The sequence below is a fragment of the Chaetodon auriga genome, chromosome 23, assembly GCF_051107435.1.
Source record: "Chaetodon auriga isolate fChaAug3 chromosome 23, fChaAug3.hap1, whole genome shotgun sequence".
NCBI classification, from domain to species: Eukaryota; Metazoa; Chordata; class Actinopteri; order Chaetodontiformes; family Chaetodontidae; genus Chaetodon; species Chaetodon auriga.
The window spans coordinates 11,609,461-11,737,455 of NC_135096.1; the positions used below are offsets into that span (position 1 = coordinate 11,609,461).

At 42.8% G+C, this 127,995-nt stretch overlaps 1 protein-coding gene across 3 annotated transcripts; it reads right to left on the minus strand.

Moving 5' to 3' along the window:
* Positions 1 to 62,272: 62,272 nt before the first annotated feature.
* On the minus strand, positions 62,273 to 119,721 carry LOC143315974 (E3 ubiquitin-protein ligase Midline-1-like). 3 transcript variants are annotated; one of them, XM_076723613.1, is made up of 10 exons: positions 119,512 to 119,721; positions 87,143 to 87,936; positions 76,887 to 76,982; positions 72,072 to 72,179; positions 70,136 to 70,284; positions 69,419 to 69,546; positions 68,061 to 68,204; positions 65,110 to 65,271; positions 64,646 to 64,853; positions 62,273 to 64,551 (listed from the first exon to the last, which is right to left on the minus strand). In XM_076723613.1, the coding sequence occupies exons 2-10, from the start codon at positions 87,875 to 87,877 to the stop codon at positions 64,203 to 64,205; spliced, it is 2,079 nt and encodes a 692-aa protein (XP_076579728.1). In that variant the 5' UTR covers positions 87,878 to 87,936; positions 119,512 to 119,721; the 3' UTR covers positions 62,273 to 64,202. The 3 variants fall into 3 exon arrangements, with proteins under 3 accessions (XP_076579728.1, XP_076579727.1, XP_076579729.1); XM_076723612.1 differs by lacking the exon at positions 119,512 to 119,721 and adding an exon at positions 111,902 to 111,919; XM_076723614.1 differs by lacking the exon at positions 119,512 to 119,721 and adding an exon at positions 99,448 to 99,723.
* Positions 119,722 to 127,995: the final 8,274 nt, after the last annotated feature.

The following is a 127,995-nucleotide window of genomic DNA, read 5'->3' on the forward strand; positions in this document are numbered from 1 at the left end:
CTTACTCAGTTACACCGAATAGTGACAATCCTGATGAAAGCGCAAGAAATAGTATTCATTTTTATAGGCTCCAGAGCATCTGTGACCAAACAGTTGCCAGTTCAGATCCTCAGACAGGCTGGCGAAATCTGGGTGGAGGGAATGAATGATTAATGCTCTGTCCTCTCTTAACAACTGCCACTGAGATGCCATTGAAGAAGGCATTTAATCCTCTTCTCCAGTGGAGCTGCTCAATAGCCAGCGGCAGTGGGCTGCGCTTGTACTGGGCAGCTCCCAGTTGTGAACAGCTCAGTCCATGTGAGCAAAGTCAGACATTTAGTGCAATAATTCTGTCAAAGCAAGAAAAAGTAACCGCTGTGACCGATAGATCTGCTATGGGTGTCTTGGAGAGGCAACATTACACATTTTGTCCTTTTCATGACTTTTAAGAAGTCGAGTGAAACATGAATAATGCATTTGTGTGATATGATTCCCGTTTCCAATGTCACACTTGACGCTAACGTGCATCTATAATGGGAGATAACGATGCAACGCAAGAGGCTCTGCTCATGCTATTGCGTGCCGGAGCGGCATGCATAAGCCAATAACATTACTTAGCAAATTAGATACCACATGCATGAGTGTGTAAGTGGTGAGATTATTACTGCTTCAATTGTCATTAGCGAATGTTGTACATGCACTGTGCTGAATTCACTAGAAGCTGTTTTCACCACTATTTTAGACAGGTGGATGAGATACATTGGAGAGTAGCCTTAACAATTCAACTGTACCTTTCTCTGCTGTGAACCTTGCTCTACTTTACTCCATCCCACTCCACCCAGCTGGGTGCCAGATCTTAAAGCTTCTCCGGTAAACACTAGTACCTCGCTGTGGCTGCTTCTCATCTGCTTTCAGATCAGATCGGAGTGGCAGGCTCTGAGGAGAGGTGTTATCAGACAGCTGAACGGAGAGGCCCGGTCGGCCGGCGCTGCAGTCATTTGAGCCCGGCCACGAGCTGAGACAACATCAGACAAGGATTAAATCAACAAACCGGACTGACCCTGGGTGATGAGGCGGGCTACTTACAACTCTGTGGAGAGAGGAGTATTTAGCCTTTTGGGGAGGGGACACGGAGGGGGAAAGGACCCAGAGAAGGAAAAGTGGGACAAATGAAGGAAGGAAGGTACATTCAAGGAGACAGCTTTGCAAAGAGGGTCAGGAAGCAGCCATTCCCAATATATCTGAGTCATGCTCGGAATATGGAATAATGAATGAATAATAAGCAAATGTCAGTGGAATAGTGCCCAGGAGCCGATGGTATATCAGGTTTTTTTTTTTTTTCTTTTTGTCTGCTCAGCTTGTCATGAGCAATTTGAGGAAGTCTCACCTCTCCAACTGCATCCGAGATGTCGAACTGCATCCTGTTTATCATATGAGGCACTGCCTGCGGTGCTTTAATAACAATAAATATCCCAAAGTTCAGTATATCCAAGCATCCAGTGTCACCTTTGACCCCCTGCTGCCTGACAGGACTGAGAATCTTAGATATTACAACAGCAATGTTGCAGCTGACCCCATTTAACAGTATAACATAACATCATTCTGATGCCACGGTGAAACTTAATGTTGTTTTTCTGTATCCCATTTTGCCCCCTGAGTCGCGCGCCCTATGCAATATGGGCTTTTTCAGGTCCACTAGCTTTCTGTTCATCTCAGCTGTGTTTAAGTGAAGTGTGTCAAGTGAGATGGACATCGTTGTAACCTCTGGAGGGAGGTGGATTTTACAGACTTATGGTCTTAGACAGGGTGAACAGATCACTGTGTGTTAGGGCAAATATCAGAGAGAATATTAAGCATTAAAGGAGAAGCTGTGACACACTTTTTTTAAGTTTTAACATTGTATAATACAGAGTATTTTTGCTTTGGTTGCCAACTTTGCAGTCCAGTATTTAAAACTTGTCTTGCTGAGCTGCTTGATTGACCCACAACTACTTAGTTTTGTGCCCTTTTGCCTCCTTGAGTGTCAGTACAAGAAGAAAATTTAAGCAAACTGAACAATTTACAGGGCAGACGTCAAAGTGTTACATAAATGTGCCTTGGCTGTTGTACACTCAGCTGTACTCTTCATTGTCTTCTTTAGCAATGTGTCCAGGAGGCATCTTTTACTGGCAGGAAAGCACTGAGGGGGCCATGGGAGCAAGTGCCTGGATAAAAAAAAAAAAACAATGCTCAGAGGTGCTTTTAGACACTGGGTAAAATGCAGTAATGTGTGCTAGCTGGTTGGTATCCGCCACTATGCTACCACAGGGAAATACACACACAAACTTAGTGGGAAGATTCATTTTCCAGCTAAAGAGCTACCATTGAATATCCTTTCCAAATGCTCATTATATCCGTATTTGTATTGCTGTATATTTATACTTTCATATCCACCCATAGAACAAAATTTAAAAACACACATTATAAATGCTGGACTATAGTTGTCATGACTAATCAGGTCAAGTGGACTGAATCTTTTCTGCACAAACAGGAGCATAAATGAGCGAGGCAAATTGTTTTTTGATAGCTGCGCATTACGTGGAAGGGCATTTTTTTTCCCCAGGTCTTGGGGAGCTTTCTCTGTCAACTCTCATTGGATAGTGCACCTGTTATTGTATGTGAATACATGCCTGTCACAGCAAGCGTTATTACATGCCAGGTGTCTCATGTTTGCAGGTCAGTCTGACTTTTTCACCTTTTACTTGCAGATAGAAGTATTTAAATTCTGTATTCTTTAAAGTGTTCGTCAGATCAAGTAAAGCATTAAAAGCTTTGACACTATGGCTTTGAATAAATTGTACATGTTAAGAAATAGGAGCTGAAATTCGTCCATTCATAGTTTTCTTTTTGTCCCACTACCTTGTAAGCGCTTGTAAACCTTACAGCAAACACTGATTTTATATGCAGCACAAGTTTTCAGCACAGGTTTCGCCCCTCGGGCCGAAATCACGATATTATCCAGTCAAGTAAAATAAGCAATTTTGCGGCGGGTTTTGGAGATTACACTGACTTGAACTTAAGTATCATTCGCAGCTGCACAGATAGGAAGTGAAAACGGGTTGTTGGTCGTTTTATTCAAACATTCATGATTCAGCTGAACCACTTTATCAGATCCTTCCATAATGGCGATGCGGTTCAAAGCTGCGGGTGGATTTAAAGTAGGTTTCTGTTACAGTTCGTAAACAATCTGATAATTTACTTGGCACTACAGAGAAAGAGGGGAGCGAGCAAGAGGGAAACAGAGCCGCTGAAAAGGCAGGAGGACAACTGCCAATTCAGTGATAATTTTTAAACTCAAATCAACAGAAAAAAAACATATTGAGCTATGGATTTCGGCCTGAGGTGAGGCGCTGACAGTATCTCTCTCTGCAATCTGAATCTGTCACAGAGCTTATTCCTCAATTTTAGTTCTCTGGAGTGCAAGAAGAAGAAGAGGAAGAAGATGAAAAAACTCCCCTGCACTAAATCTCACCCACGGGCAAAGCCATCACTCACACGGTCATATTTGAATTAGATGTCTAGACATACAGTTTGCCAAAGGACTCCTCTGCTTTGTCGCCGAGGGTTTCCGTGGAGCCCTTATCCTCTATCAAAATGATAGAGTCCCAGAAAGGATCCAAGGCTAGAAATGAATGTGGGTGTAAATGGATACGATCTGGAGGGGTTTCCTGGGAATAGGAGTCTGAAGTCCTGTAAAGCCTCTTTCTCAGGAATGGAAAGGAAAAGAAACATCCATAAGATGCTACAGAATCAATATGGCACTGTATGATATTGTGAGATTTGACACGAGAACAGCAGTAACGCTGCACGACAAGAGAAGTCAACAGCTACGCAAGCTATGCTGTTTTTATGGCGTATCAAGAATGGGAGCCATCCTACGTGAGGTCTGGTCATGACCACAAATCTCAACGATGACTTTGGGAATGAGACATAAAGAGATTTTGGTAACTCTCGGCCACCACGCTGGATTACATTTGCTTTGAAAAGCAGTAAAAACAGAAAGATGCTGTCTGGGCTACAATGTACTTAAGTTTTATGACACAGAAATGATCATAAAATAAGCAGCATTATCTTCTAATGCTTATCGAGTAAAGCTTTATTTATGTTGTCTATTGATGATGATCAACTAATTTTCAACTGAACGCTGAGCCTGTTTGTTTTATTATATTGATTTGTGTAGCGGATTGTGTACCAGACTGCGAACCAGACTCAGAGTCTGCAGCCATGCTAGTGGATCTGAGAGGCTTTACTTTGGCACAGTGGTGCTTTGAGCTAAATGCCAACGTCAGCGTGCAAACATGCACACAGTGACAAGGCTAACATGCTGATTTTTAGCAGATCTAACGTTTGCCATGTTCGCCATCATCTGCTAATTAGCACGAAACACAAAGTCCTGCTAATGCTGATTGGAATGTTATTAGCTTCATGGTGTTTGGCCACAAAGTATTGGACAAACCAAACCCTTGACCAGATGATGGTGCGACATGACAAGTAAGTGGGTCATCAAAGGTACTGACATTCATCCTGATGATGACACGACCCGACAATCCGTCCCAGATTTCATGGCAATCCTTCCACGGACTGTCAAGGCACTAGCAGTAATTAAAAGAGATTCTTTCCAAATGGTAATCGGTATTGGCAGGTCTAACTTCATCACTGTAGTCAGTTATTTTATTTATTTTCATGCTACTGGTGTTCACAGGGGTTTGGTCTCCCACAAACTATAAAACAGCATTGGTGCGATATTCATGATCCTATAACCTTTCGTCAAAATCACAAATGAACGGACAAACCGATTTGAGCTAAGCTTGAAATACATCAAATTATTCATGTCATTAGTGTATGAGTATGTACAGGTTGCATGAGCGCTCAACACCACTTCTCTGTAACTCTGCCAGCATTTCCTCTTTACTGGTATATTTTCCGCTTGTTTGCCACAACCCTTACCTGTGTCTAAAATGACCAATAAACCGAGTTATGTCACTGTCCATTACACATAATTGATGCTTGCTGCCTCTTGTGTTATCGAGAGACCTGGCTTCAGAGTCATTTCAAAAGGAGTGCAGGGGGTTGGTCATTGTAGACGTTCATGAAGTTAAGTGGCTCAGTGCTTCCGCGACACCTCGAGAAAACAATTAATCTTGACGTCAGTGATCCATTGCCCTTTTTTCCCCACTCACCTACACTTGACTTCCACGACGGGGAGACAGCCTGCCCACACTCCTGCATCCACTTTCACTCATCTCAACCTGGTAGAAATTGTAGCTCCTCTCTGATTAGCAAGTATTATTTATGCACTCATCATCCTCTGTCTTTCCCCTTTTTGCCGCCAAGAAAATAGGCCAGCTCCGGTATCTCAGACAGATGTGTGTGGGGCTCTGTCTGATTTTCAAAAAGGTTTATGTGTGTACAAATTTGTGAGCATGAATAGGCGTCTCTGAGTATGTGTGTGTGGCAGGGCGGCAGTCAATTAAGCAAACAGACACTGTCCGTGGATAAGCTTTCTGGGTTTCTCGAGCACCTTGCTTCGATTCAGGGAACCGTACAGTTTTGTGTGTTCAGTTCCCAGCTGTATAACTGGCTCCGTCATACATGCTGTGCATAGAAAGAGGGGGTGAGAGTACGAGAGAGCAGGGGAGGGAGGTAAAGAGAAGGAGAGAGGAATTGGAGGGGGTAGAGGAAGACACAACATGAGATAGAAACAGAGACCTAGAAAAGGGAGGAGAGGAAGAGGGGATACAGACAGGATGGGGGAATTAAATTCACCACACAACAGTGCCATCTAGTGGGCTGCCTTTTCATCCATCCCCTCATCCCTCATTCCTTTAATTTACATTGTTCCTTCCTTCTCCTCACAGCGGTGCCTCCCGAAATCTTACAGCTCGCACTTCCTCCCTTTTCTTTTTTTTTTTTTTTTCTTTTCCTAGACACACATGCATCGCACACGCCCACGTGCACATCCACACACATTAATATGCATGCAGGGCAGTGCATGTACGCCTGCACAGATTCCTGATTTGGCATGCTACGGCAGCAGTGACTCGTAATCTTCTCTGTGTAGTGTGCCCGTGTACTGCAATGATTCAAACAAGCAAACAGGACCCACACACTCGCAGAGAGAGACACACACACACACACGCAGGGAAGAAGTTGCTAGGTGGTATAAAACACTTGTTTGTCCCTGCTGTCCTCTTACCCTTGTTTACTTCTATTTTTCTGTCCCCTCACAGAGCTTTTTTGACCTCCCTCTTTTTCCTCACCCCTTTAACACATTCTCTACCTCTCTCCCTCTCCCTCCCTTTCTCACCCTCTCCAGAGCGCCACCACCCAGACTGTAAACAGCGGTGATGGATTACTAATTGTCCTGCTCTAGATGCAGGGGGTGGAGACAGCTGCAGGCGGGTGGATTGGGATGTGCTGGCACTGTGTGTGTGTGTGTGTGTGTGTGTGTGTGTGTGCGTGCGTGAATGTGAGTCACGCAATCAGCGCAGATAGGGTTTATAAAAACACCTCTCCACACACACACCTCAAGTGGAACATGTTGGTGTGTTCTGTGTCATACATGCCATGGCTGCAGAAATGATGATATGTCACGTGGCAGGACATTTGACCTTCACACTGAGCATATGGCCTTTATTGAGCATTTGCAGTTTGATACCTTGCCCATTAGTTTTGCTTTGATAGCTGTAATTAGGCCCTTGGGGGATCTGCTGCAATCTTCAAGCAATAGACTCAGTCCCGCAACATAAAAATAAAGCAGGGTTTTACTGCAAAGGTGTTTTTTCTCAAGTGAAAGTTATGAAAGATATGAAAGCGATTTCACTAAAAGCCTCGCAAACACAAAAAGATTTAGTGCCCTTTTCTTCTGATGGACAATGGGAGTGTCGTTGACTTCCCTCAGTGGCAATTTTAATGTCATGTTGGACAGTCTGGTGGATTGCCATGGTGCATGAAAATAAAAGAAAACAAAGACAGACCAGACTTCATATAAAAACGGGCCAAATAAGGGCGCATAGCTTGGTTAGCTTGGTCAGTGGGCTGCATTCCCTGTTGAGCTGTCAGTCTGATCTCTTGAAATTTTGTGACCGGCTGGCTGTTTGTCTCTGCTTTCAGCCTTTATGCTAAGCTAAATGAAGCTAGTTTATGGCTGGCTTTAGCTTCATATTTACCGTACAGAGATGAGAGTGTTATCAATATTCTCACCTAATCCTCAGCAAAAAGAGGAATAAGCATATTTCCCAAAACACATCTGTATACATGTTTAGCAAAAGGCTGCATGCGTTACAAAGTGGAGGCACAGAGTTTGATAGACAGACATACCAGGGCTGAATGAAGAGATATTAATACATGGAGTGAGTTGCATCATGAGAAATGCAGGATCCAGTAATGCCGGAGTACCATTTAGCTTAATTTATTTTAGAATTTTAAAGAAGCTTTGTTGGGTTTTCCCTTTCTTTTTGTGTGTTATATAGCTTTTTTGTGCATGTTAAAACATCTGCAAATTTACCAAGTCCAAGTCTACACCCAAGGGAACAAACACTGCTTCTGAACTGCCTGAAACACCTTGTCAGTCGTCCAGCCTTTTCTTCCACTACTTGTTTACATCATTATGTAACACAGCACCACCTCCAACTCGGTGACCATCCTCTGCCGAGGTCGCTGTCTGCCTTTGCTGTACCAAGACGTAGAAGGTAACGTTATGAGCAAAACAGCCAATTACTCGGTTGTTGGCTCCAAAATCTCGACAAGTCTTCATCTACTCCAGCCATCTGAGGACAGACACAGTGGATTGACTTTATTTTTAATGGAAATGTGTTGGAAAACACCGCACAAGCAGTGGAAAACTGCCTGTGCATTTAAAGTTACTCTGCCAGACTGCTTTGTCAACGAGGGCTGGTAACAGAACAAGTACAGGTTTAGGTTAGTATAGTGTTTATTTGATTAGTTAGCATGTTCAGCATGTTACGTGGCTATTGTGGCTACTCCCACAGACTGGGAACGCTGTTGTAATGTTGAGAGACAGTCAAGGAATGAATTTGCTTGGCAGCACTGTGTAACTTTGATTAGCACCAAGCAGTTAGCTTGCTCAGACCATACAAAGCTGTTACACAGCTGTAAGGTTAATTGGCCCACTGGGCAGTGAGGCAGAGGCTGATATGGATCAGATTCCAGCTCAAACATACAGTGGTGAAGTTTTTTCTTATCTTATTGTGGTGATGCTCAGGGTAGAAGTGCAGCTTAAAAACATCGGCAGAGCTGACCGGACACACAGTGAGCGGTGCTGGCTCAGGCCTGTGTGAGCTGTCCAATCAGAACATACGGGGCCTCTCAAGAGGAAGGCCTGAAGGAGGACTGGAGGTGAAACAGAGCATTTTCAGACAGAGAGAATATCAGTGGTGTAAATGAAAGTATGGATGTAAAATAAACATAATTCGACCTCTCTTGTCTAAACCTTTTTGCATGAGAAAATTGCAATTGCATTTCACTGTCATATCATCTGGTTTGCGGTTGTGTTAACATTCATATCCATAATGTAGAATCATGCCATTGCTGAGTTAAAGTTGTCAAAGTTCTGGGTGAAGTTTTGCTTGTCTTTATGAATTCAGACAGGATAGTTGTCCTTTAAAGTTCTTCGACACATACATTTTACTGCACCTGCAGCAGTTGTGATGCTGGATTTACAGATTGTAGTACAGTACTGCTGTAAAACCCATAAACTGTAAAGCCTTAATGCCACACTAAAACTGAGCTTGAGTCAGCACACACGCACCCACACACACACATCCCCTTATCTTTATCTCCACTGTCCAATCCATCCTCCACTCTGCTTCCTGTTTCCTTCCTCTCTCTATCTGAGTGGTCACATCACCCATCAATTAAAGTGACACAATGGAGATGTTATCTGTGCAGGGGGGGAGAATGAGCTGATTGCCCTAATGAATTATATATGCATTATTGATAAACTCTACTTTTGCCCAGTTTCTATAAATATATATTTATATAACGTGTCACTTTGTCTAATCGTCACCGGCTGGCCCTCTGTCCTCAAGCTTCTGGCAGGGAGGACGGTCCAGGAGTGGTGCCAACTGTGTTTATATGCAGGTTTGCAGCTTGGATTATTTGAAAGGGACTGTGTTTGCATGCAGACTAAAAATCTGGTCTATGCGCAAATTCACTCTTATTCAAAAGAAAAGTTTTTTGGAATAAATATTCTAAGCAGACAAGCTAAAAATGACTCGGTTTCCCCTGTGCAATACAAATTGCATAGATACAGTGTCGAGTGATTGATTGAATGGTTGATTTTGCCCGCTAAGAACAACCTCCATCTTTTTCTGGCAGATATCAAGCAGCTCCACTTCTCAGCAAATGTCATTCATAATTAAAACGGACCAAAAAGATGAGTTCAGCTTCAGGAGTTCAGGCAGGAGCCCAGCAGGCCGGATCTTCTTGACTTCTTTGCAGCGATGAGGATTGACTTGATCAATCATCACCCCGCCCTCCCTCCAAAACCTCCTCTGGGCTTGAGCTGCGTGGTGAATAATTTAAATGCAAACTTTGGCTGCTTCTATCCAGTCGTCTTGGGAGGAGTGGCTTAGCAGAGCAACATCAACATTTGATTGTTGTGTCATTCCATTCTGAGCAAAGCCGATCTCCTCATTACCGCCTCGAGCCGCAGGCACATCAGAACGAATTCACAGGCGCTTTCATCAATAGTTTTTGCTCATGCAGACATACAGAACAGTTGGGAGGTACAGCACAGTAAGTTGTGCAAAGGCTGAAGATGTACTCATTGCATGCACAGAAGGCTCTCTCAGATGTACACACGCAGAAACAGAGGTACCACACTTGATTCAGAGTGAGAGCAAACACACAGTCTGTACAAGACAAATTAACTTGATTCAAAGCATTTGTTCTGGCGATCGTCCTCTGAGGACAGGACAAAGTGTGCAGCGTACTGACTCATAAGTTAGAGCAAAATGGAACACACACACACACACATCGACAAGCATCTTCAAATGTGCTTCGTAACGCAGTCGGGGCAGATAAATTTCCCGCCTCCAATCATCATTCAGTGCAAAATGCAATAAATGCATTGTGTAGTTGTAGCATGTGTGCACTTGCATTCGTGCATGTATTCTAATGTGTGTGCGCACTGGTTGCTGGTGAGAATGCTAATCTGCGTTACCTGTCAAAACAAACTGCATCAAAAGCACACCACAAGTTGCTGTGGCTGTTTTTATTCAGTCTGCCGTGGTAAAATTTCTACTGTTTGCTGTTTACCAGCAGTCTTATATGAGACAAAATGATATGTCACCAATAATGTGGATTTGTGCTCTGATTGGAGCATCGTGGTGACAAGTCTGTCGCTGACTGTTGCAATCAACCGCAGAGCTCTCCTTTTCTCCGTCTTCTGATCTCAGTAATCAAGAATAAAAGAATCCCAGCACTGTCAATTGTCGTGACATTTCTTCATGTACATCTGACAGACAGCAAAAGAGCCCCGCGTTTAAGTAGCTCCAAAGTACAGTAGGCCTCCTTTGAGGAGGCAGGAATTGTTCTAATTGCCATCATTTCCACACCGAAGCCTTTCATTTCCCAGCGTAGCCCAGGAAATTCATCTTGACATTCTAAGAAGCATCTAGCCACTTTTAGACCCTCACTTCCATCTGCTACCATTCACTTTGCATCTCTACCTCTGTGTCATAATTTCGCTCTGTGTTCCAAAGAAAAAGAAAAAAGGAAAAATCTGAAAATACCCTCCACACTTTGCCATCGAGGTTCTGCGTAAAGCTGTCGCAATTACATTTTGAGCCTTGGGGGAGAGGGGAGAGGACAGGGGAGGGGTGAGGGGGAGAGAAGAAGTTGGCGGGGGTGAGGATATCTGAGTGCGATTGGTCATGCCTTACCCTCCCTGCTGAATCTCAAAGAGACAGAGAGATGAGTGGAAAGGGATTGCCCATTTTGTTCCTGGATAGAGAAATATAGCATCCTCCCCGGATCCACAGCTTTGAACCGTCTCACATGTCACAGATAGACAAACAGACACGGACACAAACACACACACACACACACACACACACACACACACACGCACACGCGCGTGGCCTTACTGCTTTGGTAACTACGCCCTGTGGTCCAAATGATGACTCAGTGCTTTAATCGTATTTGCAGGGGATTGATGCCCAGAGAGGAGTTTCCTCACTGCAGAGTGGGAGAGTGCAAGAAAGAGATTGAAGTGATAGAGGGCGAGAAAGAAAGACTCCGACCAGAGGAAAAGAGAGAGCCATCAGAATCAAAGGTGCAGCTATTGAACCGCAACGACTGTTTCACAGAGAACTCATTATTGCTCTCGCCGATGAGAAGAGACGGCCTTATTATTCTCCTGTGCATAACAAGAACTCATAACAGGAGATTGCTGGCAGCGTTTATGGAGTAGGGATAATGCTTAGGTGCTTCTTGTCCTTACCTTTGGCACACTCTTTTCTCACATAATCCAATCACCGAGGTATTCTCGAGCTTATTTTACTTGTTAGTACTTCTCATTCTCCTGGAAAGTGGAAGGTGAGGGTGGTGGGAGGCAAGAGGAGATTGACGATTGGGAGGGAGGTGGGAGGTGATGGTGGGGGATTAAAATTTAAAGGGAAAAAAAAAAATGTGGTGCACTCGGGAGTGTGTGTTGGTATGTTTTTCTTTTTCTTCTCTATTTCTGTTTCTACTCTGAGAATTTGGGATAAATTAATAGCTGTGCTGTCATCAAAAAGAACCAAAGCCTGTGCACTTAACGCTTCAGTGCAGTTTAATTTCTGACAGCGTCCTTTTCTAAATGTAGCTGTTACACACACCTCTTATACTTCTCTCCTGCTATAATCTGTTATATTACCTGTTTAAATTTTAAACCATAAAATAGTCACGAGAAAGCTTCAATTATTTTCATTCAACCAAATTCAAATTTACTACACTAATCCAAAATTGGGGGGGGATTAGGTCCAAACAGGGATGAAGTTCCTGAACTGTGAACCCCGTCAAATGCAGCTCTTTATGCTCAGCTATTACAGTTAAAAGCCTTGTCTGGCCTTCAGGTGTGAAATCACAATCGGAGGTTCAGCTTGCCTTTCCTCAAGCACTAAATAGCAATTCTTATAATTTATGAACACATTTTGCAACTTGGACTAATGAGTAAACACGCTCTGAACTAAAGGACCTTACAATGTAACGTTTAAGGGATTAATGCAGCATTATGCAATGTAAAGGTTATTCTAAGACTGAAATGTCATCAGGTTGTGACCAAGTTCAGTATTTACCATGTTGGACTTCATTGCTGACCGTCCTCTTTGGTTTTTGTTGGTTTACAACTTGAGGCCATGTATCTTCTCATCCCACAGCTTGTTTGGATACTATGTTAGTACATGCTTTACTTGACTTTCTCTTCTTCTGCAGTCCATATAATACAGCATATCCCCTAAGCTAGTGTGCAGTGCCAAAGATGGGGCTGTAGAAGACACAGATCTCAATGACAAAATGCATACAAAATTCACATAAAATTGCACACAACACACAGACAATGCACAAAAGACAATCATACAATGGTGACCATAACCATGACCGTAAAACTGGCCAGCACCACCACACCACATCTGACTGATCCCTCTTTACAAACCTGTCCCAATTTGAATTGAAAATCCTACCAGCCATGGTCCATTTTGAGAAAAGCTGTCTGTCCAAATAAGGATTTACAAAAGGACACCTTACAGTTTCCTGTAGACTCCTCTTAGACCCTGCTTGATCCAGGAACCCAAACGGGAACCTACCAGTCACTACGCATCTGAGGGCCATGATTTTTACATGTACCTGGTTCCATTTATACTGTCAATTACTGTACCTATATCCAACTAAATTCATTGCTTATGTTGGTGTACGACCCAGAAATGTACCTTTTAAGTTGCAAAAGCTGACCAAAACTTTATCAGGACGTCTTTGCCTCATCCTCCTGTCCTGTCCTGTCCTGTCCTGTCTACCTAACGAGATCAGGGCCCAGATTCTCAAAAACAACCTCGCTCTATCTTTTGGTTTAAAATTCTATTCTGGGAAGTTTCTCCTCCTCATTGGAAATGAAGAAGAATAGAGTCGCAGGCTTGGTCTGAATGGTTCCTGGCAATAAAGTGCTCCTTGTTGATTACAGTAATGATACAGAAAGAACTCCTTGCTCTTAATGGACTGAATCTAACTTCATAAGACCCCTTTCACACAGCCTATCCCGGAAATGTTCAGGAAGGTTTCCTGCATGGGGTCATGGACGAACGCGACCAGGAAATGTGTCCCGACATCTGACCTTGCCCGATCTTTTTCTGCCTCTGTTGAGTTTTATGGCAGTTGGCATCCACAACTGTTGCATTCCCACCATCTGCTGGACTGTCGTTTGTCCTGTCTATTCCAGCATTTGCATGCCATGTGTAACAAAGGCACAAGATGGAAGTGTTCCCCAATTGTAGCCGCATGTGTGAATAGTGAACGTCTCTAGCCATTTGCCATGATTGTGTGACAAAGGCTCGAGTTCAGTCAACATATATTTTTCTCCTCTTCAGTTTGGCGGCAATGTCCGTCACACTTACTGCGCTTGAAACTGTTGCTCTGGCCATGTCTATACATCTACTGCACTCCTGCCTTGTCACACACACAGCAGCATGGAGAAATTTATGTTGCTGGGTTGGAGTAGAGTGCTATGCTATCCTGAGTGTGTACATACAGCACTGAGTGGAAGACTTCGACCACATGGAGAACATGGTTAAGTGGTTGAGCACATTTAACATACATGATGTCGGCGCCAGTAGATAAAAAGCAGCATCATGTATGAGGACCCTCATGATGATGACCACGTGTTCTTTCTCTCTGATGCAATGCATTCCTTTATTTTTGGAAACTTATTGCAGTTCATGCTGATGCTGTGAGTTTAACAGAAGAGATAAGTGGACATAACTGAGTGGGGCTGTGACGTTGTAGTGTAGTCATTCTGTAATACATGGAGGTATACGTGGTCTGTTTTCCTTTTGTAAATGCACATGCAAGAGCAGAGAAAATTCAGGCAAATCTATGAATGACTAGTTGCAGAGTTTTCAGTTCACTGCTCCAGCAATCTAAAACAACTCTAAAAAGGCTGGCTTCTAAGGAATGACTGCGGACTGTGTCTGTGTCTCCACATGATAGGCTGCTAAACCCGAGGTCGCTTTTAATCTCATATTTTTCTAAAAGATAATGGGAAATCAAAGCATCCACGGCTCCAGCGCAAGCTATTGACTAAGTATTTCCCATGCAAGGAAAATGGATGTGGAGAGTTTATCTGTGTTTCTCTGCTTCCACACACTGCTGTGGTTGAATGGGCCACTGCCATTAATACTGTGAGCTCCACTTTGAGTGTTCACTCAAGTCAGAAAGCAGTCTGAAGGTCCCTCTATCAGGACCAGGACTACTATCGCAAGGGCTTTATGCCAAGTGGCTGTGTGCAAATATGGAAGGTGTTTAACAGAAGCCCATATATAATTCCCTGATTTTTAAGGAATGGGATTGTTTTTTTCAATCATCTGTTTATTTATTGTTTAATTTTGCAGGAGTTTGTTCACCGCAGTGACAGCACTGCTTACGGAACAAGGGAGAGCATTAAACCTTCTGAATTCTCTCTTTTTTTTTCTCTCTCTTGAAAAAAATAATCAGCCGAGCTGTGCAATAAGAACAACAAAGGCTAGCGTAATGAGCACAAGGCTTTCACAGCACCATTATTAGCCAACGCGGAGAGATGAGGGCCCTCGCACAATTACAAGTCCCGCACTTATCTTGTCGAAGCAGATTCTGCAGGGGAAAGAGAGGCTGTGTGTGTGAGAGTGTGTGTGTGTGGGTGTGTGTGTGTGTGTTAGTGGGCAGCAGGGTATATATCCAAACCTTTAAACAAACTCAATAGACTACCAATCTCTGATGGTCAAATATTCTGTGAAATTCCACAAAATAAGCAGGACACTGTGATATTTGCTGATTCCTATCATGTCATATGGGCAAATCATTATCTCAGACCATGGCATGATGTACGTCAGGCCTTGTTAACCATTATAAAGTGCTGAAATGTCATGTAACAATGATGGATTGGGTCATACAGCTTTTATTATGGCTGCAGCATCTGTGTTAAAGGGTAAATCCACACTGAATCACCCAGGGCAGAAAACTGCTGCTGGCTGATTCTGTAATTGTGGTACACATCATGTCTGTGGGATATGATATGTCTTATGATATACTTTTTGGAAGGTATTTTCCCACAAAATACCACTGCTTGTTATAGCAACAGGTAAGAGGTAAAGGTATGCTGTAGAGCTTTTTTGTTTTTGTAAACAAACAGAGCTATTTTTACATTCACTGCTGCTCACCAGAAAGCATTCTGTGTATCCTTGAGGCCTCATAAAGTCATTTTCTTCCTCATAAAACATTTGCAGACCCGATTTCTGGAAGGTTTTCAAACCCGCTTTGTTTACATCCGTTTGCTTGCGAGCAGTCTTCCACTTCCTTGCCTTTCTTGGCGCATTGCTGCATTTCAGATTTTCTGATTAGCATGAAACCATTGGCAGGATTTTGTATCACCCGTTTGCATGGGCGTGTTTGTGCATATGCACGAGATGCAAACAAAACAGGGACCCACATTTAAAAACACTGTTCCAGAGCAATGAATTCAACAGGGTAACTTTAATGTAAAAAGATGGAATATAACTCAAAACCCTGTTTGTACCTTGTGTAGTGGAAAACCTTAACTATTGATTTTAAATCACAACTTAAAATTTCAAGTTGCAATTCAGATTGTGTGCAAATGAAAAGAAAGTATTCTGGAAATGGTTGTTTTAGCGTCTGAGATGTCTTAAATGTATTAATTATGGCACGGGTTTTTCTTAAAATTGCAGACAAACTAACTTTCTTTAGGATAAGTTTAGGTGCAGCAGCACTGCTCTTCATGGGTTTATATTATCAGCCACATTTTCCTGCTGATCACACCCCAATCTGTGATTCACTGTGCATTTACGACGAGCGCAACACTAACACATTGGTTCTTGTGGCCAATACAGTGCCATGATGCTTTCGAAACCGATCTGTGTCCATTGCCATGGAAGAACATGGGGATTTTCCTTCCAACCAAACTGTACAGCATCTGATTTCCCAACCATAGAGAGAACAAATCAGCGGGATTGTACGTTTGGACGGGGAACCTGCACGCTCTTCCATGGCAGAGGGCTGAGGAGCCACAGGGGACACTGACAGTGTTCATTTGCTGAACTCATCATGCCGTAATTTAATCTGATTCATCACTGCATGTGTATCTCTGCCCTTATTTTCCATCTTTCCCGTCATTCTCTGCAGAGACGTAAGCGAAGATAATAAAAAAACAATTTATCAGCCACCCAAACTCCTCGTTAAATAAGAAAAATTCTCCACTGTAAAATGTCTCCCTGTTGTGTCTGTGTGCGCTCTGCTTTGAAACACAATAACTTGAAATAACTGAATGTTTTTCACTTTCCTGAATAAATTATTTAATAGACTTGAGTGTGGCGACTTTGGATGCATTGTTCGGCACGTCCCCCGTGTGCTTGTTAGCATGATAAGCAGGTTAGTCTGAACTTAAGACATCCTATAAGAGTTGATTCATGGCAGAGGTTATTGTGGAGAAAAATGAGGAACACAAAACATCATCGAAAACAAAAGCAGTACAGTTTGTGTGTACAATTTGACCTGTGCAGAATTCATGTATCACTGCTCCACATTCTTGTTAAACAACCCAAGTGAGGAAGACAGATACAGTGAAGTGTGTGCACAGGTCAGTTTTGCATTCCAAAGGTCACTGCCCACTTTAAAAAGTGTGGGTGGGCTGTAGTGCGTGTGTCTTTGCAGGGGTCATGGTTGTTTGGTAAAGTTCACTCTGTTGTATTTATGAGACTCTTCTTCAGCGGGTCTTACAGCTTCAGGGTGAAATCTGCTCCCGTCCAAACTGCTGCAGTGCCATTTGCTAGACAGCAAGGGAGACAACAGTTTGGGCTCTGGGTGGGTTAGGTTGCCGGCGTTGCCTTCAGCGCAGGTGAGAATTATCAACAGTAATGTAGTGATCCATGTGCGCTATCTATTGCAGAACAGTCAAATCATGTGCCGACCTCTTCAGCCTCCTCAGGTTCCCGATTTCTTGCAAAAGACGGTCTTTGGCGACGTTGGGGTTCGAGGAACTTGGAGACTTTGTCCTCCTCAAGCTCATCATCAAGCACATGGGGTGGTCACTTTGTCGCTTCCTGATGCCAACTTTCAGCTCCTTTGTCTCGTTGGAAGAGACAGATTGTTGTCTGCACACCACCACTCACGTCACAAATCCCCTGCAGGCTGATTCATTGGCACGTCACGTCGGTGTCTTCTGCAAACTTTCAACTGCACTAGGCACAAGAATTACATGCATATGGTAATATTGCTTCACAAAGGAAAAATCTGACTAATGACAATAATGACAGGGGATGAAGAGTAATGATGTGCAGGACAATGGGAAAAAGCCAGTGCTTTATTAGAGAGATTGAGCCCTCAAGCCAACAGATCACTCCTCTACAGTGACCTCTTACAATGTGTGATTTAGTAATTGACATTCCCCCTCTGATGTTGATCCTGGCTTCTGGCTAGTGGTTCACTCAGCAGTATTCACATCATCCAATTCCTAAAAGATGTATTTAATCAGAAACTCTTTGGCACCCTCTAAAAAGCTTGGGCGATCAAATGGGGATGTGGGTTGGCTTGTCAAATTTGTGAACAAAATCATTTGTTGATATAGACTTATTTTTTGTCTCTTGCCATATTTTTTGTCTTGAAGCTACCTTTGTCTTAGAGATATAGATTAGATGTCTCCATGGCATGGTGCATGCAGCAGCCTGGTCTGTTTCTTTTGTAACCATTAAAAACAACGATTGATGACGAAGTTTTGCTCCACGCCAAAGAGAATTAGTTTGAAAGAGTCCCAACTTTCTCTGCTAACAGCTTTTGGGAGTTTCTCAGATGCACTGCTCCATAGCCAATTAATTGGAATGGATGGAAAGATTTGTCTCTGCTACACCACAATCAAAAGATCCTTTAGATGTTCAGCAGTTCAGAAGAGGAAACCACCACAATGTGGCACAGTCAATCACTGATCATCGTGGAACAACTGCATTGATTTATGGTTATCCTTTTCTGTTTGTAGCTTCAAGTCATCTCGACTGTTTTCACAGCATATGCAAAAACTTGTTTCAGAGACGGCACTTGCATCTTCATTGCTAAAAAGCTTGAAACTTTGAAATGGATGCAGCTGGAGCTTGTTTACTGTCAAGCAGAAATGTGGGGGACTACATCAGTGTTCTGTGCTTGGCGCTCGCTCACTGACACTTTTAATGCTAGTGCCAGAGAGGAAATATAGTAGGTGACCTAACACGGAGGCTTACTACTGATGGTCACAATGAGAAGGCTCAGTGTCAAAGCCATTATACAAGCCTCTGAGAAAATACACACACAAATCAACCTCTGCCGCGATGCCAAGATTTTTGACTCCACACACAGCCTTGGGGGAGATTTCCCTTTTCATCAGCTTTTCTCTTCTTCTCCCAACCAGAACCAGTTAAAAGATTGGGATTTGATATGCTGTCACTCATCTCCTGCCTGATTTGGATGACAGGCGGGTTCAGGCGCCGCAGTGGAGCTGATGCACACCAAGCAGGGAGAAAATTTCGGAGCTTCGGAAGATTCCCCACTGAGCAAAAAGGCAATCATTAGGAATTAGAAAGGGGTGGAGGAAAAGGGAAAATAGTTCGGGGGAACGGGGAATAAATTTAATGGCTAGCCAATAGGTATTGATTTTTATGTAAATTTCTACACAGCAGAGAAGCGCCTGTTCAGTCATGGGCTATCAGGATCCAAAATAAGACTGAAACAGATGAGGGGATATTATTCAATATTTGTTGCGTCTACTATTTTTCACTATTCTGCATCTCTCTGCTCTGCTACCTCTCAGGTCACTGACAGTTTCTCATTCACCAACGCTTCACCTTTTTCTGTCTCATTCTCTTTCCCTCTCATTCTCTCCCTCCCTCCTCCATCCCCTTTGTATTACTGCCAAGCAGTCAAATGGATGTTGGCATATTTTAGAGCCCTGTTGTCCAACTCTCTCTCATGCGCAGGCCAAGTCCGTGGCTCAGCAGAGTGCAACTTGGCAGCCGACGAGACAAGCACACAAAAGCAATTAGCCCGGCCACCAACAGTCGCTTGGAGAACCGTGCATCCGTTCTGTTCACAAGTCAAATAGAGAGTGTTATTTATATCCAAAGGTCAGAACCCTCTGTGTCAGAGGATTTCAGATCTGCTAATTTGGGACGGTTACACTGCGGGCTCAAAAAAAGAAGAAGTCCAAGCAGAGTCATGTTAAAAGGGCAGGGCTGTGACAATGCCACCTCCCCCTGCACATGCACGCAAGCACAGCGGAGGTTGAAGCTTGGCGGAGTTAAAAGATCAGGATTTTAACAGCCTCCCTCACACACACACACACACACACACACACACACACACACACACACGCAGACATAAAGTGCACAGGCACGCGCATCCGAGCAAAGAGGTCAGTCAAAGCAGCGCACTGTTAAAGGCAGTGGAGTACGACAACCTCAGAGGGGCTGACTGCCCTTGCTGTCAGAAAAGATGACCCTCATCTCACAGTCTTTGTTCCGAACAAGAGAGGAAGCAAAGCGGACAAAAATGACAGCGGAACCTAAGAATAGTATGTGCTGCTGGGATACCTGAGAGTAGCTGGCCTGATGTGACGTGCTTGGCATGAATGTACTGTTAGAGTTTCTGTGCAGAGCCGCGGCACATTGATAAATAGTTGTTTCTGAATCTGTGATCGTGGGGGCTGTGTGAAAATTAGCAGCTACGGCGTGAAAATGGATGGCTGAAGCTACATTTCGACGATAACCAGGTTTCCCATAGACTCAGTGATGTAAATTCGGTGCTATTTTCTGACTTTCCATGTGTACAACAATACCCCACCCTGTGTTTAATAGAGATATTTTCTGCACAAAGAGTTAAAGCTAAGACTGCTTATGTCTTGCACATTGGAGCACAAATTCCCAGGTGGCCCATGACGTCTGCAGAGAATATAAACATCGTACCTCCTGATTTTCACAATTACAAACATACCCCCGAACAACTCCTTGACATTTCAGAAATTCAGAAAGTCATGCAGCTTTTGCTTTCCTTTGTTATTTAGGTACTGCTCAATAAATACAGACCGCCCATTATTCCAAAACACCAGTAGTCCTAAGAATGTCCAAAAAAAACCTACCCAATGTCCTTCTGATTAGCTGGTGTTCGTTGCTTGGTTCGATCGTGAGGGTTGGGAAAAATCAGTCAATCGGAGGCAGGGTAGGGGCAAGTCTTCACTGAACGTGGGAAATGATTTTTGTTGCAAAAAGAACACTCATGACAAACTGAGAGAGTTCACGGGCGTTGAGTGCTGACATATCTGAAGGCTATCTGAACTGAATTTGTCTCTGCATGCCTGTGATGACAAGAGAGGTGTGATATGAACACCTGTGCACATCCTAGAGTGTTAGTGTGTTTATTTGTTTGTTTGTGTTCTCAAGCTCTGATCTAATTGATTATTGCTCCATTAAGAGTGCCACCTGTGGGATTTTCTACACCTCTAGCAGTAAAGTATGACCACCCTTTCTGATCAAAGCACTATTTTAGCAGGTTTCACATCACTGTTAAAATATGTTAGCTTTTAAGTCTCTGCATCTCCGTCTTTAGCATCAATTGCTAATACCACTTGTGATTTATGATGACCACTCTTTTTCAGTGAGCAGAGGGCCTGGGGCTGACGATGTCAGTCAATACCCACAATATTGCCTCATTTGCAGCAGCTGTCAAAGTGACTTACACCCGTGCACACGCATGCATACACATGCACACACACAAACACACCCCCCCACTGTCAAAGTAAATTGGGTGCATGTTCTCTAAATCCTATTTATGGGTCTCCCATTGTTTTTCTTGATGCAGTGTCTGACACAGGGAATAAAGGGCAAAATTCATCCACCCATCATCCGGGGAGAGAGAAAAAAATATATATATATTTGTTTGAAACTGAGAGAGAGACAGAGATGGACAGACAGGACAAAGAAGACGGAAAGGTTGAAACAGACTGGCAGGCATAAGAAAGAGATAGAAGGATAGAGAGACCGAGAGAGTGAGAAGGTGAGACAAACACATAGACAGACAGAGGGATAGACTGCACGCCATGAACTCAGCTGTCACTCCCCCCACCTTTCTCGCCTCAGCTTCCTGCCACTCACAGCTGATGACAGGCCCCATCCTGTCTCTGCCTCCGTCACCTCAATCACACAAGGACCTGATACTGTCATCACACTCTGAGCGCCATATCAAACTAGTACACTGCTATGTGTGTGTATGTTTGTGTGTACCTGATTGGGTATGTGACCCCTTGCTGGGGAAAGAATGCGTGGGTGTGTCGGGGTGTGTGGGTGTGTGTGCAAACGCGCGGTTGTGTGTGTCTGCAGTTTGACAAGCAAGCCTTCTCGAGAAAAGTCTGTCTGACTGTCGGTCTATCTGACAAGCTCCCATTCTGAGGAAAGCCTATGGATTAGACCGAGCCAACAAATACACCCGTCGTAAATCTCCGTTGCTTACACCAGGACAGCAAATGCTTCGATCTCTGCACTGCATTGAATACAGATCTAAATCTGTGACGTGGAAATTCAACTCTTTCAAGTCTCATGGCAACATGTCGGAAGCGTGACACATGTATGAATGGTACTTAGCCTTCAGTTCGCATTTCTGATTATTAGGATTTTCATCGTATATTCTTCTCGACAATCATTCGTTTTTCTTCTTGAGCACACCTGCATTTTTCTTCCCACGCTGTTTGACACTTGAGTTTAATGTTCAACGTGCCCACCTGCTTTTCAAGGCGTTTCTTTAAATCACAGGCTTTTTTTTTTTTTCCTTTTTTTTCCTGAGAGCTTTCAGCCCTTTATATTCCCCTTGTAAGTCTTGGCCATTAAGCTCTTCTGATTATGATTCCAGGTTGGAAATTTGTTGCCCCCTGCCTTCTGCTTCCTCAGCAACTGTTGTTAGCGACACGTTTTTTGACCTTTTCTGAGTTTGAAACACTGAAACCTGTTTAGTTTTTAGCTACCTTTGTATACCACTGAGTCTATCATGGTCTATGCGGCTTTTTGTTTAGAACAGAAAATGAACGGAGCAGGAACGAGAACAGAACAATATCTGTTCCATGTGCTTTGTTGTTGAACATCAGACAAGAAGTGACATCACATCCTAAAAGAGCTCTGCCCAGAAACTGGAAGATCAGAATGGAAAATCATCGTCACATCACATACAATAATGTAACGCGGGGGCTGCTCTCACTCTCACATTAATTGACAGGCTTTTTAAAGGGGAATTCCATTGATGTTAGATGAGCCAGCACTTTCCGTGACTCTGGAGGAGCCTCCTATAATCTGAGAAAATACCCTGATAATGTTGCCAGGGTTGTTTGAGATTTAACATGAGCAGTGGTGTGTTGGCCATCTGGTATAATGGGACAAATCTTCATGGGCCAGCACATTGGTGGGCTGGTGAACCATCACCCATAAAGCGTGTGCTTGCTGTCCGGGCCAGATTGCGAGTTTGTGAGTTCTTTTCTATGCCCCAGAGTGGTCAAAACTCACTTAATGCAGGTTTTATTAAGATAGATATGAATGGTGCCGCCACACAACATCAACAATTAGCAGCTTTAATATTGCATGGGCAGACATGGTAATGGGCACAAAGCACCCGCACAGTTAAACAGAGATGCAGAAAAGTGATGAATGAATGAATGAATGTTCCTACCCTTCATGACTACTTGCAGACCCTTAAAAAGTGGCCCGATAGGCTTTAGCTGGAATTTGTACTTGTATGAGCACTGAAATGCTTGTGTATATACTTACAGGAGTCATGAGTCCAGGCAAGTGTGGAGGCTGGACCAATAAAAGGTATTTTCCCCCCGCCCCCAACCAAGTCTTAAGCAATTGCCAGAGCAGCAGGACCTATAGTACTCGATTATTCTATTATTTTTCCACAGTCACCTTCTAATGGGGCTCCACTGGCTGAGGGGGGAAACCTTCACGACTGCACCCCTGCTGTGACATGGTTTCACTTCCATTCAAGCCTGCTTGACTGTAGACGCTGTACATCAGTCACATATCCCAACACCTCCTTTTTGCCTCTCCTATCACTAACGTCCTCTGACCGACCAACACATAAGGTCTTAATAGTGCACTTCCACTCCAAGACTCTTGCACAATGACCCTGTCACTCAAAGCACCGACCCGGAGTAAAAACACAGTAGCTCAACAAGTAAGGCAGAAATAAAACTCCACACGTCACCTGAGCAGCAAAAGCTAACAGAAATGGAATTGCAGACACTAACAGAGACTAAAACTAAGTCGTGGAGCAGAAAGTTTGCAGCAGCTTCCATCCACTACCGCTAATATTAGCAAGGCACCTCTGAATAAACAGGTGGTGACATTAATTCTCAAGTCAGGTGCCATTAAACCACTGCAGAAGAAGAGAGTACAATACGATGACATAATTAAAAGAGTAAGAGTCAAACAAAATAGAAAACATGATCACAATGTGACCTTTGCGTTTGTTTCATGTGTTCATTTAAGGGAGGTTACAGTCTCCTCATATCTCCACACTGATGTCCCCAGTCAAGCAGAAGCTTCAGTGGATGAATGAGTCGCATCCATCACGAATATTGTGATTCACTTCCACTTTTCTACCCTGTATTTGGAGCTTCCTTGTTTCCAGCATGTCTGTGCAAATTGAAAATGTGTTTGAAAGCGGGGGACATCGAAAGCATCTTCAGAATCTTGGCAGGGACCAACTGTGTTCCGTTAAGGGACAAAACCGTGTGCGACGGTTAAATCCTTGGCCTTCTGAAACCAAATTAATCAAACTTTAAAAGAAATCCTTGCTACGGCCTTAAGCCAAGTGGTTGGGTATCTGTTTTCAGTGTTGTGTTGATACCTGCCTCTTCTCCTCCCAGCTGTTTTCACTGCTGCTCACTTGGCCTCTGTTTTGGTTGCCCCCCCGAACCTTCCCAAGGCAAGGTTCTTGCCCTATTGAAGTCCATGCACATATTCGGAGAAATGTCCTTCCCTGCCTGCGCAGGGCGTCCCATTTTTAAAATATAAGTTATGGATTTATTCATTAACTTTCATTATGTCCACTCAGAGGACACAAGGGGAGACAAGGAGGAGAGGAGCTTGTGTGTGTGTCTGTATCCTCGTATATGGACAATGATGTGGAGGATTATGGCTAACCTTTAGTTTTGGCCATTTTAAGATGATTAATTTGCCAATGTGTTTTTAGCTGGAGGGCAGATGCAAGCAGAGAAAACTTATAATTGCCTCAGTACTGCATACCCTTCTCAATGTCAGGCCTATGATAGAGAGCCCCTATTCAACAATGCCTAATCTAGTAGGGATTTAATCAGAAAACTGATACAGTTGAAAAAACAGGGTGAGGTCATTATAATTAAGTTATTCTCCTTCCACTGACATGTTTTCTAGTTTGAATAGGCTTTTCATATCAACACACAAGAGCTTCAGAATTCAGAAGAATACCATCTCGTATATGTGACTGGATCTTATCTAATATCTCATAAAAGGCAGACAAGGCTTCATATATTTGGCTTCATATGAAAATGCTGATATTTTGGAATTACGTGAGACCGTGCGCTGGGTGTTTGCAGCCTATAAGATTATATTTAATGGACTTCTGGATGGATATTTGATTCTAAACAATAAAACATATCATCTGTTTTTTCTCCCTCTGGACTTTTTTTCAGATTTACATACAGTCGATGTCTTGATTCGCTGCTTGTGTTTTAATGTGAGACACTGGTTTCTAGCTGTTTTTATCTGTTCTGTTTTTCTGCACGGCTCATTTTCCAGTGTATTTTATATTCTTTCCGAAAGGGGCACTCCAGTGATTTAGTGATGCATTTCAGACAGACGATAAATAAAAGAGAAGTCCAAATTATTCTGCAGAGGCCAAGACATCCTGATTTGTAGTCCCTCGGATTCAGAAAAGCTGGACCTTACATTTCCATTCATAGCAGTATGTTTTCTTTTATGCATGCTGACCTACAAAGTTGGGAAAGCTGCATTCTGACCATATCTTGGTAAAACTGCCGTGGCAGTGTAACATTGGTCTACTGTATGTGCTTCTGTTTCTGCTGGACTCCTTTGCACTTCAGGCAGGCAGTGGAACTGGACCCAGCACCGTCCCAGTAAACACAGCCGGTTTGGAACCGAACACAGCCTCCAAGACTGAAGGAGGCCGATGTGACCACAGGAAAGACGGTCCCGAGGTGATTTGCAGCGGTTCCGAACGGCACTCTGAGTCTGACTCATATAACCAGAGTTGGTGATTGCTGTCACAGTGGAAAGACAAGAAGGTTTCGGTGTCGGAGTTTGAGTGAAGTGTGCTTTACAATGAGTCAACAAGCAAATAAAGCTTATCTTCGTTCTGTCAATGAGAGAAACTTTAATTCAGAAAGTGTACTGCTGTGTTTTTCTGATAGAATATTTCCTCTCTTGGCATTTTCTGGGTTTATTTGATCTATTTGACTAAAATAGTGAAGAGAGCAAACTTGCCACTTGCATACATCTCCCAGCTGAAACTAAAGCAGAGAGGCTTGACCTTTGCTCTTGGCTCTTGAGGTACAAAGTGGTATTGCGAGATGGGATGGATCTGGGCTAGCTGGATAGCATGCTAACTTCAGCAGATGTGTCTGCAACACAGTACACACACATCTTTGACATACTGTCAGAAGTGTTACTTCTTCACACTCTCTTTGTGTTTTTTAAACTAAGATTTTGACCATATGTTTGAGCCTGTAATTGGCAAAATATTCTTGTGAAGAAAAATGCATTTTAATGCCTGGTGTCTGAAGTCTGCTAGTAGAATCCATGTTTCGATCTGCTCCAGCTCGTGTGACATTTCCACAACAGTGGCAATTAAAAACGGCAACAATATAAATAATACCAGTGCAGCACACATTGCATCCATCCTTAGCCATGCTATTTTATCCTCATCTTGTTGCACTCCTCTTGTGCAATCCTTGTCCTCATTTGCATTTTAATTCCTGTGCTTGTGCGGCTCGGCGTGGCTAATCCTGTGCTAACCTAAATGAGGCCTGTGTTCTCAGCTAAAGAGTGTGTGTTCCTGTCTTGGCCTCGCCGTCTCACTCTGAGAACCCTCTTTCGTTCCTGTCAGAAACGCACACATATATTTCCCGCACACGTGAGACGAGCACTTTGCCGTACACACACACACACACGCACACACACACACACACACAGAGCCATGTAAGCACGAACACACAGACAGGCAGACACACGCATTTATCAAAAAGGCTGGAAATCTTTATTTCTCTCTCAAACACACCACATAACCTCATTTCTTTTTTTCACGCGGCATCATATCTCGGTGAGGAAGACAAGATAGCCAATTAAATCAGTCCTCGCACTTGGTGTGTATGCTATGCAAATACTCCTGCAGCTGAGGGAAAGAAAGGGGTGACAAATTCTGGCTCTCAGCTCCCTCTCTCTCCTCTACCTACAGTAAAAAGGTGCTTAGATGGAAAGAGGATTACAGCTTTGCTACCCACCTGAGACGCCTGTTGGGGGCTTTATTGTGTTTGTGCGTGAAAAGCCCTTTTACTAAAGTGCTGACGAGCCATGGCGAAATGCCGAGACAGAGTGAGAGAGATGCAAATTGTGCTGTTGGTGAGTGCATCCTGATTGTATTTAGATAATGCTTAACACAGCAGCTGTTCATTTAGGTGTGAATGTGTGTGCGTTTGTGTACAATAAAGTGTGCGCACAGATGCACGTAGGCAGGAGCCGCCGTCTGTGTGCACCCAGGTGTAAATACATCTTCTTGTGTGAAGTTTGTGTTCGGTCATATACAGTTTGAGTGGTGCATTTGTCACCAACCCCTGCTGCCTTAAAAGCTCTCAGCCGCCATTGCTTATACCCAGGTCCCTCTACCCATATCCCATATTTGGATCTGGAAGTCACTCCAGGTTTGGCTCCTTGTGCACCATTTTGGATCTCAGCTCAAGAACCCAGTCAGTTCAAGCATGAATGATTTAATGTGCGACTACCATGACAGGAGCTTGTAGGATCAGTCTGTGCGAGACAGCTTAGTGTTCCATGTTAAAGAAGTAATCAAGAATCAGTAAGCAATGTCTATGTCTTGTCCTCTGGTGTGATTTATCTCTGTCTCGAAAAGTTTACTTGGCATAAATGACTTAGGAAGTACTGTTTCAAGGTTTTTTGTCATCCTTGCCATACAAGCCATGGTCGTCTTGGTATGTCTGACAGAATCCTGATGAGCCGGCTGACTCACTGGCCATAACATCAGGAGTTTTCAAACCTTTTTCCCTCTCGTGTTTGCTGTTTGGTCAAGGTTGCCGCCTGCTGTGCTGACTGCTGGGCCAATCATTTGCTTTAAATGCTTGTACTGGTGTGTGTCCGAGTGATGGAAAGAGGATGAGAGCTGTTTTCAAAAACACATTGTGCATTTGGCTGTTGTTTGCTACAGCACTGATATTGCCATGCTGCTTCATTTTTTATTTTGAGAAATATTACCTGGCCCGTGAAGTTTTTATTAATCACACGATCTGGTCTTTTTCCAGTACATAATAAATCAAGATTATATTTGGGGATAACCAGTCAGCCTTTGCTTGTTGCTGACTATGACTTGCTTTAACTTAAAGGAGTACTCCACTGATTGTATATGTCAAAGTCAATTTACTAGCCACAGGGAGTACTACACATCCTGTAAAAAACACAGTTATATAATATCCTACATGGTTCTTGAGGCGCTTTGCCAAATCTGAGAAAGTCCTTGAAGACTGCAATTTTTTATCATAAATCTTGTTGCATCGAGTTTGAACGATGTAGGCTTTTACCAGGCAAGAAGGATCTAACAAAAGATGCTATTGAATTGCGTTATGGGGAATGTGGTATCAAGAATGTTTGAAGCTTGATCCATATTGGAGATTAAAAGTCTGGATATCTCAACCTCTGGTGCACCCATTTTGTCATAACCCTTTTAGAGAGACTGCAATTTATAATATTTGGTTCAAATGTACTGGGAAATGAAAAATGCAGGAAATAAAACAAGTTGTCAGGAAAGTAGGGATGCACGGACGCCAGTATCAGCTCATGCACTTGCAGTTGTAATCATAAAATTACTCCGATACAAATGCACCCAGTACAACTTCATGGCAGAGCACTGTTAACGTCTCATCAGTTGCGAAGGTAGGCAGACGAAGAGTGATGTTAGCAAGTTTGGAGATATTTTAAGACAAGCGATGATGGCAAAAGTAGTGGAGGCTGCAAACTAAGCTCTGCTAAATTGTCAGGAGGAGCAGTGAAAAGTAACTCCTTGCAAGAAGCAATTTGATGAAACACCTAAAGAACCAACACAACGGAGTTCCAGGAGTTTGCGAATGCTAACAGCGGGAAACAACATGACTAAGTTACTCTTACCCAGAGCCTTGCTCTTGATGCCAGTTGTAGATAATACCAAATTTTGCCATCTTCTCAGTGTACTGGACCCGAGGTAAGAGATTTCCAGCCGTCACCACATCGTAGAAACAGTGTTACCAAAAAGACTGTCAGCGAGCAGAAGCGGGCTCTGGGAATAGTTGAGTGTGAATATGAGCTCCCTCACCACCAATCTCACTGGCGGACACTTCTGGAAATGACCCTTATCTGTTTTGGCTCCCTTTGGGGAGTTAACCCAAAAAGTGAGCACCTGCTATGTGATTCCTGCTGTGACCGTGCTTCAGAGACTTCTGACCAAAGAAACAGACGAGTCTCTCAAGAGATGCTTCACTGCCACAGAAAAAGTGAGTGAGTACTTGTTCTTGGTCTGTAAAAAAAGTAGTATGTGTGCATCCCTAAAAAAGAGTGTATTGCATCAGTGGTAGGTTTGCAGACATGCACGCATGTCCTTGTGCGCTTGCATGGCGCTCCAGCTCCACTTGTGGTCAAAAAGTACCTTGAAGTTCATGTTCTGTGGATCTTAAATCTAGATTTTACTCTTCCTGTCAAGACAACTTAATGAGATATGTTCTGAAAAAGAAAGTATTATTCCTGCACCGATGTTTCATGCCGACAATCTGTCATTCATCAAACAGACACATGAATGATTATGGAAACAATTCCAAAACAAGAATCCATTTTTGGACGCTTTTAATTTTGTGTTTTAATGCCATGTTCGAGCAGATCAGACATGGAGCTGAAGCTGGAAGTAAACTTACTTCGGTTTCATCCCAGATGGACAAATCAGTAAAAATTTTGCATTTCATACCTGTTCTTTGATCACAAACATCTATTAGTTGCTCGAAAAAGGCAGCTGCATGTCTATACGCCAAGAGGGAGAAGACAATGATTAATCCACTCTTAACACACACACACACACACACACACACACACACACACACACACACACACACGCATCAGAAGGTGCACAGCCACAGAGTGAAAGCTCATTGAGTAAATGTGGGTTTTCAGCTCAACTCATGTTAAATCTCGACCAAGGCGATGCATGAAAATGAACAGTAAGGGGAAGAGGGGATAAAGAATACTTTTTACACTTTTTTGATCTCTTTTTTTAGATACAGCACAGTCGGAGTCCAAGCACTCCTCACTCATCATCATTAACACGGCCTACAGGATAGAGAGGGGCAATGCCTCATTTGCCAGCCCCTTTGTAACCCTATTTAGCTCCCCACCCACCGGCAAACAGCCCATCATCCACTCACTCCCATTCTCTCTCTTTGACAACCCCTCCCTCTTTTTTTTCACATCCGTTATTTCACTTTCACCGGCGTCTGGCACGGCCACAGGTTGTGCATCGAACAGGACCCAAGCAGTAGAAAGCGTCAGCGACTTTGCTGCGGCCCATTTGGCATTCAGTTCAACCTCCACTCTCAGGACAGCGGGCTCTGCAGGGACATCACAGTGTTAGAGGCTTTTAACATTCTGTAGACGAGTCAGCACTGAGAGAGAGAGCGGGGGGGGGGAGAAATACAGCGATGGAGAACAATAGTAAAAGCAGATAGAGGGGTAAGACAGAAACAGAGGATGATTCGGAGGGCAAGGAAAAATGAGAGGAAGAGTGCGAGGAGGCTGGCATTTTTGTTTGTGTTGAGATTCTGCAAAGTGAAACATCCTGCCCTTGTGTTGATCCTCGACTCGTCTCCCCGCGCAATTACAGCGCATAGTAGATTTTAGAGTGTGAGAGAATAGCAGTGGAGTGCATTGTGAATGCTCGGGTGAACATGAAGAATGTGTTTTTCATCTTTATCCCGCCAGCGCCATGTCTTCTTTTGACGCTGGTTAAGTGTCTGGCGTGGCAAATTGCATCGTAGGGTGCAGATATACGAGACTATATTCAAATACATTTCCAACCAAGTCTGATCCTCTCATATTCTGTGCACTCAGCCTCCCATACAGATGCATCTGGAGGTGGTGGAGCTGCTGCTGCTGAGCTACACGCCTGTGGCTGGAAATCAAAACTTTTAAAATATAAATTTGCGATGATTACTGAGCTACATCTTATCAGTCAATAGCTTTTAGGCCTAATAGGCATCGAGAGAGAGGGGAGAATGGTGAGCTGGCAGAGTAAGTAGAGGTCCTTGAGTGGCTGTTTTATCTTTCAAGTGGTATAAAGTGGTGACCTACAACATGACAAAGCAAAAATGTGTCTTATGCGATGCATCTGATGCTACATTTAAGAGCTGTGGCAGAGAATAAAAACTCAGCTTTGGTCGAATTGATTGCATGAATTATTTGCGCAGAATCTACTGTCAAGCAGCTTTTTACAATAGCTCAACTGTACATACTGTCATAAATGGTCCAGCTCCACGTGAGACTTTTCATTGAGAGAATGACAAAAAACAAAGGCAAATCACAGGCATAGAAACTCCCTCTTTACCTTGAGATTAGAATGTGTGGCAAAATAATCTCCCTCAAAGTCTGCTTCCTGCCTTTCATGGACCTTTAACCACATCACATGGTGTTTAACAGCAAATGAAAATCTATTTATTTAAATCTACTTTAAATTGAAAATGACTCAACTCTCATTTCAGCTATTTCAGCATCATTCAGCTCATTGTTCTGGTTTCCAGCCACAGCCGGATGCTACGTACGCTACCTTGCTGGCACTAACTGTGGATAGAAAAGTTTGCTCTTTAACTTTCTATTTAAAGCAGAAGCTTGATAGCGACATTTTTCCTCAGGAGTCAGCGGAGACCAAAGAAAAGCAAAAAGCAGACCGAATATTGGACTTTCATTCATTGGGTGGCCAGAACCACAACTGGAAATGAATGGTAACATTTCCAACAGGATGTGTCAATAGGCAGTTGTTTGCTAACATGTCCTATAGGTGATCATATATCAGTGTTTTCAGCTTGTTCATCTTTAAAACAGGTGGTAACAGCAAGTGCATTTTAAAGATAGAGGTCCGAGAGCTCTGTTTGGAAAAAATATGTATTGCGGCAAACCTGCTTTGACGTCACACTCACAGTCAGAAATGTAACAGGACAATACTGAACTCATGATTTAATGTTAGATCAAATGCTCACACAAATGTACTTTATTGTTCCGCAACAGTATGTTCATTCTCTGCGAAAGCCTTGTACGTGGGGATGTGGTCTGAATGCCGCTGATAAAGTCAGAATCAGCTCGTTGCAATGAAAGCTACTTGAGGTAGATGTAATTACTGAATGGCTATGGCCTGCTGGGCCATAGCTATGTTTGAGGACAATGGATTCCTGTCTTCATGCACTGTGGGCTTTGAAGGCTGATTCTGATGGGGGTTCTTTTTAGCCAGCTTCTCAGCTGTCCGCTTTCAAAATGTGAAATCATTTGAAATTAAAGCTGTGGCAAGTGCAATTGGAAAGAGGAAACACTGTGCGTTTTCCTGTTCTGCAAGAACAAAAGCCTGCTGTGACATCTGAATATGCTGGTGAGTGTGAAAACTCCTTCAGGCATTTGGCGAGAGGTTTCAGGACATGAAAAGTAAACAAAAATGAACTGAACCTATTCGCCATGCAGTTTAATGTGGAGCCGGCTGATGTGCCTGACAGCCACCAAACATGAGATCATTGAGCTGCAAAGAAAACAACGCGCTCAAAGCGAGGTACGCCAGCGTCCCTCTGCTTGAGTTCTATAAACTGTATGTACGTCCTGAGGATTTTCCCGTTTGGAGGAGACGCGCACTGAAGTTTACCTCTCGGTTTGGGACAACCTACTGCTGTGAGCAGCTCTTTTCAAAAATCTTGCAAGGACTGAAGAAGAAGAATGGCTGACCCAAACCTGAAAACCAGCTGAGAGCAGCATCACCGTTAATACCATCTGACATCAGACGTCTCGCCAAGAGAAGCAGCTCCAGCGATCGCAGACGTTCCAGTGATCAAACAGATAAGCAAATGTATTAAATGCTGTTATTTAGTTAGATTTTTTTTTAAGAAATTAGAAGATTTTGTAGACTTTTTGGTGGTTAGTCAAAATGTTAATCAGGGGGTTGCAATGGGATTTGTTATAATAGCAAACTCAAGGAATACAGCTATAAGTAAGACTGCACAGGCCTATTTTAACATGAAGGTTGGTTTTTTTCGTTTGTTTTTTTTTTTTTCAAATAAATGAACCAAATTAATCATGAAACAAAATCAAAATGTTAAGAAGCTGATTTGTCGCAGACGCTAAAAGTTGAATAATGCATAACGCGAAGAAAGAGGGTCCTTGATGTTCACTGGTGTTTCTGCAGCACACCTTTTCAGAGCTCACCTGTCACTCCTGTCACTCTTAACAGTGTGGGCGGGACTGTGATGCCTTTAACCTTCAATTTTTTCGTTTGGTTTGTAGATGAAACTGGAGGCACTCTTTGTGCAGCGAGCGGTTCATCTTTGGGTTTTCCTACACAAACTGCTTTTACCTCTGAGTGAAACATAAAACGCGTTGCTTCAAGGTGATTTTTCCGACCCCATTTACAACCACAGATGTTTATTAAAAGCATATCTGTGGGATGTGTTAACCATACTGTGGCTTTACATTCCCATCAGGTGCACAGATACAGGCCACCCCGCAATATGCATTTGATAAATCCCCTTCCGGTCATCAGCTTCTATCAGCAGTGGTCACCTCAATGTCCTACAGACTACATCCTGTTGGTATATTTTCAGGAGTTTATGGCCCAGGGAGCAGCACCAGGCACTAAGCACACTATATCAGTGTTTTGAATCATATTAAACGTCTAATGTAAAACTTATCTGCTAGCTAGAGGCTACAGTGGCTCAGGCAAAGCTACTGTATACTGGCCTTTGACCAGTCCCAACTGGCTGATTAGCATTTCCCCAGTGCACACCGAGTTCAGCACCTGGGCTGGCGCCACATACAGTACAAAGAGCTGGCTGTGTATTTCCAAAGGTCAGAATGCAGCAGCAACAGAAATGTACAGATATTCTCATTCCGGCAACTGCTGTGCAAGCTAATATAGTCTGTAAAATACATAAAAAGGAGAGGGAGCAAGCTTCTCAGCATGAATGCTGCGAATGCACACAGCAGAAGACTTTTTAAACTTTTTATTCTGTTGATAATTTGATTATTCAAACATGAGTGCAGAAATCTTCCTGTGCAGTATTTGCTTGTGGCCAGCTTCCTTCTTGGTCTAATCCTGCAGTTTCATATAGGATATGATCAGTAAAATCCGAGACGTCATGGTTACGCATCCCTTCTCCTTGTCTAGCTCTCCCTTCTTGTTCCCTATGGTAAGGCAATTCTCTGCTTTCCAACTGCAAATAAGATCTCTCCTTTCTTCTGCCTCCCTATTTATCTGCCAGCCGTCTCCTCCTCACAACGATGCTCTGATTTCCTCTTCTCCTTTCACCTCTCTCCCCGTGGCTCCCCTCCTCGCCTAAACAAAGTCAGCGTGGGTGTGATTGGGCCTAAATTTGCATTAACAAATCGCGCAGGCTGTTGCAGCTCGACAGCGGCAGCGGCGGTGGCGGCGGCACTTTTCGGATGATTCAGCTGCAGGTGGGTGTGTGTCTGTCTCTGTCACGGCGACACTGGGAGTGTGTGTGTGTATTTCAACTTCCCTCTGCGGGCGTCCTACTTCCCAGCCACCAGTCACACACACGCACACACGCACACTCACACATTCTTACACATACCCAAATGTGCTTGACGTATTAATGCTTTTGGAAATATTAGCACGCTTGCTGCTGTGCCTGCCAAGGATTACTCCATCTGCAACAGCCCTTTCCAACCCTAATGAGAATTCATGTTACATTTTAAACAGCCAAGGAGATGTCGGCTGCCTCGCTATCATCCTTTCACTCCTTTCAGCCCTGTATTCCTATTTGACTCTGAGGTGCCAAATTCAAATTCATTTTCAGCGAGAAGAAAGTACATTCTAAAATACCTATGAAGCATGAGAATGCACTTAATCCAGCAAATATGTGCGCTGTGTTGGTTTTTGCAGTTTAATGGAGCAACTGTATTATTCAGATAGGCTTGTCTCAAGGTTTGTACAAATGAGAAATGGCAAATGAGCGTGAAGCACGGGCAAAGTTTCAACTCGACTTAAAAGTACACCCAGCATTCCAGAGGAGATCCAAGCGAGGCTCCGGTTATGAATATTCGTGTGGAAGGAGTGTGAGTATGTGCTTTGCATGTGTGTGCGTGCCTATTGTAATGAACAAAAAAATACTCCTAAAGTCCCAGAGAAGTGCCGCATATTAATAAGCTCACGAGGCGAGTCTCAATTTGCGTTTGTGTGCGTCCACATAGCTGTGCATCAGCTGAGCGCCTTAGGAAATAAAAGACATGGCGGCACATCTCCACCGTGCGCTGCTCTCCACTTGCTCTCTTTGTGTTGTTTTGTCTTTCTTTTTTTTTTTTTTTTTTTTTTTTCAAGGTGTGAACTGTTAGAAGGACACCATCCTGGCATGACAAAAGGAGGAAGGAGAGGAAATGGAAATTAGAGCTGATGTGAAAGAGCATCAAAATGAATGCTCGCAAATGAATTTCCTGTTTGCACCTTGTGCTAGACACTTTTATTTCTCCTTTTCTCCTTCGCTCAGCATGTGTTGGTTGTGTAAGTGTATTTTGGCTCCATGCTACCTGGGGACTGACATAAAATGGGCAACACTTTCAGCCAAATTGCTCCGGAAGATGCCTTAAATGACACCTAATTTACCTGGCATAGCATTTTGGATGTCTTCTCCCCTGCTGACAGACTTTTTGCCTTGTAATGTCACCAAAAGCACTACCTGCTATATTACATCTTTCCATCTCAGCCCGGTCGAGCATCTGTGGAAATGAGATTGGTGACATTTGTAAAATTGCAATACAAAATCAGCATTATCACGAACAACCAGGGGATATCTTCCTCGGTTACACTGAAAGCGAATATGCATGTCTTCCTCTCCATCTTCCATTAGAGTCGAGTCCACACACACTGGAATTTCCCCTCGCGGGACAAATAAATAAAGGAATATTGATCTTGATCACACACACACACACACACACACAGACAGGCATATATGTTTTCCTATACATTTTGCCCTTTCATCCACACACGCAGTTTTAGGTCAAGTTTTTGAAAAACAGTGCAGTGTCAACATGACGAGTTTGTCACGGTTGTCTCCTTTGTTCACGCAAGCGATTTTGCGCGATGGCAGACGGGGCCAAAATAGCGCAGGTGCTAACCTTGCTAACAGGACTTTCTGCTTGTTTATACATAAAAGTAAAGTTGATCTACCATGTTCTTGAGGAACCGAGGTGTCACAATGCACTACAGAGGTCATTGCTGTGTAATTCATAAGTCTCACAATGGATTCGCCACCAGCTTTGAAGGTTTTAGCCAAGAAATGGTCACAACTTTCCAAATCACGGTGAAGGCAGGTTGTCTACCAGCTGCAGATAGCCAACTCCTAATAGCTTTTTTCAGGCTTCTGAATGACCAGCATGGGTTAAGGGTGTGGATTGTATTGCCACCTGTTGGTTTGACATGCCCTTGACACCGCTCCAGGTGTGTTTTTGTGTTTTCTTATCCTTTTAAAATGGTGCCATTTTAAAATCTGCCAGTTCTGCTTGGCAACTTGTCAGCACTGCCTTGCTGCCATTGGTCACCTCTGCCTGGAATATACCTGTGTTTATACCTGCCTTCCTGCCTTGCTTTTCCTCTTGGAATGCAGGTTCAACAGTCTGAATATAAATGGAACATCATCCAGACATGTTTTTGATGACAGCTGCAGATACATTTGAATACATGTATTTGTGAATTTCTACAAAATTTATATAAAACAAGAAATATCTGTGTGAGAGTCAGGAATACGTTTGTGTACTTTTTATGTGTGTATTTGTTTTTCATTTCTATATAGTGCAATAACTATTCTGTGTCCTCCATGAATATTCATTCACATACCTTCACTATCACTCCCCACACTGATCTTAGATGCATCCCATTCACCATTAAAATGCCTTGAGAATTTGACTGCACTTCACGTGTGACAAAGGCAATTTATCCGACATGACTTTGAAAGGCACACACTTGTCTAAACACAGCCCGCTCTTATTCAGTGCATATAAGATCAAACACAACCTCACAGATAGAATCATGTCAGGGGATTGCTCAGGAGGAGTGAAAAGCAGGCTCCATTGTGCAAAGGTACAGGCCAGTGCCATGATTCAAACTGGGGAGGTGATGAAGGACATAATGGTACCCAAGCTTCAGAAGGCCTCTATCTGAAGGCATGGAAGAATATCCCAGAGGTAAACCCCTTCCTGTCGCTCCACATCAATCAGGACTTGATGGTACAGTGACCAAACAGAAGCAACTCCTGCATGAGAGAAGCCAGCAGAACGTTTTACCATGTGCTTCTAGCAGAGATGTTCACAAGTCTTTTTTTGCAAGTCCAAGTCAAGTCTCGAGTCTTTGTGGGGTGAGACTTGGTCAAGTCTCAAGTCTTTGGTCACGAGTCCAAGTCAAGTCTCAAGTCTCTAAAAAATAAGTCTCTCATGTCTCTTCTTGTTTTAATGAGCCTTCTATCATCTGCTGCTATTCGGTCTACTAAAAATACAGCTATATCTGAGAAATTCAAAGCATCTACTGTATTATTATCCCTCCTTTATCTATTAGCATAAAGTATCAGTGCTTATTAGTTGTTTGTTATATGATCACTTTAAACAGAGTACTGCAATGCAATATGAAGAAACCACACAATGAATGATTTCCTTTAAAGGAAACTGTATTCTTTCAACATGAACATACAGTTACAGTATATCTTGCCCCCTATTGTGCAGGCTCAGTCGGACCATAATAAGAACAAAAATATAGAAAATGTTACACCTCACCCAGTCAAAGGCATTGTAGGCATTGTAGGAACGTAGATGAGTAACGTTACCCAATAAACGTCATTTTAACGCCGCTCCATGCAAATAAGTGTGACAAGCAAACTAACATTACCATGTCAAAAAGGAGGGAATGACATTAAGCTCGTCAGACGTTTCAGAGTTTCCCCAATGTTAATACGCCAAAAAAAAGAAAAGAAAGGAAAATAGAAAACGTAATGATTGTTCACGACTCCCAAAACACGAGTCCGAGTCGAGTCTGAAGTCTTTTGAGCACGAGTCCAAGTCAAGTCTGAAGTCTCTCTGTGTGCGACTTAAGTGTGACTCGAGTCCGAGTCGCAAACTCGAGCCCCCATCTCTGGCTTCTAGGCCCCATTTACACCTGGTATCAACTGATTTGTATCTGAATACATTATCTGGACAATAGCATTCAATCCACAGGCTTTTGAATTTACACTTGATATGAATAACGATTACCTCAATTTCATCTACCTTGTGACCGGCATCGTCATCGTCAGTGAGGAACTTTTATATATTCCCATGCTGACCCACTTGTAGCAATGCCCCCCCAACCAGCAATGATTGGTTTGCCAGAGCTGAAGGCGAGAGGAACCTTAGCGACAGAGTAGGCTACAGTAACTGTGAGTATATTTGAGCGGATGGCGTCATAAGCACAGAATCAGTGTTTATAAGTGCTCTCATTACCAGAAGGCCACCCTGCAGGTTTCAATCACTTCTTTCACAGAGGAAGATTTGCGAGCTACTGCACCTTGTAGCTTGTCAGTGTTGGCAGGGATGGACAGAATTTTTTTGTTTCTCTTAAGAATGTGGACACACAGTGTGGTTTGTAAACTACACCTGAGACCACCGCCAGATGCGGTCTGGCCAATCCCATTGCATTCCAATCACAATCTGTTCCACATGCTTTTACAGCTGCCATTTATATGCTGATCTCCACTGATTTTACACATTTAAGTCTGTTTACAGCTCTTGGGTTGCACCACTAGTCTTTTGTGGCTCCAAAGGCAGCTGCACAAAGCCTGATAAACTGCCTCAGGTGATGTCACTTATCAATGTCTGATGGAGCTGAAGACGGCAAGCCTGAGAATGAAATAATCTGGAGGTGTGGAGCTAGAAAGTAATGATTTTACCAGACCTCTGCAGCCTGCTCTTCATCTCTGCTTGAGGCTTGCGACTCCACCCGACTATAGCTACTACGAGCTTAACATATGCTAAGATGTACAGTTGAGCGAATCAATAGAGTTGTGATGAAGGCACCAGGTTTTGATAAGAAAGAAGTTGATACTTATTTTGAGTACTCTTTTAATGCCAGGCTTAAATGAGATGTCTGCAGTACATCAGGCTCAAATTAAAGGTTAATTCCCGTCTGTACACGGCCTTCTTGCACCTCATGCATTCAACAGTTATAAATACACAACCACATCCCTTAATAGACAAGTCACTTTAATTGATATAGCCCAACATCACGAAGGGGATTTACAATCTGTATAGCATAGAGCAACCTCTGTCCTAGAGTATGCCTTTGGATTCTGTTTTCAAGAACACAGAGAGCTCTAAACTGATTATACAGAAAAGATGTTAATCAATTGTATTTGAACCATTTTCTTTTGCACATCAAAGAAATAAATATATCTGTCCTTGAAAATCTTCCACAGTAATCTCCATACGAAGCGTCTCCTGTGTGGCCCTGGCTCCAAGGTTGACAAACTTTTGTGTTTTTTTTTTCCAGCTGGAGACCAACTTTGCCCAGCAGAAATAAATTAATGACAAAATCCCAGAGGGAGCCTGCTAGAATAAAAAGGAAATAAGAGACAGGGTTTTCAGCCTCTCAAAGCAGGGGGTTTTGACAGCTAGAGATGAGACTGGCCTCCTCTTTTCATTCACCTCAGCTATTCATTCCCCTTATTGGGCTTCTTTCTGATCTGTCTCTTTTTGCCATCTCTTTTCTTCTTACCACGGCGTAAATGACCCTGGAGGGCTGGCAGGCTGTGAGCAGAAGCTAGTCAATCAAGATTTGAGAAGAGATGGAGGAGATCCAAGGCATGACGCTGGATTGCATGCTGCAGGCGGACGCCGTGCGCGCGTGCATGCGCTCCAGCAGGGGGTTGTCAGCACAGGTTGGCCTGACACAGGAGTCAGTTTCAGAGGTTGCCTCGGAAATGAGGCAGAAACGATTCCGCTAACTCTGTTCTTAAGACAGACAGGGAAAGTGACTTTGGGGAGTTAACAACCACTCTCACAAAGGACGGGCTGAGCCGAAGTTAAAAAAGGGCATTTTATTTATATATTTTTGGGGGTTTTTTTTCTCTTCCATGACAGTTTGGAGGAATGACCTAGACTTGGAGAGAGAATTTGTAATTACCTCTGGAGCATGACGTTTATCTCATTTCGACACCTTGACGGTATTACACATCCTGGAGACAAAGCAAATTAAAAATGCATGGTGGTCTGGCACCATCCAGGACTTCAGTGTTGTTAAACAGAGCACACGGTTAGCAGGTAGCGGATAAATGCAGCTCGCGGGAGGCCACCTGGTTTCCAGTTTTCCAGCCGGCGATTTGATTTCTCACCTGATGAATGGAGGCCACGCTCTGGTTTGTCGGCGTTATCGTCAGGTTACTCACATGAGTGATCTAAGTGAAAGGTCAGATTTACCTGAGGTCCGAAGAATGTCATTGGAAATGACTGGGAATTCGTCTTCAAGTTAATGAACTCGGGGAAAAATCCAGGTTTACTCCGCAGAAGTGAAAGAGGCTGAATCAAAATATGATTAAAAGCTAATTAAACGCACCATTAAATCGGCAATGAATGTGGTTGCCTGTAGTGCACAATGAGGTTCATGTATCACACCCGGCTGTCCGGCTAAGCGTGGGCTGCGTCATTCGTCACTGATGTGTGGCTTCGGCATTCACAGAAGTACTTTCTCTGTCGATCCACTTTCTGCACACGTGCAGAACTCTGATATCTGCTTTGGCATCACAAAGACGCTCATATCAAATCAGTTGAACCAATTCTCTAACATCTGTGCATGTGCTCATGTATGTTCATGTCCTATTTCCCACATGAATTCCTTTGATTAGCTGACTTTATACAAGTACAATTTGATCCTAACTGGAAAAAGAATTACATAAAAAGGCTTTTTTTTATCAGCTGACATATGCCGCAAAAATACATAACTAAACAGTTTCTATCTGCAAAAGAGCCTCTCTGTGCTCAGAGAAATCCTAAAGAATGTGCAGCTGCTTCTATCCATACCCTGTTTGGCTCTATGCTGCATGTGTTTGTAACTCTCTTTATAATGTATAGGCCTACCACGCAGCATGCTGTCCTTTTTAAAAAATAATGAGATACAGTGCAAGCTATTGTACAGCTCTCCCGTCATGCGATGAAGCACGGTTCCATTTGATCATGTAATCATCTGGCAAAGTTGTATCTTCGATCTATGAGCAATAAATTTATCTTTTTGCCCTATTGCACCAACCCAAGAGCTATTAAATAATTCAGAATTAATAATTCACAAGCAACTGCACATCAGGCGTTTCTTTTTAAAAGATTTTCTTATGCGTTTCCTTAATCGCACCAGGAAAAGCTTTTTATCGTTTGTTTTACACTTCCTTATATCAATGAGTCAGTTTACATTATTTATTTTTTTCACCATTTTTACAATTCATTTCTAGTTCTATTTTTATTTTTCATTTTTTGTAACCTTTTGGGTTTAAATGGTTCCAAACAGTGAGTGGATTATTCAGTGGGAATGTTGAAGCAAAATGCTTTCGTCGTTGGCCTGTGAAAACCACTTTCGTACGTGTCACACTCTCGTCTCCAAGCATACAGATACACATGAAAGTTTTTACACGCTATATAAATGATGTTGGAAAAAATCTCTAATCATTATCACATGCCAGTCAGAACATATGTGATCTTTAAATACCTTTTTTTCCCTCCTGAAGCGCAGACACTTTTGTACAATGCAATAGGAAAAATTCATTACCTGTGGATGTTCTCCAGTGAGGCGTCAGTCAAACCTGTGTGGGTGGTCGACTCCGCCAGTTTGCGCTGTTGACCGTCTTCTGATCTTCACATCACCATAAAGTTTCCATCTACGCCCAGACAGAGCCATCTGTCACAATGCGATGCTCAGACTGTTGAAAGGCGAGACTTGTCTTTCATGCTGCCAGACAGTTCAGTGAAGTGAAGCAGATGAACAGAGCAGCAGAAGGTAGACAGAGAATCGTCGCTGGGTTTGCCTCAAAACTGTTCTACAAAGATCAGGAGGGGTGGATGAATCTTACTTTAAAATTACAAATGCGTGCACAAAATTCTTTCTTCCTTTATTTCTGGTCTCAGTATTCGAATTTTGTCCCCACGCGTTGCTTGTGAAGTCATTTCTGCGTCCCCTTGACGTGCTGTCAGCTGCTTAGAATTTACAGTTTTATGTTGATCTTGGAAAAAGTAAACTACATGTATCTGCTTTAGTTTTTGTCGTGCAAAATACAATAATATGGTATCTGTTGTATCGCTTTTATACATCTGATGCAATCCTGTGGACGTCATCCACTTCATAAGGAAATCACAGCTGCAGGGTTCTACAGGGAGAACTTAATGGAGTCAGACAGATGACAGCAAGTGAAAGGAATTTTTGATCGGAATTAAAGTTTAGTTTAATGTAATTTACGAAAATGAGAAATTAATTAATCAAACTAAACTTTGCTCGATATACTACCAATATTGATCCCTCTCCAAAATGTCCTATCCGGCAGTTCCAAAATCTATATTGGAGTCACATTCCATTTATCAAGCCTGAAGTCAAAAATGAGACCAAGTGGAGCTAAATCCTACCACCAGCATGGGAACGTGCACACAATGACAATGTTATCATGCTGACGCTTAGCAGGTATAATGTTTACAGCGGTGCATCACAGCGCCGCCGCTAAAACTGGCTTTCAACACATTGCTTGCAATGATATGATGTTTACATCGATTCAGAGTTGGCCGTCCGTGACTGCAAACACATCTCGACATGTCAGCCACCGCCGATCTTGTCTGTCGTGATGGAGGGCCTGTGCACCATGATTACATGGCATGAAGAGATAAGACACCCCTCCATTCATCTGCTGTTTTTCCGGTGTGTTTGAAGAGTGTGCTGCCAGTATTACCACAGCAACACATGCTGATTGGTTAATAAAGCCCAAATATATAAATCTAAATTGATCATTTTGTGCAGTCTCTCCTAAAACTAAGCAGGATGAAGTCAGAATAAAATCGTAATACCTCTGATTACTGTTAATACAAAGTAAACTCCTTGATTTAATAGATGCTGCAGCCTGCGTATAATATGTTTAGATAGCAACCCAATGCATATTAACAAGATGCAATTATAACAATCTTCTTAATTCATGCATTTGATCTGTAGCCTTTCCCTTTGTGTGCAAGAGTTACAGTGTTCCCTCTAACTCATTAGAGTGCTGGAACATCCTTTGGTATACATGAAGTGCTTCGTCCAGCTCCTGTGCTCTGCCATTTTGGCAGTCCCTCAGGGGGAAGAAAGTCCACACAGATCATAATTTCAAAAGTAAAGAGTTCACATATGTGTGTATAATTACCCTTCGTACCACTGCTAAGCGTTTGGAGGTGTATTTTTGAAACACTATCTATTCTTTTGTTCTATATTAGAAAAGATACATAATGTATAAGGCCAACTAAAGCTAATTATCTGTTATCATGGCCTTTTACAGAATGTATGAATAAAATCAATAATAATGCTAAATCTTTACTTACATATTCTACTCATACGCACTCTGAATGCTATTAGCTGGTATTTTTTATGTGTGGCTCAGAGGGATCTTTTAATTTACTGCACAGCACTGAATAACAAGTACTCTCCGGCTCTCTCTGATTGTGTTGTAAGGTCTTTTCTCTCCGGTGTTACCGTAAAAGATGGTGAGAGGAGATGGAAGGGGGGGATGGAGGGAGAGCAAGGGGGAAATATTGCAAAACGACAAAGAGCTGTTTAGCTTTGCAAACAAATAACATTGGTGTCAGCTAGAAACACTTCCTAAACCCATCCCAAAAGATAATGACCTGGACACACCTCTCTGTCAAGAAAAATAAAAGTACTGCTTCATCAGCCTGTTCTTTTTATTATCTGTTTTTGGCATCAAGGCGTGTTTACAAGACAGCTCCTTATTGTATTTCCTGATCTTATCCTTTGCCCCCTTTCATTTCCGTCTGACGCTTTTCATTTAGACACCACAACGCAGCACCTCGCTTTGCCAAGCCTTGTCAAAGCCCAGCGCTAAATATGCAGTGGCCTCAAAAGTGCTCTTTACCTCCATCCCCATCTCTCCATCACTACCCCTCTCTCTCTCTCTCTCTCTCTCTCTCTCTCTCTCTCTCTCTCTCGTGTTCTCACTCACTTGCTTCTCCCCATCTTTCCTTTCCCATCGCCTTTTCACTCAAAGCTCAAGAGCAACCAGTGCTCTCAGAGGAAATACAGGGCCCTGCCAAAGAATTCATTGAATTTGTTGTACAATTGATCCCTTGGAGGCAAGCTGGGGGTTGAGAGTGGGATGAGGGGGGTGGAGGGTTGGAGGTATGGAAGGGTCAGGAGAACAGGGAGGGAGGGTTAATGTGAAGGGCTGGCAACTGCATCAGGGGAGCGTGATTGAAAATAACACGGCAAAGTCTCAATTGGAACGGATCCTGTTCAGATTTACTCCCCCCTTACCTATCTCCCAGTGCTGTGAAGTGGGCAAAATGAGAGAGTGCAACAATGGGAACAGCTTTTATTTATTTTATTTATAGCATTGCAGACCGAAAATTAAGTCATCCACAATGATGACAATCCAGAAAGGGCAAAAAAAGAATGAGCCCAAATCGAATAATCAAGTATTTGTTCTTCTTTTTCTGTAATTCTCTCAAAATGACTCATAAACCCCTAAAAACATGCCTCAAAATGGCTTACATGTCACTTGCCTTCATTCAGTATGCACAAATCTAAGTAGTGCCTTCCTCGCTCTCCACCCACCCCTCTGAGCATACCAGCTCAACAAACACACAAACCTCTGCTTGTTTTCTGTTTCGATAGCAACTGTACCCGACACAATGAGAAGTGGTGATATAATATGATTAAATCTCAGGCGGTAATTTGATGTAACCTGTCCAGGATGACACCCTGGGCGCTTGTGCAATGTACAGAAATGTAGCCGCGCTATCGTGCACCTTTAGATGCTTACGTCCTGAAGTTCAATTTTTAACACTCTGTTTCACAAAGGGTTAATTCATTTCTGTGGTCATCATTCAGCACATCGAGTGGTGTGAATGAGAGAGTGGATGGGGGATACCATGGGGGTCTCTTGCATTCGCAAGGGACTTGTTGTTCTATAGGTCGCAGAGGACACAACACCTTCCCAGAAGGAGTGCAGGTCCTTCAGGGGTTGGAAGGCTGGTGGTGAACATCTTTTGCTGGGAACTTTGTCTCCCATGCTCCAATGGAGAGGTCTTGATCTGTCAACTGACATCCCTCCCCATAGTCCACCTCCCAGAGAGGCACATCCAGGATGGCCCTGGCTGGTATGAGGTGGTTCAAATATCACCTGATCAGCCTGCACATCTTCTTTTCATGGCACCCACCGGAAAGGCAATATTAATTTCAGCTAGAGGCAATGGAACATGATAAATAGTGGTACTGCAGTCCCTCAGCAGCGTCAGGTTGTCAGCAACTGTGAATTCTACAAAGTCCTTGTAGAGCTCGCATTGCTTTGCACTGAAAACAAGAGAATAATTTTGAGTTTTGTCAAAGGTCTCAGATTGCTCATGGTGTAATTATGAGATTAGAGTTATGAGGGTGCGTGCGAGGGAGAAAGAGGGTGAGTGCGTGTGTGTAATCTCTCCCTCTCTCAATTACAGACAGGTGGAGGCAAGAGCTTAATAGTGTACTTTTATTTTTGACATTTACCTTTTGTCAACCAAAATGTCCTCCATTGGAAGTTTGGTTGCTTTGATACCACAACTGTGGTACCACAACCAATTTGGTTGGCTTCCTCTTAGTTTGGAAATAAAAGAACTGTGTCTGTCTTTATTACACTTGCATTGTCAGAGTTGAAGGTCATGAGTTCTCCCATGGAATGCCTCTTTTGCCAATGGAAAAAATATCCCCATAATTGCAAACAGCCTCTCTAACAAAAGCCGCCATGGAAACAAGCAAATGGAACATGAAGTAAAAATGTTCTAGCTGTTCTAATTAAATGCAGACTTGATCAACACAGGGCAGTTTTCTCACCTCAGTGTTTTCAAATGCAACTTTTCATATGATGGTGGATGTGGGACATGGAAGTGATGGTGGCATATTTAAAGGATTCTGATGCACTAACGTTAACATCACAGTAATTTACACCAGTGGTTCCCAACCTGGGGTCCGCGGGGTCCAGAGGTCACAGGGGGTGCGCACAATTTTGTCTGCACTGAGGTTGTGAGGTTACCAAAATTACATTTGTGCACATTAAATTTATAAAATCCCAATAACACACCCAACTGGATAATCAAAACTCTGTATAAACCAAATTAAAACATATGTTTGGTTCACATTTAAATTCATCAAGCTATTTATTACCTCTGACCTTTTATTTATGCAAATAAAAGTTTGTAATTAATCACTTTATTCTTTTAGTGCGTGTATGCAGGCACAAGTTGGGGCTGGGGGGGGGGCTGGCTTGTCTTGGACACAGGCAAGGGGGGCTTCAAGGAAAAAAGGTTGGGAACCACTGATTTACAGTATATATATCACATGTTCATGCATCACAGATAGCATGTTTCTCATATTACTTTGGTTGATTTTGTGTTCTGTCATCGTCACTGTCACATACACTGTTTATAGTCCTGTTACTTCTATATTTTCACATGCTACAACCTCACCATACCAACAGACCTAAAACTGCTGCCATTGCTGGTCACAAAGGATAATAGAGAATACTTTTGGTATCCTGGCAGCACGATGGAGGGTGTTTGGTCAGCCAATTGAGTGCAGCCCACAGAGCACTGTGTATATAGTGAAGGCTTCTGTTGCTCTACACAACTTCCTGACATGTACTGACACAACAAGTTCTGCAACCACAAGATACATCCCTGCCAACTACACAGACAGCACATTCACATGTGGAGACATCAAGCCAGGGGAGTGAGGGCGGCATGTGGAGGGAGACAACAACCTTCCCAATCCGAGGCAGCTGTCCGCAGCATGAACAACAAGGGCTGAACTCAACACCCAGCACAACCTCACGACTTTCTTTCACTTACTTACTTACTTACGCTATGACAGGTCCAGGATCCCGACATGTTCCCAGAGAGACAAAAAATGCAAGATGGACTGCTCAGCATTGACAACATCTGTAATTTCTTGCAAGATATTTTAGCTACACTTAGCAATGTACAAACGTCCATGATTCCCAGATGACGCGTCCTAGTGATGTTAGAGATTCCATGAGGCTGATATTTGTAGCTTTGACTGATATCTCACAGAATTTGGTAAAGACAATGATTTCCTCCCTCAGCATTGATTCTAATATCTCCCTTAACTTTTCATCTTGTTCTGTCATGTCAAAGATTTTAATTAATCCAATACTTATGAGCAGGGAGCTGTAAAACTAATAGCATTCATAATATATATTCATAATACCAACACAAATTATTAGCAGTAGCATGCTACAACTCAAAGATGATGAACACGGTTCATTAAAAATGCTGTTAGCATGTTCACATTTGCATTTAGCTCAAAGCTAAGAACAGCCTCACAGAATTACTGGAAGGTCATGTGTCGAAATAACAACAAAACTTGTGTGAATTAAGTTCGATTGCCTTTAGGTAATATCAACAAGTATGGTGGCAAGCACCTTTTCTTTGAGATTTTGATGACTGCTATGGGCACAGATATCATTCAAATGAGCGTCAGCAAAAAGAATCCAGTTTTTCATTGTATTGTTGGGGATTTGGCTACAATCTTCATGTATCTTGTCCCCTTTATTGTGTCCATTGGTTAAATGCAGTACAATTTTATGATCATAAGATAGTAAAAGTTTAATTTGCATCCCACCCATCACCCACCCACCCACACACGCACAGATTCTGCGTTATTACGGTGTTCAACACATCTAACCACAGTAATTGAAATCATAATATCTGGGTGCCTCTGACAGGATTTTTGATGGAGTTGCAGTAGAATAGCAGGCTAATGGCTTCTACATAGATTTGATCATTAGAGAGAATGAAAGCTAGCTTTTGTAGGGCGCTGGTGATTATCCACCTGCTCCATTCTGAACCGAAAAAAAAAAATGGACCTCCAATTTGTATCTGCATGGCTTGTGTTCATTTTGAGGTCCCTGGTGTCATCAAAGGGCGTGAAGTGACGCTTGTTCTCTTGTGGTGAGACACAAGAACGTCAATCATATTACTACACAAAGCATAATGATGGCAGCTGATGGGCAATTTATACAAACACTGGTTTTTCAATACACCACCCTTTATGGGCATCAAATTAGTCGCTTTTATGTTTGATCTGTTTTTTTAATGCTGTTACCCTCCGGAGCAATGATGACCAAGATTCACCATCATTAATATGAACATTATCCATACTCTGTGTCACAAAGCTTTGGGGTGTTGTTATTAGACTCTGCTTTTTTTTTTTTTTTTTTTTTTTTTTCAAGCCTCTACTTTTAGTTTCCTTTGACTTTCTTCCCTTTATTGTTTTTAACATCTTCTCTCCTTCCCTGTTCCAATATCCTTTTGGGGAAAAAGCTTAATTCTTTTCAGTTTTTCAACATTCTTCTAAGTCAAGTCTTAGAGGAAGACAAGCGAACATATCAGGGGAGATACCAAAAAGGAGAGATGATCTATCCTAACAAGAAGCAGGTAGACTGAAGTTCTCAGGCTTCCAAACTCACAGCAGTCTGTGTTTGGAGAAAAACCAAGACCAGCGGCTAGCTGCCTGTCTTTAAAGGCATCGATGCAGGGGGGAGATGGTGAATAAACTCAAAGTTAGGCCATGTATTTTTGGCATGAAAGTTTTTTTCTTTTATTTCAATAAATTGTTATTTTCTGAGCTTATCGTGCTTCATGGGTATTCTAAAAGTAGCTAACTCTGACAGGTTTTACAAGCTGTCAGGTTTCCACGAGGGACTGGAATCCCTCTATTTTTTTGGCTCCGTTGAGTGGAATATAGCAGGGCTCGCGAGCTGCATCTTCCCATCCAGCGGGTTGATTGGTGTAGAGGAGCTGATTCCCCCTGTTTCACTCTCAGCCTGACTAGTTCTCATTGCGCTTTGAAGTACCTCACCCAGAGTCCTGGCAATCTGCAGGAGGCAGCTCTCCAGACATGCTGAGAGAGGAGGAGTCAGGGAACTGAGACGCACATTCCGCACATGCGAACGCACCTCGCCATGCATTTCTATATGAACTTACTTTTGCACTTTTTTACATATGCAAATACTTCTTTGAACAGGAATCCTGATTTAACGTCTTTGCTCATAACTGAAGTGAATTCATCCTGAATTAGAAATGTGGGTGGAACTCATGGCTCATTTTTGTAGTACTCATAATAATAATTCACTGATGCATATTTCATTTGAACTTATTTAGAATTTTTAAAATTCCTGACTTGCCCGAAATGACTTTTAATTGACTCCAATATCTTGCTGTACTTCAAAATCTACACCGATTCTGTGGCTTGAGTTTCACTTGCAGTCGGCCCCGCTGCAATTTAGCTTCGCTCTCCCCAGTAATAATATTACCGTCATTACACAGATGACTATTCCTTCCACTTCTCAGCCTCAAATGCTCCTAAAATCCCCAAATCTCTACCTTGAAATGCACTTCCACAGTGCTGTGAGCTATACGCCCAGAGCAACAATCCATCTGGGCAATAATTCCATTACTACACAGAGCATGGCATATAAGGGCATCGCTTCTGCCTCAAAACACTCTGACTCACCGGATTGAAATGTGCCTTCAGTCCGTATTACTTCTACAGCATTCACCCCCATCGTAGCATCTCCAAGGATGGGTAGACATCCACACCTTGAGGAAACTTGCTACCATCTCAGTTTAGCATTTTAATTTTTCAGAGCTAAAATAATAAATAAACAACAAATTGTACTTTAAGAGAGGGACTGAGCTTTAACATGGGACTCATAGTAGATTCATGTGCATGTTGATGCCTTTCCCCCTGTTTGTGAACCTGGATAGTTCATCTGCTTGCTGGTTGGAACTGCAATTATGTATGATGGATGTGTTGTTTCTTTCCACATTTCCTTGGCCAACACCCTGCTCATAGAGGCGGGTGCATGCTACTGTTCGTCAGTCGGATCACTCAGTGTTACTTGCGTGCTTCAGCGCTGTCAACAGGTCTTTGTCTTGTCGGCATTGCTTGCAAAAGCAGTCTTTTTCTGTGTCTTTTTATATCCTGCTGTACCCTAGGTGGGATTTTTCTATATAGCCTTATATCTACTGGTTTTGTGCACGTGGAGAAACATATAATCAGAAAAGAAAGGAGAGAAACCAGAAATTGTGGTACTTAGGCATGAAGTATTACTTTAAGTAGCATAATCAACCAAGAACATATAGAGTGAGCAACTGCTTTCAGTGGTTAGTAGTAGTTTCAGATTGTAAGCTCTTGGGCACAAAGCATTCGAATGAGGGGGAAAAAGGTACATTTCATGCTACAAATAAGGCAGAAAATCAGAAAGTAAACATGAGAGTGTGTAAGCAATGTAAGGGCCATTATAGAAGGAATGCTGTTATAACTGTTAACCACGGCTATTTAAAGATGTGTAAGTGCAGTGTAGGTGTTCTTTTGTTGAAAGAACATTTCTACGACTGGTTTGTTTTAACAGTTGGAGATTACATTCACTGTGGGTGTAGTGGGCAGAAGCAGTGCCTTAGAGCTATATGGTTTAAATGTTAAAATTTGAATACCGTCAGGGATCACGCCAGTAAAAGAAAAAAAAAAGTAAAATAAGGCCTTGGTAAACTATCAGAATTCTGCTTCGTCATGCTCAGTGACACACTAAATCTAATTATAGTTGCAAGCAGTTATTCAAACTCACCAGTCAACACAGATTTGCTCGCCACTTTGTCGAAATGAACTGGAAGACTTCTAACCTTGAGTATACCACTGTCTGCCTCGCTTTGAGCTGCAATTCCTCCTCAAAATTATACCATCGCTACAAATAACCATCCACTGCACTCCTTTACCTCCAAATACACTGTGACTCACCCAATTGAAAGTCCGGCACACGTGTCCCGGCACAGCTTTGATCCCGCATGGCAGTATTTCAAAAAGTTTCTTGCACCGATCACCTGCCAATACAAATAAGCTAACACATAAACACGCATGTGCCCAGGTGCATACATACATGAACACAAACTGTTAGAGGATGACCAGGGAGCATTACTATTCAAGGTGTTGGCAGAGTATTTATGCCCTTCCTCTGGTGTGCAGTTGACCCATGAAATAACTAAGCCAAATGGATGTTTGACTCAAACAACACCCTCAGGATGTTTATGTTGCACTGCAAAATGCAGTCAGCTTCAACCCGCCCTGGAGTAATTGCGGGGCTTTCCAAAAAGCTGTGATTGTTCCTACAAACTCCAGTGTTAACATGTCTGATCTGGAGCTGAGATATAAAGGTGCTTTGAATGTGAGGATGATTTGGTTAAAGGAGGGTTGGAAAGGGATCTGTGTGGTTACATAAATCCACACCTAGGGCGATGTCTTATGTTGGAGCTAGAAAGGGGTGGGTGGAAGAAGCAAAAGCTTTGCAAGCTGTTGCACACGGGGACAGGGAAATGATCCCAGGCATCTTGTTTGCATTGTCTTGTGTGGCCATTGTTTGTGAATGTCAGGCAGCAGCTTCCAGCTCTTACTGTGCTGGAGAGGGTTGAAGCTTAGCACCATGACAGATACACACATGTACGGGCGCGCACACATATATACACACACACACAGTTTCAACTCCTCTCCATTGCAGATGGTTGGAGTGTAGCTCACAGCTTTCCCCCAAAGCCGCAGTCTGGAAAAGCTCCATTATAGTGTGTGTATCCCCCTCTGCTGGCCGACTGTGTGAACTGCACCCACACAGCTCCACTGATTGACCCATATTGTGTCATCCACAGTCCGTGCATTCCACATTTTTTTTGCCCTTGTCTTTACATTATAGCCAGGGGAAATCATCAAGAGTTCTTTTTGAACCTTACATTAACTCAAATAGTCTGTTTGGGGCCGTGAAGACCCCCGAAAAAAACATACTTCTTAAATTTCATGAGATTTGCTAACAAACATGACTTTGAACTGATGACACCTTTTGGAAATATGCAACAGAAAGAATTACTTCTGTTTGGGGCCTCCAAGACCCCACAACATATGCACAGTGTATTATCTCTAACTGGTGTTATCAGAACTGTACGCAGCAGGAAAATAGACTCCTCTGGGATCTAATTACATACATACCGATGAACTTTGTAGGATAAAATATGGTCGCCCTGCTTTGTTTTGAGAATGAAAATAAAGCACTGTATATTTGCTCATGTGTGGCCCATTTAAAATATAAATCATGACATATTCACTTATTTGCCGTAACGGCGTTTCATGTTATGCTACCAAATTCTGTATTTTGTCAGCTTCATCAAATGTGCAAGCTCAGTTTGTGGCAGAGGAAAGGGTTACTACTCAGTGTGGGCGAGTTCCTGAGCTTAAATGAGTCAGAAGAAAAGGAAAAATATGTTCATCTGAAAACAGATTGACTGTTTGTGCAATTATTAGAATTATTGTAGGATGAGGAAGTTAAGCCAACATCCACAAAGCACAAGAGTTAATATATCTGCTTATGAATGTCTCAATAATATCAGATGTATGAGTTAGCAGGAAAAAAAAATCAAAAATAAATTATTTAAATTTTGAGGATGTGAGGTTCCTGAAAGACGGAGAAGATCTGAGTCTTGCGTGTAAATCAGTAATTCAGGAGAGGCGTCTGTGTAGTGGTAATCCTGGATCAGCTGTCCTGCTGCGCACTTGGCAACTCACCGATCCTCCACCGATCAGTCCAGAAGTTCCAGGCATCCTTTGCAAAATAAGGAATTTAAGGAGTCATCAAGAATTCTAGGTAATTGGGGGATTCCAGATTGGCATTTCCAAACCTAAATCTCATATCTGAATTCTCAAAATGCACTTTCAGTCTCATTCATATAACATTAGTGTGACCAAAGCCTTTGACATAGGCCAGTGCATCAATCACACAACTGCACTGTGGTTCTGTCCTAGCAAAAATACAAGGACCACTGAGTTTTGAGCTTATCCCCGTCACCCCTCATCTACTTCAGGCCCACCACGGTTCAATACACACTGTGTGTAGAGAGGTATGTAATTGAATGTTACCTGTACCTTTCACTGCTCACAGAATCCCAGTGAGACTCTATCAAACACCCGACTCGCAAACAGCCTCCTCGCGTCTGAAGGCATCCTTCAGTATGAGCACTGGCCACTTCATTCGTATCAGCTGTGATTTCCTGGTTTTATGTTTGATGACAGGCCGCATAAAATATGAGCTGATAATACAGCTTGCTTTGGAGATAATAGCTGTTCAGATATTTCCTCTTTTCTGGTGACAACAAGCAAATACACTGACATTCTGAAATTATGTCTTCCTGCAGATTTTAGGTTCTTCAAGGGTCTCATGACCGAAGATCAACAAAGCGACTGTTTATAAAAATGATTGAAAGGTGTGAAATCTTTTTTTAGTCTTATACATGCAACCTTTGTCTGATTGCTTCAAATTCTCTAAAGCAGTTTTTGGGTGACGTATCTCTGCCGGAAAGGTAATTTAGAACATTTTTCTTTCTGTCATGTAGCCCTGATGAAGGGATTTCTGCCAGACTGCCTTTGCTTTTATGTGACGATAAAAACATTTGTTGCAGAACATATATCGCCCTCCACTGATTGCAGAATTTCCTCTTTCAGATTTGTAATGTTAAGATGAGCCAAGGAAGTCCTGAATTTTTCTATCAAGTATATATTCAAGCAAATGAGGGGTGGCGTTGCAGGGACAACCTCACCAAGAACTGCACATTGTCATTCACTTCCCGATCTCACCTTGCAGTTGAGGGGCATTTATTTAAGTCCAGTCAATTATAAGGAAGGTACTTGCAAGAGGACGTATTTCACTATCAATCAATAAATGTTCCAGTAAAAAGACCTCCCTTCCCCACTTTCATACCAAGTTTTATTATACTTTTTTGAGATTGTTACAAAAATGTTTTATTCAAATCAGAATAATGACCTCTGCACTCTCAACTCATATAGTCATGAGGATATTGAAAACCCTTCCAGCGACCAGTCGTTAAGAGCGGTGACTGTAAATGTTTGAAATCGGAATTTGCTATAAATCAGAAATCAACCTTATCGCCGGCCGAGAAAATTGCAGCAACCTTTATTCGCCTCTGGACAATTTGGCCATTTTTCTGCTCTTTCGCGGTAAGAAAAGCACATCAGTCTTTCACGTCAATCATGTCAGCCCCATGTCGTGGATTATATTGCTTTTTGACCTGACATTTGCGCAAGGATTAGCACAACTAGCTACGGACAGGAGCACTGTTGGCCAGGACAAGATAGATATGATTGACTTCATTTGCTGTTCTAATGCCTGTTCACATGTGTATCTTGATGCATTACAGAAGGACAAAACTGCATAATACTTGCTATGTCTTATCTGCTTTGTTCATGAGTCCTAGCATGCATAGCACGTACAGTTTTGCCATTTTTTGGTTCTTGTGAATTGCAATGCCAGGCTAGCACAAACACAAATATAACAAAGAGTGTCCTCTGGCTGCCAGGAAAACACTCATCCTCAAGCTTGAATGGCTTGAGCAGGAGCAAGACATTCTGGGCCCCTGGACAACAGCACAACAGTTTTGAAACAATAAATATCTATGATAGCAGCCATCTTCCAGGGTCCCTGTTCAGCTTTTGTCCTCCTAAATCATTCAAGGTTCCCCTGACATCATGCCCCAGACCTTGAGGGTTCAGAGTTCAGAACCTGTTGCACACTGCTGGTATATGTAGACACTGCAGGAAAAGGCTCTCCGAGGTAGAAAATGTCAGTGCAGTGGCACTGAAGTCGTTCTTGTTTTAATGGAGTGTAAAAACCACCTGGATCGACTGTATGTCAACACAATTAGCACCAAAATGTTCCTGTAATAACTCTGTCAAGTGTTACCACATGACATTGAGCTGAGTCATAGATGATGGATCTGGAGGAAGCAGGCCTATGTGTTTGGTGTGTTTCTTTGCACACGCAGTCAGCTCGTGCACGCAAACAGCTGTGACGCCTTGCGTGTCAGTCAGCCAGATGAAGAAGACAATGTATCCCCTCGGATCTGCAAAGGCTCACGCACAAACACACACACGTACGGGGACGCACACAAGGATACGCGCACATCAGGCAAAGCAAAATCAAACTCTCGCTCACACCGGATATGAACATGATTCAAGGAGTCACCTGGGAGTGTCATTTCTAAGTATCTCCAGTGGGACTCGCCTCAGGTAATCCATAAGCAATTATTCTGGGGAGACAGCAGACAGGCCTGTCATATCCGTTCCCCTCTGTGCAAATGCGCTCAGGCAAGAACAAACGCCGCCACGAGCGCGCACACGCGTGCGCACTCGCACGCATTTTCACATCCATACACAAATGCGCATCCTCCTCTCACCTTTTCTCCCTCCTCCTCCTTTCTCCTTCACACACAACTACACCTAATCTCACACATATACTCTCTTTGCTCTTCTTCTTGTGCGCACAACATACAGGTTTTCTCTCTTTTCGCATTCTGCCTCCCTCTCATCCTCACCTTCTCTCCATCACACACACACTCATGTAGGAGTTACATTTCAGTCCCAATGAGCTCTCTCCAGTGACCACATTTACTCCCTCTGGATAAACTTAAAGGGGCACTCGACTGATTTTATACCAGGTTCAGTTTACTTATCACCAGCTATATGGCTCAACATACATTTTTTAACAGGAATCCTGTCTTACAAAGTTGGAACGTACAGTCTGATCATGGGCTTTTGCCGTATCATTGAGCAATACCTTGTTTCTGTCCACATTGTGATGGGATCTCAATATACACATTACAAACATGGTGCACCCCAGGTGAAGGGATGCCGTGCTGCTGTATGTGCTGTAGGTTATGCTCTACCAGACTTTCAGACATTATCTCCGGAAAGTGTTGCACTTGGTTGTACTCACGAAAAGTGACAGCAGTGACGGTGATAGTCGTGTACAGAATGAAACCTCCGCACTGTTGGACATTGCCAGTGCGAAGCGGGTGTGATTGTCGGTTTTGGAAAGTTGCAGAAACAGTTGGATCCCCCTCAACTGACCTTTTAAAGTGTGGGGGCAGGGAGTTTCCAAAGCTATTCCACAGCCCACTAAGCACCTCTGAAGAAGCACACTGGCAGATTTAGGTGGCTTTTCAATTTGTTGGGCAGTCGTTGTTCTTGTTGTGACAATGTACAGACTGCACATTCTGTTATAGACTGTTATGCCTGGCTGGGATCCACTTGCAACGATCTGACTAGATCACTGAGTCTTGTCAAATGGAGCTCTTCATAATGAAGACAAATTGTAATCTGAAATCTTAATCCCACACTGAGGACCAAACAAAGCCAACTCAGCTTTCAGAAATGTTGTCACTCCAAAGGTCTGAAACTCAATTTGTTTCTCACAGGTACAGAAGTACAAGAACACACAAACACACAGACACAAAGAAGCGCAGCCTTGTTTGTTCTTCCACCTTGCCGGGTCAGGGCCCTTCTCTAGTACGTTCCTTGTTAAAATGAAAGACGATGTGTTGCTGATACAAGCAACGCTCCCCTGAATTTTAAAAGCATATATGAAAGACGCTCGAGTCCTTAGACGACCTACGTTGCACGCTGCCCTGCTAGGACTCCTTTAGAAAAATGTCCGACTCTTAGTTTGGACTTAGTCAAGGGAGAAATGAGCAGAAATGGCTCAAACACCTAGCTAACACCCTGCCCGTGTCTGCTACCTTTTAATTCATGCCTTTATCGTCTCTCGTCGCTTGGTTGCTCCCCTCTCTTGTCTCCCTTATATTTTTTTCCAATTACTTGAGTGCACAAAAGCTCTCGCCCATTTGGAGTGCAATAAATTATCGTCCCTTAATTAGGCAGCAAGGCGGTAAAAGCATGTCTGTCCAAGTTTGTTTCAACCTGACTGAAGATTTTATGATTGAGAGGTGCAAACTAATTGGATTCTTGACTGGCTGTCTGGATAAAATTGCTACACTATCAAAGAGGGATTGAGTGAGTTATTGAGAAGGTGGGAGAGAAATGCAGCCTGTGAGTGAATTTTAAGAAGAGGAATTTAAGAAAGGCGGAGTGGCTGAGAAATACTGATTGTCAGAAAAGAAAGAGAGAGATGACAAAGGATGAAATGGGAAGCAAGAAAGATATGGGCATAGTTAAGCACAGTTAGCAGATACCAATATTAGTCAGAAATTCAGGCAACAGACGTCATCTCTTGTGATCAAAATCCGGGTCACTCAGATTGAGTATACTTCTAATTTATTTTTTTCCTTTTCGTGATTTTTTTTTTCTTATTCAACTTGTGGACTGAACTTTCCCAGAAGCCCCATCATTAGTAAAGTGATCATTCCTTCCTTTGGCTGTAATTGTGCCCCAGGCCTTGTCTGATCAATAGAGCAAATTGTTCATCACAAAAGCCTTTGGTGCCTTGTCTGGTGCAACAGATTAGAATGCAAGGCTGCTGTATAAATAACATGTCTCTGATTAAGATTAAATGCAATAAAGTATAAATGAGGGGTCTCCCTCCATAAATGTTAAGAGTCAAAACTGTTTTCGGCAGGAAGGGGTATGGTTGAGTGTTATTGAGGAGGGAGCGAGGGGAGTCCTGATAAGAAGCTGCTCAGCACCTGACTCTCATTAATGATCCAATATCTGTCTGCTCTTCTTTCAGGGGATGGTGTGCTTGGAAATGAATCCAAAGCTAGTGTGGGTGTAAGGAATAAGGCACAGCTGTTTTTCAAGAAGCTAGTGTTGCTATTAAGCCATGAGCTTCACAGCTGAATGGGAAAGATGATTTTGTTGTGAGAACACTTGCATTGCGCAGTAACGAGGATGAGTAGTGCTTAAAGCCAGGATGAACAGGCAACTGTGGAATACCTGCTTGCTGTCTTCAAATCCCCCAACAGCTAACCTGCAATTAGCACGGACTATGTGAAGGCTACTGAGGGCTAAAGAACTGCTCTACCCTCTTTTTAGCTTTCTAACCTCAACATCTTGAGAATAAAGTCAGGCAACGGCCCTGAGGATTCTTGGAGGCTTTTCCTAAGGTCAGCAGTAGGTATGACCTGCCAGACAGCCTTTGGGCCCTTGTGGCCACTCCACCTCCTCACTGGTGTAGCCCAGCTAGCAGCTAAACCTTGTAACAGCCTCCCTGAGGTACTCTACTTAAGCCAAGCGAACAGAGCCTTTCTAGATCCAGACCAAGCACCTGCTAGCAACCTGGCCTTGACAGATATCAGCCAAATTCTTGGATTCCTGCTGGCAGCAAACTCAGCTGTGGTGGTCATCAAGAAGCTTGACCAGAAGGTCGAACTTTGGCACCGGCATATCAAAGGCGGTGGTTGACTGCCTTCAGTAGTAAACTCGTCAGGCGGTCGTGATGCGGTTGCCGTCATGCGGTCGTCGGCCTCAAGGAGGTCAAGTATGCTGATACATACAGTACAACACAGCCAAGTGCACAGAAACTGCACAAGTTTGAATTTAAATTATACAGCTGTCAGTTAGGCTGCTTGAATATGATGATACTGATTGGGTGTAACGATGTTGCCAGACCATAGTCCACGTTGCTAGGCGGGAAAATGTATATATTATTTTTCACAAACGCTTCCAGTCTAGTCTAAAATCCTTCAGGAAGAAAAACGACCACAAGCTCCTGATTGCATATTGATCTTTTCAAAACACTCATGAAACATAGCGTCTGAAGTCAAATTGTATGACTTATTGTAGCACATTTTCTCTGCCTGCACCCTGAAATAGACACTACTGTGGTCTCTATTAGTGCAATGACTTGTGAATAATGGTCTCCCAAAGAACCTTCCAAATTGAGGATTTAATAGATAGTGACTTAGAGGAATCAGATAATGCTTGATAGGCAGCCAAATAGGTTCCTGACGCTTGCATAAAAGAGCTACCCGCATTTTGTTCATAGATTTTTTTCCTGTAAGCTGAAATCAGTAGATGTGAAATGACATATGACGTGATACATTTAACATGGTCTTTTTTTTTTTCTATTGCTAGATCACAGACCTCAGTATTATTGAAATACATTCAAACACATGGATTGCTTAGAGACTGCCATGTATAACTGTTCTGTTTCCTTGGAAATAACTCTTTCTGTGATAAAAACACACACACACACACACACACACACACACACACACACACACCAGGTCTATGTAGAGGGAAGTTCAATAGTCATTCTGCTGCCAATAACTGCCCATAATCCAGTGACATTTCTGTGGGGTGCTTGTGTGCTGATTTTCCTGAATCCTAACAGTGACATCTGCTGGGCATTTTGAGGACTGGTTTCTCTATTCTGCAAGATGGCATGGAGAAAAAAAGCTTTTGCATAGTCAGACCCAGATATACATAAGAATGGCAAGAAATGAATAAGTACAACGCGCAATATTTTCATACAAAACAAGAGAGTCGGAGCCAGGAATGCAATAGTTTGACCTAGCTTCATTTTGTCTTTGTTGTCACTGTGCTTCTATATCATTTGTCCCATTTTCCAGATCCACTCCTGAGGGAAGTGCTGTTATTGCCCCCCAGCTTATATCTCAAAATGATGCCTTTGCCTATTGGCTTGAAATGCCAAATCGTCAGAGTTCTCTTAACACACACACACATTCATCAGAATGGCAAGGGCCCACAGAATATATGTACAGCTCCCCCAGGAGCTTGAAGGCTGTGTCTTTTTGAGTCTTGTCTCTATCTCTGTGCTGTGGCTTGGCTGTAAAAATCCTCAAGGGAATGCAGAGCCTCACGACTGCCCATACAAGTGGAGTTGCAGTGGCACCAGCACAAACAGCAACGCACTGAACCAGCTCTGGCTTAATGGTATGTCTAAAAGTGGGACAGAGCTTGCCTAAAGGAAAGTGTAGTGGTCTTGTGAAGGAAGGTCAGTGGTTCAAATTCCAAGACCCATGGGGAAAAATTGAATGAGTAACAGTTTCTGCTTCTTCCTAAAGTATATTCAAGGTGCCCTTGAAGCAAAAAAAAAAAAAAGCCTTAGCTCTGAGCTGCTGGACCTCATTGTGTAGTTCCCTCTATGGTGGTGCGTCACTGTTTGTGAACCAACACTGTGTTGAAAAAACTCACAAGCTCAGCAAATCCCTCCCTTGATATAGGTTAATAAAATAGTTGGTCCTCAACCTTTGTGCTGCGTTTCAGCCGAACAGCAAAATCCCAAGACACATTAAGTTACTGCATCGATTGTTTGAAATGTCACACAAAGTCTTGAATGAGCGCATGAGCGGGTCAGCAAGCACGTTTAACTGCTGAACTTGGCTCAAATTGTGTTAGCTTGGAGGAAAAGGTCAGAATTTCGGGCCAACAAATTGTATTTTCCATTACATAAATGTAATTGTTTGACAATGGCTTCAGAAAGTCTCAAGGCATACTTCCATTGTAGTTGGCCGACAATGAATTCTTTCATGTCATGCAGGGAACAAATAGACATGTCACTGAAGAACAGAGTATGATATATTGTATATGGAAAGCAGTCTTAAGTCAAGTCTTAAAGAAGGTAATTACTCTCTGTGGACATGCACATATCAAGAAATGACGCAACTTACGCTTGGCTGACTCCTTTTAAAGACGCACAGATGGCTTCATATTGTGACTCATGAATTTATACATTTAATGTGCAGTGCATATAATTGTGTCATTGATGTAACACTGTGAGAGTCATTGTGATGACACATTCTACTAATTATAGTCACTAACCCAAATTTCTGAGCAGCGCAATGTTACATTTCTGCATTACAATACCTACAACTGACTGTGCCTATGTCATATATTCTGTTGCAGTTGTGTATTTAACATTATCCCAAATGTTTCCAACAATAATCAAACCCAGAGAAATCCCTAATTTTATTGCCTCTAGTTGCTATAAATCCCAGGGGAAGTCATCCAATGTGACTAAATGTAACATGCATAAAACTTAAATACATAATCTCATCCATGAGCATCACTGAGATAGAGATTCATCATCAATTAAGACAGCAAATCCCATGCCACTTCAAGGCGTCACCCAAGAATTTCATTTAACTGTTTTGGTTCAGAAATGAAATTATGTCCCTTAAGCAGAAATTTTGTGAAAGTTATTTCAGAGCACATATGCCAATCATAAATGCATAGTGTGTGTCTCATACAGCAGCAGTTGGAAAAAGTAGCATAAGTGACAACAGAGAGAAGTCCAGTCAATCTGTCTCTGTCTGTAATTCAACCTCTAATACAAACGAGCGCATACCTCCTGAAAATTGCCCTTTTGTCCCTTTATTGTTTGCTTAGTGGAGAGCTGGGTAAACTCATTTTGCCCACTCATGCCACTGAACCGTGTGAACAGCACACTCGCAACATGCTCGCTGCTCAGCGCCAAGCCCCACTGAAGCTCCTGGCATCCAAGAACAATCGGTCCTGGAGAATCAGGAAGAGCCCATGGGGTTCGCCGGAAGTTCACATGATAAGCTCGACAACTTCCTCTTCCACAGGAAATTCGTAAACTCATGTGAACCCAGCGAGTTGAAGCCTGAACTTAGAGGTTGACATCAGCATCTGCCCGGATTGTTTATCATTCAGAGGCAAAGGTTCCAAATAGCGTCATGTCACAGAGGATAATGATAGTACATTAGATTGTGTAGTGAAGATGATTAGACCCCACATTGCCAGATAAATCTGAATAAATCTAAGTGCGTCTTAACTTGTTTTTAAGTTGTCACTTGTCAAAAACCTTCAGTCTTCGGAACGCCGTCCATATGCAGAGGCTTGTAGTCTATGTGAGGGAATAAACATGGTGGACTGTGGCAAAATTTGGATGGGGAAAATTCAACAAAACCCTTCAAACATGTTACGAATGGAAGGAAAGGTCCACAAGCAAAATTTCAGAGGGGATAGGTCCTCTTCCATGGAGTCCACCATGTTGCACTGCCATGTTTCTACGGTAGCCCAGAGTGGACAAAGCAAACCTCACTATTAGATGCCACTAAATCCACTCTGGTCCTTTAAATGTCGAATGACTGACTTTGTCTCTGACCTGTTTTCTTTTTTAGAACTGGACAAGTAGCTGAGAAGGGAAAGATATTCATGCTTACATCAATGACTGCGGTGCCTTCCTGAAGGTCACCAATAACTTTACTCAGACCAAAATGCCATAGTCTGCCATAATATATTGAATATGGGACGACTTGAATTTCCTCAAACTGTGATCTTCGTTTGTTCATCCCCTAGAAAAAAAAAGGCTCCTGGCATTTCACCCCGTCCCGCTTTATGAGATCGGCTCTTGACATTCTCACACCGCTGCACTCTACAAAAAAAAGAAAAAGAGAGTACCCTCTAATGTGAAAAGGAACGTTTATTTCTGACCTTTTCATAGACATATCTCAGACAACAGTGATGCAAGCACTCATATCCTGTTTTCCATAAAAATGTCCACAGAGACAGAGCATGTGACACCATGGTCATAAAGTTCAAATGGAAACATTAAATTAAGCACTACGTATTCGCATCAGATACAATGAAAACATACAGTTCAATTAATTGCCGAGGAAACACAGAATTAAAGAGCAGATTGCTATTTCTCGTCATACCTTTAAGTGTACCGGGTATTGAAACAAAGCGACAACCAAATCTTTGTATTTACACTGAGGAGCGCCATTTTTGTCACGGTTAAACGTTATTACACAGAACATAATTATCACATATGGACGTATTCCTGTGGGAGGTTTGGTTGTAAGGATCTAAACCTTTGAGAATCAAATTTCTGAACCTCATTTAGGCTGTTGTGTCCCTTTTTAAATAGCAAGAAAGGAGGGAAAATTTAAATCAAGATTCAGCCAATCAGTGAAGAGTAATGTGCATCCTACTGACATCATCAAAGTGCGACAAGCCTGAGGGCAGCTCCCTGTGCATGGCTGTGCAAGGTGAAGGAGGGGTGTTTTTGTGGAGAGTAATGCAACCTTTTCAAACAATGTGCTGCATGTAGATTTGATGAAAAAAGACCCCAGTGTGAAAACAGTGTGTAAAATTTCATATTTTGAAAAGATAAAATGGTTAAAAGAGTGCAGATGGCTCTGGAGTATTGGCACACCAGTACAAACAGGTCTCACTGGTTTAATAGAAAAAAACACAGAGACAGAGAGAGAAAAAAAACTCACGCAAATGAGTATTCTTACCCCTTAGCTTCAACAATAACCCGGGGCTGCACAACTCACATGTAATGTATCACAAAACATCATAATGGCAGCAATTCTGTGGCTGCCAAAAAAAGGAAATGAACACGATAACTCAAACAGAACACAACACATTTCCAATATGAATGCATGTTCATTGCACCAAAATTAGATTTTTAGGCTACAGAACTATGAATAAAGTATGAACAATGTGCAAAAACAAGGTCTACCTTTAAGGGAATCCTGCATTTAATGTTAGCATAACGCTATTTCCTCTCTGTCACTTTTTAAAAAATAATTCAGCATTTATTAACTTTATTTCTGTAAGTTAAATTTATGTAAAGATATCTGGACAGACGGCAATGGCTACTTTGGTTTCTTTTTTTAATGAACGAGGGAACGATGGGGGGCTGGGGGTGCAATAAATTTACAAAATATACATCTAATATTCTGCTTTTTCCAGCAACCGTGATTGATTGAAGTTGGAGTGGCATGTGTGTATTCGCACTTGTTTAATTGTGTCTGTGTGTGTGTGGGTGTATGCCGTGTAAGTGTATGTGTGTGTGCTTTCAGAGATTTTCAAAGTGCTATATCTGATAAGGTGAAAATTAGAAATTGATTTGTGGCTTGTCTCCTAGATGCAATGGTACAAATACAGCCGCTGCGGCCCCAGAGTGCCTTGGAGTAGGAATTTCTGGCTCGGCTCAGTCCATTTGGTCTCTTCTGGATCAACTCTGGCTTTACAGTCATCCATCTAGTCGAGTTTTCACTCCGCCTTTAAGACTCAAAGACAACATGATGAACCAGCGTTATATTTGCTTTTAGGAATTTGAGAAGCTTATTGAAATAAAACCCCACTTTGCATATCAAAGCTGCAGTTTGTAGTCCGGCTTTTTTAGGACTCGCTAGCTGCTGTTGAGGAGCATTATATTTCACTCATTGTTTTGTGACTACCTCTGGGTACAAAAAAAGTGCACATGACCAGAATTTAATTTAGGTAAATCAAGCAGAACGGGACACGCTTGTGCTCTGCAGTGCAGCTTTAACAAAATTCAGACCATTTAATGCTGATTTATTCTCGTCCGCCGGTAGTTTTCAGTCCTGGGGTTCAAGTCCCTCTAGATGGTCGGGGATGGGGAGACCAGTGAGAATTGTCAGACACTTATTCCACACGTTGAAGACAGGACACACGGGCTGGACAAAGGACACGTGAAAGGTGTGCAGGTGCTGGGAGCCCACGGCGTCGTAGAAGGTCAGGGAGCCGGCGTCGTAGTCCAGCAGGACCCCGACGCGCCGCAGGTGGGGCGAGGGCTCGATGGCCAGCTCTTTGCTGTTGTGGCGAACCACCCAGGAGTTGTTGCAGCGGCAGAGCACCCAGGAGGCCGAGTTCTTCCCAATCCACTCATGCTTGGGGGCTGATTTGTAGGCTATGCCCACAGCGTACCTGAGGAGGAGCGGAAGATTCCGTCATTGCACGTGAAAATGAGTAACTTTTACTCAGACTGCCCACTGGAAATTTGCGGCTCAATAAAACTCACCATGTGCTCCCTCCAATTAAAGCCTCCCAGTAGTGACGGCCGCTGTCGATGAAGACATTTCCCACGCAGCCGTAGCTGCTCTGGCTGGTGAAACGCTCCTGGCTGTGGCCTTTCTTGGACGTGGTTTCGTCCCGCTCCACTGTCAGGTTATCGTGGGACACCTTCAGCTTCTTGTGGGCAGATTTGGGATCCAGCTTGAACGGCTGGCCTGATGGAGGAGAGGAGAGGGAGGGAACGGGAAAAAAATAAAAAATAAAAAAAAATTGATTTTGAAATGAACTGAGATCTATAAAAGGCAACATTCTTTAAAGAACAGCTCATTTCTTTTCAGTTAATTGAATTTCATATTTGCCGACAGGAAAAAAAAAAATCAGTCAGCTACTTCTGTGTGGGTGTTTACACACGAATTTTCATTAAATGTCAATCCCATGCAGAGTGTTCTTTTTCAGTCGTCTTGCACTTACTGTTGGTCTTCAGAGTCCCCGGTTCACTGCTCCTGCTTCCCGCTTGGTTAATGGCCTTGACAACAAAGATATACTTGGTGCCACTCTGCAGACCGTGCACGGTGTAGTGGTTCTGCTTTATGTTGGGAACAATCATCCAGCTCTCCAATGAGTTACACAGACCTGAGAGGAGAGGGAAAGGAAGGCGAGAAAAGGTAAAAGAGGCAGAGGGAGGAGGGATACAATTAGCAGTTAGCGTCATTATTGTAGTGCTTTATTGAAAGAGCAAGGTCAGAAAAGAACAAGAAATCTGCCTAAAACATTTGATTGTACCTCCGGGCACTTCAAGCACAAGAAAAATCACACCCAAAGGTTTACTTAAAAGCTTCCGAGAGAGGAGTGTGATGTGCAGCTGTGTGAAAGGATGATTGGCTGTGTGTGAGCTCGTGGCAGTGGGAACAGGTGAGAGGGTGTGAAAAGGCACAAGAGGAAACCATTCGCACCTTGTTGGCTTCATAGCTGCACTATGCTCTCTCTGCTTGGTGTGTGTTTTATTCAATGGAACTTCAGGCAAGGCAAGAGTGTGTGCACGAGGGTGTGTGTGTGTGTGTGTGTGTGTGTGTGTGTTTTCCTTCCATGCCATGGCTTAGTTCGCCTGAGGAATTTAGCAGGAGGTTAAAATTATAGTGCAGCTCTCTGCCACCTATGGGGGAACATTTCCACGATGAGCACCCTCACTTTTCCTTTTGATTTCACAGTCACATGTTCAACTTTAAACAATCCAACTAAAGTTTATTTTTTTAATGAACTAATTAAGTCGATAACAAAATTCTGCATTTTGTTGGTAGATACTGCCTTTCTGTGAGGCCTGAGTAGAATCTGTGGAAAATAGAAAAATTACAACATTTTTCATCAGCCTGACAACTTTAAAATGCAAATACATTAACTGATGTAATAAAAATATTGAGAATCATAACTTTGTTAACCCAAGAAAACAACATCAGTATGCATTTACATCAGTTCTTTCCAACCACAACACGAACATTTGTCGTAATCCTTTAAAATGGATTAAGACAAATGTCACTAACGCAAATCTCCCACAGGAAATCCACTTCAGCAGGCTGTGCCGAACGATTATGCACTCCAGTTAAGGACGTTGTTGTTGTGTTTTTAATGCATTAACATTAGACGAATTCCACCTCTGATTCATCTGAATTGCTCCCGGCAGGAGCGGCATGTGACTTCAATGCCAATGCATGTGACTTCAATGCCAACAGCAACACCTCTGATGTTATTTAATGTGAAAAGGGGAGGTGAGAAAGCTCACACAAATCTTAGTAAACCGAAGGAGACAGGGATGTGAAAGCAAGAGGGGGAAGAAGGAGGAAGATGAGTCTCACATTAGTTTAATGGCTGTTGGTCCTAAACATGTTTTAAACTGTAAAGTAATGAGAAGGCAATGATAAATGTGTAACCTTGCAAAAATGGGGAGAAATAAAAGGAGGGAAAAATCCTACAAAGTTGTCATCCTTAAGATTTTGGTCCTGGCTGATTTGGCGACACCTGTGGTTACTGGTGGTAACAGCAAGTGCAGATTCATATGACAGGTTTGTCTGAAAATCTACAACATCAGAGTGATTTGTTTCTACTCTTTTTGATTCTGTGAGCAGCATTGATCTGATTTTATGTATCTACACATTGTCTCCAGATTAACTAAAACTGCGACTTTTGGTTCCTTATCTGGGCATCACCCAGAGGAGCTGGATGCGAGAATGCAAATGTCCAAATGGACCCAGCCCATGTGTGAGGTCATTGTCCAGACAATTCAGGGTTTTTGCTGTGAGGTGAATCTATTTGAATCTGGAAAAAAAAAAGACCAAATGAAAGACAGAGAAGGCAGTTTGATTGAAAGGGAGCAGGGGGAGCTCGTCTTCAGATGTCCTGACCCCATTTTCTTCCTTGTAGCCGTTGCTCACTGGAGTGTCTCATGATTTTTGTGGTCTTGTGTGTATTGGAGTATGTGTGTGTGTATACCTGCGTATACTGTATGTCTTGTTCTACAAAACACTGTACGCGTGTGTCTGACATTCATTTTGCAGCTGTCATCTCTCCTAATGTGACATCTCTCTCCTTCTGTGCTAAACCTAAACTCCCTGCATGTGTAGACACATGAGCTCAGTATATCCACTGAAGTCTCATCTTTTGCTGAACGCTTTGCATCCAGTGTGAATTCTCCGCTGTGCTATCGTCAAATCTTATTCTCCTTCCCTCCTTCCGAAGCCACAGTCATTTGATGTGAGGGTGATAGTAGCATAAAAGCTAGAGGCTTCACTTCAGGAGGCTTCACTTCCACTGCTATCTCAGCCTTTAGAAAAGCACTTCAACTCCCAGCTGCCTTAGGGCAGCTACTGGCCACAGTAGAGCATCATGATTGTACTGAGCAGATCTCAGATCTGTAAATTGGATCTAAATGGTCTGCATAACAAATCCATTGCAAATGTCTGCATGCAGGATGTTGGACAATGGCCAGGGCTGCAGCTGAAGCCTTTGATCAGATAACAATTTGATTTAATCATTTGAATGTTTAGGCTTTATTTATTGGGTCAGCTGCTCAGTGATGATGTTATTTTATTTCTCATGGTCTGAATGTTGTTTCAAGGCCACCTTTAGCTGATTGGATCCCCATTTCATGATTCACTTGGATGACTTCTACTTTCCATCTGGGAGTGGCTGTTACCCTGTCAGTAGGATCTGACACACAGTATTCATCCAGCGTGGACAGAATTCCCACCAGGTCGCTAAAAGCACCCAAAGTGCCAAAAACCCATCACATGTCTTCAGCTTCTTCAACTAACAGCTACAACCACGACCAGTAATGATTTCAATCAGAGTGAATTTGTGTTTCAAGATGCATCGTACTTCACCCGAACCCTATCTGACTCAAGCATCCCTATTCAGCCACACGTACTTACTGGCAATGTTAGACTGCCCTGTGAAGATGGCATACTGGAGCTCATAGGACACCACTATGAATTCATCATCAGACGTCCAGTGGACAGCGATGGTGTCGTAGGAGGCCGTGCACAACTCCTCCCTGATGCACGGAGCATTTGGAGCTGCAGGGGATGAAAAGAGGAACGTCACCCACCAAGATGCTACAGTCCAGTTGAGCATAGCTGCAAATCATATTAGCAACATTCCAAAATGATAACACACTCAAAGGCTGTCAGTTGTTATGACACCGCAGCCCCAATTAACCGAGTGCATGTTCATTTGGTTCAATTTATGAATGCAAGGGCTTCATTACATGCAGGATTTAAAATGTTCTTTCCAGTAGAGTGGTAGGTTGAGCATTAAAAGCAACGCGGAAGAGAAATGATAAAATATTCAGAAACACATTAACACAGCGGGAAGAGTAAATACCCCCATCCTTTTTAGCAGTAACATATGTGGCTCATTGCATAATCAGATGATTAAATGGCTTCCCTGCGCTCACTTTTTGATTCAGGTGTACTTTATTGAGTTATAGCTGTTTTTGTTAGTGAGGGAAATAAATAAGACATTGTTTTTTTTGTACTCAAACCATGACGTCTTAAGTAGAAAGAGATGGACTGAGGTAAGAAACAAAGATACAAAGGCACAGCTTAAATTGATTGTCGAGCCAGTTCCTATCTCTTTCTGTGTCTGTCACTCTCACCCTCTCCCGAGCGTTCTGTCATGAGTGGCTGCACATAGTGGAGTGATTCAGACTGATTCACTTAGCGAAAAGGCCCTCCAGCAAGGCCCTCATGCATCGCCTAGAATAAATACGAGCCAGCCATTTTCCCACCTTCAAATCCTTTGCACACCATGCCTTGTTTTCGTCCCCAGCATGCTCATAATTCACGCGCTGACATTTTGATGGGCCCTCGCAAGTGGGACATCAGAAATTAATGTTGAAAATTAATTTTGGATTTAATAGGCTGGGGCCTGTTCCTTCAAACGCAGTGCTTGAAGACAGCAGGGACTTCAAAAGAATTTAAAAAGAAAAGACAAAATCTGAATTTAAAGCTGGAGTGGAATCGTAATTAGAGGGAATGTTTGGTTTCATGGTCAATGAGGAACTGGAGTAAAGGTCTAGACTGTAGATCCAACAAAAGCAGACATTTGGTTGGTGCTTTTAACCTCAGAGAAAGTAAATATCAAGCCACAACGTTGCAGACGATGGTGCACTGCCCTCTGATTTTGACCACAAATGAATCCTCTGAATTTCAGGTGGTGATTAAAACTGTTTTTAATGTTAGCAATACAACACCGAACAAAAAGACGCTGATGACATCACAAAGTTTACCTGTCAGATAATCCAGACTCTCCAGCAACTTCTTCTCTCTGCCGAAGTCGAGGGCGAAATTGTCGAAGGTGTCCGTCAGATGTATCTCAGGGATCAGGACTTGGGTTGATGCGGTTGCCATGGAAACCCTGGGTCATTACCAATTAAGATCGAACAGGCTTTTAGGCTTTATTTATGCATTTCTTATCTTTGAAATAAAAGAACGGAAGAACATACAGCATATCTTAACTCATAAGCTACGAGAAACGAGGCATTGTAGCATCATTTTAGCTGATGAAGAACACAGACAGTCTGAACAAACTGCTCAACAGTCGCTAAATTAAAACACTACATCTGAATAAAATCAGCCACCTAATTAAAGACGCCGTGCCGATTAGATTGTGACTGAAAGACAACTTTTGTTTGAAGGACTAAAGGATAATGACTTCTTTTTATATCACTCCGCTTTGTTTCTCCTGAGGATGCCCATATTGGACACCGGGTTTTGGTCTCAATTGCTAAATCAATTAGTCAGAGAGCTTAAGCAGGGAGCGGAATAAGATTAGGCTAAATAAAAGATTAAATTCCGTCTCTCCGTGTCTTTGCTGTTGGGCAAGTCAAGTACACATGCATCTCAGATTGGTTGTCACCATCTATGTGTGCACTCTATGCCCTCTCCCTAAAGCTAGATCCTCGTTCCCTAAGGTGAATAATTCCAACATGTGGGGCCAGTCTGACCTCTCATTGATGCTCTTGGCAGTCTGCAGGAAGCGAGCATGGTCGGTTTCTTTCAGTGTCTGATCGGCCTGTGCGATGAGGGCCGACGACCTCTCGATGCACTGCTTGCAGTTGGAGATCTGTTGGGCGAGCTTCCGGAGCCTTTGTGCCTGAAAAGTATGGTGAAACGCAAAGTCAGTGCTGTTAGGCTGGATCAAGTAGTCAAACCAAGGATGCGTGAAAATGTCCTCATCCAGGTTAAGATGTCGTGGATCATTAGGGTTGAGAACTTAATCAGCCCTGACAACAACAAATTACCCCAAACTGTGGGATTTTATTGGTACAAGGAGATGGATGAAGTCACCCATACATGAAAAGGTCAAATCTAGAATTGCCTGGTGCACATGCAACTGTCGTCTATTTCTTCTTTATGCTGTTTTCATTGGTAAAAGATTAGGATATTAAAGATGGTAAATCCTGCCATCCTGCTGATCTGCAGTTAAAAGGACTAGAAGCTGATGTGTTTTGAACTCCCTTGTTTCTTTTCCTGTGAGGATTTGTTGAGAACCCCTGGTTATTTTGTCACTGTGAAGGTAAATGCCATTTCAAGGTTAATCTTTTCTCGGCATTGTCGACAAAGTCAAAGAAACCATGGAGTGCCATCATAGCCGATTTTGAAAAAAAGAGAAACCAAAGAACAGACAAATGGCTTGAGAAAAAACGTTTGTACTACACAGATAAGCTTCTCCCGTGTACTTGCTCATACTGAATTTTCTTGCCATGTCAGTGATTCCATTCCACACAAATCTGGGATTTCATTTCCTCTTATTTGTCCCTCTGTTTCATTCCCTCTCCACACAGTATGAGTACAAGACTTTAAGAGACAGATTGAGGTCAGTGGCTGAATTGGGGTCGAAGGACATTTCATCAGCAGTTTGGCTTGTAAAGGACCCAAAACACTGTAATCTCAGGCCAAATCCATTGAAATTTGCAAGTCATTATGATGTTAAAAAATAAGAGCATAAGGCAGGCCAGCAACAGAAACTTGTTCTGAGAAAAGAGTATTTTGGGTTGTTATTGATTATGTTCTCATGCTCCACCAAAAAGCAATTTGTAGAAATCTATTGGCCTTAAAATAAATATCTCTGCATGTTCTTTGATGCTATCCTAAAAGCTAAAAGCCAGCATTACATGGAGAAGACAAATCCCTGGTGGATTCCAAGTCTCATTAGATACAGATAAAAAAAATCATTCGGGTTTAGAGTACAACGCGACCTCCCATATGCTCTGGGATCTACTCTTGACCAGTCGGCCTGATTTCACCGTCTGTTCAGAGTGTGATGAAGGGTTTGAATTTTCAGCTGCTGAACGGTCCGCCGCCTGTTCACCATGTAGGGATCGGGTCAAAGGGCCGCAACAAAGTACTGTATTTGATTTGTTTGATGGCAGCCTGGAGTGTTTTGAGTGCATGCGTGTGTTTGAATAGTGATGAATAAAGACGATGACGCTGGCAGTCAATCAACTGGAGCAATCCAAACCTTTGGATAGTGAATGCTTGCCACCCAGATTGTACCACATATGCACATTGTTTTATGCACCGCTAAATGTATTCAATTTTTATGCATATGACTGTAAATATTAGATCTGTAGACAGTATTTGCCCCTTGATGATCATTATACCTGGTAGAATGGTTCACTAATGGAAGGAAATACCATTTTTCATGATTAAGGAATAATGCAAATTAGTAGCAATGGCCCATCTGATGACAAGCATCAATTCAGCATGTGCTGTATGTAGTGGAGGAACAGAATGACAAACAGCAGCTTTAAAATGGGTTAAATGCGTTTTTTTTTTTTTTAGCTTGGCAGAGGTAAGGAAAGGTGGGAGGATATGAAGTGAAAGACGGGTGTGAAAAAGGAAAATAAATGCTATCTGCTCTCAAAGCGTTCACCTCACCTTCCCCTCCTTGATCTTGTTGCCGATGATCTGCCTCCTCTGCTGAATAATCTCGATGAGGACGTCACACTCCTCCAGGAGCTTGCCCTCCTGACGGGACGCGTTCACCTGAGAACCAATTCACAGACAGTATTGGATAAACAAAAAGATTGATGGATGCCGGGGATACGGTGGGATGTATGTTCAGAGGCTCCACATCATGTCGACGGAAGGACAGGATGTCATTTCCATCCATCAGCTGGCCCCCCTGTCTTGAAGCAAGCTCTCGAGGAAGATGAGGCATATTCAGCCATTTTTGCCTCCTGCTGGCTTGAGTGCTGAGTGACAAGTGAAATAAGCAGGAGGCCCTGTGGTTGTTACAGAGCAGACATGACACCCAGCAATATGCTGAAGAACCACCCATGAGGGATGTGTCCGAAATCACCCCCATTACCTGTATAGTGCGCTATAAATACTCTACGCAATGGGAAACAGACATTTGGTGCTTAGCACATTTCCCACTGAATCCCATATTCACAAGAAATCATACTGGTGTTTATATTACACTTTAGAAGGTAGATACTAGCTACCTTCAAGTTGCTTCTGTCACTGCTGTGATCTCACCAAATACCTTTTACACTTTTGATGATTGGCACTCTTCTGACTTCCTGTCACTTGGCTGAGACGATATGGGCCAATATTAGCTTGCGGTCTTTTGCGACCTGTGTGAAGAGCGAAGGTGATCGGGCCAGAGGGGTCACAGGCAGACTTCTGGGATTCATCATGTTGTCAAGCTAGGCCAGACACGTCCGCATTGGCATTGAAATCGCAAGATGGAGACGTCTCAGTTAAAACCAGACAAAATTTGGTGAGAAGTTGTGTCTTTAGAACGCTTAGAAATCTTTTCATAACTTGTTTAATCAGTGCTTTAATAACTAGATTTCAATCTGAAGTGGATTCTAACTGCATGGTGAAACAGACACTGAAGTGTGTTATATTGGTATGTGGGGCTCAAGACAATGAGGAAGCAAAGCCAACATCAATGAAACACAAGTTAAGACAGAGTAGGGAAACAAAGTCATTGTCAGACTATGCGAGTGAGACATCAATATATAGAATGGCTGCCTTTGTGGAGAACACGAAGACCTGCAGCTTGTTTAAAAGCACATTTAGCTTCGTTGCTCTGAGTTCAAACATCTGCTTGGCTGGAAACCCACTGCTGGCAATGAAACTTAATAAAAATGTTTGCATTGATCTGTCTGGAAAGTGCAGTTGATGCTGTTGATTACATTCAGGGTTGTTCTGCCATGAGGGTCTTTAAAATCCAGCTCCATCCTCCGAGGTATTTGATTCACCTCGCAGTTGGAACCTTGACAGTCTGAGCAGACCGTAAAAGTTGCTCAAGCCCAATTACAAGACTGCAGGTCCGAACATAATGTGTAATTTCTCATTGTAGTCACTTCCTCACGGCCCCTTTCACCGCCTTGTAAAGCGTTTTCTTGCTGTGGCGAAGCGATAGCGCGGGGAGCAATGAACGGGAAGATTGCACGGTTCTTCAGACGCATGTACACACACACACACACACACGTTGACAGGTGTTTTAATAATGACATCACTGGGAGTCATTTGCATTTGCTCCACCGAGCCAAACAAGGCCGGAAAGGACTCGCTCTCCAGCACACCACTTATGTGGTTTTCTCGGATTGTGTTGCCAACAGAAACAATTTTGCAGCAGTTTGCCACTCCATCTCAGCGCCCACAGCGTGCGAGACATGCTAAGCTGAACACCTGAGATGCACATGCACCGCCACAGCCTCTCTGTGCAGCACAGATGTCTTTTCAACACTGCTAATTGGTGTCGTCGACATCACTGTGACAGCTCCGGGGAAGCTTGAGATTTGAACGTGCTTACTCTGTGAAAAGCTTGCATATATGTTGTCTCTTTGTGGAGTTTTGTACACCGATTAGTATACTTATACAGATCTTAAACAAGGGGTAGAGGGTAGAAGTTTCTCTGAGTATAAAGCACAACACAAGCACTGAAGTTCATCTGTGTTTTTGGAAGTCAGCTCTTTTGGCCTGCAGCAGATTTTGCTTATTTCGCTTAATTTTTTTAATGGGTGTGAATAGTTTCCAAGAACTTCTAAATAACAATTAAACCAAAGTGGAACTGTAATGAGAGTTTGGGTTTCCTTCTTGGCTGATATAGATATTAGTCTCCACCGAAGCTCTGACTCGCTCTCGCTGACATTTCATCACTGTTAACCTCAAGAACTCGACGTGAATGAGGGTGACGCTCCCTCGACGTTTGAGCAGAACAACCGCCCGCAAGGCTGCACGGACACGCACATGCGGCCACTCCGCCTCTAAATTCACGCATTCCAGTAAGAAAATGGACTTTTGAAATGGAAAGGACGACACTTTATAGCCTAAAACATCAAAATAGTCAGTGTAGTTCTATAGTTATAGTTATGTGACTAAACGGTTGAATTGAGATATACTCGTCAGACAGTTTGTGAGCAGAGTACATCATGTGCCATGTAATATGTGGAGCATCTGATGACTGTGGGCAGAGCCCTCTGGAGCATGTGATCAGTGTGACAGATTGTACCCTGGCAGCGACATTAAGTGATTCATTAAACCACAGGAACACACACACACACACACAAATGACTCAGTCCTCGGGGGTATCTAAACTTTTAGAAAAGCACGTGAACCAAACTTTCTGCAAGGGAGGGGACGTTTAATTTTGCATGTCTAATACTTCAGTGACACTGGGCCTGAGGACATTGCTTCTTCTGTGGCTTTTGATACTGTACAAGTGTTGATTTTCCTACCAAAAGCAGCACGCCAAGTACAATCATTTATTCTAGAAACAGATCAATTGACTGCTTTAAATTGCCCCTCTTTGGCTATTTGTGATGATCAAATTCCACTTTGATTTGAACATGATAAGTCAGTTCCCTATTTTCCAGCATGCGAAAGGGAGCAGAGGACGGTGCAAAATACTGCGTGGCGTCAGACTCTAACAATCACAGCATCTTGAGCCTATTTGTCGACATGTTGCCAGCTGAAAAAGAATGCTGGGATTTGACATGATACGGCGCAAGAGCATTACACTGTGGGCGCAGCTGAACCACGGCGCTGACAGCGAATCGGGGGGGGGGAGTGGATGAGAGCTTGCAGTCTTTTTCAGGAAGCCATTCGTCTCTGTTTACACCCCCATTACCCCCGCCGTTGGAGGAAGCAGTGGATAGAATTCATAGACAGGATGAAAACTCAGAAAAGTTTTCCAAGTCTGAGCGTCATACAGTTTTTATACAGAAAGCTTTGGAATACATAATCTGAAATATTCAGAGAGCTGCCCGTGCAGGGCTTTTCCTGTGTGACCCTCTGCTTTTTAGTGCTGTCACACTCGCCCCTCTCATGGGTGGCTGCATGTGCGCGTCAAAGAGCTTAATTTACTGACTTTGCATGACTTCACGCATTTATTTCTGATCATCAGTTTCAACACTTTTTTTTTTTTGTGAGGGTCCATCTTCTGCTTGTACTTCTACTTGACTTTTCTCACCTAAAGACTATACACGCCACAAGCTATTTTAGGGCTTCAGGGTGTGTACTGTATGTGTAGCTGTGACCATAATGCACTGGAGGAAGAGAAAAAAAAAATAAAAAAACAGGTCAAGCATTTTTTTGCCCCTTCGTGTATGCATCATTTATTCATTTCTGATTTTTAAAGTGGAGTGTTTCCTTTTTCTGGTCCTTTTGTGATAGGAAAGGATCAGAGAGGGTGTTTTCTTTCTTTCTTTTTTTTTTTTTCCCCGATTTAAAATTCCTGCATCATCAAAATTTCTCCCCCAGCTTAGCTCACAGAAAACGTCTTTGCGTGACGGTGACACAAAAACATACTCGCAATATATGCACACAGCACTTTTGCAAAAAGAAAAAAAAAATTAAATCTCCTTAATAAATCACAATCCTCTTTCCTTGCAGTCTGTAAAGGCCTTGCCAGGCAGAGAGGCTGTTCTCCATTATTTCTAAACTAAGATGTCACTGCCTTTTAACCCTGTGGCATTGCTTTATTTAAAGCTTCTTAGTGGGGCAGCGAAACATGAACAGACAGGCTTAGCACAGTTGCCTTTAGTCGAGCTAAACACACACAGACATCCACACACATAGCTATTATCCTAATAATGCACATGTTAGACAAAGCCAGATGTTGAGTAATTGCGAAAACAATGTGTGCTCATGCCAGCTTCTACACAAATAGAGCTGTTAGTGACAAAAAAGGGTTCAACTTTATGCGAGCAGATTGCTTTAAAAATGGAATATATGATGCGAAAGCAGCTGTCGCTTAAGTCCTTATTTTCACACCTCGTAGGTGAAAGTAGAGAGTGCCGCAGGTATAATTATGACTTGAATTAGTCATTTCTTAGCACCATTGCACATGAAATTCACCACAAGCCTGCAGCAACTAATGACTACTTTCTTAAGAACTGTTGGCTACTTTGCTTGCTAAATGACTAAATGACCTTCTGGCTCTAAAATACGCTTTCAAAGTGTACAGTTATTTCACACAGCCTCCATGGTGTTAGTTTAGCTGCTAACCTTTCAGCACATGCTAAGCTAAAAGACGCTGGTCTCAAGCAGAAGTCACAGAGGAGACTGGGATACAATGCAAATGTAAAACGAGATGCACAATTGTTGCACTGCATAAAAACACTTTAGATCAACATTCAGTGCCGTTAAACTTCTGCAGATCAACCGTGGAAATTCTAAACAAAAATGGCAGTCACAGGCAATATATAGGTCAGTGGTTAGACCACTGCAACTGACCTCTACGTGTTGGCAAGTCTGGATCAGTTTCCCCATAAGCGACTCCAGCTCGTTGTTCCTCTTGATCAAATTGCTGAGGTTGGAGTCCAGGGCTTGCTACAGCACACACAGACAAAAGACAACAGAGAGAGTGAGAAATAAAAAAGAAACGGCTGGAACATAAATGCAAAGAAACAGATGTGAAGGGCAGAGCCGTAAATCAAAAGAGGATAACAAATGTAACAGATTTCCCCCTTTAGGTTCCTCTCCTGAGACGAGCTGAAGAAGTTTCAGACAACCTCGGGGGTTACAGCACAAAACACAATAAAGTTGCAAAAACAAGTGGAAAACATTCTACAAACACAAGATAAAATGAGCAAGAACGTTTGAGTCCTCAGCGCCAAGATTCACAGAGGAACAGCAAAGAGAAGCAACGTTATTCCCTCAACTCTTCTTCACAAGCATCCCCACGAGTTGCATGCTTTTCTTCTTCACTTCAAGAGGTGCGTTCAGGGTCCACGTACCTCCGAGCGCTGGTGATACCCCTCGTCCCTGTACTGCCTCCTCATCCTGCCCCGTCCGAGCCTCCGACAGAGGATCCTACTCTAGGAGAGGATGTGACTGGGACAGCCACTCCACTGAGCGCCAAGCCATGCGCAAACCCGGCCAAGCGGCAAATTAGGCTTCAAAAGCTTTCCCTATGAGAGCACGCAGCAGCGCTCTCGGCTAACGAACCGGCAAACAGGTGATAGCACGTCAGCTATGTCCCTTAACGCTCCTCCCTGCTTTTTTTTCCTTCCCTCCCCTTTTTTTTTCCCCTCTTTCGCTGCTTTTCATCCGCCCGGGCACAAGCTGTCTCCTTTACTTCCAGGACCGTCATATTATTGCCAAACCGAGCGTGCTTAAGCCGCTCTGATGCCATGTCTCCACTGTCTCGCTCAAAAAAAAAAAAAAAAAACTGGTTTCCAGACAAATTTGAGCTCCAACTCTGCGAATGCTGAGATACCCCACGTTTCTCGAAAAATGGTGTGAAGGCGCATTGGAGCAGCACAGCCCGAACAGCCATCAAAGATAGCTTCGCTGGGAAAGCACAGGTTTGCTTCAAATTCCTCGACTTCAAATTAAGAAGGCCAACTAGCCAAATATGCTACATCACAACTCACTATCCACTTTTGCAGCAGCAGTGTAAACAAAGCCAGGATCTGATGTTATGCTGAGGATTTAAAAGGAGTTACCCAGAGGGAATATTGAATAAACAACAGTAAACACAAATAGAGATGGTGGGATTTGTGTGTTTTTGTGTGTGTGCGCTCTCGTGGCACTTGGGGCTTAATGGATGGCCTTAATACGGCGATGACACACAAAAGCAATAGCGGCATAAAGGTCTCCTCAGAGAAGAATCTGACGCTGCCGTCGCCATCATCATCCGCAGAGATAAAAATAAACCCAACCTCTTGAAGGATGACGAGGAGCCCAAGAATCCCGGCGATAAGTCAGCAGCTGCATCACGTGCAGGCCGGCGAATGCAGCAAAGTTCATGCATGCATACTTAAATGCAAAGAGAGGAAACATATTCCTAATTACATACTTGCTTACAGCTCAAATGCAAACTTTACATTTCCGCATGTGCACACGCAATCACACACAATCTTCAAACACGCGGTTTGTGCATGTGTTGTTTCTTCATGGTCAGAATTGGACATGAAGGGGTTAACCCACATCTGAAGTGTCCATGTTGCCAACTACTGTTCATATCTTGGAGCTGAGCTGCCTGCCTGCCCTTCAGGTTGATCACCGCTCAGTCATCTTGCTGGTTTAACCCCTGTATCGCTCTCTCCGTCTCTCCCGTCCTCCTGTCCTGCTGCCAGTCAGAGTGGGATTTTCCCCCTCCCCTAAAAAACAATGCCTGTACAAGGTTAATCTCTGCCCTGAACGAACTGGGCCAAGCCATGGTGATTTGATGAATTTTTAGATTTCCCGTAAGCCACTGCATTCAGATTAACTGCGTGGATGCAAAATCCTTTCATAAACTCTACCCAGTGGTGGAAGGTGGTTAAGTACATGTGCTCAAGTACAGTACTTAATAATACTACTCGTACTTATACTGTACTCCATTTCAGAGGAAAATATATCACTCTTGTACATATATTTACTAGGTACTTGCAGATTAAGATTTTACATATAAAACATCATTTCATATAATGCTAATGCAGTTGTTGGTCTTCCTGGGGTTCACACACAACACAGAGGTTCCCCTGTGTCAGAAAAAAAAATCTGATGACAAGGTCTGATAATTCCATTGATTCGGGATTTGAACAGTTCTTGAAATTAAACCATACCAATCGCTCGTTTCTCTGTTTCACTGACTGTATTTTATGAGCTGATCGTGTGCTTTTCCGGTGTAAAAGCTGTCAAATGAATATTGTGGAGTAAAAAGTTCAATATGCTCCTCTGAAATGTGCTGAAGGAGAAATATAAACTAGTGCATAACAGAAATACAAGTACTTCAAAATGTGTTTCAGTAGAACACTTGAGTAAAAGCATTTTCCATCACTTGTATTCAGAAAGTATTTAAACTGTTGCTTAGAGATAATTAAATAATATGTTTTACGTGAGCAAGAAGGTGCTGGTGTGTTTAAAATGGGCCAAAATGAATTCAGATTTACATAAGAAAGCAGTTTTCTCCATAAACTGCAGGACTTTGAGATGATATTTGATTCAACACACAGCTGGAAAGGACAAAATATTTAAAAAGGTTAAAAAAAAAACAAAAAACGATGAAGATGATATAACCATAACTCAAAATAATCGGAAAAATGTGTAAATGCAAACGTGGGCAAATGTGTATGTGCTGAGGGTAAATTCAAGCATGCAAATGGGAAGTAAAGTAACAATAAAAATGCACAATAGAGCAAAAGTAAAGCTGACAATAGCACTCGTAATTTGGCCTTGACAGATAGCCAAGACGATTATTTTGTCAATGTTCATAAAATACTGACAGTCATGCCCGATCCAGCAGCTCTGTTGGAGATTTGCTGCAGCTTTTGCACGTCCTTCCAATCTGAAATTACTGCATATCCTTACTTGCATTCGTAATTTTACATTGTGGTTTTGCAACTTGTACTTAAAGGCTAACAATAGGATGAAGAGCAGCGTTACTGAATGCTACGTGCTACGTGATGCTACGTTGCATCTGTAACCACAGTCCACGGTGATGTCACTGACATGCCCTGGAGTGCACTTACACATCACTGCTGCAAGGTCAGAAGACCACCGGAGGTCACCAAAAACAAGATGAGTTGCTGGTGTTAAGTAGTTTATTATGTAATGGATCTTCTTGCACTTCAAACTTTCACTCAAACATATACATGTCCAAAACACATTCCTCACAGATGGAGTCGTGCCTCAGTTTTGAGAAAGAAATTCTATTAATGACAATGCGGTCAGTCTCTAATCCACACGGAGACGTTCATGGCCACTTGGCAGGAGAAAAAAAAAACACCCCGTGGCTCAACTGTGGGAGCGGTGAGAGCGGTGAGATGGCTTGAAATGTAAATAGTATTCAAAAAATAAGATTTAGTTTGATTAAGTGCGGTCAGCGAGCTGAGTTGGAGCCAGTTTTGTGAGTTTTTCAAAGGAAAGCTTGTTCCTTCCAAAGCATCTGCTCTTAATCAGTGAGAGAAGCTGTTCTGCCGCAGCACATTCAGATCCTCTCACAGCTTTTTTATATCAGCCAACAAGAATCCACTCTTTGCATAATGTTTCATCACCTAAGATCTCCCTGCCAGCTTAAAAATAAAAGTTCTGAGGCTCTACATTTTGTTTTTTTGTTTTTTTGGGGGGTTTTTTTTTGACATTTTCTACCATTTCTTGCGAAATGTGTAAACCTCATTGTCATTAGTGTATGCATTGTTCCGTGTGTGCAGCAGTGGCGATGGGTGGAGGCTCTGAGTGAGCTAAATCACCCCAAAGCAGTGCTGATAAGCTAAGGATGTAAGGAGGTGCAAGGGGATCACACACACTCGCTCAGACACGGCTGGAGACAGGTAGGCGAGCGAGCTGAAGACTTCAGAGGAGCTACGTCTTTTCAAGATTTACTGTGACACTGAGCAGGATTGTGTTCTCACGAATCCTCACCCAGCTGCCAGAATTTAACTCTTTTCCTTGTTGCTCCTGTGTGTGTGTGTGAGAGAGAGAGAGAGAGATCAGTGAGAGAGTGAGACAAGAAAAAAGAGAACAAAGGTTTAACAGTAAGATAGAAGAGAAAGAGAAAGAGGGCAGAGGAAACACAGGTCTAATCATCCGAGTCATCATTTATTTGATCACTGCTCTATGTTGGCCCATCTTTACGGACATCTACGCTATCTCCTCTTGCTAAGTCATCATTGTATTGGGTGTTCTGTGTTTGATGGAGGGCGCCGGCATGTTTGCTCAACACCCGCTTTCCCCACCAGCGAACTCCTCCGTAAATTGGAAACAATATGTTTGTGTGTCAGTCTGAGAGAAACAGAGGTGACTCCTGCAAGAAAAAAAAAAAAAAAAGAAAAGCATCCCTGACTCAAAAGCGAGGCCCAGCAGACAAAACGCAGCAAGGAGGGAACATTGTGGTGAGGGAAATTGGGAAAGGATGGAGAGTGTGCGATCGTGTGTGTGTGTGTGTGTGTGTTTTGTTTGATTGAGAGACAAGAGACCCCCGAGCAAAAGGAACATTCAGTGCAGAGCAAAAAAGACAGTGAGTGCTGCACAATGCACTGTAAATTCTCAGCTTTTATTTACTTCAAGTGAAGAGAGCTGCAGGTCTTTCTTTGAGACAGGCTCCTATTACAGACAGAGGGGTGACGCCGGAGGATCTCTCCGAAAAGTGGGACGAATTTCATTGTGCCTGGTTTTACAGTATGAGTCGTGATGCAGCACACAAAGAGAAAATGTGCACACACAGAGACTCAGAGCAGCATTTCTGTTTGTCTTTCTGATAACTGTTTTGGTTTGCAGGCTTGTAAAATGACTGTTTTGGTTCACTCTGACCGCTCTTATCGACCCTGTATCCTCGCAGCAGTTTTTAGCCCAAAAAGCTCCAAAAACCGTGCCCAGGATCAAAAGTTATTGGTGGAGGGGTTGAGACCAAACGAGTTCAAGGGAATTATTTTGGTACTTAGATTTGCCAGGTGGCCAGAAACTAATGCTAATGCTGATTATATCTGTTGGATGGCTCATTGAGCACCTGTTTGATAGTCAAAAATCAGCTTGCAAGTTTAAGGGACCTCAGCTATAATGAGGGGTTTGTCGTTGAATTAAAATATAAATGATGAGCCATTTATCAGACAAAAAAAAGCGACTTTTCACCGCCCTCTCTGATTGAAAGTTTCAAGGCTGTAGCACCTCTGTCCTCACCCAGCTCACCTGTCACAGTGGACGGACCCTGAAGCTCTCCAGCACTGCAGCAAGGGAAGAAGTTAAACCGCTGGAAGTCAGACAAACAAGATGTTTCGCGAAGTTTGCCAAAGTCAAAGCTGAGATTTAACAGTGGAAAAACGTCCACATAATAGCGTGGAGTTTATTAAGCAAGTTAGTAAGGGAATAAGTGTATTCACGATATCAAAGATGAATGAGAGAGCTGGAGGACATAAAAGTAAATATGTGCTTATCAGTAAGGCTGTGAATCAGATGTTATGTTTTGTGTCTGTTCATATTTTATTGTGCGCGCTGGCGCTTGACAACCCAAAGTATGCTGTTTCAACTCGAAAGGGCAGCTGATTAAACCAAAAGGATTACTACATAAACACAACAAACCTTTGATTTGAAACTAAAGCTGCACACACACACACACACACACACACACACACTCACACAGCCATGCCTATCTTTTATCCTCAAGGTTCTTTCTCCTCAGACCCAGAGCCAAGGACTTTAAAAGCTATTTCCAGCTGCCTTCTCAGTCAATTTCCTGTGACGGGGGTAATTTTATCTCTGAAAAAGGATGGGTGTTCCCACAATAACCTCCACAGCTCTTATCAGACACACCACCACTGCCACTGTAAAAAGGAAACTATTCCAATCATCTGATATTCGTTTTCTTTTTTCCTGTGCCGAGTGGGGATATCTCCAATTCCAGCAGATCAGGGCAAAAAAGTGATATGCATGAAATGGTCCGGAAAATAGGACCAAAATAGTTTTGACTTGTCAGACTCCAAAATGAAATAAAAAAAAACTTTGTATCTGAGTGAAAACGGGGATAAATGGGACCGAATGTAACATCATTTGGTTGTTTACCTGACAAACAGAGCCTTGCTTGGTCTGTGCTGTGCATCCTCTTTTGTAAAGTTCCCCCAAACTTTTCTGTCTTTATGAATTAAAAATCAAATGTGTTGTTCGTCATGAATACTGCATGGCACTTGGGTCGTTTCCCGCGATAATTAGCTTCCCGCTCTGTTCCTGTCGCTGGTCCAAAACTCGAAGCGTTTGCCTCTTAAAAGCTTCAGCTCAACTTAGTACAGCTCGTGGAAAAAAAAAAAAATGAAGCAATATGCGCTGTTCAATTAATCTAGCCGAGGGATTATTTAAATGAACTGTGAACATTTACTTATGTTGCATTATCGTAATTGAAGATGAGCTCGCCGCTTCTGTCGAGATGTGTTTGCCTGCTGTTTGTAATGCGTGGGTTCGGTGCACGCCACGTGTGCCACGGAAAGCTGCAACGCGCACAAGAAGAAGAAAAACACTGTTTGCTGAAATGGATAAAGGTTAAGTGAACTGACATGTACGGAACTCAGCTTTCTACTTTGAAACAGAATTTAGCCCAAGGCTGAGATCTATTTAAAGCCTCGCCGTTGTTGTCAGTCAGCGATAAGAAAAAGTGGAGATATTCATTTTGTTCAGGTCTGCTTTGTCTTTATCTTAAGTGTTGTTGTGTTTTTCCTTCCTAATATAGCCACGGCAATGAAACTGACTTTGACAAAGGTTCCGTTCAGGCTGAACAGCAGAGCGCGGTGATGATGAAACCCAGATATCAGAAAATAATAAAACCTGTCAGCAAGGAGGGTTAAAAAAGTGACATCACTAATGCATCACGATGCTCCAATTTCCACCCCGGCGAAACAATCATCAGGGTTTGCTGATCGTGACAAAAATCCTTCCTAATGCCTGGATCCTACAAGGTCGACTCGAGGCTAACAGGGTCTTAACCCGTGCTTTGTATCAAACCCACATCGTGTGCCAGCTGGCCGGCCTGAGGGTTTTCAGGCCTTCACAGGTGGTCAGATCCCCTCCAACTTTTTTGGCAGATAGAGCACATTTGTTTTCTGTGCGCGGGAAAGAAGAGGCTGCTTGCGTTGATCCGCAGGTTCGTGTAAGACCAGAGGGCAGAGAGGGTCTCTAGTGTGTGTGCGCGTGCAGACATGCATGCATGGGTGTGCAAGTGTCCGTGTGTGAGCGAGACAGGAGGCAGTCATGATTTGCTTCCCCATCTGTCCTCTTAAAGCAGAGTGACTTATGACAGATGGAAACATGTGATTTGACCAAGATCCCTCACACTAAATGTCAAAATATATTGTTATTCAATTTGGCTACACCAAAAAAGTGCACTTTGCTTTTGGATTTTGACAGAATGCGAGCGGCAGACGCATTATCTACAAACAAAAACTTGTTCTTTAAGCTCCTTCTCCACTTTAACTTTTTTTTTTTTTTTGAGAAAATAACCTATACAGAAATCACTAGAATAAATGAATTTACAATCTTGATTACTGCTATTTTTTTCTCTTCGTTCATATGGACACACTCCCACAGCTGTTAACCCCCAACTGCTGTATTTCAAAGACATGTTCAGCCACTCGAACGGTAAAGAACACACCAGCAGGGGGGACATGAAGTCCTCAGGCAGTTCATTTATATTCAAACTTAAACAAAGGGTGAATCATCTGCTCTTTGCACCTGTGCTTCACACGCGCTCCCTCTCATGCGACCTTTAACGCTGAGATGAATTCTGCTTGGATTTCTTCCGGGGCGGTCGTACACATGGACCGGAGTCAGCACATCAGAGATGGTATGTCACATGGCTCTTGTTATAGAAGGCATTATGGTTGTACCATCTCATCTGCATTCATGGACAATGTTTTGCAACTTGAGAGCATGTCAGAGCAAGGACAAATCTGCTACTGCTTTGTTTTTTTTTTTGCGTTACAGCAGATAATTGGTCTGTATGATAACTGCTGGGTGCGCTGACCTGTGATATGCTGCGTTCTCTCTCCGGATGAATGGAGGGAGAAAGAGGGGGCAGAAAGAGAGGCATGGTAATTAGATGACGTGCTGACCTATTGCTTTCCTGCTAATTATTCTCCTCTGTTTGGATTTGCTAGAACACGCAAGATGAGGATGTACGGATGCAAACATCGGCTGCCATGATGAAAATAAACGGTGCCAACCAGCAGAGGGCCCAAGCATTCATGGCTTCATGCAGATTTAATATGATCCAAGGGGAATAATGGTAATAATGATCACCGTGAGGAATCAAATTCTTTTTCTTGGAGGTGACTCCTTGACATATTATGCTCTTTGAAAGTCTGAGAGGAGAATTTTCTTCCAGAGCTGCTATTTTCCTGTTGAGCTCTAAAGTTTCAGTAATTAGAGAACCGGTACTTTCTGCTGTGGGTACAGTAACTTGGAATCAGCTGTGATTCAGTTTCTTCCATTCTATCACGAAAGGCATGCCTGCTCTCTGAGGACGTATTACAAACTGCTTCACACTTGAACACGTGTTTCAGACTTCTGGTAATAGGAAAACCTGTTTCTCGTAGGAGTAACGCCGCAGCGTTTCATTTGAGGAGTCTTAGCGAGGCTGAATAAACACTTTCCAAGTGAGCGTGCGTGAGGGTATTGCTGAAAATGTTCCCTGGGTAAATGACGCTTTGGAAAAGTTGGATGCATTTTCTGGTCCATTGCTCTGCAAGAAAATACGTGATGTGTAACTAGTATGTGGGATGATTAGCACGATTGGCGCTAATAAAACTGCCTCTGCTTCATGTCAGGGGTTACATAACTGGCACCAAGAGATATGAGTGTATGTGTTACTCAGTGCCAGCCAACTTGCAATGGCTCCCTGGTAGATTTTGCATTGATTCTTCAAGTTACTTTTAAAGGCATTAAATTACCTCTGGCATGTGTCTGTTTATACCCATGGATGGGGCCATGCTAGTTATTCCTACATCTCAGCTGGGCGACGAAACAATTACTTTAATTAATTGCAGATTGTATTTTCTTGCTGCATGGATTAATCAAAAATAGTAGTCAGATACTGATCTCAATTTCTCAGGGCCCGTGGTGATGTCTTGAAGTTGCTTGTTTTTACCGACCAACAATACAAAAGAAATTGAATTTTTACATTGAATTTAGAAAAGGAGGAAATCCTCACATCTGAGAAGAAAGAAATAATAAGTTTTGGTGTTTCTGCTTTAAAAAAACCACAGAAACATTTAACTGATAATCAGAATAATTGTCAGTTAATGGAGTAATGGTTGCAAAGCACTTTCTAACTTTGTAAAATCCAGCAAATTTATCCGTTAAGGTCAGTTTAGTAGTCATGTGGAGTACAACTCAGCTGTTAAAACACCCGACACTTTCACAAAGTGTCCAAACGCGAGTGACATCATTCAAGGGCAGATGAAAGGATGATTAGAACAACAGCATCCGGTCGACATTCCGAGTAGCATTTCTTTCTGCGTGAGCTCTGGTGTAACACACACATCCACGCGCGCACACACACACACGCTGCCTCCATGGCCATTACCAGCACACTCTAATATCCATGCTCAATTAAACACACCTACACCCAGCAGGCAATTGGCGCTTGTTAACCTGCAACCTCATGGAAGACACCATGCCTTGTCACTAATGACACTCCACATATTCACTCCATATGCATGCCTCTGAATACCCTCCTGGCACACTGGCATGGTGTAGTGATTATGCTAATTGCTTAATTATTCAGCAGAGATAATAAGGCAGCACGAGACGATACAATCTCACTTGATAATTGAGTTAGATACCTGGGTAAGGATAATAGGAAATTTCACATCCCAGAGCAGCATAAAATTAATGTTTTAAAATTCATTATATCCGCTAGATAAATAATGGAGGAAATCCATAACCTTGACGTAATTGTCGTTAGAGGCCGCAGGTTAATTAGATCACAGTTCTGGAAAAATCTGACATATTCCACAAAAGCCATATTCACGTAGAAGCATGTAAAAAGGTGCAATAAATGAATAATCAACTCCTGTGCTTACCCTGAGTTTTTCATAGCGGTCGCTGAGTGCTGCCACCTGGTGGTCTCTGTGCCTTCCGACCAGTTTGCACAGCGAGCAGATCAGCTGATCATCACTGACACAGTACATGTTCACCTTCTCCTCCTCGTGCTCCAGGCACTGGAGCCCTCTGAGGTGGGAGTCTGGCATGGGCTCGATGAGCCGGTGGCCCGTGAACGGCTTCTTGTTCGGGTGAGTTGCCCGGAGGCACTCCTCGCAGTACGACACCTCGCACGTCACGCAAGTTTTGACAGCATCCTGCGGCGGGTCCTGCTCGCAGAACTGGCACTGGACCGGTTCAGGAGGCGTACCTGGGCTGGACATGGCGGCGCTGACAGGGACCAGAGCAAGTCGGTTGCTCCCTTCCTCGCCGGGAGAGTTGGGCCCGCTGTGGGGCGCCGGCAATGGCAGCGGTAGAGGCAGCCCAGCTGAAGATGAAGCCCGCTGAACTCTATCAATAATGTTCTGCAAGGTCACGTTTCTCTTAAGTCCTTCTAATCCACGCTCCGGACTCAGGGAAATGACATATCTACAGGTGGGGCACTGGAAGGCGCCGATGCTCTGAACAGATTCGTTGGTTGCACAGTGGGATATGAGGATGCGGTGGGCGCAGCCGAAGCACAGGCTATGGGCGCAGGGGAGCAGTAGTGGGTCTTCAAAGAGCTCCAGGCAGATTGGGCAAGTCAGCTCTGACTCCAGAGTGTCCATCCTGCTCATAGGAGGCCAGGCGGGACCAGGCGCAGTCTCAGCGAAATCCAGAAGAGCCGCTCAGCTGTCTGTAGGCCAGAGACAGAGAGATAGATGGAAGAAAGCACAAAGACAGAGGGGGAGAAAAGCAAAAAGAAAGCACAGGGATTTGTGATTAAATGGTGTGAAACGGCTTACTTCTCACTGCTGTCTTGGGAGAGCTTATATCTCAGTGAAGCAGACCACTGAGTGGACTTAAAGAATGGCGGAGTGTTAAGTGCTGGATTTTTGAAGTCTGTGTGAAAAAACTTAAAATGAGGGAAAATTGATGTCTTTGAAGACGAGACAAAAACTGAATACTTTAAAAAGTTCAGCGCCCTCTCATCAGACATTTAGATCTTTAAAACCAGCAACGATGATGGAATACTTTTGCATAGATTCCAAAAGAAACACACCAGAAAAGTGCTAAACTTGATCTTCAGCGACATTGACAAAGAAGCAAGATTCAACATCTTGCAAGTCATATATACCCAAACATGCACCCAGTTGCACACTGACGATTCTTACACCCACACCATCATCTTTCTCTCTTTCCATTGGCTCAGCAATTAGAGGATGGAGGAAGACCTTAAATTTAAAGTTTCATCATTGAACACACAGCAAATAAGAACAAGTGCCGAAAGAAAATATAAAGAAGAAAAACATGGACAACCTGGAGAAAATGGAAGATGAGCTATGGCTTAAAGAAATGCTAGCTGTGGAGGAGCTGCATGTTTGGCCGTCAGCACATGTTACAGACGTGCTGCTGACCCACTTTTCCCTCCTCATCATTCTCACTCTTTCTGGCTCTGCGGTCGCAAGCGTCGCTTTAGTTCAGTCCGAGCTTGGATTAACAAGATTGCTTTGTCGCAGCGGGCTCGAAAATGTCGTGTCGTGAAATAAAAGTCGACCAGTGGCTGGAAGGAACTATCTTGTTTAACGGTACACTTTTGAGAAGTTCGACACTTAAATCACAGCAACTTTAAACCCATACATTCACAAAGATTACTTCACTTGGCCTAAAACAACACCAAGTAATCAGTATCTGACAAGATTTCCTGGTTGTCACAGCCATGCTGAGGACAGAAGATGTTAAAAGTTTATTTAATTAAACCCCATCTGAAAATATTATATTGACATTTAGTGATAAATGCATCAGTAAGCTGATAAATAAGTGTGGCTGGGATCTCGATTTCTTCCAATCAATGTTATCAGTCTGCCCAAAAGTTAACTTCGAGCCTCTGACTCCTTTTTCTTTGTTCCTTCGTCATTTATGAACTTAGCCAGAGGGCTGTTAATAAAACAAGTCAGTTACTTTGTGGCAGCAAATGCGGATTTCACAGCTGTTGAGAAAACACTTTCACCACGAAAAACAAGAAACTTTTAAAGATTAGATGAAACCCTCCTCAAACCCTTCAGGCGAATGAGATCATTGTGAGCTGAAGGAAATGGATGACTGCAAAGAAAACAATATAGATAAGACGAGCACCAACAGATCTATTAAACGCATAATTAGAATAAAAAGAAGCTTTTTGCATGAATGTATTGAAGGAAAATCTCAGTCTAAAGATTATCACGTTGATCATTGTGGACATGCGGAAGGATGCTCTGAACATGGCTCTAATTAATGTTAATTCCAGTAAAAAATCTCTACAAATTGGAACAATGACAGTGACAGAAAGACATAATGCTTGTTGAATCATTCATTTCTGAGGCAGGACAGGCATCCACTCTAAACCCTACAGTGTGGTATTTTCAGCAGATGTCACTGTTTACTGAGCTTAAGGCTTGTGTGCATCTGAGTGGAGAACCACAATGAGAATATCCCTCCTATTTGTTCTCGAGCTATCGTCGTGCATGGTTTCCTTTCATCCACAAAAAAGGGACAGAGAGAAGAAAAACAAGTGCTGCAGATTTATTGCAAAAATCTAAACCGATGTGCGTCGAGCGACTTTGATCTCTTATTTCTAAATAAGAACAGCGAAGCCACATTTCGAGATGAAGCAAACGCGGGGGGATGCAGAGGGAGAAGAGGACGGAAATGGAGTGGGAAAAGATGGAAGTGATTCAGCAATCACACGCTTCCAATGACATGAAATGGGTCTGTGTTTGGAGGGACTGTAAACGCAACAAATCCTCAGAGACAAACACACACACACAGTCGCATTTACACTTGCGTGTCCCTACATGCTCATATACATCACTCTACACACTCTATTCACACACAAATTGCCCTTGTGCCAAAGCACCAAAGGGCTTCCCTCAGGTATATGCATTTCCAGACATATACTGTCAGTGAGGACTGATGCTTAGTGACAGTCGAGTAAAACCTTTGCGCTGGATCCAGTGTGTCCTGATGTTCTTTGTCAGCTCGTCTGTAAAACCACCCCTGTGTCCTTAAATATGCAACAGCTTTAATCTTTGTTGAATGATCATTAGCTTTGTTTGATATGGCAGTGACCAAAATTCATGTAGGAAGCAGGACATTGAAATATGTGATCGGATATGAGATTGTTCCCCGTGTTTGCGTCCGTGTTAGCATCATCCACCGCTCGACCAGGAACACATGACCCCAGTTTTAGGCCTTTCCTCCTTTTGCATGTCTCCTGCTGGAATAAGTCTCTTCCAAAGTTTTCACTCATTTGGCTATTTGAAATTTTAGCGTTGTTTTCGTCTGTGCTTACTCGCTTGCAGTCTCTTTTCCTGTCTGTGTTGGTGTGTTCCAGCATGTCTTGGCATGTTAGCTGCCACCTGTAGCTCAGTTTAACACACACAGCTGGGACTGAAAAGCTGGCCCTTTAAGATGCACTAATCAGTATTTTTAGATAAGCAATGGATCATATGGCTATGTAGAATGTTAAATGGGTTGCTACTCGCTACAAACACATAGAGAATTATCACCAAACTCTGCAGTTCCCCTCAGGTTAATCAGCTAAAGAGCTTGATAATTCATTCTGGAGACGGTCCAGACAAACACACAGCTGAAGGAGAGTGAATATTGGACTTCCATTTGCCGGTTGGCCAGACACGCGCCTCCAAATGAATGCTAATGTTACTTTGTGTCTGTGTAAATAGGCAACTGTTTGCGAACACATTGGACCACGGAGTCAATGTTGGGATTTCAGCATGTTTTATTGCCCCCAAGTGGCCAAAAAAAATCAATGAATGCAGAGTGAAGTTGGTATTAATATTTTGGAAGCTGGCTTATTAAAATGGTACACGTACAAACGTACAACGGGTTTAATATGGTCTTAATCCTAGATAGCTAATTTCCCTGCTGACATAGCAACACCCTGTTTTCACTTGTAAAGTGATGCTCCACTGTATTCTCTATGAAAATGAGAAATTAAAGGGTCCATGTTTGGTTAAAACCAGAGGAATCTCATGCAGCAGTCATGAGCATGAGTCAGAGAAGTTCAAGGACACTTTATGCACTCCACCTCTGTGCAGAGTTGTCAGTCGAATAACATAAACAGAAGACGGCATTTTGCAGAGGCAGAGTAGATACAGAAAAAAAGTTCCTGACAAAGCCAGCTAAGTTGGACATGACGGAGCTCTGACAGGTTACTGCTTGACGGGGGGAAACCTGGAGGCACTTAAGGACAAAGAGAATAAATCCACATCGTTCTGACAAAGATGCATGCGAGCCTAAATTTGGCCTCAAACATAAACACAGAGAGTCACACAAACCCAAATTGGCAGGTGAGACAGGGTGAAATGCCTCTCAGCACACCATAGGTGACACTGTTGAACCGTGCATTGCAGTGACAGAGCATGAAACAGAAGGAAGAGGAGGAAGAGTGAGTGAGGGAGAGGAGGAAAGAGGAGCACAGCAATGGGGGACAGTATAGTCCAAGGCTGGGGGTGGGGGGGGGTGCTGGTAGGGGATTGGAAGAGAAAAGAGGAATGTGAGAAGGGGAAAGGAAAACTGGTAAAATCCAGGCCAAGTTGTTTATTTTTCCCACCATCACTTTGTGCTTCATGACTGTCAGAGCTGCCACTGTGTGAAAGGCTCGTCGTCTGTGCTGGCACCACTGAAACGTCAGTACCGATACTCTTCAGTGGGGGGCAATACAAAGCTGAATGAGAAGTGAAAGATTCCCCTGCTCTCTTCTCTCTTCACTCTCTGTTCCTCTGGCATTTCCCTGCAGCATGTTGGCAATAACATTTCTGACTGAACAGACTCGTGCTATTTATCCATTCCCATATATGTTTTATGCATTTACTATGCAGTAAAAAAGCAAACATAACATTTTTTAGGTGGCTGCTGTAAAACTTGAAACTTAATAGGTGCTATTTCAACTCTCTACTTGTCACGGTGACATTATATTTCAGCATTTTTCCATATCAGCTTTCATTTCCTTGGACACGCAGCTTTAGCTTCAGTGTTTTAGCGCGATATCATGTATCATCCAGTGCATATTTCTGATGCCTTTTGCAGGGGTCTCGCTTTAAAAAGAGTCGTCTGGAAGAAAAAAGAACGGGAGTAGGTGGAAAAGTTTATGGCTTGACAATGGATCATTACTATGAGGGCTACCTGCAACTTGCTGGCATTCTGCTTATTCATTTTAAACATGCAGTGACCAATGGGGACACTCAACCAGCCAAAACGTCAGTGTAACTTCGACTGACGTTAGACCAAAGTTTTGCAGTCATTCTCTGTCTTTTGTCACTCACTATTTCAAAGAAAATACCTGAGAAAGACACTTAGCTCTTGCTAATCTGCTTCAGCGCTATGAACCTCTGAACACAGCTCTCTCACACACACATAACCAAATAATGTCCAACAGATGCAATATGATATGCTCGGGTGTGTGTTAGAGGATCTGCGGCCCACACGTGCATCATCATCTTCCTCTCTTTCTCTTCCTGACGCTGTCTGCTGATGTCAGGCTGTGGAGCAAAAGTCCAAAATACTGCATTTCTATTTTGAGAGGAACAAAGGTCATTGCCCTGATGCTCCTCTCAAATAGGTTTTTTTTTTTTTTAGTTTGAAACAAAACCTTTTATTTGCTCTCTGATCCATAAATGTCAGCGAATAACCTTTAGCGTTCAGTCAGTATGAAATGAAACCTCACTTTTAAGGCTTTGAAGGATGCCCACCGGCTGCTTGGAAAACAAATAAGGCTGTCTTTGAGGGCACCTAATGAAGCACTTGAGAAATTAAACCTCGTTCAACTCCTGATCTCTCTCGCTGCTTATATTTGGCCTGACTCCCCCAATAGTCTGCGCTCTACTTCTAAATCTTTCATTAACTTTGGGCCCAAGACGGTTGTGGCTTTCCCTTCCACTCACAGTTTAAGCTGTTAAAATTTTCATGGGAGCTCTTTCTATCCATCTTCTAAAAACTGATTCGACAAAAGCCCGGCGCAGACAAAAACAGCGGCGAGGGAGGGTCTGTGTTTTTGAAATGGGAAAAGAATGTGAGCGGTTCCCGTGGTCCTCCATAATACATCAGGCCGCTCGTAATGCTGATGCCATGCTAATAATTGCTCATAATTGTGGCTGCTTCTTCCAGGCCTTTAACAATAAAAGCTTCAGATTTAGATACTTTGTCCTCTCTAAACTCCGCTTGGGGAAATTTTATGTCTCTACCGTTTTCAGCAAAATGAATATTTCAGTGACGCCGCCTTGACAAACTGAGCTTAAACTCCTCCATGGCGGCAAGGAGTGATTCCATCGCCAGATCACTCCCAGAAAATGACGTGACAACGCCAAAAAAATGATTATTATCATACTTCCCTCCCTAGAAAAAGCACATTTGGGTGGGTGGAGGGGTCCGTTTGGCGAGCTGACGTGAGCGGCTGTGGCAGTCCGTGGAGCAGAACCCGAGAAGTAGGTCATCCCCATTGACCTGGCTCGCACAATCAGCATACACTGCACGGGCGTGTGCGTGCGTGCGCGTGTGTCACTTTATGATTCTGCTGTTCCAATTCTCTCTTAACTCACAGGAGGCAGAAAATAGCAAACACACAGCGAAATGTTGTAAGCGAGCGAAAGAGGGCAGGCCATCCGAAGCTGTGATAACATCTGCCTGTCCACCCTTTAACAATTTGGTCTGAGATTTGTTCCCAGTGGAGCTAAAACTGAAGCCCATCAAGACTTTGAGGATGAAATTTGAACATTTTACAGCGAAAATTTCCAGCTTCTTGAACGTCAGGTTTAAATTTGCCCACAAACATCACCTACTTTCGCAGTGAGGACACACAGAGAAAGGACTGCCGCTCAATTATTCACATTTTTGTGAAAAACGAAATAAATTATTGACACTTTTTGTGAATTATGAAAAACAACCTCTACCATTTTGCTTCCCCCCCCCCCCCGCTCAAAACGTCCCCCTCTCCGTGTTCAAAGGCATCGAAACCTTTAGACACCTCGTGTGCCTCGATCTGTCCAAGAATTTTAAAAGATCTTTCAACTGCTTACTGGTTTTTCAGTGCAGAAGGACTGTAATCTGCTTTCACAGCAGCAGCGGATGGCGCGCAACGAGAGATTAACCCTCGACCTCGCGGAGTCGCCGAGAACAAGTCGTCATTTCGGGGTCATGCTCTCCGTGCCAAGGTTGAAGCAAATTTCCTGTGCAAATTGATTTTTTTTTTAATAATAAAAGCTTGATCACCTTCCATCCACTGCATTGACTGAATATACACTATGCAGCCATGAGGAAAGAGTGCTGGTTTGCTCCCCCGCTGTGTGGAGCAAAGTCAAAACATTTTTCTTCCGTGCTTCCTTGTTAAATATTTGTCTTGGGCACCGCTTATAGGAAGTACGTGATAAATCTTGCAGTGCAAGTGCTGGAGGAAATTCATTTTAAGTCTTCCACAGCACAGTGGCTTGCAGGTGGAGGTGCTGAGAGTCCAATTAGGACAGAGGAAGAAAAGGCATACTTGGGTGATGAACAGACCCAGAGCTGAAGCTAAAGAAGTCTAAGTTCCGCTTTTAGACGGGCGATAAAAATGATGTCAAATTCAAAGGAGAATTTGGTTTTAAAATATCTCTCGTCTATTTGCACCCCCCCTTCTCATCCTGTCTCCCCTGTCCTCGTCTCCCACGGCTCAAGGCTGCTGTCTCTGGACTGTTAACGAGTTAACAACACTAACTGTTGCCACACAGACACACACACACACAAACATACAGTCTTTGTCTGATTCCAGACGCCCTGCCATGTTGATCCCTAATCCGCTTCCGACCACACTAGCTGTGACCAATCGTGGCCTTTCATGTTCTAGAGCGGTCAGTCACACCTAACAGGATTGGCTGCTCGTAGTCCGGGATGCCGAGGCTATTAGTGATTATGATAAAGAGTGACATTTGTGATTGTGGGTGTGTGTGTGTGTGTGTGTGTGTGTGGCAGGGTCTGTCCGCTTGCGTGACCCAGATTGAGTGGAGCGCCGCATGTGAAATTAGATTGCGATGTGTGAGAGCCAGAGATTATAAGAGACAAAAACAAGTCCGGTGCTGTCAAGGACATATTTCATCAGGGTGAATGATCTTCGCACCCATGGAAACACACACACACACACACACACACACACACACAAACTGACACAGTCCAACTCATTGTCAGATGCTGAAAGCTGAACATGCTCCGTTTCAAGGTTACTTCTGTTTCACTTTTCTTCTTCTTTTATACCAAATCCCACTTAGTTATTTGGCTAATCACTCACTCGCATGTCTTCGTTTAATTGTATATAAGAAAACAGAGCGTCACCTGGGGAATGCTAGTTGAGTATGATGAGTATGAACTGATGAGCACACACATTCTATGTTTCCTTTCAAGACACTACAAATTTAGTTAATGCCTTCTTCCGTGATCACAATGATTTCATAATGCAGTAATGTTGCCTCAAAATATGTGCTTAGGATCCCCTGGCAGACATGAAAGTGATTAAATAGTGGTTATTCCCAAAAGCACTGAATTATCATTGCAACTGTGATTGGATAATGAAATGTTTTCCACATGAAAGCAGCTCCAGAGAGCTGGCAAAGATGAGGTAAGCTACTTTATGCGTGTACGAACAGAGCACCAGTGGGATAAATCTAAAGGATGAAGCATCTGCCTGACTTTTTTTACAGTGCAGCTGCAAGGGAGTCATGTGACTGAGGCTGACCTCTTCAGGTGTGTGCGCTGCAAAAATAATCTTCTTGTCAGCTTATTTATTTTGTGGTATTTGAATCCTTGAGGAATACGTCCAACATCACGTTTCCTTTTGTCTTTATTCCAGTGCAGCTGCTTTTTTTTTTTAATTGTTTCAAGATACTTTTAGAGAATTCTTTATTTGTTTTTACTGCACTCGTATGTTTGGTCTCATTATAGAGATAAACAGCTTTATAAGTTAGGGATGTTTTCATAGTGTGGTCAAGGAGCGAGCTTGGAGTTCTGTTTCCTGAAGTTTATTTGCACGTGACCTGGTTTTAACCTGAGCATACCTAAAATGACCCTGCTCTTCGTTTGACATAACAGCTAACATATGGACAGCTTCAGAATATGCTTACAATTACTCGTTTTTCGAGCATGACCGACAAGAGCAAAGTGACACGTGACATGATCCAAAGGGAAGGAATGTCAAAAAACATCACGATAGAGGACTCAGGAGGCTTCTCGAATAGCAGATATTCCAAAATGATGTGATCTGACTTTTTAACATCTGCCGGTCTGCAGCAGATTAACCAAAACCCTCTCGCAAATCAGTCAGCTGCAAGATATCTTCAAACTCACAATCCGGAGAGGAAAATAACTAAAGCTGAGCCACGTCTGATACCTGTGAAATGGTGTTTATCAGGCAGCTCTCGCAAAGAAGAAGCGATTATTTTGCTCCGTAAAAGGTCAGGTTTTATCGAAGGAAGGAAAGGAAGCTCGCTTTGCTCTTTGTGGTCAGTTTTCTCTGCCTCGCAGAACAACAAGTGAGCTCTGCAAGAAAGTTATGAGATTGCAGGACTGCAATCTGAAATGTGGTGCGTGATGTTTAGCTCTTCTACACTTAAAAAAAAGAAACAGAAATGACCTGCATTGCAAGTCACACAGGAAGCTGATGGAGCCTTCCCAGTGTGTGTTTCGTAAAGCAAAATCTGGTGTTTGACTGCCTTTTATCCGAAATTACTCGGATTAATGTTCAAATGTTAAGTTTTGGGTAATACCACACTTAATTTATTTTTAAAGCAGCCTAATGTAAAGGTCTTTAAAACTGTAAAAAAAAAAAAAAAAAAAAAGTTTGAGGAGCCACTTATCCTCTCCGCAGGACTCCACAAGCTGCCAAGTCTCACTGAACCGATTGTGTTCATTGTCACAAGCTCCCATGGCAACGTTGTGCTCTCGTCGTATTGGGCCGGTGATTAATGAACGCACTGGGGCGCATGAAATGAACTGAGCTTCAGTGGAAATGTATGGGGAGGGCGAGAGGAAAAAAAAAAAAGTATTCCAGTCTGTCTTTGTCCTTTCAGAAGGATGTTTAGATAGCAATTAGCACTTTGCCCCTCAAGCGTGTGAAGTGGGAGACCGCTGACGCTTTGAAGATCAAATTAACCAATTAGGGAGAGATAAGACTCTCAGGAGTTATAACCCCCCTCCCTTTTTATCATTTAAGCTACAAACTAGTGAGATAACGGGATATTTTGGGAGCAGCGTAGGTGGCTAATGCTATTAGCAGCCAGCAACAAAGTTCTCCAGTAAACTTTTTCTTTTTTCCAACACTCATACAGCTCCTCAGGTTTTTAACTCGACCAACTTTAAACAAACTGAGTGATGTGTCCCACGCAGGAAAAGAAACAATGCTGCCTTCGCTGTGTTTGTCTGCATGGTTCCCACAGTCAGTCTCCAGGTTGTAAAGAAAAAAAAAAAAGATCTGAGAAATAAGATGCTTTTCTCAAGCCCTCCCAGGCTGACAATGCCACTAAAATGTGTCAAGGGAAACAGGAAAAGAAGCAGCAACAATGCTATTGTTGCTATATTGGTCGGCATCGTGACAGCTACAAACCAAACTTCAGACAAAGCCTTTTTTGTCCTTCCTCGCCACTGTTTATGAAAGCAAATGTAGGATATGCAAACTTATATGCATTGGAGATATGTAAATGAAAAGCTTCTTTTTTTTTTTTTAGAACAAAGCATTTTATATGATAACCAGTCTCTGTCGGTCACACATGAACATTTTCTGCAAAAATGTTAAGCCTATTAGCCCAGAGAGATCTGAGGAAGCTGCCACAAAACTTGCACATGCTTCAATTTAATGCATTTTCTTTGGTCAAAGCCACGGCTCATCATCCCTTAAACTAGCGCCATAAACTGCAGTCACAGTGCAGTAACCTGCCCTCCCTGAGTTTCCCATTGTCGCACAGATCAAACACTGAACCTGGATTTCCTTGATCCCCGTGACCCGTGGCAGGTGAGGAGGATCAGTAGCAGCACTGAGCCGCTGGCAGCCAGCTGTCGCACACACGCTTCGACGCTTGCACACACACACACACACACACACACACACACACACACACACACGCATGCGCGGATAAACACGCCTCAGCACACAGGAGAGGCTGTGAAATGAAATAACCTCATAAAAACATTGCACAAATGTGAATAGATGAAGTGTGCCATGTAGAGTGTACAGTATGCACTCATGCGGATGTATAGTCATAAAAGGCGTGTTGCATTCACATACCCACACAAAAATCCAGAAAAAATACTTTGTCCCCACTGCTCTAGCTGTTAATTTAACACTGTGAAACTTCCTCCCTCTTAAGTGCAAAAAAGACCAAACATTTGGGACCTTTAGAGCCACTCAGAGTCACACACACTTAACAGCACTCAACTACACACACATTTTATGCATCCCTCAAGGCATTGTCTCCTGTCTTTATGCGTCTTGGGCTTCAAGCAAGCTCCAAAACACACAGTGGCTCTTTGAAATTGGGTCACACAAAACAGACTCTCACATGCGACGTAACCCCAACCCCTCCCACGCGCGCACATGCACACACACACACACACACACACGTTAACAATGCTTTTTTTTGGTCAATATTCAAACGTGTCACAGTCGAAAACTCTGTATGAGTAGAAGTATGAGATTCAACTTCCACAGGATTCACCACATTGGAATCTGTTCTTTATGCGAGCACACGCAGAACAGAGAGGGTCAATCACAGAGTTAAAGTTTTTGGAAAGCTGAAGTTGACACATTTAAAGCGATCAAGAGGTAACAGTCATCATACAGACCACATGGTAAAACACTTCTTATTATAAATGTAAATTCAAGGACTGTTTCTGCTGCAAGTTTCTCCTCGACCATGATACAGATGGCTCCCCAGCACTCATTGGTTGAGTCCTGAAGCCACTGCTCTATCATTATCATTCCAGTAATGCTGGCACTCAACGCTTCCACTCATTTCCACTGAGAATACAGTCTGAGCTGGGATGGAGGGTGAAAGCGTACGGGAATCCCCCAGGGGGACTCAGATTTAAGTAAACTAAGAGGAACTCAAACTCCCACTGAGCCAGGCCCCCCTTACACAGCAAGCATAAGCAAACTAAATAAGCTCCTCAACCCCTCCTCCTCCCCTTCTCTTACCTTCCACATGATTAAAATCCCATCATCCACAAACAAAGTGAGAAAGAGAGGAAGAGAGAGGGGTTGGGGGAGAGAATTGAGGCTATCTTTGTCTCTCTCTCTCCTCTGTGGGACGCAGCAGCAGCAGCAGCGGCGGCGGCAGCGGCGAGCGGCGAACTTGGGAGTCAGTGAGGATGTGGATATGTCTCCGTGGCTGTGTCATCACCTCTCATGACATGTTTCCTCCCCTGCCTGTGTAAGCCTTTCCATCCTGACCCGGCAGAGAGAGAGAGAGAGAGAAAGCAGCAATCTAGTGCACCGCCCCCCTCTCTATATCACCTCCCCTCCTCCTCCTCCTCTCTGTCCATCCCTCCCTCTTCTCTTCCCCTGCATTCAAATCTGCCAGTGGGCTGCCCTGCCTCTAACTAGGCCAATCACTGAACCCATGGGGGTGGAGTCTGGGCCGGCTGTGTGCAAGTATGAGTTTGCAGTCAGATGTGTCATTCTGACATTCTGGTAGTGTGTGTGCATGTCTGCCCGTCTGCGCTTATATGCTAGCTTGCATGCAAACTCAGATGTGGACGTGTGCATGTAAACATGCAGGCAGTCTGAAGTCAAGTTAAGTTTTACTGTCAGTTCTGTCAATTCTCAAAAATCCAGTTAATAGCAAGGCTGTGTGTTGTTTCTAGCATGTGCAAATAAAATCCGATCAGTCCCTGAAAGTGTAGTTAGTTTACACTTCCGTCCTGCAGTGATTTGCTCTGTCTCTCATTCACTTCAATTGAAGCACATGACTGACAAATTGGCCAATTTGGCCGATCGAAATACGGTTGCAATGCATTTTGCAATCAGAAGTCAGTATTCCATGTGCCATCACTTTGTTTTGGAGAAAATTACACTACCGGACAACCGAATCAGCTGCTCTTGCACACTGTCTATAGGAGCCTTATTAAAATATTCAACAATATCTGCTGTTTGAAAATGACCATGTCTGAAATGTCCATGTCCAGCAAGAATGAACAGAACCAGCCCTCTAAACATACAGAGACAGTACGCTTGTGTCGTGTGAACATTCTCTATTCTCTCCTCAAGCTCACATTCACTTCAGTTGAAGCAACCTGTTTACTACCTGAACACATATGTTGCATGACGTGCCGGCGTAAACAGGAAGCAGATTGTCAGAACAGGGTAACAAACAGGACATGATGATGATGAGGCAAGGAAACGAGACACAGAACCATCCCCGATAATGCTATTTTTACGGAAACATTGTGAGTAGTGTTATGTTTTTCACTGTTGCATTTTAAATGTCTTTTTGTGTCTTTTTAAATTTACACAATACAACATGATACAATCCGTCGGTGCACAAGCTCAGCTGCTCCACACCAATTTACCAATTTTCAGTACCAATTTACAATACCTTTGAATCCAGCTGCACTGCTAAGTGCTAACAGAAAGCCAGTAATTTAGCTAATCAGACTCATGCTAAGTAGCACATGCAAACTTATCATGTCCGAGCAAAAAATGTTGGCAGTAGCAACATTATAATCTGCAGAATTTAACTGCACAACAGCTACTAGCATCAGGTAGGTCAGTAAGGTGTAATTCCTTATGAAGAAGCTATTTGAAGTAGCTTCTGGTAGTTAAGACACTCTATTTTTATACATCCATGGTCCAGGCTAATGTCGTTTGACTTCTTTTAGAAAAGGGTCACATGATACGGCCGTGACCAATCAGGAAGTTGAGACAGATAAGACCCAATCAGGAAGCAAATGTGGGTGTTGCCAAATCCAAAAGTTTCCACCCCTCCTGACTAAAATCCTGAAGTTTTCAAACTAAAACTAGGTCAGCAGCAAGAAACCGAGCATTCAGGGGTTCAGACAAAATCTTCCAAACAGATAATGGAAACTTTCTAATGGAGGCTGAATTACTGGCAAAATTTGATGTTAGGGAAATTCATCTCAGATGGAGGGACACGTTCATTACCTTGAGAGACACACAGAGAATGTGCTGATAGACTGTGAAAGTCAAGGTTCTGGAAGCAATAGCATGTACAGTCCATCATCCTGGACTCAACATGACATTAGTAACGAGGAGTAAATATCCATTGCTCTGAGAAGCATGGCTTTACAGGGAAAGCCCGAGATCAAGGAGCACTTCCTCGGCTTTGTAAATGTTGAGTTTACAACAGGCTTGAACCTGTCCACTGTCATCTTAGATAAGCTGAATGAGCTGATGATTCCATTTGAAGATTGCACAGGGCAAACTTTTGATAATAGGCCCAACATGAAAGGCAAGCCAAATTCCCAAAGCTGTGTTTGTGCCACGTGGTGCACGTCCTCTAAACCTTTTCATGCTGCCAAATCTTGAACAGATGCAGTTGGGTTTTTGGGCATGTGCAAAAGCTCTTCACCTACATTTCAGCTGGGACACAAAGATGGAGTGTTTTGAAGAATCACATGAACACGTACAGTAACAATGAAGTCACACAATGACATGAGATGGGAGAGCAGGCTCCACAGTGAGATTCTGATGTTCAGGAGGCATCGGTGGAAGCAAGACAGATGATCAGCAATCCAAGTGGCCAAAGGTAGGTGGCCAGAGGTATTTGAGTCCTATAGCTTTTGTTTGCTGTGTCATACTCTGAGATACTGACAATGACAAACAAAGTGAACAAGCTCCTCGAAACCATCTCAATGCAGCTGGATGTAGCATTGAATTTAACAGCTACATAACGGGAAACTCGATTCTTTGACACCCGAACAACACCCGAAAGCATTTGTGAAAAAATTAATGTGGGGGCTGACCTGCATCAACATTGTGGTCATTTTGAAAAGCTCAGCCTGGTTGAAACCAAATATGGAGTGCTGCTAAATTTCAGTGCTGCCTCTCACGTGTCCCGTGAATCTTTCAAGGCTCAATGCATGGTTGCTGAAAACACTCGAACCTTCAGAGGTGACTGCGACGTCAGTGAGATGGATCTTCAGAATTTGCCTGATCTCCCATCAGATAAGATGACTGCCTTTGAGCTGCTTTCAGGGAAACCTGGAGGAACTCTATCCTAACCTTTGGATTTCCCTAATAATTGTAGTCACCCTGCCAGTAACAGCAGCATCAGCAGAAAGGAGCCGTTTGAAATGAAAGCTCAATAAAATCTACCTGAGGTCTTCTTCTATGTCACTGGAACATTTGAGTGGTCTGGCCATCATAAGCATAAATCATGAAATGGGGATACATGTCCAACAATGACATCCTTTCATCATCATGCCTCTAGAAAGTGCAGACATGCATAATTTTGTGGGGATGGACTACATTTTATATTTTCTACTATTTATCATGTTCATTTTAATATTCATTTAACATTCTTCAGAAAATATACTTTTCTCTTTCTCTCTCTCTCTCTCTCAGCTCTGATCTCTACCATCCATCTCATATGTCGTGATCATGGTATAAACACCAGAGAGGGGAAAAAAAAAAAAAAACAGCAAAGAACCAATTGCAATTAATTAGGGAGTCAAAACAGTGTTTCTGTTTGAGGAACTCAAAGGTGTGGTGAGTTGACTTTGTAGCTGAGCTGATGGAGTAAGTGCAGCGGAAATGTTAATTATCCTGAATTAGCCATAATAGGATGGAGGAAGGGTTGGGTCTACATTAACCGCAAACACCCTTAACAACAATATGAGGCGGGAACAAATCAAGAAATGTGATGATGTGTCAAATGTATCTATTAAAAGCCTCTTTCAAATGAAGGCATCTCTGCAGTTGAGGTAAATAAATTCCACTAATGAATTTAAAATATATCCAGCTTTTGCATCCATGACACGTCTTCAGCAGCAGTTCTCCCTCTGTAACTTTTTAATGTCTCCCTGCTGTCTCTCCCTCTACCTTGAAACTTCAGCTGTTTTGGCCGCCACCCATAAAACCAACCCCCTTTTTTATGCGGCCCACAAGGAAAGCAGCTTAAATTAATCTCCACGATGCAAGTCAGTGATTTACCCTCCCACACAAGGCACGCTGCCCTACCACAACTGCAATCTTTGACCAGAAATCTTCAGCGTTCATCAGCCGTCTCGTTGCAAAATATTCCTCTCCATCATGTCTGACTCACTGTGGATGGTGCGCTTAGTCCCGGTAATTGTACATAATGGAAAACAGCATAAATCCACTCCCCAAAAAAAACAAGAAAAATCATCAGCCCTGAACTATTATTCAGAACTTTACAGTCATGTGATGTGAAAGCTTTGAACGCCGGCGGCTGATTGGAAGCTAGATCCCAAATAATCCCTTTGCCCAAAGTGAGCGAGTCTTGTAGTTGGAAGTGTAGAACATGGCTCTTACTTCGGAAAGGGTTATGGCTTTAATTCCACCCTGCATCCTGAACTGCCGGACTGCAGAGCCGCAGATGGCTTTTCGGCCAAAAATTAGGTTTTATGCATGGAGTGAAACTGTTTGTTTGGGTCTGATAAGTTCCAGAAAGCATGTCCAAAACCAAACGCGCCACTTAAATGTCAAGCACTGACCGAGATTTCAATTAGATAAAGGGTTGTGGAATTCCTGTAAGGTCAACTAAATGTGCTTTTACCACTACTTTGGCTCCAACATCCCAAACTGAGGTTCCGATTACAGTGAAGAGTTTCAACACTAAAACTTTCCCTGAGAAAAAAAACTCATTATGAAGTTCAACCAAAACAAAAAGGAACAATGTGCTTCTATGGCCATCAGGAGTGTTAATGGTTTGTTTCATTAAGAATACAGATTTTTCATGCTGGTGGGTGACTTGCACTCCTTGTTTGTGCGTGTGTGTTGCTGTGTGCGCCTACAGTGTGTTCATATGTAGTATTTGGATGTGTGTGCTGTGGCGGGGATTGTGTTTCTGGCGGTTGGAGAGGGATCAGTCGAGGTGAGGCTGCTGCTAAAGAATGTTCTCCTGGAAAAGGGGCAAGGAAAGAGTTTCCATCTTGGGTCAGTTCTCACCAAGAGCAAGACCACTCTCTTTCCAAACACTCTACCAGTCCACCAAGACATGAAACGTTCCCTCGCCACAGCAGGAAGAAATATATAAGCCCACATATAGTAGTATGAATTGAAAAGATGTGTGCTGATATTTTTACACTAGGTTGAGTCGTGAAATTGGAAAGCATGTCTAACGTCTGAAGGTTACACTCGAGCAATGTGATGCTCACATTTTCAAGGTTCACAGATTCGCTACACTACCTGTAGACAGATTAATACAATTTTCTATCAAGTCTCAGAATTAAAAGTTAAAACTACTGTATCCTTTAATGACAGACAGCTCAAAGGTTGAGTTTGTGAACACAGTTTTAAGGTTGGGAATTTGATATTCATTAGTTTCCGGCTCATAGAGATTTATTATTTCTAAATATTTAAAATTTTACAAAAATCAAACCTCAGACAGGCACAAGTATAGTATACTAAAAATATATAGAGAGAGCCATTTGTCATAGAGTGCAAGGGCAAGATCTGATGATTGTTTCTGGAGATAATGGTGCACAGTTTCAGACAGTCTGTCCTATAAGGCAGTCATAGTTTTGCACTGGGTTTTACACACAGAAAGTGGCAGGAAGAGTCCAAGAATGGTGGAAAACAAGTTTCAGAGAGACCTTACTTACTTTCTACAATTCAGATGCTGGGATGAAGTGGGGGGGGCAGGTCACAGAAACTGTTCAACCATCCAACAAACTTTACTGTTGCCATCTTAAGTCAGTATTTTGTCACATACTTTCTTTATTTGCTTGTCTTTTATCTATTTGCGTGTGCTTTCTTATGTTGCAGTATGTTGGTCTCCATGGTCCACCTTGGAAAAAGTCATTTTATTTCCCCTTTAATCGAAGTTTTGCCTGCAGGGAGTCCATTGTGGAGCACATCAGCTAAAATTCCGTTATTCCACTGATGCCACAATGTGGAGTCATTGCATTAGCAGTCCCTCAGTTATCTTTCACCTTAGAGGTTATCCAGCAGCACTCTTCAGAATTAAAATAGCAGCACAAGGCCTCCTCATTCATTCAGAAATCTCAGCAGAGGCAGTAGCTGAGGCTTTGTCAAGCGTCCTCTACCTCAATACTTCAAAGTCGAGCAGCTGTTTTTCACCTTGAACTATATGTTCCCGTCTTGCCCCCGGTGATATTTCGATTGTGCTTCAAATGACATTGTGCAAATAGAGATAGAGGGTATTGAGTTCAGAATTATGATGACTTAATTCGCCCAGCACAATGGACATGTAAGATCTGCTATATACCGTATTTTTGCAGAGAAATCCTATCAGATAACTGATGACTCACATTGAGTACAAGGTGGCCACACAGTAGGTGAAACACCAATTATGCCAATGTACAGATCTGATGGAAGCCAAAAGAAATCTCAGTGCCAAGAAGATAATTGGGATCTTTCTGTTCATTCAGAAAGGTTTCAGTTCCCCTTGTAGTGCTGTCACATGCAGAAAAACGCAGGCATATTCAGGAATTGCTGAGATGTTAGAAGAGGTTTTGTTGGATGTCGATTTGTGTCAGCTCTTGGTCTTTGTCAAGGTTGTGGTTTTGTGATCTTAAGGAGAGATCCTGTGAGGTTTCTGACGCTGTTATCTGGCTTCATTTTCTCTGAATTTCACTGAGGTTTATTACAATGGCACAGAAGAAATGAAGCAAAGAAGACAGGAGATGCTGTGACCTTAATGTTCAGCTATGGAAAGCAAAATCAGTGTCTTTAAAGTGTTTTTTTTTCCTCTCAGTCTGTGCTTTACATTAGCTGCGACAACTTTTGTGAAATGGATTTTAAAAAAAAAACCAAAAAACTCCACTTGCCTTTCATTCCAACCTTTCTCGTGACAACTCTCTGAATTCAGCAAAGTTGGCCTCTACTAAGTTTGGAGAAGTCTTATTTTTAACGACCAGGAATGAGCGGAATGCGGTGGAGTCTGTCTCCTCTCTCAGGGTGAGACCATTATGGGGATAAAGCACGACAGGGTTATGACCAAGACCTTTCAGAGGGCATCGACGCTGCAGGTAGCCTGGGATTTGTAGGATTTATGCCACACATATGTGCAGACGGACACGTGACCCCGAGACTCTTTTAAATGGGTCTTACTCAACCTCCCACGTAAAAGAAATGCAAATGGGCACAACAGGCTGTCCAACAATGCAAGTCAGCATCCTTTGATCTGCACACATGCATTAAAACACCCATACACACATGAGTTCCATCAGCATATTATCTTCCAGAGGCATCTTTATGACTTAGATATAGAGCATTTTAAAACCTCCCCAGTCACTGATCACTATCCTGGACTGTACATTAGATATGCATTCACATCGAATGAGTCATGGAAGACTCGGAGATGTTCTGGAGAGCAGTTCTCGCTTCAGCCATCCCAAAAAACTGAGACTGTGACCTTTTTAAAGCATCGTGGTCGTCACAGCTAAAGGCCTTTTGGAAAATGCCAAACACATTTCCCCTCCAACTGACCTCTGGCCTTCTAAGTGAGTTCACATGCGGGCAGTAAAGCACTGGTTTCAATCAGGGGGGGAAGATGTACAGCTGGTACCAGCCGAGCAGAGACACACCAGCTGCTTTGAAGCACAGTTTGGGATTTGGAGGGAAGTAGGGAAGAGCTGCATTAAGTATTTCAGAGCAGTTTGTGTTGTGTTAAGGAGATTCAGTTGGGCTGTGAGCTATCTGTCTCTGTCAAGTGGCCTCAGTGAATAAACTGATCTAATCAGAGAAACTAATACATAGAAGAGCCCTGAAAACAGATTTTAAGAGAGGAGGAGAGGGGGAGAGGGAGCAAAAGATCCAGACAGATTAAGAGATGAGGAGGGAGAGGGGTGGGGAGAGCAGAAGATAAAGAAGTCGAGGTGATAAACATTAAATGTAGCCGCAGTGTTTCCTCTTAAAAACACTCGCCAGCCACTCCATGAGGTGCACTTGAGCATTCTAATGCAAACCAATACAACAGCCCTGCTATGAATTCTGCTTTTATGAAGGTTATCATTTTTCACTTTTTGTTGACACTGTCAGAAAGGTAATAATTCAGCTTTATTATTGAGGTCGTACTGGGTGCTGGTGTAGTGTATTGTATTGAAAGGTGTTTCTAGTATTCCCGCCCTCTTATGCAAATGTAGTGGACAAAATATTAGTAACACCTCTCAGTGTTGTGCACTCTCAACACCACTGCACACCACAACGTAAATGACAGCAACTCAAATGTAGAGTGTATTCATGTGGCTTACTTTTTGCTAGGATAATGCTTGTACATAATAAAATGAGTAAGTTTAAGGCCCTTATATTGTCCCATAAACTAACTCTAATGTTTGAGAAGCCTGAAAAAAGCTATTACCAGCAGACTACCTGCAACTGACACCTCTGTTTCTGTATAGTGGAAAGGTAACTGTGCATTTGTGTGTAAACATAAAGCTCTGTCGTCAGTGACCTAAAACTGTGTTTGTGTGTGGGCAAAAGGTCAAAACAGGAAGAAAAAGCACCCGCGGACTTCTTACAGTGTAACTGCTGCCACAAAAGAAACTCACTGTCGCTGCCAATCACAGGTTTACCAGGTGAATCAACAGACTCGAATCAAAGATTGCTGAGGTGTGTGTGCAATCATGTCTCCCTGTGTATGCGAGCTGACTGTAAAACCTGACTAACACCCCCCCGGGTGCTTCAAGAGAGTAAAGACCATGAGATCCTCTAATAAAGGACACAAAACAGCATGCACGTTACTTTAAACGTCACGATGAGTCAGAGAATCACACAGAGGTCAGCCGAGCAACGGAAGTATTTTGATTCACAGCTGTTTGCGAATATCTGACAAGGAACTCAAGGCAACTGAGGTCAGAGTGAGTAAGAATAAACTCTGAATTAACAGTGGTTGTGCTGACGTCTTTGCCCTGCTGGCTCCTTTCAACCGTGACATCAAAATGGATGCGATAAAAACAACATCATCCAGGACGATGAAAGATTTCAGATTCCAGATAAAGTTCAGAGCATCCAGTAGCGCTTTTGCACATAATGCGCGCACACACACACACACACACACACACACATCGAGATCCATTGCCTGAATCTGACACATTCAGCAGAGGCTCAGCAGCTCAAGGTCATTCTCTGTCACACCAAAGAAATTCACTGCAGCATCATCCACGCTAATGCAAATACGCCCATTGACAGTCAAGCACACAGAGACGTAAATGCCCAAAAGCACGCACATAAAGCCACACATGCAAGGATACACACACACGCATAGATGCTGATAACATACACACATGCAAACAGATGGACACACACACATAAACACACACATAAATATAAGGGTGTCAGGCAGCATCATCATTAGCTGTCACCCAGTGTGCCCTCAAACTGTCACAACTGGAGTCACGTCCTCAGTGCTCGCCCTCAACCCAAAGCAACACCAGCTGGCACACGATGACAACAACACATAATCATAAGGAAAAGAAAAAAATCTTTCAAAAACCTATCAGAAAAGCCAGGCCTGCATTAGCATAAAAGTCATAAAAGTAGTGTCAAGAGCGAGGGAAGAAATTACTTTTTTTTTTCTTAAGTCGAGACAGGGAGAGAGATGGTAGGAATTTAATTCCAGATCAGTTTCACTTGTTCTAAGATAAATATCCTTTTTCGAGTTAACGGAAGATTATATATCAGTTTTAAAGGACAGCCTTTAAATAGCTTTACAAAGCTACAGCCTTTGAGTTTGCACTCGAAACAGACATCCACAGAAGTGATTCTTTAGCTTCTAATTTGTGGCTGGCCACTTGTGAATGGGCAACACTGAACATTTGAACACCCAGCTGTGCACTGTTTTTAGCATTTTAGCATACTGAATGACAGCAGCAGCTTTCAGCAATGAAGACCGACAGCACTGATACTCAATTTGTTATGTCTTTGTGAAAGGCCTATTTAAAGACCCCAAAAGCCACATAAACAATGGACCTCTACTGGAAATAATTGCCTGCTGACTTACTAACCTTGCTTGTACAGGCTAGTTTTGCAGTGAACTGAACGTGACAGTTTGGACTTGCAACAGATTGAATGCATTACTCAGCTGAAGACAGTCTTAATGAGCGCTGAGCGTTGCAGCCGTATATGAAAATTGAATTCAGCCAAGTGATCAGTGATTCCTGACTCTGGTGTCAATAAGCAACTGAGGAGTTCGACTCCTCAAAGTAAGATATCATCTTGTAAAGTGGCTTTTGGGTGTTGGTGCCAATACTTAAGTATCGTATGAACAGTAAATTTGAAAATGATACTGAGCCCTATTAATCAATGGGTTTTCCTGAGCCAGCCTATAGTTTATACAAGCCCCAGCCAAAACCAAAGCCCTGTATCGAGGCCAACAACGCTGGAAAATTAGTGACCAGATTGTGAAGTGCACTGGAGCATCAAAATGGGGCCATCTTAATGAATCATCCGGAATGTCACCGACTTCTAAAATTACATTTTCTCATTAAAGCAAATTTTTAAAATGTGCAAAAATGGCGAGATCATTTAACCTGTGATCCATTCATCAATCCCAATTAGACTAAGGCTTAACTCTTGAAGGCTGAACGAGAGAAAACTGCACATCAGCTGAACATAAGTCACTGGATATCATGCGACACTTCACTGGAGCATCAACCGGCTCTCAGGCGGCCACTGTCACACGCAGCTGAGTTTGTCTTCAAGCTAACGTGCTATTTCAGGCGTCACTACATCAGCTATTAAAATTCTCACTCAAGAGTATAGAGCAGTATGGCTGCCATCGTGTATTCAGTGAATAAGGCATCGAAAAGTCTTTTCTCTCCTTACTTTGAGCCCACAAGGAAAGCGATCTACTTTTAAATATATCTGGAGATCGTGGCAGAAAGGAAGATCATTCTGTTGTCCTGTAACTCGGCGTACACTCTGACTCATTCATCAACAAACCTCTCCACAATGCTCTGCTTGTGTTTTGCACCAAGTCACCTCTTTATTCTCCTCATTCTTCAGGAAATGGAGGTCAGCAAACATCACTGGCAAGTGAAAACGCATTGCCTTTCAGCATAATCACAGCCTAATATATAAAATCTGAAGCTCTTTACCCTCAATTGGAATGAAAACCAACTCAAGTAGAATTAATGTCATAATTTATAAGGCCATGAAATAACCTACCAGGCAGACTGGAAGTTATATCACGCACTTGTGACCTTTCAGGATGAATCTCTCCAACGCAGTGCCAATGATTCAATCAGCTGAGCCTGAAATGGCTCCAGCTGGGACACCGATTCCTACTGTGGGCACAAAAGCGCCCAAAAATTGATAATGCCATACTGCAGTCTGGGTGCAAAATAAAGCACATTTCTGTCATTTGGAGCCCTGAAGGAGGTGAGAGGAAATATTATGTGAATATGTTTGAGGAGCAAGTTGTTATTTTAAAGTCATATACTGCTGCTTTAGATGAGCCTCCCCGCAGTGAAAAAAATTGACTTTTTCCCAGGTGTGCTGAATGACGGCGTGAAGCATGAATAAGTTATAAGTGAAAGTCAGGCTCCCCGACCTCCCTGCTCTCGTCCCTGCAGTGCAGCACAGCTCCGTGTGTGTAGGTGTGCGTGTGGTTACTGTAATGCAATGGTTAATGTACTATCATCCACATGGCAGTGAGGAAATATTCAGATTTATGCTGCTGCCAACACCTGTGACGGGTAGAGTGCGCACACACATACACACAGAAAGCAGGAAGTGGGAACATCTCACTTTGCTCATATTGAATATAAAAGTTATGTATCTTCTATGGCCATAAAACCAATCAGAGATGCTAGCTGGGGATGCAGATGACTATGCAACGCAGTCCAAGTCAGGAAGAGGAATCGAAAACTGGAACGTTAATCAGAGGACATGCATTTTGTATGAAGGTGGGGAGGGGGCTTCGTACAGTGTGAAGGCGGTGTGACTACAGTATAAGACAGCAATGAATTATAAATGGAATAAATGATGGTCTCAGTTGGGTCATTAATGGTTTGAATTATTAACTGAGTCTTTTGGACCCCGGTGTGATTTTAATAACGGTAAATCATCAATTTTAGTCAGTTTCAAGGTTCTTAAAGTTCCACTCTAGGATCCTGTTTGTCTCACCTTCAAAAATCAAACCTAAGATGGAGGAATAGGAGGCACTCTCTCACTTAAACTCTTCAATAATGGATGTTTGTGACCATACTTCCGGATTGGCTGTGTACATTATAGACAAGCTCCCTATAAAGAGGAGCTTTTGTTTGGCAGCATTTTCTTTTATTGCATATTTGGCAGTATAGATAGAGCCGGAGAGGCCTGGCCAGACTGGCCAATCAAAGTCATTGTGATTATATATGCACCTTAACAACCAGGTAACCAGGATGCTCCATTAAAAAAAATCAGAAATAAACATGTACTCACATCTACTTCTATTGGCCGTGCCCTCACATTTAATTTTCAGTCATCCACCAACCGTCTATACCTGCTGATCCTGTGCAGGGTTACACAGGGGGTGAAGCATCGAACAGCCAGAGCAGGTGGCCAATCGAACACCTAGAGACAGGCAGCCATTCACACCCACTTCTGATGAGAAGATGTCAATCTGTGGACAATGAGAGGCAACCAGAGAACATGGATTTGAACTTCGGACCTTCTAGCTCAGAGGCGACAGTTGCACATCACTGAGCCGTGTTGGTTTTGAAGTTAAAAAAAAATGTTTCATCTGGATAAAACTCGGCTCACAGTTCATTGCAAATGTGGGTACTTAGGAAAATCAGTTGCTTGCAGGTATGTGCCTCTTGAACCTCCCCCGTGTTTTTGTTTGTTTTAATTCTAACTCCCTTCTCGTGCAGTATTGAGTGTGGCAGACAGTCAGGCACACAGACAGGTATTTTTGCTGGCCTGCCGAGTGGCATGCCAGGGGACAAAGCTTCTTAAAGCGAATGACATTTGCTTCCAACATGGTTCCTCACCCTCTCTACATGTCTTGTTTCTCTATCGAGCTCGAGCTGTCCCCTCAGGCAGAGCCAACACCTCGTCTCTATTCTTCTGACACCAGCACAGATAAATACTGCCAGCCACAGACACACACGGCCGGTCTCACTCTCTCTCTCCCACACACACACACACACACTGACCTCAGAGGTCCGATCAATAAACCACCTACAGCACTTTTCCAAAGCTTAGAGAGAGACATTGCAGGACTGTGTGTGTTTGTGTGTGTGTGCATTTTGTTACTGCTCTCCAAAACAAACAAGGCAATCTATAAGACCATTAGTGATATTGCATTACTCTCCTTGGAATTCACAGCTTTATACATCTCAGCACAGGTCATCTGTTTGCACAAAGGAATCCATTCTTCACAACGTGGCTATAAAAAAAGAGAGAATAGCAGTGTTGTGTCAAGTGTTTGACCCCTCCCTGGATCACGCATGGTCTTCTATTTAACACTGACTGGATCAATCACACTGAGCACATGGTTGGAAATGAGTTGACTTGCTTGTGGCACCATTGTAGATCTTGTGCAGAAGACCATTTGGAAAGCACAGTTGCACAATCCTTCACTTTGCTCATGCAAAGGCGGCTTGCTACTTTCATGGATTTTCATAGCACAGCATCAGTTTTTGCTGTTTCTGCCTCTTCCGTTCTCTGGCTTCTAGTTTCACAGTGGTAAATCGACAGAAATGACTAATAACGTTCATTCATTCTGGCCATTTGTGCTGGTTCAAACGCTTCGGGTGTGGCAAAAGTCAATAAAATCAATTCTGAAAACAGAGAAATGTCATAAGTTGTTGTGTGAATGACTAAATTTTATAGTAAGATCTGACAGAAAAATAGGTTAGAACAGTGGTTCCCAAAGTGGACGTCATGGCAGCCCAGGGTCCCCTGAGGATGGGTCAAGGTTTCCACTATATTATCTTTATTATTTTTACCACATTAAAAAGTACAGGGCCTTTATATTAAGCATGCTTTTATATTGTCTTTTTAAACCTGTCAAAATGGAAGAAATTGCAATAAGAAATCAACATTAAAAGTAACACTGAAAGCTGATGCTAATGAAGTTATCCTGCATCTAAGAATGATGGTTTTTCCTGTTGTCAAAGGAACAAAACTCGCTTTCTGGCACAGGTTTTGCACATAAACAGCAGTCAGACATAATGACTGACATACCAATATCAATCACTTTAAATACAGTACAGCTCAGAGAAATGCTAAGAGATCTAAGTGACTGATCATGGGCTGGGCCAAAATGACTATAATCAGGCTTCACAGTGAAAGCAACTTAGCTTCTGCTTTTCATGGAGAGGAGAAGCTAGCTAGCTAACCCTAACCCACACTGTTCCTGCACCAGAATACCTCATCTGCAGGGAACAGCTAGCAAAAGCTGCAATGCTGCCAAGTAACCTCATGAGGTATCTTGAGAGAAAACACCCTTCTACGACCAAAAAAGTTGCCCATTAACATGACCTGCATGATGACACGCATACAGTCAGTTCAATAGAGCATAAATCAAAAAGGATTAGCAAGTTATCACATTCTCTTGTATTTATGTTTTACACAGCATCCCAACTTTTTTGGAATCAGAGTTTGAACTCAAAATAATGTTCTGCATCCTGAAGGACATGCATGTCGATCGATTGCAGCAAGTTGCACCCCAATTTGGCCGATGCAACATCATTTGTGAATCTCTTTCCAGTTCTGACAGAATTAAAATGCCGAATTGTCCTCCAACATGTCTAGCTGAACTTCCCCTTAGCACTGCATGGGCTACAAATTTCCAAGACAGTGCGGTTTTTAAGTGACTGTGATCCTGTTGACTTGACACATTATTCAGTTCCCTCAAAGGACCAAAAGTGATCAAATCTCCAGTAAACATCTCTCAGACAGCTTTGCTTTGTTCAGGCAACACGCAAATCCAATTGCTTTTTAAGACCAGTCATAAAAGCTGGCTTGTCCACTTGTTATATTACAAGCCTCTCTCATTGGATTTGTGTTTGGACAATATAATCCTTTGTTGTCATTACTGTATTGGTTGTCTTGGTAACGGTACATTTGTACATGCTGGCTAAGATTGTGTTTCTGGACTAGAAACGCTGGGCGCACCACAGTGTTTGGATCTTTGGAAATTTATTGGTGGCAGCGCTGTGAGACGTGGCATAAAACATCTTTGACTCCACTGCTTCGCTAAGTGGCCTTCATTTTTGCTGCCTTGTTGTTATTTTAGTCACATCTGATATTTATTCTCTTTCAGTTGAGCAAAACAAGTCGAAGCAGAGCTTGAATTTCTGTTGTCACCCCAAAACATGTAGTTGTAATGAATGAGAGCATACTGGTATGCTTTGAAGTCTTGGTTACAAATCACAACGGTGCACCTGGAGAACCTGCTCCCCATAATTAGGCAGCATCTTTTCCTGGATTCACATGGGGGAGCATGATGTAATCTCATGATACAGTGATAAAAATGCTCATTTGTAGCCACATTTGTAATGTTGAGCTAGCTCTGGGAACATCTCTCCCCACACTGCTCTCCCAGTTTATGAATATTCTCCATGAGGACACATCGATCCACTTCTGCTTGTAGGCCAGACATCGACTCCGAGCTTCAGCTAATCAAAGAGCCAATTAATGCAGGCAGCAGTATGCACACCGAGCTGCTGCGTGAATCAGTGACATACTAAGCTGCACAGGCGCAAAGATTTTGTGAACTAGATGAGACAAATAGTGTCAGCTGTTAATGGAGTGGATGGAGTGGAGAATGGCCCTCAATGGCTGTAGACACTGCTGACCATTCACTTTTCTTAACCTCAGTCAGGTCATCATCCTCCTATTGCATGACCAAGAAATCGGCAAAGAAATAAAGGCGCATAGAGGTTGTCATTAGACCAGATGCCATATTTTCACAGAACTTGAATCTTTTGGTTAAACGGAGCAAATTACCATTTTCCAGTGTGGAAAGTTTTGTTTTTGTTTTTTTTTTAACTCAGTCAACAGTTTTTTTTCTTTCTTTCTCTGGTGCACTAAGTGAAGAATAATCCCCACAGCCAGCCATTTAAAATCACACATGTCCCCCACTGTCTATATGCTGTGTACTTATTAACAACCTCGATAATCAGTGATCAAGGCTGCAGTTTCACGATGAACTTTCCAGTTTCTGGTGGAAACAGGGCATATGAAGCTATGGGGGAAATGAAATTGATGAGTCAATGAATGCAATTCTGTTCCTGTACGCTCCACATGGAACCTATTTAAGAACTATTTATGTCCTGCTAACTTCAGTAATTCATTGGAAGATTATTTTAAGTGATTTATTGTCAGGTGAAGACAGTTTGTTTGGCCACCGTCCTCTCTCCTCCTCCGGACCTCTGCTGCCAACAGCTGGCTCTGCAGACAACGATTCTGTAAAGGTCAGAAAAGGGGGTGGACTGAATGGACAGATGCTTCAGGAGCACCTTCATGCTGGTGATGCCATGCATCTGGTGTGAGTTCACTGTCAAACTGTGTCCAGACAGATAATCCAGACAGCACTCCATGTGAAAACACAACATCCCACGAGTACCAGAAAAGACATGACCCCATCAGCAAAGTATAGCTTTGACAGAGGGCTGGTTTTGTCTTAAAAGTATCAACTCGGCTGCCTCATAAGATACAGTTGAAGGTGAAGTTCACTATGTTCAGCAACTAACTGCCAAGAAGATTTTACTTCTATTGCTATTCTGGTCAAGATTACTGTCGCTGAGTGTGAGTTCTCATAGCAGTAGTGTATCTGTACAGGGTTCCCAGCACTTTAACAATAGTAAGACTCCACTTTTCGTCCTGTAGTGGTTGGCAAAAGCACACAATGTATTGAGAGAAGTTGGATCGCCAACACAGCCAAAGCTGCAGTGGAGCCAAATCTCTGTGTTTAGCCCAGATGGAACAGAACAGGGCACTTGACTAGTTCACAGTCCATCTCATCACCAAGTGTCTTTGGCTCTCTCAAGCTTTGTCATTGTGCAGCTAAACATTCAAGTGCCATGTTTGGTCACCCGTAGAACAAACCAGCCCATTCATATAGTCCAATAGCCCCAGGGTGGATGAAAGGGGGTCATTGCAAATAAAATGCCTCTACTTGCATTTAAACTCCCCGTACTCTCGCCAAACTCTCCCCTCTGTCTTTTCTTTCTATTCAAACTAATTTTCTTGAGCTTTGCTATAAGACAAGGAAGTGGCCAGGAGCCAGAGTTTGGCTGTTGGGGAGCTGAAACTTGAATGCCAAGCCCTCGAGTCCTCAGAGGAGAGATGGGATTTATAGCTGGAATGTGGGGGGTTTGGCTGGGCATGAAAAAGATTGGACACATTGGCGGTTGCTGATGCCAGGGCCTCCTAGCTCGATACCCTGCTGAGCTCCAAATATGGCAAACATGAAACTGAAAATAATTTGAGCATCCTGGAAATTTTTGGTGAAGTAATGCTCTAATATTCAAATCAACAACTGTCCCCTTTCTGTACCAAAAAGTGACTGAATCTGTAGTCTTTTTTTCCCCTGGGGAAAGTAAAGAAAACAGCAGTGTGAGGAACAACGAAAGACAGAATTGGGTCGCTAACATTAGCAACAGCAGCTATCAAACAAAAAAGACTTTTATATCCAGAAACTCATTTGACTCTGATCAATGTCACAGCACTGGGCACACAGTTTGATTGCAAAGTGGTCTCTGGAAACCACAATACCAGACCTTAAATTACACAAATACCTATGCTTTTAATTCACTCTCTGGCCATCTCTGGCTTTCTGCAACACCTCAACTCGACTCGCCAGGAACTCGCATCTGTGCTTCAGGTTACTGTCATGTATCCAAACCTTCCTCCACACACCATTTGACTTCATTTCAGCTCTGCTGCAGTATCTCCAGGTATGCAACTGTCACATCCTGCTGCATTCACTAACACCTCCCTCTCCACATGCCAGCATTGATAACGGAATATAGTGTGTAAAATGCATAATAGCGTCTTGAGGGACTGGGAATGTTCTGAACTGCAAATACTTCCGTGACCGCAGCAGTAATGGCTCCGTCAAATGGTTTCTGTTGGCTCTTTTAGAAGTGAATAACATTCCGTTTATCTTGAAGCAAAAGGTCAAGGACTCCCGAAAACATAATCTTCAAATGATGAGCATCATTTAAAGAGCCTTGGGCCAATTGAATAAAGTAAAGCGTTTACTTAGAAAACTCAATATTGCCACAGTGTGAAAAGCTCCTAAGGCAAATTGAGGTGATTCTTGAACAACTTTCTCACATTTGTTATCCATATCAAAGCCCATGTGCAGGAAGTGCAATGTGAATTGCTTTCAATATTTTCTGAGTTTATGGATTAAAAAAAAAAACATTTTTATGACATAGTGTTTAGTCCACTGCAAAGATATGTTTCATTTATCTTGCACTTAAGTAAGCTGTCGATGCATGCTGCACACTCAGCCACAGAGAAATCCCACTGACTGCACCAGCAGTTAAATGCATTTTACATCATTATTCAATATTCAGAGCTGTGTGGGTTGTGAAGGCAAGCACACAAACACATTCCAGAAAACAATACTACTGTATCAAGTCCACAGTGACTTTTATGAAAGCAGGTAATCGTTAATAAAATTACTGTAGGTAAGCAAATGGTCACCATCGGCCTCTACGCTCGGCATCCAGCTTAGCTTAAGTTGTCTATAATTGATAACAGCATGTATACACTATTTGTATTATTCATTGGCCATGTCAGTTGCAATTCACTTCAAACACGTTGGATTGCAGTGAAGCATGGGAGGGTGTTTAGTGCTGAAACCTCACAGAAATTCATGTAGACCTGAAGGAATTTAAACTACTTATCATATGAAGTTGAGGCTGAACTGTACTTTTTAATCTTTGCAGAGTGAGTACATATTTGCATGCATTAAAAAGGCAGCAGCACAGAGATTTTGCTTGCGCTCTCAAATCATTGCTTACATTATTCGGCATTAGAAACTTTTGACAGCTCATGGAACAAGCAAGTAGATCCTTTAGCTTTGTATTTCAAGTCTCCGTAATTTTTCCAGGTATTTTTGACTAAAACGTAAGATGCGTCCCCGAAAGACAAATACTCTGAGGTCCCCACAGAGACTAACAACGCCAACAAACAGGCCTATTATACTGATAAACAGAAGATTTAGCTTCATGAGATATCCAGTTCAAATGTGGAACATTGGCTAACATGATATGGACGAGTCCAAACAAGCAATTTGTCCCTTGACTCATGTACATGGAGAGCAAAGAATAAATTGGATAATATTTTAGTATGAATAAACAAAGGCCCTTTGGGTACTTGCAGGGCACAGCTAACAAGCTAGTGGTCAAACAAAAACATGGCATTTAACATGCAAGACAGAGGAGGTAATATTTGATAGGACCAAAAAATACAAATTGTAACGCAACCAGATTGTTTAGTTACTGTGGATGGACATTTTGTGGACCATTAGCATTTCCTGCATATATAAAGAAATCGATACGTGGGAATAAAAAGATTTGTCAAACATTGCTTTTTTGGACCGTAAAATTGTTCATAACCATTGTTCAAGTGTTCAAAGTCCCTAATTTTCAGTTATTTTATTCTATTTAAAAAACACAATTGAATTTTATTGTCTACATATGAAAAACGCTTGTTTCTGTGGTGTGTTCAGTGTTCATTTCAAAAATGCGGTGCATCATCTATTTACAATTTCATTCAGGATCTTGCAGACCTATAATGAAGGATCCTGAGCTCATGTTTACCAAAGACAAGCAATGCAAAGCCATCCAAAAGTCAATGAACAACACATGCAGCAAACCAAGTTGAAAACTAAAGACAAAGCTCTGAAGAAGCTCCGCTGAGACAATGACAGCAGCATGCACGTGCATTCAACTCCCACGCTTAGAACGCATGGAGCAATCGAGCCCCCTAAACACCCCCACCCCATCCCATCCCGACCCACTCCACCCCTCCGATGTATGACATCCCATTGTGCATGTGCTAAGAGGGAAAAAAAGACCCTAAACCTACTCCCTCTAAAGGAATGGTCCCATTGAAAGTGAATCAAGCAACAAAGGAGGCACTTACATTCAAGCGCCTCACATGGTCCTCCGACAGAAAAGAAGAGAAGCGTGCAATGATTCCAGTCTGAGGAAACAATAGTAACCTTGGGGAGAGAGAGAGAGAGAGAGAGAGAAAGTGGAGGGGAAAGAGAGAGAGTGAGAGAGATGGAAAATAAAGGTGAGAGAAGACGCAGATTCATGCATCTGCACACCCAGCGTACACGCAAATCAAAACACTTAGGATCTTTTCTTGCATCTCCCCTCCTCCTCCTCCTCCTCCTCCTCCTCCTGTTCAGCTTTTCCCCCTCGCTCTATCACCCCCCCCCCCCCCAAACCCATGCCTTCGGGTTTTACTTGTCATGTGTTCAGGCTCAGGCAAGCGTGAAGCGGGCTGAGGAAACCAGTGCTGCAAGTGCTTTGTCCAGCGGTTGGGAAACTCATGCCTCCATTATGTGGAACATTGAGCTTCTTGGCCCCCTCTGTGTGTTTGATCCACAGCAGATGGATGGTGAGGCAGGAGACGATATCCAGCATCGTGGCTTATCTATCACACCTTCTTGGGATCTCATCCTGAAAATGAAAAAAAGTAAATGACAAAATGATTTCTCCTGTGGAAAACGTCAATAAATGTCTTTCACAGGCTTGCGTCCAGTTGCCAGAAACAGTTGGCTACAACTGCAAAGTTAATGGCAAGGATAACGAAAGTCCCACAATGCATTCTGAGTGCAGAGCCACACTCCTCCGTTCAATTAAATGGAGGGAACCCGCTGTGCAACCATTTGCTGATTACACAAGATATTACACTACATATATATATATATATATTTCTTTTTTTCTCTCACTTAAAGAGCTGATGCAAACTGCCTCAATTTTTAGTAATGTTTGCAAAAAAAAATTTCCCAGCTTTGAGTTGCTTTTAACTTTTAGTGGTTGTCACCCAAGGGAAGAGAAGCACAGAGCGGCGGGATCAGCAAATGTTTTCATATTCAAACTTTATCTCGGAGCGCTTTGGGCTGAAGCTGCGCTTTTAAAAGACTATAGAATTTATCAATTGCTGGTGTTTAAATTTGGCTATTCCCATACTGGAAAATAATTGTATTGCATATAGACCATGATGGGGCTCTGAAGCTCCACATTTCAAGGCTGGTGAATGAAAATACTTCATTGCTTATGGCTTTAATCTCTCTGCCCTTGACTGAGTGAGAAACTCTTGATTTAACTTAAAAATGCAGTCTCATATCAGAAAATGTTTTTCACATTTTAATGATATGATACTTGTTCAAGACGAAGCCAATTTCTCTATGTTTGCTCATTGTATCACTGTGTACACATTTTTCTACAAATGAATAATTTGAACAAAACACGATAATTAATCATAACATAATTAATTGATCTTTTTCCAAACAACCGTGGAAAAACGTGTGTCCATGCAGGACAAGAAGAAACTGATTCAGGGACTTTAAACTGCAATTTCTACAACAGCCATAATTAGGTGAAAGGGCACAAAAGTATGTTATCTAGAAGCATAAACAAATTAAGAAGAGGTGTTACCTCATATGACACCTGCATCCTTGTGGTGAGTAATAGAATAGTAAGGGTTAAAAAGCAGTGTGTGGGCATGCTTGCTTGACTGACAGGTGTCTCAGACTATTACACTCAACAGTGGTGTTTACCCCAGCGGAGCTTCACCCAGTATTTGGATTATTTTGGTAGCTCCAGCGAAGATAGTTAGAACAGATAAACCCAAATCCAAGCTTCAGAATACTTAATACTCAAATATGTCAGGACTTCAAATCATTTCTCTACAGTCTGTGGCAGAAAGCTTTAACTGCCCTCCCTCTGATGTCTGTAATGACAAGAAACCGAAGGCTGGAATCCAGGCTGCAGGACAGACCAGGACATCCACACAAAGCAGGCCAACGCAAATGCATGAATGTGTCCTTTTGTTCAAGTTGGCATCATTTTACTGCCATTATACAGCCAGCACAAAAGTGTCTGGAGAGGAATTCATATGGCTAAATACTACAGATTAACCCATTTGCCCACAGTCTGCTTAAGGAAAGCAATTTGGACCCCCCTCCCCTACACTGACAGTGGTTAGGATTTGTATGACCTAAGCTGTTCCAACAGCCCCTAACAGCATGATCTGCAGCTAAGTCAAACTCCACCAGGGAGTGGAAGACCTGCTGATGAGGGCAGACGTGCCAAAAGTGAACGTGCCATGCTTTTGAGAGACGACTATTTCATACTCCATAGAGATTACAGAGGATGTAGAGCTGATTTTCCATTTGCCATGTATGCATCCACTCTCCTTCTTGCCCGTGGACATGTAGGGAGATAATCTTGATATGTGCTGGCTTGCCAGGGAAGTGGTAGGATAATCTTACAAGCCACCCAGGAGAAGGCCTTTGGTCTTTCATGTGTATTATCTGAGTCTGATTATGCATGTGCATCCATTTTTGTATCTCTGCTGAAAGGGCAACTTCCTCAGATGGCCCTCTTGTTGCGCACTGCTTTGATAAGGGCTGTCCTGGTGTACTATAAACAATGCCCCAACATCATTAGTGTAGTTCCCATGAGACATTCAAAGACATCTGAAAGTTGCATTGCTTTTGTGCAGGCTTGCAGCTGTCTCAATATCTCCCCAGAGCTCAAAGATCAGACTGCATGTTCCGTGCCAACCCCTGGCACATTTTCATGCTTTCATTCTTTCTTTTCTGTAATAGAACATATTATAAAAGGCCTGTTGTGGCTTAAATTACATCAACCTCGAGGTGAGTGGGACATTTGCTGTCTTTTATTACCAGTGTGCCAGCTTTGCCAGGCTGTGGGAGTTTCTACATTTTTTAAACTTTTGTCACATGCCAAGTTCTGAGTAAAGATACAGATGGAAAATGTAAAAGGACTTTAGGAACATAGGTCCGCAGGGCTTTAAGGTGACCCTGTGCTTGCAACTTCACTCATTTGGTTGCATGCCTGCATGCATTTCTACACCTAATTAACAAGTGATGGCTGCAGCATCCCAACAGTGTACGCCAAAGTGCAATGCATGCAGAATTAGTGAATGAATCACAATGCACAAGGTTCATTGAAGAGATGGAAAACGAAAAATCGGATCCGTTTGTGTGGAAATGTGCTTACATCAGATACATCAGACAACAGATTTTTGGACAACTTGGCTAAAATGCGTGCTACATTCGAATGAAGAGTTTATAACTGAATATAAAAACACACAAACTTTCTTGAATAACATAAGTCGGAACAGAAGCTCTGTCACATGAACTGCCCCCAGCCACTCTGGAGAGACTTAAAAGGAAAATGCGAGGAAACTGCAGCTTAATTACATCTTGTTAAGTGACTACTGGGTACTCAAGTGTCACAGTTCACTACCTCGCCGCCTCAAGGTGTCCTCACACAGCAGGTTTATAACCTCCAAAGCACCCCACATCAAAGAGATTAATTAATGCGATCAGTATGTTCCAAAGTGAGGTGTTGGTTTATTTCGGTGCGCTGTCCCACACAGATTCCAGTTGTGTACTGTATACAGTTTGAAAGTGAAACAAACAGGTCAAGGCTGCGTGAGCATCAGCAGCTTTTTTTTTTTTTTCCTCTGCTGAATCTCCACAGGCAGGAGGTCAGCTCTGTACCAGGAGGGACTCACTGACACACATCCACCGTCTGTTGACCTATTTAGCCCATCTGCACGGCAAGCAAACAGGCAAAAAAAGTACATTACTGGTATTTGGAAGCAATATAGACCGGTCTCACAGGTCACTGTCACCAACCTACTTCCTACTGCTGCTTCTCCCTAATGAAATTACCTCATTCAACGGCATCAAAAAACCCCATGCTCCCTTATCAGCGGTAGAGCTAAATTTTGTGTTAAACATGGTGGTGACAGGTGGCAACATTTCATGATTAGGTTTGTAGTGTATTAGCTAAACCAGTAACAACAAATATTCTTTTCACTTTGCAAAGCCAGTACATGGCCGACTGCAGAAGCAATAGAGTGGCATGTCAAGGGGGCTGCCCGGTGCAGCAAAGACAGCCAAAAGGGAAATTTAGTGTTTGTTATTGCATTTTTCTGAAGAATTGTGGGAACAGAGAAGGAGATGCTTTGCATAATTTGTTCAGACAAGGTAGATGGAGTGTGATGAATGACTTGAGTGAGCAAATTCACCCCGTTACCTTACTCTTTCCCGCAAGGGGTCTCCTTATATAACTCAAAGAAATCAGCAGGAGTCAAAGGGTGTGATAGCTGAAGGATGACGCAAAGCACAGAAGCCGCTCTGTCCTCAGGGACTAATCATAGTAAGTACATTATCATAGCAAAGGACAAATGAGACAAATCCCCAGACAATTTAAGTGACTGTGTTGCCTGTGGCCCATGCAACAGCGCATGGGTGACCTATTTGCTCTTAGTAGTGCAATGTTTCTAAGCTTATTGCATTAACATTGAAAACACTATTAATTCAAAGACAATGTTTTGTAATAATACAAAAAAGCCTGGAGGTTTTCACCGAAGATTCTTCAATCCAGAGCCACTTTTGACCTATAAATACCCACTGCACTCCACTTCCAGAACAAAAGGGCGACATTGTTAAAAACAAGTCAAAATACAGGAGCAGCCAGGCGATCATACAGCTTTTAAACAAAGCCCCAGGTTAGCCAAACTTATTTGGAAGAGAAAACAAAGGAAAAACTATATATTGCAAAACTCAGGTTACTGGCCAACTTCCCAGATCAACTCTGACCAACACTTACCATATGCATACCTGCACATACATAATAGACTTATTACTGACATTTCGCCTTCACCCACTTCGGTGTGTTACCACCAAATAAAGTGGCTCAGAAAATCTGGCAAAATGTTTGGCTTTTCCAAACTTTGTGCTTCTATCAATCTATTGGCATCGTCTTTGGTGAGTCCTGAACTGAGCACAAAAGACAGAGTTGTTATGAACCAAAGTTATACCTAAACCCCTTAACATACAGTTTTCTCCCTTTTTTTCTCCAAGGAAGCTCTGAGAAAAATCAGTTTATTCCACCCTGTCTGACCGTATTCTGGATTAGCTTCTTACAACTATCCATTGATGGTTGTAGGATTAAAATCTTTCTATTTGATGGGTTTGGTGAATATTCAAACATCCTGTGCATCAGTTTATACACAGGTCCCCGAAATTCATGCATGAGGCCTCACAGTCACTGCTTAAGTAGCTGACCACACCTGATACGCTTCACCACATTTGTGATCAGCAATGGTTGATTGGGGTATGTATGCATGAAATTCAACCTGACAGTTTTGGTACCTATGGAAACTCCACTGGTTCTCCACTGGACTTTAAAATATATTTCTGTGGGATTGAACAATGTGTGGCTGCACAGCATGAGTGCGTAATGACTGGCCCACTGGCGGATCAGTGAGGTTGAGATTAATATAGATTTGAATTTCTGAGGCTTCATTACTGCCATCATAGAGCAGGTTTGGGGTTTTTCTTGTTCAAAGAGAGGTTGTGTTATATCCTGACCTCTCCTTGTCCTGGATGTGTTGGCACTGTTGCTCTCTCCTCATGTTTCAGTGCATTTTTCTTCCCTACCACTGTAATGCAACACCACAACAGAAACTGGCATTTACACTCTGGCTCTCCAGGCCCAGTCCTCTGCAGCTTTTCCACTTGCCATACTATTCGGCATGCATCTGCCTCTTCCCTGAGCCTTCAAAACCACAGGCAATGCCTCTGGGCTTTGGAACATGTGTAGGGGGAAGGGCAAGCATGTCATGACCATTTACTCCTCCATGCCAGCTTCTCATGCCCAACTCCCTTGACCCATGGGCCGCCTTTAATTATCCTATATGTGCTGGGCTAACGGCAGGCAGCAGGACTCAGCTGTGACAGGCAAACAAGCGAGCTGACCTGGAAAAAGAATGCCTTTACTTCAAAGGACCTGGAGGGTTTAAAGGGCACTATATAGGAGAGCGGCTGGCAGGGCAGAAAGCATTGGCAATATCACTCCTTGTGTTTGTTCACCATAAACTGCTGTTTTGAACCTCGTGCAGAAACCCAGATGCTAGCTTTCATATCTAAGGCAGTAGATGTGCTGCAGTTTTGCTGTTTGCCAAAGACTTTGCTTTTCTCTGCACTAAATCCAGATATTATAGTAGTAAGTGAAGGACTCAGAGGACACTTAAAGACCTTTGAGCATCCCCGTGGCTCTCATTCTCATTAGATAAGGGATTGAATGCTTCCAAGGCTCTGTTTTACAGGGCGATTTCCCACTGCTTCCTTCCTCCTGCGAGCGTGCGTGGTAATTTAATTAAGTCCACTGACTTTTCTAAAGGGCAACTGCTTGAACCAACACAATTAATAAAATGGGTGACTCCTCTGCTCTTTGTTGCTCTTTGTTCCCCTTTCCTCATTTGAGCGGCTCAGCACAATCCCCTCGCGGGCCTCGTCTCGATTTGCATTTAGAAAAGTCAAATCTGGCCTCTCTCCTGTAATTATTCATAAACTTTAAGTACAAAGTAAATAGCACATGAAGAATTCAGCAAGAGGACTTCTGACAAAACTTCTCTTTTAGGAATTTACACAAGTGCACAAAAAATCATTTGTATGCAAGAGGCAGCACATGGAAGCTACAAAATGGGAGCTTCACTGTTACATTTTTTAATAATTTGCAAAAAAAAAAAAAAAATGCATTATTGTAGGCTAATTTGTATGAATGCACAGCTCTGCAGCATGATCGAGAATTGTTGCCTCATGACAAGTGATGTGTAAATCAGTATAAATGCTGGCGTGTCAGATTGTGGCTCCAGCACATCCACCGTCCTGTGGGAGTCGACTTATCCTTCTCAAATGTCAGCGTTCAACTGATGATGTCGCTCCCAAAATGGTCGCTTCTCTTTGGGATTTTTCTCTAAATTTGAGGGTTATTAGCAGGCTGGCTGTGGCTCATAGATGGCTCAGGGGTCCCATAGGACAGTTCAAAGTGTAACGAGGTTAATTAGTAAGAATCACGACCTAGACGAAAGAAAACTGCTCATAATACACTGGATAACACATGTGGGTAATTTATAACTTGTTATTTTTAGACTTATATATATATTTTTCGACTATATAAGTCGAACAATATATTTTTATCAATCTAATATCGGGTTTGCTTTAAATGGGATTTTCAAGGCCAGAGCATACAGACATATGCAGGCAAGTTATTTTTTTCAATAGTCATATTTTTTCGACTGTATCTTCAGATTTTGTAACACAGAGCTGAAATGACAAAATGACAAATTGCACGCCATCCACATCGTGCAGTTTTGATTATTTATGGAATAAATATGCATTTCATCTGTGTGTGTTATCCATCACATCAGACATGATTTATTGCACATGAATTTTTCTTTACACTGGAACAGAATGTGAAGGCACATTTGGGATTAATCCATGGCAACCCAGGAGAAAATCAAACAAGGCCTCGCTTCATGCTGGGCACACGTGTGTGACATTAATAGTAAATTTTTATGTGATTCTCTGCCAGGAGTGAACAACTGTCCAACTTGCTGTTGCACCAAAGGCATCATTCATATCATGTAAAGTACAATTTAGAGTTTGACCTGCTAAGAGGATGAAAATGAGGAAAATGTGGAAGATCTGGATCCTCATAAATGGATTCAGATATTTTTTGTTGGCCCAGCTTTAGTCCATCCTCCAGGCTGCATGGACACCTGAGACAATAACAATCAAAAAGCTTTGAAATTCTGAGCAGTGAAAAATCTGAGCTGCTAATTTATTCAAGTCCAAAAGGATGGTTCGAGGATACACTGGTCATGCATTCACCAGTAGAAGGTCAGCGTCTGGAAGAGTGTTCCCTATGGTGGGAAAGAGAGAGGTTCTAAGGTCAAACACTGAACAAGCACCCACATGGGAACACAGACAGAAAATAAGTGGGTACATAAGTGGGTAGGCTCGTGTGTGTGTGGGAAACACAAATTCAGTGACTGAATTTGTGCTCTGGTGGTCAGTTCTATTCGCCGCGTTTCATCATCTTCCTCCTTCTGCTTGCATGAGTTTATGCGCAGCACACGTGTGGCACCGCTGACACATGCGAGACATGTTGAGAGGATTATTGGTCTCTCAGCTTCGCAGTATACCAACATCTGTTTCCCATCGCACGTCTTGAATTATGCATCTGCTCACCTGCTTTTAGCATACAGTCAGTCGCACCGCTTGACAAACATACACTAAATATGGTGCATGTGTTTATTTCTGTACGTCTGTGATCTTTTAATGTCGTAGTTCACGGAGAGCTTGCTTGCGTAGACCTCATTTGAATCTCCGTTCATTCTTTAAAATGCATTTTTCTTTAAGCTCATCAGCGAGCCTTTGGGAGGTTAACTTACTGATTTCATCACTATTTTTACTCTATTTTACCCCCTTTTGATTTCCTTTGATTCTTATATATTGCATATTATGCACATTCCATTTGTTCCATAGGTCAGAAAACCACAAAGGTC

What these genes read in the sequence shown, in the direction of transcription:
- LOC143315974 (XM_076723613.1), bottom strand. Translation starts at nt 87,877, where the DNA reads ATGAGCAGGATGGACACTCTGGAGTCAGAGCTGACTTGCCCAATCTGC. An exon ending in AGGGCAGTCTAACATTGCCA is followed by an intron (nt 65,272 to 68,060) that starts GTAAGTACGTGT and finishes CTCTCCTCTCAG; the next exon opens with GTCTGTGTAACTCATTGGAG. An exon ending in GGGGACTCTGAAGACCAACA is followed by an intron (nt 64,854 to 65,109) that starts GTAAGTGCAAGA and finishes CTCCTCCATCAG; the next exon opens with GCCAGCCGTTCAAGCTGGAT.